General features: G+C 44.1%; 4 protein-coding genes across 14 annotated transcripts; 2 read left to right on the forward strand and 2 right to left on the reverse strand.

Moving 5' to 3' along the window:
- Positions 1 to 11336: 11336 nt before the first annotated feature.
- Positions 11337 to 18819, reverse strand: DOK2 (docking protein 2). Its single transcript, XM_077306098.1, has 5 exons — positions 18584 to 18819; positions 17373 to 17669; positions 16264 to 16369; positions 13749 to 13927; positions 11337 to 12442 (listed from the first exon to the last, which is right to left on the reverse strand). Exons 1-5 carry the CDS (start codon positions 18644 to 18646, stop codon positions 11534 to 11536), a joined length of 1554 nt encoding a protein of 517 aa, XP_077162213.1. The 5' UTR covers positions 18647 to 18819; the 3' UTR covers positions 11337 to 11533.
- Positions 18820 to 40324: 21505 nt separating this feature from the next.
- On the forward strand, positions 40325 to 98532 carry XPO7 (exportin 7). 3 transcript variants are annotated; one of them, XM_077306014.1, is made up of 28 exons: positions 40325 to 40532; positions 58606 to 58752; positions 61762 to 61855; positions 62537 to 62703; positions 65040 to 65132; positions 67340 to 67444; positions 69842 to 70007; positions 72451 to 72524; positions 74104 to 74223; positions 75394 to 75540; positions 76392 to 76564; positions 76861 to 77054; positions 77662 to 77767; positions 78903 to 79038; positions 79607 to 79680; positions 80483 to 80563; positions 82342 to 82405; positions 85715 to 85823; positions 86611 to 86717; positions 87447 to 87535; positions 88116 to 88223; positions 90034 to 90116; positions 91630 to 91844; positions 92988 to 93126; positions 94618 to 94778; positions 95264 to 95362; positions 95694 to 95821; positions 97121 to 98532. In XM_077306014.1, exons 1-28 carry the CDS (start codon positions 40515 to 40517, stop codon positions 97212 to 97214), a joined length of 3291 nt encoding a protein of 1096 aa, XP_077162129.1. In that variant the 5' UTR covers positions 40325 to 40514; the 3' UTR covers positions 97215 to 98532. The 3 variants fall into 3 exon arrangements, with proteins under 3 accessions (XP_077162129.1, XP_077162130.1, XP_077162131.1); XM_077306015.1 differs by having other exon boundaries at positions 40326 to 40532; positions 65040 to 65105; XM_077306016.1 differs by lacking the exons at positions 40325 to 40532; positions 58606 to 58752 and adding an exon at positions 58781 to 58844.
- On the reverse strand, positions 96627 to 101591 carry PBDC1 (polysaccharide biosynthesis domain containing 1). 2 transcript variants are annotated; one of them, XM_077306027.1, is made up of 7 exons: positions 101482 to 101591; positions 101322 to 101378; positions 101177 to 101236; positions 100439 to 100579; positions 100245 to 100332; positions 99838 to 99952; positions 96627 to 97180 (listed from the first exon to the last, which is right to left on the reverse strand). In XM_077306027.1, the coding sequence occupies exons 1-7, from the start codon at positions 101515 to 101517 to the stop codon at positions 97165 to 97167; spliced, it is 513 nt and encodes a 170-aa protein (XP_077162142.1). In that variant the 5' UTR covers positions 101518 to 101591; the 3' UTR covers positions 96627 to 97164. The 2 variants fall into 2 exon arrangements, with proteins under 2 accessions (XP_077162142.1, XP_077162141.1); XM_077306026.1 differs by having other exon boundaries at positions 100245 to 100356; positions 101482 to 101587.
- Positions 101393 to 118178, forward strand: FGF17 (fibroblast growth factor 17). 8 transcript variants are annotated; one of them, XM_077306025.1, is made up of 6 exons: positions 101393 to 101409; positions 103233 to 103269; positions 109033 to 109098; positions 110792 to 110936; positions 112026 to 112132; positions 113420 to 118178. In XM_077306025.1, exons 4-6 carry the CDS (start codon positions 110813 to 110815, stop codon positions 113714 to 113716), a joined length of 528 nt encoding a protein of 175 aa, XP_077162140.1. In that variant the 5' UTR covers positions 101393 to 101409; positions 103233 to 103269; positions 109033 to 109098; positions 110792 to 110812; the 3' UTR covers positions 113717 to 118178. The 8 variants fall into 8 exon arrangements, with proteins under 8 accessions (XP_077162140.1, XP_077162135.1, XP_077162136.1 ...); XM_077306021.1 differs by lacking the exon at positions 101393 to 101409 and adding an exon at positions 101727 to 103068 and having other exon boundaries at positions 110759 to 110936; XM_077306022.1 differs by lacking the exon at positions 101393 to 101409 and adding an exon at positions 101727 to 103068.
- Positions 118179 to 121896: the final 3718 nt, after the last annotated feature.

The following is a 121896-nucleotide window of genomic DNA, read 5'->3' on the forward strand; positions in this document are numbered from 1 at the left end:
TAATTCACACACCCCTCTTCCCCCCCTTCTCTTGCTGCAAATAGGGTGGTGGGTTGGAGATGCAAAGGGAAAGATTTAGGATAGTTTTGCTTTTAAGCAAACTAAAATGGAAGAAGACCAGTGGCACCTGAGAAACAAACAGAATTTATTCCTGTGTAAGCCTCTAAGGTGCCATTGGACTCCTGTTTCATTTTGCTTCTAGTGGGCATCTCATGTGGAATTATCATTGCTTTTAGCTGCCTGGGACAAATATGTCACAGGGCTCATTCTCTCTGCAGCTCCCCTTAGTCCAAGGAATGACTTTTGGAATTAGAGTCAGAGGCTTACTCGGGTAGATTCCTGCAGACTTTCTGCACCCCATAACATTACAAGTCCCTCCTTATAGCAAATTCTCTTTCAGATGGAACCCTGGTCAGGTGCGGGACTGGAGATCTCCCAGAATTATAACTGTTGACCAAACTACAGAGATAAATTCCCCTGGACTGGAAGAAAGACAGTGGACTCTACCACAATATATTTCCACTTCTCCTCCCAATGCCCTACCATTCCCAGGCTCCCCCCTGGAGCTGGCTACTCTGGTAAGGACAGATTGCTTAGGAGGGGGAAAGCCACCATCCTGGCCCATCATAGCTGATTCTCAAAGCCCCACATACTGTATATCTCCAGATGTATTCTTACTGATACGTTATGCTAGCAAAGGTGCTTTTCAAAGGAGCGTCTTCTAGCCATTGGTGGAGAAAGAAGAAAGAACAGCCAAAGAATAGGGCCCATCCCCAATCTTCCATGGCCCTGCTACCCAATGGATCAGGAAAGAGAACAAACCTGCCCAGACCCCTGTAGTTGAGCTGGCCACATTGCTCACATTGCTGGGCAAGCAAAGTCAGCTGCATCCTTTACTAGGCAGGGTGAAGCATCTTCACTGTGCCAGGTGACTCTCTTGTTGCACTGAACCAGGTGCCCATCCCTTGCTGGGCAAAGCTAGGTTGAGCCAGTCCTTTGCCATGCCTGGAAAGCAAGCCTGCACAGGCCAGATACATCTGTCACTTTACTGACAAGGTGAGGCAGGACCAGGCCCATCCTTCTCTGTGCCAGGTGGGGCAAAGCAAGTGTCTTCATCCTTATGGAGCAATGACAGCTGCTAGGGGTTGTCGTGGAATGCCCCGCTGCTATCACCTTCAGTCCATCAACCCACTGGGATTCTTCCTGGTGGCCTTAATGGTCAATTCAGCCCTAGCAGAATGAATTCATAAGATCCAGTCCAGGGTTTACAACACAAAGTAGCAAAAGAAAGGGGAAATATGCAGAAGGAAGTTGAGCATTGTTAAATGTGACTGTTACTTTTGACACACAAACTGCAAGTTTAGAAGAAGAGTTGGTTTTTATACCCTGCTTTTCACTACCCAAGGGATTCTCAAAGCAGCTTACAATCACCTTCCTTTCCTCTCTCCACAATAGACTCCCTATGAGCTCTGGGAGAAACTGCTCTGTGAGAACACTTCTATCGGGACTGTGCCTAGCCCAAGGTCACCCAGTTGGCTGTATGTGGAAGAGCGGGGAATCAAACCCAGTTCTCCAAATTAGAGTCTGCCATTCATAACCACTACACCAAGCTGGTGTTTTGCATACTACTCCATTGATCAACAGGCTGTCATCAACCCCCTGCATAGTGCAGGGGGTTGGACTAGATGACCAATGAGGTCCCTTCCAACTCTATTATTCTATGATTCTATGAAAGGACATGCTACCAAATAAAAGGAGATCTGTGGATAGAATGTGAGTGCAAACCAAATTCTGGACTAAGAATGGGGTGTTGCATTTTCTTCAACTCCCTCAGTGTATCCCTCATGCACCACTGATTCCTTTCTGTATGGTCGGTTGCTCCACATGTGGTAGATAGTCAAAACTCATAGCATAAGTGGTATATAGTCAGAACTCAAGTGGATCAAGAATGTAATTAATTTGTTGCTTGTGATAAACTGCCTGTTTTGGCAAGAAGTGTAATGTAGAGTCAGCAGCAGCTTCCTGGTAAGCAGAAAATATTGCAGATAAATAGTAAAATAATCATGGTTTTGCTAAAGTGCTGTGCTAGATGTGTAGCCCTTAGAGTCTGAAATGGAAATTGAAACTTTTAACTTCTTATTCAATATTGAAATGGGAAACTTTGCTTCACAATGAAACATGCAAGATTACTGCTGGAGGACATGAATCGTGCATCATTTTAGTAGGCTGCTGAACTGGTATTTTGGTTCAATTGTATCCACACCACCAGCGGCAACAAAGCCACACAAAGCCAAGTTGCATCCACCCTCACAGATGGGCATCAGGCTTCTGTATGCACACTCCCCCTGGCTGAAGCAGGGTAACAGTTGCTGGACTTCTCCACATTCTCATTTTCCTTGCTTGTAAGTTCTAATTTCTTCCCGGGAGGAGCAGAGTGCATTTTGCTCCCTCTAATGGTTAATTCAATATTATACCAGTTTATATCAGCCTTACCGCTGCAGGTTTTTATGCTGGGTGTACACCAGTGTAATAATGAGTTGACCATTAGAGGGCACAAATACATGCTGGGGAGGGGGGTGGCTCCAAAGAAACAGGAACATACCAAACAAAGAAAATGAGAATGCAGAAAACCCCATTGTGGATCACAAATTTACTCAGAATTAAATGTCTGGATTATTTTGACTATTCAAAACAATACATGGGGAGAATGGACATATAGTTGAAACAGGGGGAGGAATGTAGCCTGGATAAACTTCTGGAACAAATATTAAAGACAATTGAGCTATATTTTATGTTGTTCCTGAGAACACTTGTTCAGTCTTCATCCACTACACATGTATTTGAACTATGTGATGCTGCTGTAGTCTGCATTGCAGGGAGGGGGCCAAAGAACTGTCTCTTTGCATAACTGCTGTTCAGCATCAGACACAGGTCCCTTTCCTTTGGGAGTAAACATCCCTTCTCCTCAGGACATAGTATGTACATCTTGTCAGAAATGCCACAGAAAGGTCATCCCTTCCCTAAGCACAAGGCTTCAAGGTGGTGGAAGGGGGAGATCCTGTACAACTTCTCTTTACAAGTGTACAAAGAGTGGCAGATGCACTTCTGATGGAAAAGAGAGACATCTTGACAATGCCAATTCTGCCAGTTACTCAAAGTTCTACACACCTCTTGGCCGTGGTGAACTGTGACCAAGATATAGGACATTTACCTGTTGTTATTATTGCAAAAAGCTTTGAGACAACCAGAGGAGCAGGTGGACATTTTCCTTTTGTCTAATAGGTTGGCCTCCTCCAAGTACATTTGTTAAGGCTGCAGTCCTTTGCTGGGAGTGGACCCTGTGGAAGAACATGGGACTTACTGTTATGTCCTCCTGCTTAGGATTTCCCCTTTATTAGACTGGTAAGCAGGGCACAATGGGTACATGTATGCATGCCTATCTATGCAGAAAGACAGCGAGAGAGAGAGAGAGAGAAGTAGAGAGCATAGAACACATTAAGTCTGAGTAATGATCTGTGACCTTTTGCAATGAGCTATAAAAGTACAAATTGCACGTTGTTACCATATTCCAAAATATTGGCATGGTGCGAATGATATTTAAAATCCTAGAACTGCTATTCGATGGCAGTGGGCTGATTATTGCTAATATGCTATCCTCCATATGTCATTGGCAAAGAGAGAAGGGGAGGCGGGAAGTCTCCTTCAAATTGTTTTGCCTCCCTGTGCAAAGAGGGGGGGAAGGAAAGGAAGAAATGGCCAGTTTAACTGTCCTGTATTGCAATCTCAGCTGTTTGGCCGGTAGGCTACGAGAGTAGCTGCTTGTCATGCATGAGACCGTAGGAGGAGGGGCTGTGCCTGCTTAGCTTGAGTGAAACGTTCTCCTGTCTCCCAATTAAACACACATCTACCGGTACAATATACTCCCTTCACTCATTAAATTGTGAAATAAAGCAGCAAGCACGAACAAGACGCCTGTGCCTCGCTCACTGTCACATCTATGGACATGTCATAGTCACACCGCTGAAGAGCACGGGGATTTGGAAAATGTGCCCATATAAGCTTTTCCCAGCATCCATAGTGCACGCCAGGCTTTTAAACAGGAGTGGATCTAGGAGCCAGTATAATGCCATTTCAGCAGCCAGCAGGACCCCAGGGTGGTCCGGGACAGCTGATACCTGATGCTTTCCAAGTCGCAGCAAAAAACCCCAGTCCCCGGAGAGTGGTTCTATTTTATGGTTATAGCTTTTTGCTCCAGCAGCATCCAGGAAGAAAATTCAAGATCTCAGCATGACAGAAGGACCCCCCCCCCCTCCCAATATTGCTACGTTAATTGCTTGAAACAAAACTCCCTGCAAAAGTAGAACCTGAATGGGGTGGGGAACGTAGCCTCTTCAAACCCCCCCCCCCTCCAAATAGCCCTTGGTGCTGCTCAACTTGGTCCAGAGTGCCTTGTCCCCCCTGCTGCTCCGTGAAGGGAACCACTGAAATCATGAGGACAATAAAGCAAAGTGTTTCATTTATAATTCAGAGGCATCTGGAAAGAGGTTTTTAAAAACTGGCTGAGATGGTGACATTCAAAAACAGGAGCGCCACTGGGTCCCAGGGCAGCCATAGTGGACCCAGCTAGGCATGAGCTGTCCCGATTGCATCCAAATGTGACCTCCTTACAAAGTCAAAGGGCCAAGAAGACCTGGTCCCAATCTGAAGCATTCTGTCTTCGCTAGAGTACCTGTAAGGATGGGTCTGAATGGCTCCCGGAGAATTCCTAGAGAGAACTAGCACAAAAGGAAGAAACAGCAATTTGATGTTTCCAAATATCCTGCCTGCCTCAACCCCCCCCCCACCCCCCCACCCCCGTCACAAGGAGATTGGTTTAGGCCTTTCAGCTGTTTAAGTCAGGGCTGTCCAATACTCATGGTCCCTCTTTGTGTTTGCTTCCCCTACACACACTCTTGGTATGTGCAGTTGGTGGGGCCCCATAAATGTCTTTGCCACCACGTGGCAAACCAGTTGCACTTTCTGGATGCTGTTCAAAGGCAGCCCACAGAAGGTGCAGAATGTTACTGTAATGCAGAGTCCAAATGATAGAAAAGGGGGGTCTGGGCACTGCAAGTCACCCTTTAGGAATCCAGACTAAAGGGTTGCAGTTCATTACGTACGAAGCTCTTTTCCATCTTCAGCTACTTCACTTTTCTAAAAATGCCCTCCTAAACAATTCAGTTTGCCGAATGACAAAAAGGTGGGAGCCTCCAGGCCCCCTCAGGCAGGGCATTCCACAAGGCAAGAGCCACTACACCGAGGGCACATGCTGGGGTGGCTGTTGCTCTTCCCCGTTTGCAAGACAGTACTCTGAGAAGGCCATCCTTGGATGAGCCAAGCTGTCACAGAAGAGGCAGAAGATACCCTCCAGGTGGCAGCTGAAGGTCTCCAGGGATTAGAACTTATTTCCTGGTGACAAAAAACAATTCTCCAGGAGAAAATGGCTGCTTTGGAAGGTAGCCTGTATGACATTATGTACCATTCCTCCCCAAGCCACATCCCCCCCAGGCTCCACCCCCAAAATCTCCAAGTATTTCCTAACCCAGAGCTGTCAACCCTAGCAGAATTTGTTGCCCTGTTGTGATAGCTGGTGTTTTCCAATTACAAGAGTAAGCAAGAGTGACAGTCCCTGTTACATGTCAAATGGTTTTAAGGAGTAGCCTGGAGCAGGGCGTGGGAGAATTTTCTTCTTGCATAAACACAGTATGGGACTCGGTGCTTGGGAGATTAAGTACATATGTATACACACACTGTTATATAAAATACTGGAACTCTATGATATAAATAGTATATTGTATGTTAGCCATTCTGGGCTGCATTTGACTGAACTGTTGATATTCTTAATCTCATACTTTATCGCAACATCGTGTAGGCTTATGAAAGGATGTAATTATCCTTTCCCAAGCTATACAGAAGAATATTATGATCTTTTTTAAAAAAGTAAAAAAGGTTTTTCAAAGCAACGGAGAAGATCCTGAACAGCCTGGCTCCAGAGACACCTTTGGACATTGTCGTGTCTAAGTGAGAAAAGACTGTCTCTCTGATTCCTTCTAGGATTGGGTGCTTCGGCATCTGAAGTGGCCGTTCGTGCGCGAAGCAGCCAGCACCGAGCTGGCTGCTTCGGGCGTAAATGTCTGCTTCAGATGCCAAAGTGCCTCCTTCCCATCTTTGAAACTCCCTCCCAAGGGAGGGGTGTTTGACTTTTAGAAAATCATAGAAGAGCATTAAACTCTGCAAATTCCAACTTGCCTGGCGGAATGAGCTGCCAGAGAGACCCAGGTCCTGATGGAGCTCTCAAGGTTCTGCGGCCTGTAAACATCCCACTTCCACCAGGCCTCTGGTCAAGGATGGGGCAATTTGGAAACAACTATGGGCCTCCCTCCACTCTTCTCCATATCCTTTCCCTCTGTTTTGGGGTTTCCGCCACTACAGGGAATACCTCCCTACTGAGAATCAGAAAACTGCCAGTTAGACAATGGTGTGAGCAGAAACTGCGTTTTAATTTTTTATTGAAATGGCTTTAATGTGTCGATTCATGTTGTAAACTGTCCTGAGCCCACTTGCAGGGAGGGCATTCTAGAAATTGAATGATAAATAAATAAAGGAATAGAACTGGCAGATGAGGAAATGAGATGGGGGGGGGATGCAGTCCAATGACAAAGAAGAGTTGTTTTTTATACCCCACTTTTCACAGCCTCAAGGAGTCTCAAAGCGGCTTACAATCACCTTCCCTTCCTCTCCCCACAACAGACACCCAAGGTCACCCAGCTGGCTGCACGTGGAGGAGCGGAGAATCAAAACCAGCTTGCCAGATTAGAAGCCACCTTTTGCTTAACCACTACACCTCGCTGAAGGGGCAACATCAGGAGAAGGCCTAGGCCTCTATGGCGTATTGCTAGCACTCCAGAGAAACTGGTTGGCCACAGTACGAGAAAATATGCTGTCCTAGATGGACCACGGGACTGATTCCGCAGGGCTCTCACGCTCCTATGTCCTAGTGTCTAATCACAATGTTTTTGGATGTATTACCTTAATTTTACTGCACGGTCTTCTACTTTTCTGGCTACTTTCTGCATAATGGCACGGCATGCCTTAAATTGTTCTTGTTTGTTTTCAGTGTAGCTCAGTTCTGTAGGCCCAGCTCTACAGCACGGTTAATTGAAAGTCTCCACTGTCTGATTGTTTTATATTCAGGAATCTGCCCAGAGTCTCAGCAAGGAAGGCAGGCTATAAATGAAGTAAATATAATAAGTGAAAATAATCATTGCACACACTATAGCAATCATTTGCAACAGGATTGGCTTGTCCATGCCGGAAAATGCAGCTGCAAATGATTGCTATAGCGCAACCATGTGCATACACAGCTCTCCTTCCAGAGAGGTGGGAAGCATAATTCTCACAAGGGTACACAAGTGCCAAGGAGGACACCCCAGCTGGCATTGACTGTTAATTATTGAGTAGGTAAATTCTGCCCTGCAGAAAGCAGCACTGGTTGGAATCCCTTCAGGACAACTGTTAAAGGGACAGGAGGCCAGCTATCTTCCAAATTAACATGAACAGAGTGGTGTAGTGATTAGAGGGTTGGATAAGGTTTGGAGAGACTTAGGGCCAAATCCACACCTCAATGGGTGTTCTTAGACCAGTAAATTGCTCTCCTTTGGAAAGAAGGGCAGGGAATTGGATGTACTTTTCAGCATTTCTGGATGGGTAGAGGGTGTTGCTATAAGGGTGTTGGTCATATTTCACATAATCAGATCTATCCATTCTGCTTCTGAAACCACAAATTGTAAATTGCAGTCATCCAGATCAAGGGCTGCCATATGGCTACCAGTGTGACTGAAAGGGCTAAGAAGAAGAAGAAGAAGAAGAAGAAGAAGAAGAAGAAGAAGAAGAAGAAGAAGAAGAAGAAGAAGAAGAAGAAGAAGAAGAAGAAGAAGAAGAAGAAGAAGAAGAAGAAGAAGAGTTGGTTCTTATATGCCACTTTTCCTTACCCGAAGGAGGCTCAGAGTGGCTTACAATCCCCTTCCCTTCCTCTCCCCACAACAGACACCCTGTGAGGGAGGTGAAGCTGAGAGAGCCCAGATATTACTGCCCAGTCAGAACAGCTCTATCAATGCCATGGTGAGCCCAAGGTCACCCAGCTGGCTGCATGTGGGGGAGTGCAGAATCAAACCCAGCTCGCCAGATTAGAAGTCCGCACTCCTAACCACTACACCAAACTGGCTCCCTAAAAGCTGAGTCTAAAAGCTAGGGTTTTCCAAACTTGACAGCTCATGCCTTGGAAGATTCTTCTTCATTTCAGCTGCGACACTTTTACACGGAAAACTGCAACCCATTTTCTTGACTCCTGCACTGCCCGATAGTTTTATGTGGGCTAGGAAAGATTTCATGTTCCTTACTCTCTGCTTTGCAAAATGCACTTGTAAGATGTAATGGAACCATAGAAAGGAACCCCAGAGAATCCATTGAATTGCTCCCAATCAAGCTGCTGCCATGCTTCCCTGAAGTACAAGCAATCCTGCTGAAGTCCGACAGCCAGGTAGACGAGGGGGCAATATCTACAAAAGCTTCTCTTGCCACCATGATTGAGGGAACCCATTCCAGTCTTCCTCGGATATAGGCCAGAAGGCACCACCCTCCAGCCATCTCAATAGGAAGTGCGCTCACATTTTCACTGGCTTCCTACCTCAAATGGATGATCATTATCATTTGTATATCCTGCCAATGGTTTGCTATGGGTCTGAGCCAATCCTATTCACTGTATGTTTCCATTTGCAAAGGTGTTTGGCTGATGCTAGGAAACAAGGGCTCTCTTTCACCCACTCCACCGGCCCTTCTTCTCTAAAAGCACAGAGGAAAACGTATAGCAGACTGTGTAGCTGACCCTGTTGTCGCTGTTTGGGCAACACTGTGTATTAGATGCACAAGACAGAAAAGCCTTCTTTTTCTCTCCCTTGGCAGCTAGCTGGTGAGCTTAAAAAATAAAAGTATTCTCCCTTCGTTGGAGAGTGTAGTTTTGAAAGTGGCACCTCCTCAAAGGCAACAAGTTTAGGAACAGTGTAATAGTCCTCTCCTTGGGTGTAAATGTCATTAATTTCAAGGAGATGCCGTTCAGTAAAATTTATTCCCGAATAAGGGTGTACAGAATTGCAGCCGGATCCTAATGATAAGTAAGTTCCATGCATTTCAATGGGATTTACTAACAAGTAAACATACTTAGTATTGCTTAACTGTTAAGACTGAGAGAGGCAATTAAAGGAGATATTTATACAAATGAGAGGAAGCCAGGGAAAGGAGGAAGGGGCAGAGATAAATAGGACAGTAAAATCTAGTACAAGTATAATGGGGGGGGGGCAAGATGCTAAGCAGCCAGCAGGAAAAGTTGGGGGGAGCAGAGAGGCAAAAGTTTTCATGATGTGGGGTGGGCACACCCTCCTTAGCTTTCCCCACTCTCAGGAGCCCTCAGTGACCAGATCTGGAGGAGTTATGGGAAGGGCAGGGCAGAGTGAAACCCATTTTTTATCATTGATACAGAGCAGTTCAAACCTCATTTGGGTCTCCTTATTTACCTGCTTCAATTAGATCCCATTTTTCTCCCCGTGGGGACCCAAAGTGGCTTACATAGGCCCCTTCATTTTACCTTCACCCCAAACATGTGAGGTAGATTAAGCTGAGGGGGGTGTGACCAGCCCAAGGTCACCCAACATGTTTCCATGGCCGAGTTGGGGAACTGAACCAGGGTCTCCACAGTCTAGTCTGACCTTCTAACGGCCACTACGCCATGCTAGCTTCTTAACTGATCCCTCCCTGCTCTCAAGGAAACAAAGCGCTTCCTTTCTAGCGATTTTTGCGAGACCGGAAACCTGTTGGAAACGAATGAAAGGCAGGTATGCGTAACTCTGAGATTGCACTTTTTAAAATAGCGTTTCCGCTTTGTGGAACCAATTGGCAACATTGGTCCTTGTGCGGAAACACCCTAAGAATTGGAGGCCTAACTAACTTTTACGGTAAGTCACGGCCTGGACCAGCTAATGCACTAAAATGAACATCTTGGAGCACCCCTGGACAACCACCCAGGGATCCAGATAGCAAGGCTTCTTCCCTCCCCCACCCTGTGTATCTCTGGTCTTGTGGGGTTCTACTGCCTCAGCCAACCTGTGGGGCTACTGGCAAACTGGCTCAAGCTGTCCCATTTAGAAGCTCAGCAGTGGCATCAACTAGCTTCCTACAGGCCAAGCAGTGTGTGTGTGTGTGTGTGTGTGTGTGTGTGTGTGTGTGTGGTAGGAAGTGTGGCCCTCCCCGCTGCTCCCTTCTTTCCTCCTTTCGGAAGCTGTCTGGGAAGACAAAGTCATCAACGCATAGCAGGAGCCGGGAGTGAGGCAATGCTGCCCTCTCATGGCAGAGAACTGAGCTCCTGGCCATTCACTAGGCGGCTTGTTCAGAGATACGCAGCAGAACCACACACCCCCTGCACTTGCCTCTTGGCACCTAGGTTCAGAGTTTAATCAGAGGACACAGACGTAGCCTGACCCTACTAGTTCCATGTAGCACAGCCCAGTATTCACGGCGTTTGTAAGAACCATCGCAGGAACCACTGACAGCTAGGGCATGGCTTCCCAGAGAGCTCACAGGTTACAAACAAGGAAAATAAATCAGCCTGGCTGGTGTTGCGAGTCTTTGGCTCTGGATTTCTAACCTTTGTCTGGTTCCCCTGAATCTTTGGCAAAAGTTATCAGGAACATGAAGGCCACCAGTGCAGATTGTTAACCAGACAGTCTTCTCTGGGGCTGTACAGCTATTTCCTGCTTCAGGGAGCCAGGCTTTATGGAAACCAGAGCTCCTTACAACTCACCCTGCAACCTCAACAGCTTTCCTCATGGACTAGCGAAGTTCAGAGTCCCCAATTTGAGTCCCAGCAGGTCCTGGCATCAGAATCTTATCTTTCCAAGCAGACAGGGATGTGTGTTGACATGACACACACAAAGTTTGGAAGAGGCTAAGAAGTCATGGGGCCCTCCTACCTGAACCAAAAGGCATACTTCAGACCACAGGGGGACCACAAGTAGAGAGCAGGCAGGGGCCAAGCAGCAAACCTACAGAGAAGTTAGGCAGGTGGGCCAAGCTACATATGCTGGGAGAAGTTGGGCACCAGTCTGCTATTGCTCTACGGCATAGTTTTGAAAAATGCTCCCATTCATGATCACTGCCCAGACCTATGTGTGTTTACAATGCAATTCTGCATTATATTCTACAGTCCTAAATTCAAAAAGGGAGAAAACAGAAACAAGAACTTCAAGTTTGCTTTTCCAAACTTCATTTAAAAGCCTTGTTTCTACTGCAGGAAGACCTCATCTGGATCTTCTTGCCCACTCATTCATAGTAGCTACAAAGTTCTTTATATGTTCCAAACTACCACCATCCCGCATCCTATTGTATCTCCCCAAACAACTTAATCAACTGAATTGGCCCTCCCCTTCTTCCCATCCTCCTCTTTTCACTGTGCATTCTGATTTTTCTTGAACCTCTGGACCATCTTATCAAATGCAGATTCATCAAGCGAGTGTCTGTCTTCTCCAGAAAGCCTGCGCATGGAAAAGACTGCCATCTTGGGCACAGAATAATCATCCAGGTATGGGTTATAGGGATATTCGTGGCCAACAGGGTCCTCAGCAGTAGCCTGCAGCTTCCAGGCCTCCCCTTTGATTTCTTGGGGCTCATCATAAACCACGTGGGCCAGAGTCTCTGGGTCATCATAGATGTGTTCCAGGCCTGAACCAGCTGAGATAAATCCTGATGTGTCCCTTCTATCACCTGCAGCTGATGCCTCCCTAGTGCCTTGCTGGGCGCGGTTCCCATCTCTGCTCAGTGGTGACTTGGAGACAGAATCTAATGACTCCTCATTCTCCATGTTGGGCTCCACTTGGACCTGTGGAATTTTCATTTGTCCTCGTCTCTCCAGCATCCCAGGTCCATATTGGGGGTCTCTTCTGGGCAGGGGACTGGAGAGTTCCAAGTATGAGAACTTGGTGCTGGGCAAGGGGCAGCTGGGAATGGGCTTCACCAATCTCCCCTTGTTAGCTGGGTCTCCCTGACAGCTGGACCCTAGGGAGAGGGATTTGGTGGTGGCTGCATGGGGCGGTTGCCTTTCTTCCACTGCCATGGCTTTTTTGTCTAAAGTGCCTTCTTCATAAGACCTGGCTTCACTGGTAGCCCTAACAGGAAGGGAAGTCTTCAAGGAGTTGTTGAAAGAACCTCCTTTGCATTGGTCAGTCTTCACAGCATCTCTCTGTGTACTGATGGCTGTTTCAATCACCTGAATGATCTCATCACCCTGCTTGGTTAAAAATTCAAAGCTGCCTTCCCCAGAAGCACATCTCCGACCAGCTTCAAACGTGAACATCACCTGGTAGCAGAAACACAAAGGGCACTGGGGTCAGGTATATGGGCAGGAGGATTGCAGCTTCAAATGTCCTACACCATCACATCTGCAAATCTGGGATGGATGCATGACCAGTCTGTACCTAGAAAGCTGGTGGTAGAAAAAGAAACTCCAACTGACTACAGTCTTGTTTGGAGAGGCAATTGCATGTTTCTTTCCCCAGCGAAGAGAGGGCTTTTTTCCATGGTGGCACCTCACCTCTGGAATGCCATTTTGCTCAAGGCTCACCTGGCACTTTCTTTACTCTCCAAGTGCCATACCAGCACAGGATTTTAATGATGAGGTTCCATCACCGTAGGTGGTTTGCTCCTGGAAAAAGGACTGTTTTATTAATATGAGTAGCTGTGTTAGCCTGACTGTAGAAGTCCAGTAGCAACTTAAGCACTAACAACATTTGTTGCAGCATATGAGCTTTTGTGAATCATTGCTCACTTCTTCAGATACTGCTAATATTTGAAGAAGTGAGCAGTGACTCACATAAATTCATATCTTGCCACAAATATTTAAAATGCTACTGGTCTCTTATTTTATTAATGTCATTTGAAACGTTTGTGTGTTGTTACACTCTGAATTGCTTTAATTAGCTGAATTTATCAGCATGGCTTTTATCGACTTCGATGGTTTTATTGATGTTTGTATCAGGGCAGTTCCGCACATTGAAAAAAACAGCGTTACGCCAGCAAAATGGCATAACGTTAAAAAAAATAATGTGCTTCCAGCTATTCCTCATCTTCTGGCTCTCTGCCACTTTCTTGCGCTTCTTAACACTCCACATGCCTGCTTGAAATGGTGGAAGAGAGCAACACGCTTTATACACAACTCTCCTCTGTCTGTCAATCAAACCAGGCAGCCTATAACCTTTGTCCATGTTTTAAAGGGCCCGCGGTGCCAGCTATTTTTTTAAGTAAAACTTCTCAGTTGAGATCTGATCATAGATGTATAATGCTTTTTAAAATTCCACCCCTTTTGGAATCATGAGCCTTGAATCTTTTAAAAAATAATATCAGGACTGATTTTTTGGGGGGGGGGGGGGGCTCTACATTTTGGGGGGGCTCTATTCTGGCTCTACATACAGAGCCAGAATAGACTTGTGTAGACCACATAATTTGCTATCATCTCCCTGAACCTCCTTGCTCAATTCCCTTGGGCCCCAGAGCACCTGGGACTTTGTACCCTTCCCTGCTCCTCTCTTGAAGGCCCTATGATTAGGACAAATGTTCCAGGTCTGGCTGGACCTGGAACAGCCACCCTTGTCTCCCACCACAATTACCTTGTCGCGACCATATCTCCGCAAGAACTTGTACGGCCAGATATAGAGCACATCTCCCTTCTGTATGCTGCATAGTTCCAAGGAATCTGCCTTGGCTCGAAGGAGAAACTTGCCCCAGACCTGACAGCGCTCGGAAGCCTGCGTTGCCTTCACTGTCACAGGGAACTCCTTTGCAGAAGCTGTTGCAGGTGAACAAAGATGATCTCATTACATACAATTTGTTCCTGGCAGCCTCCACCCTGCTGACCACTGGCAATGGAGACAAACTTTGGTTGGGGCACTTGTCCCCTGCAGGCCAGAGAAATACCTGCATCCTTATGACAACTATACCAGCATCTTCTGTGGCCGAGCCACAAGATATAGTGCATTCAATACTTCCAAGATTCTAGTGGAAGTAGCCATAGACATGCTGGAAGTAATGTTCAGGAAAACAAGAAGACCACTGAGCACTGAGGCATACAGCTGAGAACCGGAAAATGTCATTGCAGTTCTGCCATTCACTACTGAATGCTTCAATTTCTGTTTTCCAAACCTCTTTCTCATGTACACATTTCCCAAGAGTATGAAGAATGTGAACATTTGTGCAAAACTGGAACAAATCAAGAGACTGGAAGTAAAGGGTCAGTAGACTGTGGGTAGGAAACAGGGAGGGGTGATAAATATCTGGAGAGCACCAGGCAGCTGGGAGCCGCCACATCTCTGCACAAGGCCTGGGCTTGCAAAACCACATAGCAGGAAGAGGATATGTGATAGCTTCAGCAAAGGCGGACTTTCCGTGACGCCTTGGTCAACGCTCTGTGCTGAGTTAGCTCTGCAGCCTCACTGTCACCTCAAGTGTATTTCTCAACTCTGCCCTTCACAGGCAGGCTCACCATGCAGGGTGGCAGATACACCCATGCAACCCCTACTGTGTCCAAAGATATAGGTCCAAAGCCCTGCTCACAAATGAGAGTCTGTGGATGAATTTGGTTCAGCTTTTCTGAGAGCTGGTGGAACCCCTGAATGAATGTTTGCACATCCTTACACCTGGGTCAGACCCATGGTCATCATCATCAGCTCTCGAACTATTCCAGTCCAGCTTCCAGCCTGGTCATGGGGTGGTGATGGCTCTGGTTGCCCCCAAAGACTATCTCTGGAAACGGCTGAATGTAGGAGAGTTAGCACTACTGTTATTACTAGATCTAGCAGTGGTATTTGACATGGTCAGTCATGGCCTATTAGCCCAGCACTAGCTAATATGAGGGTTCAACGGCTGCAATCTTTCCTCCAAGGTCAGGGACAGAAGGTGATGCTGGGTCATGTGCCGGTATGTGGAGACCCACGGTCAAAACCATGCTTTTGTGATGTAACTTGTGTCCTGTCATTTGCTTGTCTGTGCCAGTTGTCTGTGTATCTCAGTAACCCCTTTGATATCTAGCCAAGCCATCCCACCTTAGATCTCCAGAATAGGTGTGAATGGAAGGAGACTGTCTTTCCTGCCTCCCTGCTGTATCTTGCTTGGGAAGCACTATCTTCTCTTGAGACCTTGAGTACCAGAGTCTGCCCATTTTGTTAACAGAGACTTTGCACCCAAACCATTTGGCACTGGGAGGGGCTGTGGGCAAAGGGTAGATAAGGTGTCACTCAATGTGTATTCCCAGTCTGAGCAAAGATCCCGGTGATGATCTAAACATTATTCCTTCAATAAAGAACTTTTCTCCAATGAAGCCTGCTTATTGGGAGTAATCGGAGATTCTCACACCCACAGAAAACTATTCTCTCCCCAATATTGTTTAACACTTATATGCTTTCACTTGCCCAACTGATCCAGAGTTTGGAGCTGGGGTGTCATCAATATGCAGATGACACCCAGCTATATCTGTTGATGGATGGCCATTCATCTACATCCACCAGATTCTCTGGCTAGATTTCTGAAGGTTGTGGCAGATTGGCTCAAGCAGAGTGAGCTGAAGTTAAATTCAGCTAAGATGAAAGTTGTCCAGCTGGGCCAGCATGCCCCCAAATGGGTTGCTACAACTCCCAACTCTTGACAGAGTCCAACTTAGGCAACTGTCAAGAATCCAGGTGTGATTGTGGATGCCTCCCTATCTATGGAGGCCCAGGTCACAAGTGTTGCTCACCTGGATTTTAATGATCTTCTCCAAGCACAATATTTAGTGCCCTATCTGTCAGGGATTGAATCTAGGACTTCTGCATGCAAAGAAAGTGCTATGTCACTGAGGCACATCCCTTCCCCCTGCTTTATCCTTCTCCTTTTTTTAGCCCTGAACAACAACAGCAGCCACAAAGGAAAAAAAACCCTCAAAAGGTGGGCTGCAGAAATGAGGAAATGCTCTGCAGTTTCTCTCCCCAGGCCTTCAGTTGCACTTCTCAGTACTTTTGCTTTGCATCACTTGCCCTGTTTGATTCTCCATCCAACAGACTGACCATCAGTTTCCACATCTACCTGCTTGGTGCAGGCTGGCAAAAGCAGATCCTCTCCCCTCCCACAAGGTCTCTTCTTCTCCCCCCTTACCTTTGCATGCAGCACCGTAGAGAGAGTTCTCTGCCATCAAGACTGAAGTGGCCTTGCCTTTCAAGAGATCCTTGTCTACCATGGTTTTCCAGTCTTCTCTGCTTTTCTAGAACTCACAGAGGAGAGAATCTACTATGACCAAAGAGCAATCCAGTTATGTTTTGTTTTGTTTTTAAACACCCTTGGAAAATAATTTATTGGAGTAGCTTCCCAGCATAGGTAACTGCTGTTGGGGGCCAGAAGTTAAGATGTCACCCAGAATCACAACTTTTCCACAGACACATACAGAGTCCTGCCCAGATTTATATGGAGCTGATCAATCAATGTACTGAGAACATAGTCAATATATTTCTTTTTTGAAGTCACTATGCTATGGTAATGAGTTCAGTGTGTCTAGCACTTGGACTCAGGCTGGGGTAACCTGGGCTCCAATCTTAAATCCAGCACGGACCTCGTTAGATGACCTTAAGAAAATATCTCTCTTTCTCTCTCTCTCTCTCTTTCTCTCAGCTTAATTGTCTTCACAGGGGAGTTGTGAGCATAAAATGAAGAGAGAAAGAACCTCATACTTTACCCTAAGTTCCTTGGAGGATGGCCAGGTGAAAAAATATGGCTGGTGCATTGCACAAAGTGCCGTAAGCTTCTCTATCTCACCCATTCACTCTCGTCCACCCCACTGTATTTCACCAAGGAGCTGAGGGTGCAATGCATGGTCCTGCCCTCCTCTAACTTCTCCACATCTTCTGGCTAAGAGAGGGTGACTGACCCCAACATTATCCAGTGGGCTTCATGGCTGAATGGATATTTGGACCCCAGATCTCTCCCGCCTATACCACATTTTCTCTACTACTCTTTTGCCGCCAGACTTTCTGAGCACATTTCCAGTCCAGACTTGGGTGGTTTGTCTCCCACCAAACACAACTTCACCCTCAGCAGCCTCACAGCTCATCAACATGCTATTGATGACACATTCCTGCTGAACACTGAAGTTATTGCAGGCACTCCTTTCCCATCACAGCAGCTCAGCCAATGGTTTTAAAGATTTTACAGGCAATGGGATTGAGATCAACTGACAGGATAGGGCCCAGATTCACCACTGTTATCCTCACCAAGAAAGCATGTTCACAAAGCACCAGAATCCAGTTAGCTGCCTCAGTTCGTTCAGCGGCCAGCAAATAGCACTTCTCGGTGGTTTCCAAGAAAAAAGGTATGGTTTCCTTGGGGTGGCTGACTTCTCCAGGAGACTCGGCCACATGGACACAGTCACTGAGTTTGATGAGGCGCTTGCTGCTTCCAGCTTTCTTGGCGGTCTCTGTGGACGGAGGGCCAGAACCCTCCAAGAGCTCCAGGCAGGCAGCAGCACAGATTCCCCCGCTGTACAACACACCCCAAAACTTCCGCCATTTCTAAACACACAAAGAGAAGAACGCATGACAGAAAGCTCACCTGGACCTGCCCTCCCCCTAGTGTTCAAGGTAAGGCCTACTTGCTCAGCCAAAGAGACAAGAGATGCTGCCTATCAAAAATTGCTACAATCAGAGGCAGAAGGATCGTGGACAGTATGTCAAGATGTGCATTCGTTTTCTTCGGAAAGTTTGATGTGGACAAGATTTCCTCATCCTAAGTGTCTGATGACATCCAAAGGTAGGGATCACTTTAATGGATCAGATCAAGAACCATCTAGCCACATGTAGGTTCCTCTGGAGCATCCTCTGCTTGCTACAAGGAACTGACGGCCATGATTACACTGTCAGTACACCCATCCCAGATGTTGTGCTAATGAACTTTGATATAATACTCCATAAATGTATCTAATTGTTTTTGAGAACTGTTATTGATGGCTATCACAGCTAGTTGTTGCAATTAATACTATGCTTTTTCATGTTAGCAAAAGAAGCATTTCTTTAGTACACACACCATTTTTTTCACACAAACGTGACTGACAGGCATACCGAGGGCTGGCAAGAGCATTTTCACCCAAGCCAAATTGTTGACAACTCTGGGGAGTCTTCCCTTTCTTCGTTGTGCTTGGCTTTAGTGAGCTATTTGCTCTTTAGGCACTTTTCAGCATCCCACCTGGACCTCTCTCATGGGGTCCAGATACAGGCCTAAACAACCGCAGAACTGCCTGTTGCACAACTTTATCCATTCCTGAACAAATGTACGTCAGTGTAATTGAACTTCTGAATAAACTGGGAGGAGGGGAGGGAAATGACATTCACACAAAGCTTTAGGAGTCAGGATATAAGAAGACTTGTCAAAGACCATTAACAAAAGACACCCATATTCCAAAGCCACAGCGGAAACCCACAGACCTTACCTTCCCAAAAGTCTGCTGCTGCTGCAAGTAGAGAACGCCCTGCTTCACAACGCCATCTTCCATTTTCTCGCAAGGAGTTAAGAAAACCACAACTCCGCTCACTCTTCTTCCAAACAGCTATCAGTGTTTCTTTCCCTCTTACACGCCTGTCCTTCTACTAGAGTTTAAACATCTCTTTTTCGGCCGCTCTACTTCCTGTTTCTTCTCTGCCTTTCCTATCTTTATCTTCTGTACACACACACACACACACACACACACACACACATGCCGTACACGTCAGCTTCCTGTAGCGGTAGCACATACAAAAAAGGGTAGAAACAAATGCTTAAGTAGATCACTGCATTAAAATCTTAGAATCATAGAGTTGGAAGGGGCCATTCAGGCCATCTAGTCCAACCCCCTGCTCAATGCAGGATCTGCCTAAAACATCCAGGATAAGTATCTGTCCAGCTGCTGCTTAAATACTGCCAGTAAGGAGGAACCCACCACCTCTTTAAGCAGCTTATTCCACTGCTCAACTACTATGATTGTGTGTGTGTGTGTGGGGGGGGGGGGGAATTCCTGATATCTAGCTGGCACTGTTTAAATGCATCACTGCAGGTCCTACCTTCTGCTGCCAATAGAACTGCTCCCTGCCCTCCTCCAAGTGATAACAACTTCTAAAATCATGTCCCCTTGCAGTCTCCTGTTCTCCAAGCTGCACATTCCCATGTCCCTCAACCTTTTCTCATAGGACTTGATCCCCAGGCCCTGGTCATCCTCATCACTCTCCTCTGCACCGTCTCAAGTTTGTCCACATACTTTTTGAAGTGAAGCCTCCAGAACTGCAAAATAGACTCCCAGTGTGGTCTGACCAATACGGTATACAAAGGGATATGACATCTTGCAATTTTAATGTGATGCCTCTGTTGATACAGCCTAAGACTGCATCCATTTTTACCAAACTGTCTGCTCGTATTTAGTTTACAGTTCACAAGTACCCCAAGATCTCATTCACACACACTGCTACCCAGCAGTATCTCCCATTCAGTATGTATGTTTCTCATTTTTGTTACCTGGATGTAGAACTCTAAACCTATCCTTATTGAATTGCTTCTTGTTCTCATTTGTACACTTTTCCAGCATGTTCAGATCTCAGTGAACGTAATCTTCTGGAGTGTACACTATCCCTCCCAGTTTGGTGTCATCTATAAATGTAATGAGTAGCCCCTCCACCCCCTCATGCAGATCATTGATTAAAATGTTGAAAAATACTAGATCTAGCCCTGTGGCACCGGACTGCTCACCTCCCTCCAATTTGATGAAACACCATTGATAACTACTCTTTGGTTGCGGTTTTCTAACTTGCTCCTTATCAACATAACCATCTGAAAAGCCCACCAGTTTACTCATCAGAATATTACAGGGAATGTAGTAAAAAAACACCTTACTGAAATCCAGGTAAACAACCAACTGGGTTTTCACAATCTAGTAAGCCCATCACTCAGTCAAAGAAGGAAATCAGATTGGTCTAGCAAGACCTATTGGAGACAAATCCATGCTGATTTCCCTCGATAACCAAGTTGTCTTTCACATGTTTGTAGATTGCCTCCTTTAATATCTACTCCATTATTTCCCCTCTAAGGTCAGACTCACTGGTCTGTAGTTTCCTGAGTCATCTCTCCTCCCTTTTTTGAAGACTGGGATAACATCTGTTCCCCTCCACTGTTCTGGCACATTTCCAGTCCTCTGAAGATGATGGACAAAGATTCCTCAAGCTCTCCAGAAAATGCATTGAGGATTCTCGGGTGCACACCATCTGACTCAGGGGATTTGAATTCATCTAGTACAGCCAGATGCCTCTTGACAACTGCTCTGTCCATGTCAATCCACCACCCAGACACTGTACCTTGCCTACTACCATCCCTAGATGGCTGAGTGTGTAGATAACACATGTCTATTGCCTGATGTCTAACAGTCTGTGTTGCTTTAGCAGCTGGTGTTCTTAATGATTTGTGTTTTATACTGTTAGTGGCCTCAAGCAGGACTCTGAAGAAGCAGCATAGAAAAGAAATATTATTTGGACTATAAATAAAACATTATTTAGAATATAAATAAATAAATATATGTAATCCAAAAGTAGATCACACTTAAAAGTAGTTAGCATTATTTTTATATTTGACTTCAGAGCTTAAAACCAGCTTGAGATGGCTGGCACACAGGCAATTTTGTTTAGTCTTTGCCAACTGACATTCAGCTCTATATAGCAAATGTACTTACTTTTAGGCTTATTTCATACATTTAACCCAGCAAGGAACACAACTTCCCTCCCTCACTTTTAACTGGAGGTGAATAAAAGAGATTATGAGTTTTTTTCAGCCTTAATACTATTTATTTTTTCCATCTTCATGCAACTCAATGATATATTATAATTACTTCTTTCTGCTATTAATACAAAATAAACATTTAAAACGTTGTAGTCAATTTTAAAATTCAGATTTTGACATTTCTGGGAGGAAACCATAATTTAATTTTGGCCTTTCTTCCTCAGCAAGAGTGTTTCTCCAAATAAAACTGATTTCAATGCCATCCTAGCAGATGGGGCTGATTTGCATTCCAGATAATTGGCTTGGAATGGCCATTAGACCCAGCGCAGCACAGTATTATTTCCCACTTATACTGTCTAGAGGCTTAGAGGACACCAAGGTACTTTTCACTGATAGAGCTTGGAGATACGCCAGTACTGGGGTCTTTTGCCAGAGTGACACCAGAGTTATCAAGCCATGATTTTATTCCAGCACAAACTGATGACTGGCACAACTCTAAAGGGAAACTAGTGTGATTTTGTGATCCTAACTTCCCACAGAGCGGGACTCAGACCCTAACAAATAAAAAACTAGTTAAGGGATCCTCTTGAACTCAGCAGAGAGTTAACAGTGACTGTTCCCACTCCAGTGCCATGAGTATAGAGGATTCCACCCTACAGCCAACTACAGCACCCAAGGTATCCAGGCCCCAGAAGACAAGGCATGCGACTACATGACTATGGCCTCAGGCTTAGAAGAAAGAGCACCCACAGGGACTTACAGATGTTGGGGACACACAGAAAGGGCTTTTGGCACGACCAAACCAAGAAAATAATAAAAGAAGGAATAACTAAACATCCCACCAAGAAGTACTCCAAACACAAGTACTCAACAGGAACCTCTACCATTCTTCATTCTTTCCAGATTCAGATCCCATCATTTAACCACCACACAGCAACATGGGCCCCGCTAAGGGGATGGGAAGTCCCATGATATCAGATCCATGCAACAGGAAGAAGAAGAGCCACAGATGTGACTTCATTGGGGTCAAGGCCAGAGCTGTGGGAGGCACACTAAGACAGCTTAAAATAGTAAATGCAAAATAAGCAGCAGGAGGTATATCATAGTGAGGCTGGAAATAAGTGGGAGGGGTGGGACTTGTACAGAGACTGGCCAAAGTGGGTGTGGTAAGGAAAAAGATAGGCAAAGGAAAGCTGTCTTGAGGACTTCTGTCTCATGAAACTGCTTGGGCTAAACAGTAATCTTCTCTACTATAGGGTGACTTTGCCTTGCCATCTTGCAGGTCTTGTCACCATAAGTTAAAAGAGGCCAGAAGCTTAACAATGCAAGAGCATTACCAGCAGGCTGCCCCCCCCCCCCACACACACAAAAAACAGCCCACAAATGGTAGCTTTAGGGACATGCAATGGGGCTCCACATCCACCTGAGAATTGTCACCCATGGTTGAGAACCACCGTTCCGCATCAATCTTCCACCCAAGGATGCAAGGATAAAGTTCCCCACTTGAGCCACCATTGGAGGGGAGTTCCACACCTCAAAGTATGACAACTGCATGTAGTTTCCCAGGGATGTTTGTTCCTCTTCTGCAATATGCAGAAATAGCAAACCAGCCATAATGTCTTTTGTTTGTTTGTAATGCTATGGAAAGCTCATGCCAGAACAATTGTATATGGGAAGACACCTTACATAAAAATGGCAAAGATATAACAATGACAACTGTGTCTGAAGTCCTAGCTCAGGTATAAATTATGAACAAAACAGACATGGAACCAAGAACCATGTTGGACTTTGAAAGTCATTTTAAAGATCACAGATCACTACACAGCCCATGTCAGGCTATTTTTGCTAAAGTTGTTGCAGCTCTTAAAGCAATGAACCAATTTGTACATACCATACTTCGAAATGAGGATCAGATAAATGCAGTGAGGAGATTGCTATGCTGGATCATCAACTGAGGTAAAATAGAAATGGACAAAACTTGAATTTGGATAGCAGTCTCATTTGAATCACACAGCTATTTCAGACTTATTACATATTGGCCAACTAGCTCATTTTCTCATGGAATGTCCAGATTGGATTCTTACATTGATTCATTCATTTAACCATTTATATGCTACTTTGTACCCCAATGGGAACCCAAAGCAATTTACAAAGCAAAAATATAACGCTAACACAGAGAAGGAAAAATGAACACTTTAGAGTGGGGTCATTCTATCTGTCCCTCTGCCCAGAAGCAGTCTTAGCCAACAGGCAACAGGGGTAGCTGCTCTGGGCTCCAAACCCACAGTCCAACCCACCCTCATCAAAAAAGGAGAGGGGAAAAGAAGCAGATCAGGCTCATGCAGTCTCTTGTACCTGCTCCATCTGGCTTCTGGTGGGGTGGTGGCTCCTGCCCACTTTTCACAGAGTAAAGGCCACCCCTTGCTTGGTTCTGGTAAGGGGGCAGGAGGAGGGGACAGCAGTGATCTAGGGACTTTCTTTGATTTTTGCCCAGTGTCCCAGTTCCCCTAAGAGCACCCCTGCCTGTCCCAGCAGATCTTCCTTCCAGCTCCAGGCTATCACCTTCAGGCCCAAGAGACCTTTGGCTCTTTCCTTGTAACTCACACCTCTGGGCTAATTCAGACTGTAAAAGGTTAGCAAAAAGACAGGGATGGGGTAGAGGCTCAGCTAAGGGGCTCAGCTAGAGGCACTCAGCTCCAGCTAGCTGGTATTCTAACTCCCTCCCCAAGTTATGATGGTTACCAGATGCATCCCAAAGCCTTCACTGTAGATGAAAAACACAGCCTTATAGCTATCATGTCAGTATCAATTTAACCCTTCCAGACTCACATCATCAAAGCTAGATCATTTATTAATGTGATTATGATGATGATGATGATAAATATATGCTGATAATTTGCCAGAGTGATAGGTTATTTCATTACAGCAGTGCATTCATTTGTGCCCTGCCTTCTTCATCATTGCAGATAAAGAGACAGTGTATGTGAAGGCATAATGAAGCAGACATGGAGCTGGTGGCCCCTTAGAGAAAAAGAAATCCTAGCAATTTGGACTATACATTGGCGGAAGGGAAGAGACGTGTCTTACATTTTGCTAAACAGAAACAAAAAATGTGTGATAAGATCAGGTAAAAATAATGATTGAAAAAGATACAGAAGCAGATTTAATTTCAAATTCTGCCAGTGTGTTGGGGAACATACTATATTTTCCATGCGCTTCATCCTCATTAGTTTAGTGAAATGCCTTCTCATTATGCAGGTCTTTCTGCCTAACGTGTGTCACTCCTTTTCTTCTAAATTAGGAAGCGCTTCATCAAACTGCTTCTGCAGGTCCGCATGGTTTTCCCATACAATTTTCCTTTGACCAAAGGCACATGATTCCTCCCCTGCCTTGTAACTTTATTTTAATTCATTCACAAAAATGAATGTCGGTTCATTTTTAGAATGGTTCCATTGTTGATTCAAAAAGATATTATCTCTTTGTAACTGTTTGAACTAAAAAAACAATTATTACATTTGTGTTCTAAGCCTTCCTAGGAATTTAAGCTTTTCCCAAATGCATGTTTTTTGGTCCTGTATTTTCTCATGAAAATACCAGTTTCCCCTGATAACATCCCAAAATTATTGCAGTATCTGTGGTTACTCTTCATTCTCTATCACCATTTTAATGCCTCTTCTCAATTAACTAGATGTTATGTCAATATGACCCATTTTTCCATGTTTTCAACAAACTGTATTGGTTCAGATAGGTCACCTCCCTATACTCAGCTTCTGATCCGCAGGAACATTCCTTTGGTTCTCCAGCTGAAGCTGCTATATCTATCAATATACTACTCACTATTTCACATTGAGTAAATAATGAAAGCTACTTTACATGAGTCCGATCATTGGTCCTTCAAGCAGGTCTTCTAAAACTGGCACAGCTCTCCAAGGTCTTAGGTGTTTACTCAACCCTTTTTAAACTGGAGATGACAGGGATTGAATATTCTACCTTCTGCAGGCCAAGCAGATGTTCTACTATGAGCCATGACTCTACCCACCAGCTTCTATGGAGTTTCCTTCTACCATATTTCCCCACACAGAGTTCATCAGGACATACAGGGCCTATACTAGCACCACAACTTTATTGTCATGGAGTTTGTCTAAGAAAAGATACAGGTACAACAAAAAAAATCATAAAAATCAGATAATCTGCTTCATCTTTCCTTAAATCACAGAAGGCATATCGGGATTTTTCTCAATAATGCCCTTAATTCACTCTGATGTGCTTATTCGTGCAGACTCTCCATAAATATATTTCAAGACTCCCTCCCTGTTACCCTGAAAGCCCATCTCTTAACTGTTTAAAATAATACTTGAAATGCTGAAAATCATATGAGTTATGGATCCTACATTCCTGATGTTGGAGAAGTTCTCTTATAATTTGGTTAGTGCCATGAGGAATCTGCACCTGTTTAGTTACAACGTGAGAAGCTGAGATTTCTTCTTTTTCCTTGCTGATTTTCACTTATTTAAAAAGGTAAAGGTAAAGGTATCCCCTGTGCAAGCACCGAGTCATGTCTGACCCTTGGGGTGACGCCCTCTAGCGTTTTCATGGCAGACTCAATACGGGGTGGTTTGCCAGTGCCTTCCCCAAGCATTACCGTTTACCCCCCAGCAAGCTGGGTACTCATTTTACCGACCTCGGAAGGATGGAAGGCCGAGTCAACCTTGAGCCGGCTGCTGGGATTGAACTCCCAGCCTCATGGGCAAAGCTTTCAGATGGCTGCCTTACCACTCTGCGCCACAAGAGGCTCACAAGAGGCTCTTACTTATTTACAGGCAGTTTATTCCATGTGACCTATCCAAATTTCTCCTTTATATCTTCCTGACAATTCAAATATTCAAAACAAATCTTCATGTTTTACCCCACATTGACTGAGCTGAGAGGGGCTGTATTATAAATAGGATTATAAACAAACAAAATTCTTCAAAGGAAGGCATTTCCCCAAAGCCAAAATGTAGATAGGTAGGGTATTGTTTTTATTGCTATTTCATATATTGTTTGCCACCACAAGCTGGCTGGCTGGGAGTAGTTACCTAAAAATGTGAAAAATAAATAAATAAAATAAAAATAAATATAAAAATCCTAAATATATGGCATCAAAAGGGAAATGGATGTTGGTGAACAGAATGGCTTGCCCTCGCGTTCTGTTTACTGCTGCCTCTGCCTTAGACTTCATATCCCTTTTCGTGATGCCACTTGCCAAGATCCCATAGAGATCCAAGAAGTAATTCTACTATGTTGTTGCTGTTGTTGTTGTTAGTTGCGAAGTCATGTCCGACCCATCGTGACCCTATGGACAATGATCCTCCAGGTCTTCCTGTCCTCTACCATTCCCCTGAGTCCATTTAAGCTTGCATCGACTGCTTCAGTGACTCCATCCAGCCACTTCATTCTCTGTTGTCCCCTTCTTCTTTTGCCATCAATCGCTCCCAGCATTAGGCTCTTCTCCAGGGAGTCCTTCCTTCTCATGAGGTGGCCAAAGTATTAGAGTTTCATCTTCAGGATCTGGACTTCTAAAGAGCAGTCAGGGCTGATCTCCTCTAGGACTGACCGGTTTGTTCACCTTGTAGACCAAGGGACTCACAAGAGTCTTCCCCAGCAACAGAGTTCAAAAGCCTCAATTCTTTGACACTTGGTCTTCCTTATGGTCCAACTTTTACAGCCATACATGGCAACTGGGAAGATCATAGCCTTGACTAGACGCACTTTTGTTGGCAGGATAATGTCTCTGCTTTTTAGGATGCTGTCGAGATTTACCATAGCTTTCCTCAGCAAGCGTCTTTTAATTTCTTTGCTGCAGGCCCCATCTGCAGTGATCTTGGAGCCCAGGAAAGTAAAATCTGTTACTACCTCCATTTCTTCCCCACCTATTTGCCAGGAATTGAAAGGGCCATATGCCATGGTCTTAGTTTTCTTGATGTTGAGTTTCAAGCCAACGTTGGCACTCTTCTCCTTCACCCGCATCAAGAGGCTCTTTAGTTCCTCTTCACTGTAGAAACATGGAAAATGAAGAGAGAGTCACTCTCAAAGACAATTTTTTTTAATTAAAGAACAATGATCCATCTACAGGCAAATAAGTAATCCATACAAGATTACAAAAATAAAACAATGATTTAAAAGTATATTTAACAACAATCCCAACCTTAATGAGATACATTACCATCATCTAATATTCTTAACAGAATGGGTCCTCAGATACTCTCAAATCTCTCTACAATTTTGTTCCTCTGGTATAATGTCAATTTCTTCAAGGTATACCTCCAAGTATTTAAACTGTAAAGTTTCTTATCCTTCCAAACTTTAGCAAAGTTCATCCTTGCTGCTGTTAACATAGGAAGAACCAGACAGACATTCTCCTTTCAATTCAGGAAGATAGATGAAAATAATTATTGAAGAACTAAGAATTGTGAAAAGACACCGTTTTTATTAATAATCCTGAGCTATGGTTTGTCACAACTAGAAATTGATCTTGAGAAATAAAGATGGGATGAAAGTATCAAGGGACTAATGGTGGAAGACAGTTTCATATGTGTTGTGTATGCAGCCCTGCCAAGGACCGAGCTTGAGGTCTGAGGCAGGATCGAGATTCTCAGCTTCTGATAGGCTCACAGCTGGCTGGCTTCCCCACAGCAGCCAGTGGATTCAAATGGTCTAGCCGCAGCCTGAGTGGTCGGCTTGCAGCAGGATCCTCCAGGGATCCAGTCAGTTTAAAACCATCATGTGTCCAATCTCTTATTCATCAGCCCCTAATGAGGCACAGGAATCATGGGTTGCAGTTTCACTTGGCTTGTAGTTCTTTTAATTAGATATGTTGGACAGGTGGATTGGAAAGAGGGACAATTTATGGGGAAAGCAATGTAAGAATGTATCAGTGCAAAGTATTTGAAACTGGACACAAACACTCTCATGAATGAACACTGGCTCCCAAACAGGTTGGCAGCCATTGATGTTGCTAAAGCTTACATATACGAACACCTAATGCTAGGGATATTTTTAAACACGGTGTTCATTTATTAGAATGTCCATAAGCAAAATGTTGATCAAACTGCACTGCACTGCACTCTTAGACCATTTATGCACTTTTATACTAGGTGTGTCTCAATGGGTTCATTCTATCATAGAGAACCCAGTGATGCATTTGAACATAGTTATTAAGCTTTGTTCTAACAGCCATATTTGCATAAAGCTGCTGCATTGCTCCCTTCTTCCTTCTCAAGAATCCCCTTGAAGTTGTTCCTTTGAGGATATCAGTCTTGAGTTTCATTGTGGTTTAGCGGATAAGCGTAGTTATGTGGAGCAAGAGGAGGAAATAATACTATCACTAACCATGACTGGTCAGACTGAGTGGTCTAAATCAGGGGTAGTCAACCTGTGGTCCTCCAGATGTTCATGGACTGCAATTCCCATGAGCCCCTGCCAGCATGAACATCTGGAGGACCACAGGTTGACTACCCCTGATCTAAAGCATCACTGCTTCAAGCTGGAAACATGGTCTCAGGTCCTGCTCTTAGGGATTAATGTACAGTTGAATCTAGCCGCATGGAAATCTCACAAAAAATAAAAAGGAACAAATGTATTTTTTAGAAGGCTTGCATCCTGTTATTCCATTTAACAACTGACTTAGCATTTTACAATAAGTCACAGAAAGGTCTAGGAGAACTAACAGGGATGTACTCCATATGTCCCAAAGGCCAAGGTGCTTTCTGTGACTGAATCAGAAATCAGTTTGAAAATTATTTCCAACAACAACAACAAGCCCTTAATAGCATATAAAACTACAATATAAGGAGGGGAAGTGCAAAAGGATCCAGTGCTAAACAGAGAAAACAAAGGCAGAGACCATGCTTTAGAGTAAGACAAAATACATTCACAATCTCTCATGGCAAGATATTAAAACTTTGCAACTGGTTCAATTATATCATATATTATTTAAATAATCCAGTTTGGCCAAAAAGAATTCCACAATTGAGAAACCACTTTTCCCCAGGACCCTGTATTAAAAGGGAAAGTGCAATACATTGTTGCAATACATGGTTTGATATGTCTGGGATTTCCTTTATGCGAGCAAAGAAGAAAAGGCCTCTTGTCATGTAAAACTGTAACACTGCGTAGTACCACACAATGCAATGGGAATGCTTCCATCACTACCATACTGTGGCAAGTTCTACTCTGGATTCAAGTTGGATTTGTGTCTATTCTTTTTGCACCATCACTGTTGTTCCAAATGCTTCATTTCCCCCAATTCGCTAGAAATCCAGGAAGATGAATGTGCTTTAGCATGTGGTATATTCTCAGAAGGGCTTTAAGAGGCAGCTGGAAGAACAAGCAATATCTGTCAGATCTTGTTTTGCTCTAGGACACTGTGTGGTTTTAGGGGTCTGGACTAAAGGACTCTTTACATTTCTTCTCATTCTGACTCTTGAATTAACCATAGAAGTATTGAGTCACAGAGCTAAAGGTGACTAAAGGACTAGCAAACTTTTGAAGCTCAATACCATTCCATCTGGGTTTGTGTCAGAGCAACAAGAACACATTGTGAAATAAATGAATAGCATCTGGCATCAAGCACAGCAGCTCTTGTATACAGGCTATGACTTGGGAATGTTCAGCCTGGAGAAAAGGAGGTTGAGAGGGGACATGATAGCCCTCTTTAAGTATTTGAAAGGTTGTCATTTGGAGGAGGGCAGGATGCTGTTCCCATTGGCTGCAAAGGAAAGGACACGCAGTAATGGGTTTAAACTACAAGTACAACGATATAGGCTAGATATCAGGGAAAAAAATTTCAGTCAGAGTAGTTCAGCAGTGGAATAGGCTGCCTAAGGAGGTGGTGAGCTCCCCTTCACTGGCGGTCTTCAAGCAAAGGTTGGATACACACTTTTCTTGGATGCTTTAGGATGCTTTGGGCTGATCCTGCATTGAGCAGGGGGTTGGACTAGATGGCCTGTATGGCCCCTTCCAACTCTATGATTCTATGGTTCTATGATTCTATGTGTTGGTGCGGCCAGTATACAAATAAAATTGGCAAAATGGTCTCACATTGTATCTTGATGGCGTATTCTCGATTGCACATGAGATGTTGGAGTTTCTCCACCCTAAAACAGACAGTTCTTTACACCTGTTCAGCCAACAGGATGGAAAGTTTTACAGGTATCACTGGGAGAATATCCACTCCTTTTCAAGCCCTGCCTGCTTATAAACCAAATGCAGCCTCAGTACACTTGAAATGCCGTTTCTCCTGCTTTTTCACCTTGACCTACTGTTCCCACTGTCCTGTACTTCCTGGAGTAAGAGGGCCAAGAAGGGGGAGGAAGGCCCTAGCTTGCTTCTGCCATGCTTACAGGAATCATTGAAGGACACTCAAAGTAGGTTGGAGAAGGCAGTGGAAAGGTGAGGCAAATTAGATATAACTTATTTGCTATGCAACCAGTAGTTCCTTCCCTGTAATTTGGAAGTTAGGATCTGTTGACAATAACTTATATTTCTAACATAAAAGTCCAGACAGAAATAAATGAGTGGGATGTACCTCAGCAAGATACTCAGCTTTAAGCCATTCCCAGTGTGATCCTACCCTCGAATTATACCTGCTGGGCAGAATGGCATTTTAAACTCACTTACGTGGTGGAGCACAACTCAGCAATGTCCTCAGCCAGCAGGATTGCTCAGGCACAGGAAACTACGAAGAATTGGGATACGGTAACAGAAGAGATTATTTCTTGTCTTGTTTCATGAATTTGACTTGGAATGCTCATCCTCAGAGGAAGCAGAGTCACCACATACTCTGTATCCTAGCAAGGACCCCTCCACACTGAGGCACCAATACCGGGGGAGAAGAGAGAAGAGGCAGAGCAACTGCTTGGGAGGCAGCATGGTGTAGTGCTTAAGAGCGGACAGCTCTAACCCAGAGAACCAGCTATGAATTTCCCCCTCCTCCACATGAAGACAGCTGTGTGACCTTGGGTCTGTTGCAGTTCTCTTAGAGTTCTCTCCACCCCACCTGCTTCACAGGGTGTTTGTTGTGGGGAGAGGAAGGGAAGGCGATTGTAAGCTGCTCTGACACTCCTCCTGTAGCCAAAGGTTATAGCTATTACTGTATGACAAACAAACAACCAGTCCTGGCTGCCTACCCCTTTGTTGGAGTTTATAATGGATTTCCTGGGGAATTAGCTACCATCCCACACAGGTGTTCTCCCCTTCCATCACAAAGCAATCTTTCACACACACTGTGCAAGGGGGGGGGTTCCCCAGAAGGAAATTAAAAAGAGGAAGAAAACTAGATTGATGGGGCGGGGGGGACACAAGAATTTGATTGTCTGGTTGAGTTAGCTGTTGTGTGAGCTGCAGGCAACTATTTCCTTTAATAAAGGCCAAGTGACCCTTGAAATCCCTAAGCGGTAAAGATGTTATTGACACAGGGGGGTGACTCAAAAGGGGAAAAGCAAGACCATGCCCAAAGTTTTATAGTGGCATTTCCTGAGTTATGGGCAGAGGGTGGAGTCCCTGGAAGGGCCAGAAATGCAATTCTAGTCGGTCAAATTCATCGTGAAGAAGGGGTGAGTTCTATGAGAGTACAATATCCCCTTTACCTTGAAGGAAGGAGGGCTGAAGTCAGTCACTGAGAAGCTAAAAAGAGATGCACTGGGAGAGTGTCAGCTGCACTGAATTCCCTGAAAGATGTTTGGCATCTGGTCTCAAAAACATTCATAGCAAAACTCCCAAAGTTCCCGACAAATTTTACCAAAAAAAGGCTCTCTGTGGAAGGAATTTTTGGGAACCAGATGCCATCTAATGGACAAAGGAGAATGAGCAGGCTTTTCAAAGGTCAAAGAAAAACCTCTCCTAATGGAATCTGTATATTTGGAGGCGGGAATTAGAGACCATAGGGCATGTCCTCTTCAGATGCTCACTTTATGTGGGAATACGAAATAAAATCATTGCCCCCCCTCTTGCCTCAGATTCCCAGTGATGCTGAGGAAGGGAAATTAAGGTCCTCTTCTCCAGGGGAAATAGTGAGGTCACCAAACGAATAGCCAAATACTGTGCCACAGCATGCAAATTATGACAAAACTATGCTATTGGAAATTTGCCTTAGGTGATGGGGTTTTATAGTTTTATAATGTTTTAAATGTTTGATTCTAAGTGTTTTATTGTTAGACATTTGTACACTACCATGATTTGTTGGATTATGGCTTTATAAATCGTCTGAATGTTGTAGCTGGCTTGGAGCCGTATTTTAATAAATCATCAACCTCTCCTAATGAAGGACCTCCATTTTGGAGGGGTTGAGTTTCAGGCAACTCTTCCTGATCCATCCAGCTACCGCTTCCAAACAACACAAAAAGGAAATACAATATCAGACTTGGGCTCAAAGGAAGCAGCAATAGAGAATTTTCCAATGAAAGTGTCTCTTCTGCCAGTGTTTGAATGGCCAAATGATCCTCCATACATGGAAGAATAAGTGGAAAGTGCAAAGTGAAGAGACTAAGCTTTCATGGTTTCCTTGTGCTCATCCACATTTGGGTCCTCCCTAGTGGGAATTTAGTGATTTCCCCTTTTGAATTTGTTTATGGCAAGCAGACAGGAAGAGCAATTATAGAAATGAGAGATACAGTGTTGAAGGAATATATTATTGCCCTGCTGTCTTCTCTCTGTTCTCTTTCCAGGTAAGACAACCCATTCCACTTGGCACACCTGTGCATCAGTAACCAGCCTGGAGATTGGGACTACTTAAAGATTTGGAAACACAAACCTTTGAAACCTGACTGGAAAGGTCCTGTGCAGATCCTTTGGATGAGTCACACTGCGGTGAAGATGGAAAGAAGCAATCCTTGACTGCACCAAACCTGAGTGAAGAGAGCTCCAGTTTCTGTCAACGAACCAGGATGAGAAGAAGCTGATGTCAGGATGGCCAACAACCTAGCAGTTGGAGAGAGTCAAGGCAGGAAAGTGAGAAGCTGAACCTCTGGATGGAGTTCAGAGGCTTTGGAAGCACAAAGAATGACTGAGTTAAATTGGGAATTGAATTCCTTATTAGATGGGGGAGAAGGACTGGAAAGACAATATTATTCATTGTTTGATAATTATAGGAATTTGAGGTTGTGGGAGGAAATTTATAACCAAGAGTTTTGGTGTCATTTTTTACTAAAGTGTCACCACCTACAAAAGGAGAAACATGGTTGTCAAGTGAGGGTGGTTAGTACTCCGTGTTTGGGAAATGGAGAAATGGCTTTTCTGGAAATACAGTGCTGTGAAGTATATCACCCATTCAGTGGGGTGTGGAAAGGGGTCATTTCTTAACAGAGTAAAGTCATCTACTACTTGAGAATCCATGAAGTTCCCTTTTTCCTACTTTTCTGAGGCCATTTGTGGTGATCCCACTTACAAGACTTCCGTACAGTTATTCACAGGCCTTGGAATATAAGAGGCTGTAGACTCATACCTCCCCAGTGTAGAATGCAGACTGAGTCCTTGATGGAAATTTGGGGGGTGGGAGCAATACTTCATATAATATCACTGTTGTTGTTGTTTTTTCTTTGATGGTGCTGTATTTGGTGGTTTGGTTCCCCACTCCTCCACATGATGCCAACTAAGTGACCTTGAGTCAATCACAGCTGTCTGAGAGCTTTCTCAACCTCACCTATCTCACAGGGTGTCTGTTGTATAGAGAGGAAGGGAAGATTATTGTAAGCCGCATTGAGACTCATAGAATCATAGAGTTGGAAGGTACCTCCTAGGTCATCTAGTCCAACCCCCTGCACTATGCAGGTCACTCACAACCCTATCACTCATCCACACTAACCTGCCACCCCCTTGAACCTTCACAGAATCAGCCTCTCCGTCAGATGGCTATCCAGCCTCTGCTTTAAAATTTCCAAGGATTTTCAGGTACTGAAAAACAGGGTATATAAAAAAACTCTTCATCAAAAAAAATTTATCAGAATTCATTTGTGGTACAGTAAGAAGTAAACAGACAACCATGTGGAACCTGTGTTCTCTATGATTTTCCTTGATTATACCGTTTTTCCTAGTAGAGGTGGGGGAGACCAGACACCCCTATCAGGAGACACTCTACAATGGCCCATGCAGGTAAGTGACTATATCCATGAAAATGATGTAGATTTGAGATTACGAGTTGTTCCAGGAAATTTAACACACACATGATCACATTTGAACAACAGAATGGGATAACAATAATGATAATAATCCTTGGAAAGATGTGTGGCTTAAGTTAGGCATCCCCTCTAACCAAATAAGGCATAGAAGTTTTTTTCCAGTATGTCTGAACACAGCTGGAGTATGGAATGATTTACGAAGAATAACGCCAAAATATTGTAGCCATATGTTATATGCAGACATAAGTAAAATGCAAGTAAATATATCTTTAGTAATAACCTGCCTGGGACTTCATTGGATATGTGGAGAAAATGCCTTGAAGGCCTTACCACTAAGGTGGAATGGCATATGTTCTTGTGAATATCTGGTGCCTCCAGTAGAAAAATATCACCAACAATTCCTAAGGAGTTTTGAATTTAGGGAGCTTTGTGTATAGGCTTAAAAGAGCTACAAATAATGCATCAGCAATACAAAAAAACAGGGTACCATTATATTGCAAGGACACTCTTTCTGAGGGACTAAGAATTATTGATTTAGAAAAGGCAATTTTAAATATTGCACATGAACTGGAAATTGGTTTTAATATGACAATAAATACTACACAAGATGTGCAAAAATTCATTATCAGAGGTTGTTCTATGGAATCAAAGGGCACTTGACATGTTAACAGCCCAACAGAGAGGGATATGTGCCCTACTGGGAGAGAAATGGGGCTTTTATGTCAGTCAAAATGGTAACATAACCAGAGAAACCTCAAAGATTAAAGAAGCTATAAAAGTATTTTCAAAAGTAGGACAGGATGATCAATGGGATCTCTGAAGTTAGATGTTTGGATAGATAGCTGATTTAAAAGGTTGGTTCAAAAAAGTGATACATACTGCTAATATGATCATTGCTATGTTGGTTTCGATTTGCTGCCGCATATAATGTATTCTGAATCTCATGACAGTATGGATGAATGGTTTTACCTTAAAGTGACCTACAGCAAAGAACTATTGAAAAACTTTGCAAATTTAGTTGAAGGCAAGAGGTTACACCAACATTGTCAAAGCAATATAGTATCAAAGGGTAGATTGATAGGCCAGAGTAGAGTCATTTTAGATTTTAAGGCCATTTTGGATGGCTGCAAAGCAGCTACCCACCAAATGTGCAAAGCAAAATGTATCAATAGGTATGCTGAAGACTAAAAGTCATTGTCCTATGCTAGACAGGCTGTGCTGAAGGCCATAGTAGTATACTGAGTATAAGGAAGATAAGAGAACAGAGAATTTATGAGGACCCAAATGGGAATAAACAAAAGTGTGTGAGAGAGATATGGTGCTATTATCAGCAATCAGCAAAGTATAAATAGTTATATAACCCAGTAAGTATTGTGCATGTCCATGGACCGGTCTAATAAGGTCTACAGAAACACATGCCTGGTAGTTGTACGACCAGGAAAGGTAATTTGCACACACTTGAGAAGTAGTTTACTGTGTGTTATAAAAGCCAACGCCTTGATGTCTTGGGCTGATTTTTATGCTGGGATTTCCTTTGTTGCAATAAAGTGTTATCTGCTTCTGAAATCTGACTAGTTGTATTTTCAATTGGAGTTTGGCACACCAGATAACAGGTCATTTGCCCTTTAGTATACTATCCAATTACTAACCAGCATTGACCCTGCTTAGCTTCCAAGATCTGAGGAGACCGGACTAGTCTGAGCTATACAAGTCAGGTTCAGAACCCTTCTTAAAACTCATCCAATGAGCAGTAGGATGCTAGCCAATGAGCAGTAGGATGCCAGCCACATAAGGTCATCTTAGCATACATGATGTCCCTAGTTCAAGTCCTTAATGTGCCTAGCTACAAAACAGCCCTGGCAGAAGCCCTAGACATGGATGTGGTTTTGCACTGTCACACACAATCACTGTGAATGGAAAGCACATGGTGATTGCCTGTCCCAGAATCCAGTCATTTTGCTTTTAATACCCTCCCATGTGACTATTCCCCTCTGCTGCACTCGTGAGACTAAAAGTATTGCTGGTTGCTACTATTCATCCCAGCAAACCTTGTTCTTTATTTCCCTTCCCCATTATATAGCTGTGTGGTTTATCACACACCACCAGAATTAGGGAATCATGAACTATAAAGAGTATACCTTTTTCCTTTGCTGAAGCATAGCTGTGTAGGCAAGGCTCTTTATTCATCCTGCCCTACTGAGTGTCCATTGCTGAAAACATCTGAGGTTAGTAACAAGCAGAGGGCAAGAATAAACCCCAAACAAAGTTAGTGCTTTATTATTATCTATTAAGTATTTATTTAATGTCTAGGCCACCGCTCCCTGCGTGGCAGACTCAAGACAGCTTACGTCCTAGAATCTGTACACAAATTAAAATCATATAACCATACATAGATCAGTGGTTGTTATTAATAACGGATAGGGGTAGAACTCCAATAATTAGATTTAGGGGGTTATACAATTATTTCAAAGGGGGGGGGAGCATTATCTGATCATTATCAAGACTGGAATTCTTAAAGGAAGTCAGACAAATGGGGTTGCCAGCTCTTGAACTAGTAGGTTGCTGTTCCTTGAAAGCTGCACTGACATCCTGTCAAATCAGGGGTAGAGCTGACCTTAGCACTGTATGACCATGATAGATATAACTGTGCACATCAAAGAACTGTCAGCTAAACAGCTCGAAATTATGCAGGAAACAGCGTACAACATGAGAATTTGTGGTGAAGCAGCTAGATGCACAATGGTCACTGAAGCTGCTGGTCATGTTATAGACTCTGCAGGTAGTTAGTACTGTATTGTACATTGGTTCCATGTACATAAAAACCAAAAGGGACAAGTAGTCTTGCCAGCAGGCCTGATGAAAAGTGATCTTTCCCTTTCATGTACGGAAATGGTCAGCTGAAGCTTTTCACAACACATTAGTGAATGGCATCTAGGATATAACAGGGACAGAACATTTTTTCAGGCAGATGGCAACTTTAGACACAAGGACAATGATTAGTAATGATCTGCAAGAGCAACACAGAGCAAGTGGGCCCAAGCTCTCTGCACATAATGCTCTTTTGGTTCCCATATCTACCCCCTATTTCTTGCCCAATGGTTGGAATTACAAACTGGGGCACAGGACCAGTACTTACCCATCCCTTGCAAGGAGTCCCATTGGAATACTGTTATGTCTGTGGACATTTGGCCACTGATGCAAATGAGGGCTCCAGCCAGCCAAGGAACTAACCAATCAAAGGAACCTGATCGCTCTGCTAGAGCCAATCCGATTGCCCTGGTTAGGGCCAATAGGATTGTTCTGCTTAGGGCCAATCAGATTGTTCTGCTTAGGGGCCAATTGGATTGCTCTGCTTAAGGGCCAATCAGATTGCTCAGATTGCTCTGCTAGGACCAATCGGATTGCTCTGCTTAGAGCCAATCAGAGGCAGCAGCTGGCTGCCTGGAAGGTATAAAAGTGCATGAGTTTGCCTATTTTTCTTTGTTCAGTAGTTGTAGTCTGTTACTGGAGTTGCTAAGTAAAAAGAGCTGTTCTGGAGACTTGGGAGTCTGTCATCATTGAACCCACAGACTTAATAAATACTGTCTGCAGTTTCTGCTTGAGTTGTTCCTGGTAGGGATGCCAATCTCCAGGTGGTAGTTTGACATCTCCTGGATATAGATATCAGTTCCCCTGGGGGAAAAATATCTACTTTAGAAGGTGGACTGTGTGGAATTATACCTTGCTGGGGTCCCTCCTTTTCCCCAATCCCACCCTCCACCCAAAATCTCTAGAAATTGCCCAACCCAGAGCTGGCAATCCTACATGGTGGGGATTGCCATTTTTCAAAGTAAAAGACACCCTTAGTGTTTGACCAAAGGTTGGAGTGGCTAGAAATCACCCAGGCATCTGTTTGTGCTCTCTGCTTCCCAGTGGAGTTACTCTGGCATGACACATGACATTGCAATGATGTATCACCAGCACACCTCCAAGAGAGGGGCCTTTTTTATGCCATAGCAGCTAGTAAGACATGTATTGTTCAGGAACCAGTTGTAGAAATTCCTTAGCAAAATTAATCAAGACTCTCCAGATTCCTTTGTTGCGTTTGTGTTTAACAACCTTACAAACTAATAAAACTATTCTGGCATAAACTTTCATGGACTAGAATTTACCACCTCAGATTGTATTTATAAGAGCCTCTTGTGGCGCGGAGTGGTAAGGCAGCAGATATGCAGTCTGAAAGCTCTGCCCATGAGTCTGGGAGTTTGATCCCAGCAGCCAGCTCAAGGTTGACTCAGCCTTCCATCCTTCCGAGGTCGGTAAATGAGTACCCAGCTTGCTGGGGGGTAAACAGTAAAGACTGGGGAAGGCACTGGCAAACCACCACGTATTGAGTCTGCCATGAAAACGCTAGAGGGCGTCACCCCAAGGGTCAGACATGACCCAATGCTTGCACAGGGGATATCTTTACCTTTATTGTATTTATACAACTTTGTGATAGGTGGCCCCAACCGGGCTAATGAAGAGGTCTGAGCTGTCTCTCCCTCCCTCTTCCTGTAGGCCTGAGATAGGTTAGGTTGGGAGAGGTTGATTGGCCCAAGGTCCCAAATGAACTTCCATGGGGATTTAAAACTGGATGTCCCAGTTCCTGTTTCAAGCAAATGAACATGGTTACCCCTCTGGCATTATCATTTTACAATGATTGGACAGATCTTGCCTTATTTATGTGGCCAGTTTCTGGCTATGTATTAGAAAATAAGGACTCAAGGATTAACCCTAACGTGCCCTGCCAGAAACTGGGTTGGGAAGCTAGAAATAAACTTCCTGGGTATGGATTTGGGCTAAGGGCCTCTGAGGGTGATCCTTACACTTTGGATCAGGTCTGCAGTTTTGGGGAGGGAAGACAGGAGGTCTTTTGGGATTTCTTTTAAACAGTATGAAGGAAATAAGAACTGGCTAGCAGACAATAATGCACAAGAACCTTAATTCCAGAGGATTCGTCATGTAATATACGGGGACTATGTGTCTCTGTAAAGTCCATGGTTACCACATTGGGTTGGGAAACATGCAGATTTGGGAGGGTAGAGCCTGAGAAGGGTGGTGTTTGGGGAGGGATTTAAATAGAGTATAATGGCATAGTGTGGATCTTCTGAAGCAACCATTTTCTCCAGGTGACCTGACCTCAGTCATCTGAAAATATTGTAATCCCAGAAGGACTCCAGTCTGGATGTTGGCAACTCTGATAAAGACTAACACTTTAACTTCAATCATAAGATTTCACGGACTAGAGCCTCCTTCTCTAGTCACAATAAAGGAAAGGACAAGATTACGAGGGCACCCCCAGAAGGCAAAGATGCACAACCTGGTCTACATTTAGAGAGGCCTAATTTTGCTTCTGAACAAAGGCAACGCATTTCTTTCAGCCCATCAACACACCATCTAGGGCAGGGGTAGTCAAACTGTGGCCATCCAGATGTCCATGGACTACAATTCCCACGAGCCCCTGCCAGCATTCAGACCTGTAGGAAACCCTGCATCCAAAACCCTAGATCAGGAGTAGTCAAACTACGGCCCTCCAGATGTCCATGGACTACAATTCCCATGCGCCCCTGCCAGCACTCATTGGCAGGGGCACATGGGAATTGTAGTCCATGGACAACTGGAGGACCGCAGTTTGACTACCCCTACAGGTTCGTCAAGAAAGCCTGGTCTAAATTATGGGTAAGAAGAAGCTAGAGGGATATGAGGGGGAACTCATAAGGACCCTTCCGCTGCGGGAAATGGTGGTTCTCCCTCCCTCCCTGCAAGTATTCCAGCAGCAGCTGGACAACTGCTTGCCGATGATGCTTTGGGTTTAGGACGCAGGGTTTCCTACAGGTCTGAAATTTTGAGCTAGGCTTTTCTCAAGAGCCCACTTTCAGGGAGCAGTCTGACCTGCAGAGGCAGACGATCAAGCGGGGAGGAGATGGACCATAAGGGCAGTTCTCTAAGCTGCCTCACCCCCTTCTTCCACGACCATAACTGCCCTGCCAGATCATTTCCCCCCACAGCGGGCAGTATCTGGGAGTTCACAGCGGCACAGGAAAAGGGTGGTCTTAGTGCCCCCAGGCATCACAGATAGACTGCCTCTGAACACGGAGCTTCCAGCGCTCGCCATCCAGAAGGATCCCGCCTGCCTCCCACTCGTGCACCCGGCGCACGGCCCCTTTAAGAACCATGTAAACAAAGCCCATCGCCTTCCCTCCCGCCCTCCCTTTCCCGCGCGTGTGCTGACGTTACTGCCGCGCGCCCGGCCCTCGCACGCAACCGCAGCGAGCCGCTCCATTCTCCAAGCCAAGGCGGCCGCGATGGCTCCTCAGGTTACCCTATAGGATGGCTTACGCCGAGTGCGTGAGGCGGCCGGCGTGAGTGCGCAGGCGCAACAGCCTTGGTTGGGTTGTTGGAGCTGGGGGGAGGAGGCGAAGAGGGAGAGCAGAACATGAATGGAGCAAAATGGCGGATCATGTGCAGGTGAGGAGAGAAGAAATGGGGGCCCCTCCCCCGCCAGCGAGGCCTGGGCCGAGGCCGCGTCGCCGAGGCCGGCCTGCGGGGCGAGCGGCATCTCCCGGTGCGGGGCGGGCCTGGTCCTTCCACTCCCCGAGCCCGCGGTCGGCGGGGAGAGGCCCCTTGTGAGGGCCAGAAGGCAGAGGGTCCTCCCGCCCTCCTCACCTGCAGGGCGCGGCTGGGTGGGGGGATTCCCGGGCGAAGGGGGCGGCCTCCTCAGGGATCGGAGGGAGACTCGCACGCTGGGCCTGCTCGGCGGACTCGGCAGGCCGCCTCCCCTCGGGGGGAAAGGAGGCGCGAAGCCGCAGCCGGGAGCCAGTGGCCCGCCTCGCCTCGGCCGCCGCCGGCCACCTCTGCGGCTGGAATCCGGTGCGCGCCTCAGGAGTCGTGGGACTTCCCCAGAAGCGCACCTCGCGCTTCTGTTGCCGGGTGCTGGGCGCCTCTGAAGGGGCTCCTGCGCCTGCAGCCTTTGGAGGGGAGACGGGCGCGGGAAGAGCCGCCGTGTTTACCTGGGAAGAGCGACCCGTGGCGGGTCCTTGGCGCCGGTTCCATGTCTGGATGGTGCCGCACGCCGGTGGGGCCAAGGGATGCCTTGGAAGTAAATTCCCCGGCCGTCAAAAACGAACCGTCACCGCAAGTCGTTTGGAGAACTTACTGTTCGCTGAGTCCTGCCTTTAGAAAGAGTGCCGTACAGTAATTGTGTAAACGCTTTATCTCTCGTCGTCATTCATTATTTAAAATGTGGGCTTTGATACTTTCTATCGAAGATACTTTCTGTAAAAAGTACCTAAAGTTGCTCAGTAGAGAGCAACTTTTTTGCTCAGTAGAGTGTCTGTACTGGTGGTAATACTTTCCCCCCTGTAAATTCGTTCAGTTTCTCTTACCTCTATGAGCCACCAGGGTGAGCTGTTTATTTGCTCTAAAAGTGGCCAGTGAACAGTAGCTTTGAAGTTCTTCTAGTTAGCATTATGAGTGTACTGGTATGTTGCAGCAAAAGCTGGATCCACGTATTTCCATTGTCAGTTGATGTAATATTTTTTTCCTCTGTAATATTTTTGCATGGGTACGTAGGTAGATAGCTCCACAATTGGCTCATTTGGCTATTTTTTCATTGTTTTTGTATGTGCAAGTACTAAGAGTGCTACACAGAACATGTGTCAGAATAGGGGAAACACAGGTGCGTCTGAAAGATGCTAATGGATGAAGTGGCCCCAAGTAACTGCCACATCACAAAGAGCCAAATGTGCTAAACAGACACTTGAGGAAAATATAGCTTTGTCATTAATAAGAGTTACTACTGGCCTGAATCATTTGCCCTAATTGCATTGTTTCCCGAATAAGTTTACTGCCCTGAGCCTCCGGGGAGGGTGGTATATAAATATAGTAAATAAATAAATATAAATAAATAAACTTCCACAGCAGCAACAAGGAGGTGGTTGCAATGCTGAAATAGTACTAGTAGTGATGTTTATTTCTGTGGAGCTTAAAAATTGATTGCTTCCATATTTTTCTCAGTTAAAAATAAGGCATCAGCAACCAGTTTTGTTTAGATTCAGTCAGCTTGCTGTAGCAATCCTTCCAAATGTATTACTCTGGGGAAAATTTGTAGACATATGATAAAGTAAGGCATTGGGGCTGCAGACTGTATTTGGATTTTGAGTTGCTTGACATATGATTCCTGCTTGGATTCAGCTCTTACAGGAATAAGGCATTCCTTTCAGTATATTACTTGTCACACAAGCTGGGATTAAGAGTTTCTACATATTCAGTCAAAAGTCACTAGCTTGCCCAGTCACAAAGTTTCTTTGGTCATTTTGCCTGAAAGGAAAGCGGGGAGCTCTCCTGTAATTTACTGTGCTTTTGTGCCTAGTCTCCTTGAAGTCTCACAGGCAGCCAGACAAGCAGTTACTGATTGAGCTCATGTATGGGGATTATCTTTGCCCCAATAACAGAGAGATGCTGATTTTTTTTAAGTGGACAGGTTTGGTTGCAATATATATGTCTGCATGCCTTGATATTCACCTTGAACTTAATAGTAGGGACAATTGGGAAGCTAGTTGTGTTTAGTTTTATGGTACAAGAGCTATGGCCAGGTTTGGGTAGCACATTTCCTATGCAAATGTAATATTAAACTAGAACTAAAGCTACCATGTTGCAAACTTAAATGGACTCCAGGGAATGGTAGAGGACAGGAAGGCCTGGAGAATCATTGTCCATGGGGTCGCGATAGGTTGGGCACGACTTCACACTTAACAACAACAAAAGCTACCATGTAGTCACGGTACATGCATAAATTCTTTATATTTTTGTACCGTATTCTTATAAAGAAGAAATCTTGTAGTAGTTTCAACAGCTCATTCCTAGACCCATCAGTGTATCACTGGTGCTGGTGTAACATTGACGGAGCTAGTTCTGGATCCTTTGCTCATTCAGTAGAGAATGCATGTCATAAGCCCAATTCCAAGAAGCTGGCTTCGTAGTGATGCTGCTTACATCAGTTACTCATAGAGCAACATGCCAACGATTCCCCATGTTACCCAAGTATAGAAACATCCAATGGATATTCAAGGTGTCAGCATACCCCCCAATATCACCTGTCCCCATCATACAGAATAAGATAGGGAAAGAACAAAGACAGCATGGCATGTTCCACGTTCCACTTTAGTGAAGACTGGCATAAGAGTCTTGTGGCTACAACATTTCTGGAAGCTTTGCAGATGGGAGCTTGAATCCCAACTTTTTGACAGGTGAAGACATGGAAGGTAGTACGACCTCTCCAATCATTTCCAGACACTTCTCCTGCACAAGGTTTAAGGCTCCAAGAAGCAAGGAGCTGGTTTGTGATCTTTATTTTTGTAAAGACTACTTTCCCCAGGAACATAGTATAGAAAACTACTTATCTAGAAGCAGGCGCAATGAAGAAACTGGAAACAACGCAAAGCTCAGCTTTTCACCAGCAAGAATAGGAGCAAAAGTGAATATTCATCTAACTTCTCTACCAGGTGTTGAAACCTGTCATGTGTACCACATGAAAGACTGCATAGTAGAGGTGTGGCTTGCCTGAAATTCTTTATTCAAGTTCAGCATATAATTAGCTGCCAAAGAAGCCCCAGGTACAGCTGAAGTTTTGCAGCATCAGATCCAATCTCAGGGGATGAGCAACTGCCACTGATAGGTTGCTGCTGACTTTAATCACTTCGTTGAGCACATTCCCATGTAGCCTGCTGGATTCATGAGGTTAAGTCATGGTATGCTACTAGTCATCCCAGTAATCTTTGTTCTCCATCCCTCCTCTCCATCATGTGAACTGTGAGTCCAGAGAAACCTGCCCTTCCTTGCTACTGTACAATTAACTATGCTCACACTGGAGAAATCTCTCAGCCTTCTCCCAGAATGCCTTGCTGCAGAAAGTGGCAATTGGTGACAAATAGGGAATAGGTATAGACCACTTGTCTGTCAAACTCCATTGCAAGAGACTCGGCTGTTACAAAAATATCCAAACATTTGTTGGTCTTTTTAAAGACTGGGCTTCTGAAAACGGACATGGTGGGATTTACCTGTTGGGGGCATAGTGTACTCACCAGGCCAGTACTGTTGGACTGTTCAGTGGAGCTATTATTCTGCAAGAGCAAAAATGTCCTGAATGTTTGGCCAGCCGGTGTTTTTGCTGAAGTAACTGGTAATAACCAAGAAATGTGATTGTGGTCCCTGTTTCCTCTTATACATCGAGCTGTATTTGCATAATATCACACTGACATTGCAGTGATGTTTTGCCAGTATCTCTTGTTGTGGGCTTTCTGTGCTGTTCATGTTTAGTGTGTGTGCTTATATGGAAACCATTGCTGGGAGGAAGGGTTGTTAAGCCAGTAGAATTTAGGGTGAAGAAGGAATGGTTGTAATCAATGCACAATAAGTACATGTTGCAGAGGAGTGAAGAGACTTTAGTAAAGTTTAAGGGAGATGATCCTCTTCCTTTGGTTGCCTGCCTGCATGAAGTGCTTTGTCCTTGTACTCCTATATAGCGTTGAAGATCCAGTTCTATATTTATATTTTGATATTTAGTATTTATATGGATTCTGAGCAAAGCTGTGGCAGCAGTGTGCTGTAGAAATGTTCATTTTTCGTGGTTATTTCATGCAATCTGTCTGGTGGATTTTAATCCTGCTGTTCCTCCAAGGATCTCAGAATGGTATATTTAGTACTCCCTTTCCAGATTTATGAGGTTGTGTAAATTGAAACAGGGTGATTGATGAAAGATCATTCAGCAAGGATCATGACAGAGTGGGGATTTAACCACGGGTCTCCGAGATTCTAGTCCAGCTTTTTTCAACCATTTGACTGTGGAGGAGCCCCTTAAATAATTTTTCAGGTTTCAAGGAGCCCCGGAAGTGCTGTCAGCTTGCCACGCCTCCCTGCCATGCCCCCGGAAGTGCCATGTCACTAGAAGTGACATCACTACCCACCTTAACAGGCAGGCTCAAGGAGGACTGAAAGGGGAGAGACAGGAGGTGGTTTAAGCCGGGAGTAGGCATGCAAGTTCCACTCCTAAGTAAATGAACCATGAGAGAACTCACACTCAGGAAGGGGGGGAGCAATGGAAGTAGCTGGTCCCCTAGCTTATGACTGTCCATTAAAGCAGGAGGAGAAAGGATGCGCCCCCTCTGGAGCTCCTGAGGGGACCCCCGGATCTAGTCCAACACTTGCAGTAGTATACTGACTTTTGTTTGCTGATGTTCTGATACCAAAAGTCCATGGTTAGTCTCTCAAGAGTTGCCTGACAGTTGTACACTTAACTTCAAGATTATAGCACATTATATTCTAAACATGATAAATTAATCAATAATGAAAGATGTGTCTGGTTCTATCTGCTGGTAGGAAACTCAACTACTTCCAACCTAAGAAATCTGTAAGCATATGCCAAATGTAGACCACCAGTTGTGTACTGTGTTCTGCTGTATATTGACACCCCCCCTTTTCTATAGAGCTAGTTGCAATGTTTATTTCACTTATTTATTAGATTTCTAGCCCGACCTTTCCTGAAGGCCCACAGTAGAAAATATATATATATTACTGTATCCTCATAACACTATGAAATGGATTATGCTCAGAGTGAGCTCAAGGTCATCCAGCAAAATTCTGTAGCAGAATGGGAGTCTGAACCTGGCTCTCAGATCCTAGTATAACGCTGTAGCTGATGCTCCGTGTGGTTTACTGCGAGCACTGTGACCCACAGACTATTCTGGCTAGGTCTAAAACCTGCAGGTCAATACTTGGCTTTATTATCTAGCTCTGAAACACATTGCATTGAAATAAAGACTGCTGCTGTTTACACAGGAAAAGTTAGATGTTCTTTATGTTGGTATTCCTGATTAACGGTTTGAGTTTGAGGCTGGTATTGAGTATATTATGCTATAGATATCCATACCTGGGGAAGTATGATAAACTTTGTTCTGTATGGCTTGAGATATCCAATCCCATGTTGAAAATGTGTGAGGTTGTAAAAAAATAAGTGTTGTAAATTATTTATCCCTATGGTTGGAAAGGGGTTTTTAAAGTGTTAAGTTATTAAGTTAAGTTATTAGAACAACAACAACAAATACTACAGTTAACAGGTTTGATTTGATGCTAGTTACAGAAACCTTAACAGCTACTGTAAAGCAGTGGAATGAATTATAAATTAATATTAAATATATTTTCTGTAGTGTAAATAGTTTGCTGATCAGTTCTCACTAGGTTTTATCTTGGAATACAAATATGAGTCTACAGTAACTTTAAAAAATTGAAATTAAATCAAACAAGCCAAAATAATCAAATATGTTCTAAAGGCAGTAATTCTAGCAAACTTCATGCAAACAAAATCATAGTGAAATAAAAAGGTAAATTCATTTTCAGTCTTGTGTGCAGACACACATTGGGACTGCGCAAGCGCATGCCAACCATGGAAGTCTTTCCCAGCTAAAAATCTACAGGGGGCACTAACGCCCTCTGAATTGCACACATGATCCCTCATAAGGCAAACCAATATCCCTTTGGGGGTGGAGGAAGAGGAGGCACTTAGTAGTGGGAAATGTAGTCCCCAGGAATATTCAGAGACTTCTGTGATGATGACTTTGGCTACATAGTGACTGTCCAGGGAAGAGGTGTTGGCCTTTGGACATTAAATGGAAGGGTTGCTAAAAGAAGATATGAAGATGTCACAGCCAGGAGAGGGCCAGGCACTTAACCTAACCCTTATGCCTGAGACACCTTTATTTTTGTGAGGGAGAGAGGGATTGTAGCTGACAAACTTCTTTCTTTCAAATTAAAATCCCCTTCTCTTTCTGGGGGTGAACTTTATGTATATTGTCCCTTCAGGGCTTTATTGTATTTGTCCCACCTGTGTCTTGCTGTCATGCTTGCAAAACCTACTGGATTGATGTATTCTCCCTCACAACCAATGAAATGTAATTCTCAGAATACAGGACTAACACTGTTTACACACTGGGAACTTCACTGCCCCAGCTCCTGTGCAGAAGCACAAATCGGGGGCAGATGAGGTGCACTGGGCCAAATGTTCCCCCGGGTAGGTGCAGGAAGAGGTGGGGCAACCTGCCACGACTAAAATTCCTGCTTGCAGCCCGGCATGAAACCTCCAGTGCATAAACGGTCTAAGGAAAGCGTATATCCCAGGTTAAATTTTGGCATAATCTCCCAGGTTTCTCCTTTAAACAAGTCCCTCTATGTTCTTCCCTCAAGAGCACCCTGGGAGAGATTGGCTCTCTCATTCTCTGGATTAGACTTCACTGTCTAAACAGCTTACTTGTCTGATCATAACTGTCTCTCTCAAATTGTTTCCACACTAGCGATATCGTTCAGTTTTCCTTTTTAAAGGGTGAACTTTTTCGCTCATTTCCACACTAAAATTTGCTTCTTCAGGCAAAGTCCCGAATTGCCCCCTCACTTGCCCCAAAGCAAAGGAATCCCCAGAAACTCAGATTTCATCTTTTTAAGCAAGGTCTAATGGTGTCTAATTCAGGGCTGCCCAACGCAGAAATGAGTACAATCAGGTTTTTTTCTGTGCCTGTCATTTTGGAATGCCCTTTTCCTTGTCACTGTCCTCCCTTCCTCCCCCCATTCTGAAAAAATTGGAATGATCATATTACAATGCTGTTTCTAAGTTTTTAGGAAAAGCAGTCTTGCAGTCTTACACAGCATCACTATGTAATATAACTCAGAGTTTTTAAAGAAATAGGCTGAGGACACTTGGGGGGAAAGGGGAGGAGATCAAGGGTACAGAATGGTAGAGTTAAGGGGTACAATGAAAACAAAGTAACAATTTTGCCAAACACATTTTTTGAAAAGGGGAAGAGTGCAAAGCATGATGGGAGGTTGCCTCCATCATTCTCAGTGTGAAAAGCGTGCTGCAAATTTCAGCCTAGGAAATAAGGAGTGGAAAGCCCAACTGCTGAAACGGTAGAGTCAGCTCACAGCATCCAAGGTAAAGGTAAAGGTATCCCCGGTGCAAGCACCGGGTCATGTCTGACCCTTGGGGTGACGCCCTCCAGCGTTTTCATGGCAGACTCAATACGGGGTGGTTTGCCAGTGCCTTCCCCAGTCATTACCGTTTACCCCCCAGCAAGCTGGGCACTCATTTACCGACCTTGGAAGGATGGAAGGCTGAGTAAACCTTGAGCCGGCTGCTGGGATCGAACACCCAACTTCATGGACAGACAGCTTCAGACAGCATTTCTGCTGCTTACCACTCTGCGCCACAAGAGGCACATCCAAAGTGAGGCTAAAACAAGGTACATCTCCTAATGCAGAAACTGTCCCACAGCAGCTTTTCTTCCCCAGCTTCTGTAAACCCTCCCTCCTATATCAACCAATCAGATTCCTTCTGTAGAGGATTAGCTCTTCACAAGATGAAAACACAAATGAAGGGGTTTTTTTTTGGGGGGGGTATCCTCTGTCATTACAACTCTGTCACAGAAGACTACAAAGAAACTTAATAAATGTACCTCTATTTTCACAGTGGAAAATGTGAGGCAGTTATGCTGGAGCTCCTGTTTTTATTAGAAGTACTCATCTGGTGTGCTTTCAGATAGAAGCAATGAGAGTTTATGGACAAAGTAAATATTAGTAAGTGGTCATGTGAAACTGTTGATATCCAAAAATTCAGAGGAATCAAGGTTACTACAGATATGTAGCCTAGTATCTGTTACTAATATATTGGTGAAAACACTAACTATAGAGTTACTGAGCCCACAGAGGAATGAACCCCAGTGAGGAAGAATTAGCATGGCTTCTGTAAAGAGGTCTCCTCAGTCTTCTGGGATTCTAGGTAGATTCTTGGTCCAGTATGGCAGTTTTTAAGATGTTATGAACTTACCTCCATAAACCTTGCAATCTGGCTTTCATCCTTTTGTGAATCTTTACTTTTGTGTTTATCATGCAGGAGATACTTAAATTGTTTGTGTCATGTAAAAGGAAAGCTGAGAAGGGTCTTCTGCAGTTCCTTCTGCCTCTGCATTTTTCAACAGACTGGCCTCAAATGCTACTTAGCTAAAGGGGTTAAGCATATTAATTAAATAGCAGCAGGGCCTTTGCCATGTGTGAATGGTGCACAAAGCATTTTAAGCTTTCCGTATTATGTCCCTTAAGGAAGTGTTTGTCTGGGCTGCATCCATACTGAATGGGAGGAAAGTGGTCTACTATGGCCTTGTGTTTATTCAAACCACCTTGCTATCTTTAATGATAGTGCAGTCTAGTAAGTGGCTGAAACAGGAGAACATAATTCCATTCTCCTTTTCTCATATTTACTGTCACTGCTTATTGGGAAGATTTCTCTCAAATAAACACATTTCATTTCTGCTGTTGAAGCAGCTGTTGTGGTGAAGTAGGTTTAAGCAAATATATGCTCCTAATGAAAACAAGTGGCCCAAGTTGCCTCAGGCTCATAAGCATAGGGTCAATCCTGGTTGGTATTTGGATGTGGAGACCACCAAAGAAATCCAAGATTGCTATGCAGAGACATGCAATAGCAACCACCTCTGAACATCTCTTGCCTTGAAAACCCTACAATGTTTCCGTAATTCACCTGTGATTTGGTGGCACTTTCTACCCCCCCCACCAGTGACAACAAAGAGCCAAGTAGCAAGCTCAGATGCCCTTTACCCTTTAAACTGTGGTTGATGCCTGGACTTTGTGGGAGGTACCTGGAGTTTCACTTATCTTTCTCTCTTCTCACTATCTTATTACCTCTGCTGCACCCTATGTATCCTCTTGCTGCATTCAGCACACCTGGAAACTAGTTAAAGAAGTGGTGTGGGGTCAAGATAAAAGGTTCACAAAGGAAGAGGGGCAGATAAAAAGAGGAAAGTGAGGGAATGTGAACTGTGAAAAAAAGAAATAGAAGTAAAGGAGATAAGAGTAGGACAAAGGATAAAAGAACTTGAAAAGGAATAAAGGATGTGGGGGGAGCTGAAAAGTGAGTGGACATCAGAAAACACATCAGTGGGTGCTCTGGCACCCATGGGTGCTCTGTTGGGGATCACTGGAATACACCATTGTTATCCTTCCCATCAACTTCCTCTCTGCAAATCTGTTAAGTATTCTGGCAGCTGCGTGCTTTCTTATGTCTGCATTCTCTGTGTCAAGCACACCAATCTGAAACTGTTCACCAGCCAATCATTTTCATATCTGTTGTATGAAAATAAGTAATGCTTTCTTGGTATAGCCAATATTAGATGTTAACTTTTGAGTAAATAAGATTACTTACCAAATGACTATTTACTATGGTAATAACAACATGCTTTTGTGGTTTTAACAAAGCATGAGAATAGGAGATACAGCCTAGTATCCTGTTCATTAAAATCATTATAGTTGTCAGGCAATCAAGTAACACCCTGCCTCCTGGAGCCTTATAAACAATAGTAGCAGCCTTTTCTGCGAAGCAAAGGTCTCTTAATCCAAAACAGTGTTTGCAAGCTTTGCTGTGCTGTTACACTTTTATGGCAGAGAATCTGCATTGTATGTGCTATAGCCCAAATACATTCAGCTTGTCATGGCTGAGAAGTTTCACAAAGAGCTCACACTTTTTTGAACAGAAAGAGAAGCCAGCCACACTATATTCCTTAGAGCTGCTTCATATTGCATGCATGGCAAAAATGCTCCAGAGTAAGATATCTGGTGATCAGCAAAAAAGATGTACTTAGAGTCATGAAATGCACAGCATTGGCATGATCATGGGACTTTTTAAGCCCTAGTGATTTCAGTGGGGGAGTTAATCATATCTAAATTTCTCCTATTGAGCTCAATGGGATTTAAATGCTTAATTTTGATTAATTCCTCATATATCTGTTTCACTGGAAAACAGACAGGACTTCCAACACAAAATCGGTTACTTTAATTGTTGGATGTGGGAATCTGGAACATGAAAGCCAACTTGGTTTCATTGAAAGTTAGAACTACTGTTGGCTTATTATGTATTCTCTCAGTATCAGTTTCCTTATTTTACAGAACTTATAGTACACCTTTCTTCACAACACAGGGTGGGGAATAATGTGTTATAAAGTTTCTCTCCAGTTGATGGTCCTGATAGTATAATTAAAAGTATGTCTTTTTTATTGGGGGAATGGGCACAAAATGGAACTTCCAGGGAAGTTCTCTTGCTGCGGGGTTCCCGAAATTGTAATGCATTTAAATTAACCCTGCATGCCAAGTACGAAATAAAATGCATTATACTTGAAGGACTTCTAAGTGAGATTGTGGGGCAAATCCATTCCTCTGAATAGTATCTTTTCTCCATCCCTTCCTGTAACCAGCTGTGAAATGGCATTACATTTGTATTTTTTAGTAGTGCAGCCACTATGTTTTGAAATAGCCTACTTAAAATAGTGAGGAATATGGTGTCTTAGCATTCCCAGGAGGTTATAAAACTAAGTATTTTAAAGGGAAGCTGGCATTCCTTGATTGCCTGAATTATTTGTGCAGACACACATTTGCAGTGCAGGGATTTTTTTTTTTTAGGATTTTATAGTGCACTGGTGTGTTACACAAGGATCACCATGGACCTTCATGCAAAGAGTGCAGATCTGCCTTTCCTTCTCCCTCCTTGCAATCCCTTCTGACTTTGCAAAAGTTTATTTCCAAATGATTTTATTGAGCAGATTGTTATAGTACAAAGGAATGAGTGAATGGAAACATGAGACTAGTATTCCTTCACATCATAATGAAGAAGGGAAGGAATTTAGACAAAATAACACAGGTGTAACAGTAGTGTTGTCAAAAGGCAAGTCAAAGAAATAGAAAAGTAATTGATTAATGACATTTTATATTATTTTTATTTATTTGCATGTTGGAACTCTTACAGCATAGGATAGCCTTATGGGTCCGAGCCCTGCGTATCTGAGGGACCACCTCTTCTAATATGTTCTCTGAAGATCATTGCATTCAGCTGCAAGTACCAACTTGTTAGTGATCCCTGGCTCCACAGATATCTGACTGGCCTCGACCTGGCAGAATGAGCTTCCAGTAGAGATCCAGGCCCTGACAGAGCTTAAAACAGCACTCTTCCACTAGGCCAATTTAGAAGTGCTGTGGACCTCTCTGCTCTCCTTTCTATGTTCCTCTCCTTTCCCTATACATGGTTCCCTCTGTAGGGGATATTTTTTTACCAACACTGTGGCAATTGAATCTGCCAGCAATATTGCAGTGGCCATGAAACCACTGTATTTTAGCTTAAAAAAAAAAGCTTTATAGTTTTGAATGTATATTATTGTTGGAAACCAACCTGAGCCTGTCACTGGGGAGGGGCAGTCTATAAGTTAAATTATAAATCTAAATAAAATAAATATAGGCAATTGAATAGTTCCTGTTAATGTAATATAACGATGGGTTTGTATTACAATAGGACATGTCTCCCATAGAGATTGCTGCCTTAATGTTTCTGTTGAAGATGCAGGAAAATGGAATTTTACACAAAATAACAGCTGGTACCCAAATCTGTTTCCTACTTGTTCCTTGCAAGCCAAAGATCGTCTTGACTCCTTCAAAAATTAGTAATTATGACGTGAGCTTTTATAGGTAGGACATCACATACATTAAGTGGGCTATAAAAGTCATATGTATGGTGCTTTCCATTTGCCCACAGGCTCTTTTCTCTGTCAATAATATAACAGACCTTGATTTGAAATTTCTTAAACTTAGTCCTTGCACAGTAGTGGGGCATCGCTTATGCCTGCAGGATTAAGTCATACTCTAATTGTGGATTGTAGTAATGAATGTTAGAATGTTTAATGTTAAATATTAAAAAGTTGAGTGATTCCAATTTATTGCAATGCATTACGGTAGTCATTGCCATTAGGGAATTAAAAACACCATGTCTTTCTATTGTTCCTAAAGGGGGAGCACAGTCTACATCCCATACTATTCAAGGAGAACCACTTAGTTGGCAAGAACACAGATTTTTTTTATGCCCCCCCCTTTCCATAAGTGCCCTATGCTGTTTTTCTAAGGCTGGGTGGATGTATTGCTACCTGTGAGAAGAGTACCACATGAAGCTAAGTATTGTAACACAGTGCAAAATTAGGGGAATGTTTGGACAGCTTTGTCTTAGTTATTTCTTATCCTGAATAATTTGGACTTATGTTTAAGTGTCTGCAGCCTTGTGCTTGGTCCTTATCTAATATGTGCAGGGCTCCCATGCTGCATAGTCACTTCGTTCAATGCTGCTTTTATCTTGGTTCAGAGAGGTGATGTTGTCCAGCCCATGCAAGAAATAATCCCCACCCCTTGTTTTCCTCAACCATAAGCCTTTACTGGCTGGTAGCAAATGGAATGTAAAGCTAATCTAATCTTGACCAGTCTGAGCAGGATGTACTCCAGTGTTTCATGCTGCTATGAGGAAGAACTAGGATGATGTATCAGGCATAATTCTATAATAATTTGGAAAGGCTATCCTTGAGACTCATCACAAGAAATCTTAGGAAATATTTGTTTTATATAGAAGATATATATATACTAACACACACACATATGTATTATACAAATATATCAAATATGATGAGGGTATTGATACAAAACTTGTAGGTGATAGTGGGGCATTTGGGGTTATTTAAAGTTGATACTTGGATAGTTTAATCCGCAGGTATTCCTTGACAACTTTCTGGTAGGCTCAATCATGTTATACTTGGGCATGGTGCTCGATTGGATGGGAAAGTTCTAGTTCTGGAGATTCCTTGATTATATTTGTTGTTTAGATCAGGTGTTCCCAAAGTGGTATCCATGGTGCATCCATGGTGCTTTTAGAAAGTGTGCAGGTCCAGGTGGGGCCCTTGCCCAGCAAAGTTTCTGAGTGGCTGTTGGGGATTTGGTTGGTTGTTGGGGATTTGGTTGGTTGTACAAGTTTTTTTTTAATTATCTGGTGTCAGCTGCCATCACAACACAAGGATCTTCACTGTATGATTGAAGATATACTGTAGTTGTCATTTTGTTGTTGTTTCTACCTCCTACAGTAGCCATTTTGTGAATGTGCCCTTTCTCTGGTGTCTGAATTCCAAAGTCACTCATAGGCTCAAAAAATTGGAGACCCAATCAAAATACAAATATGCTTATAATACAAATACTCCTACAATATTTAACTGTCTTTGATAATTTGACATCTCTTGCTCTGAATTATTGCATCAAAATCAAAAAGCAGATATTTGCATTGTTCCAAACAGACATAATTTTAGAAGCAGAAACTTTAAAATAGGGGTAATTCAAAGCAAAAAAACTGGTACAGTTTTCTAATACCAACTTCAGAAATTTTATCCTTCAGGACAGCATCAGAATCTTCCCCCACTTTCATTGGTAGGTGGGTAACAGTGTAAATTTCCCATTTATTGACTGTACTGACTCAATACGTGCAATTCATCTTGAGTACGCCTCCCATCTTAAAATAAACTTTTCCCATCCCTCCCCCATAGTACAAGTAATTCTCCTCTAGAAATATACTTCCCCTCTACATTAGATCAGTGACTTTTTTGCTCTGCAACCCTGGAAGCATTTTTTTTGTGTGAAGCAGGGTTTCTTCCCCACATAGAGATGTCCAACCCAAAATGTACTCATCCTTATCCATTGTTATTCCTCTATATGTTTATGAAACAGCCTAGGGGATGGGACGTGTCCGACTGTCCAAGTTGGAATAGGGCCAATCAGGGTGCAGCCAGCTTTGCCCTGATTGGCCCTGCCCCTACAGCTCCCGCCCTCCATCCCTGGACTCTATCCTCTTTGCTCTCAGTCACCTCAGTGCCTGGAGCCAGCAGCAGGTAAGGGGAGAGGCCCTGGGCAAAGGGTGGTGGTGGAGGGCCTTCTAACGAGAGCCTCTTGGCCTGCTGATGAGGGCCTCCCGGCCTGCTGACTGCTCGTTAAAGACCGCTAAGGAGCTCTGTCTGCACTGCTAATGAGCTGCCCAGCCCCCACCCGCTCCACTTGATCTGGCTGTGAGCTGCCGTCCAAGACCACCTTAAGCTGCCTGGTCAGTGGAGGGGGCCCTCGTTTAAACTAGTTTAAAATAAGACTCTCCAAGGAACTGGATCTACTGCCCTCAAAACTTCCTTAATCCACAACAAAAAAGCATGAACCCTCCACAGATTCACCAGCCACCTGTCAATGGCTAGAACTCCTAAATCAGCCCTTTTATCCCACCACCTCTGTGTTATTCATCCACACCAATCCACTCTCCTCTGACTTGCAAGTCTACTCCTACTGACCATGCCTTTCATGGCCTTTCAGTCCCACTTAGAGTACCTGACCTTCCACAAATACAGCCATAAACTCCATGATGCTGACGGTTTAAACATGAGGACTAACAACTGGAAGACCCAAGTTCATAAATACTGCCAAGAAAGTTGCCGAGTGACTTTAGACCAGTCACTCTCTCAGCCTATTATTATGTATTTGGTTTAATATTCTGCCCCTCTACCACAGTTTGTTGGGGGGGATCATAGATAGGGAGAACGATAATTATAAATTGCCTTGAACCCTTATTTAGGGAGAAAAGCAAGGCACAGATATCTAGAGAATAAAAATAATGCATCAAAATCTCAAGACTTCTGTTTTATCTAGCCTCTAACTACATGCTGCCACCTTCCCTCATCCCAAACACAAACATTCAGCACCTTCCCTCATTCCAATAGCTATATTTCTCCTCCTCTCCCATGGCTTTCCAACTGCAGCTCCCACCATGCACCCCATTGCATGCATTTCAGCTCTTTCCTGCTGTGCCCTAGTCCCTTATACACAACCCCCCATATACACTTTAGCATTTCCATTCCTATACTTCCCCTAGTGCCTGTTTCCACCAGCAGCTACACCACCACCACTTTCACAAACAATGATTTTCTCCCCCCTTTCTTGTTCCTTCCCTCTTCCCAAAGGGCCACCTCCAGCATTGCAATGGAGAAGGAGTGAGAGATGCAGTCAGAGGAGAAGAACAAGTTAGCTGCAACATTGGCAAAGGAGGCAACTTCTGCTGTTGTAGCAAAGAGGGAGGCCTTGCTTGCATGCATGCTGACAGGGAGGTGGCAACCCCTCTCTATCTCTGACACGAGGAGGAAAGGGAGCTGCAGCTGCACATACAAATCCTGGCCCAGTTAAGGGGGAGGAGGGCCCCTCCATCCAACTGATTGGGCACAGGTCTTTTCACTGCTCTTGCTACTGCCACCCCCATTCTCCTCTTCTTTGCTTGAGGGCTGGATAATAGACCTGGACAGGCTAGTTCCAGGCAATAGGTTTAACACCCCTGTTCTAGATTCTGTCCCATTCCTGCCAGAATGTAAAATGACCCCTTGATTGATCTCTGCTGCCTAGAAGCATTTCAGTAACTATACATTGAATCCTGGGTGCTCATGATAGTAGGTATGTTTTCTGTGTTGGCTAGGGTTTGACCTCTCCCTAAGAACCAGCTTTGCTGTTGTCTGAGAACACAGCCTTGCTTCTTGATAGCTGATTAAAAAGCACTTCTGGTCACAATCACCATTTAATTAAGGCTTGTACTATTTTCTGATGAAATAGGGTGTCTCCATGATCATGACTTCCAGACTGGAATACTGTACTATTCTTTATGTGGAACTAGCTTTGAAAAGTGCTCAGAAAACTTAAGTCATTAGCATATGACTATCAGGCTGATAAGATTTATAAGATTTATTTGGACGTAACTCCACTGACTACCCATTGGTTTCCTGACCTATTACAGAGTCTGTTTTGATCTTCAATGTTCTAAGTGGTCCAAAACTGGGGCACAGAGGCCATTTGCTGCTGGATGAATCTATCCAGAAGCCATGCTCTGCTTTCCTTTGGTATATTGGGGGAGAGGGAAGGAAACAGAACTATGCTTTCTCTGTGATGGCACCAAAATTGCCTTCCCAGAGAGATGTGCTCTGCTCTGTCTGTCCCAGCCTACAGATGTTTAGCTGAGATGCTGAAATCCAGAGCCCTCTTGAGTTAAACCAGCCTTTCTCAACTTTTTTACCATTGAGAAACCCCAAAACATTCTTTAGGGTTCAAGAAACCCTATAAGTGGCACAGTTATGCAGAATATGTTAGGAAGCATAGCTATGTACATGCTCACTTGGGGTTATATCACCCAATAACTAATATCCATTCAGGAAACCTTTCCAGGGCCTCAAGAAACCCCAGGGTTTCATGAAAGCTGGTTTAAACTAATTGTTCAGTCTTTATGGCATGTTAAAAACTACCATTCTTTCTTTTGATTATTCTCTAGTGGGCATTGCACTTTTTAAGCATTAAGTGCTTGTTTGATGTTGGATTTACAGTGACTTTGCTGATGTAAATTTGCTTGTTTTTTTAACTACTTTGAGGGTTGAACAGTAGGGTTATAGTATTTTTAGTAAACACAGTTTGTTTTTAATTCTTTTATTCTAATAATTAAGATGCTCAACAGCCTTAGAGTCAAGACTGTCTTCAGAACTTCTAATTAGTATGGGGATCAGCCATTCCTTTGTCTATTAGTGGGTTCTAAGGAACAGAAAATTTGAAAAAAATGTATGGATTTTGAGGAACCAAAGTATCCAAAGTGTATTGTACTCAGACTTCTGTGAATAAATGATGGAGAAAGCTGTTAAGAGATCAGGAACCTATGGACATATGCTGCTTTGAAGGACTTATATTACTTGCCTTCATTCTTGTCTGAACTTGCAAGACATTCACTGCAAAATTATCTACCAGTACCACTTCACAACCTTTCATAAAATCCATAAAACCACCACTTTCTAAGTGCTGGAAATGGTCATGTTCTATATTCACTCCATTGGTGTGATTGTAATTCTCAGTAGCAATGAAGCATTTCTGGTTACTGTTGGAATCCAAGATGATTTTATTAGGATATTTTGATTGTTCAAATCCAGTCACAGTTAAAGTAGACTAGATTTTTGAAAATCTCAATTATATCCTTTCGCCAAAGAATTTATTCTGTGCAACACCAGTAAAACAGTAATTCCCACAATTTCCCAGCCTTTTCCTTAACTGTGAAAACCTGCTCAAAATGGTTCAGCGTTCTGAATTATTAGAATGAGCTTCCCAAAACAACTATTGTGGAAAACTGAGGGCAAAAAATATCTTGGGGGAAAAAAACTTGCTAGTTTTCTACTTTTTTTTTTTCTTTTGTGTTGTGTTGTTCCTGGACTCCCATTAACAACACTAAGAAGGAATGTGGTGACAAATATGTGTGCCCTGTTGATGTGCAGGATTGGAGACAAGGCTCCTTCCAGGCTGGCCTGCGCTTTGCTAGAAAGTATAAGCAGTTGGAAAGAACAGGTTGAATTGTGGTGTTAGTAGGATTCAGCATACTTCTTGAGTGGAAGACTGATTGGTTTTCAAACAGAATGTGGGTATCTTTGGATTGGCAGTGGTGATGATGAAAAACAGGAGGAACAGTCTGGACTTCTGTAGCTTCTCAGTAGCTAGTCAATTGCTTTTTCTTATAGGTGCATCTGGTAGGAAACCATAAATCCACCCTCCCACAAACATTAACAAAGCTCTTATCTTTGATTTGTTCTAGAGTCTAGCCCAGCTAGAGAACCTGTGCAAGCAACTGTATGAGACAACTGACACAGCAACACGGCTCCAGGCAGAGAAAGCCTTGGTTGAGTTCACCAACAGTCCGGACTGCTTGAACAAGTGCCAGCTCCTCCTTGAAAGAGGGAGTGTACGTAGGCTAACAAGCCTGCTTTCAAAACACCTAAGTATTCTGAGGGGAATGGGGGTTCCAGCAGGTGTACTGAACACTTAAACATGAATGTATGTTTGTTTACTTCTTTTCTAGAAGAATGTTATACGGAGCACCATAGTCCTTTTTAACGTAAATTAGTAACTAGGCATATGGGGCTCTGCATTTACTTGCCTTGCAAAATGATTTCTGTGAGTATGGCGCGAGCTACATATTGCTTGGGTCTATCTACATAGAAATGCACGTGGCTGCAGTGTAAGCATAGGTCAAACAGATGACTGTTGTGCAGACAGCAATTGAGGGTGGGAACTCAAAGAACAGAAAAGCAGATGGCAAGGGAAGGGTCAAGCTTGCCTCCCTCAGTATTTCTCCTCCCCTCAAACACAGGTTCTCAAAATTTGTTCTGTTTCTGAAAGAGCTACTCTTATTTTTATTAAGTTCTTACATTCCTCCATACAATTCAGGTCATAAGGTATCCTCAGGATTATTACTTAGCTTTTAAAAATGGAGGCACTTCTAAAAATTGTGTGACGTATGCTGATACCTAGAACAACTTTTAAAAATGAGCGTTTGTTCCTTGTTGCAAAATTTTTGCAAGTTATCTAATAATGCCTCTTGGATCTGACCTGGGCACTAATTAGTAGTGGATATTTGACTAACAGTATTAGACATCCACCTGTCTGTTCTTTGTGAATTATTTCAAATTGGACACATAAGCTGATCTTGTCAGAGTTCTTGGAGTTCTGAAAGTTTCCACCTTTATACTTGTGTCCTTCGTGACTAGGCAAATCCTGCCAGGAAAATAATCAGAGCTCCTTCAACTGGGGTAACAAATATTTCTTGGTTCGGAATAATTTGCCAAGGAAGTTGAAAGAGGACCATTTATTGAAAACCTTTATCTCAAATGAGATAAGAATTGAAGGCTGAATAACTTCAGGTTTGCCAGTTGGACTGGTTAAATGACAGATACTGCCTTAGTTGTGCTGGTGAATGATCTTCAGTTGTAGATAGATATGGATAATTCTTCCCTTTTGATCCTGTTTGATCTGTCTGCCGCAGTTTATTTTTAAATTCTGTTAAACCCTTAGAGCATTGTTTTGGCATATCTGGTGTTAACTTCTATTGGGTTTTTTGGGGGGAGAAGGGGTCAGATCTTGCAGAGATTTTCCTTTGAGACTGATTGAATTTTGTGGAAACTGCTATGTGGCTCCCTCAAGAACCTGAGCTCTTGCCCGTGCTTTTTTTTTTTTTTTTTTTAATGCTGGATAATTCCAGCCTTTATTGAGTTTAAGAAAGGAAATAACAAAAAGAAAAAAGAATAAAAGATTATAATTCCATGACAGCTCATTTTACCCTACTTATTTATTAATACTTATTAGTACATATATATCTAGCTAGATATTGTGAGAAGTATCCCCAATGTTCTTAAAATTCTTCTGCTGGTCTACCATTAACTAAATTTGTGAGCTTTGCCATTTTGGCCAGTTCTCCCTGCTTTTCAATCCAGTCTGTTATTTTTGGCATATTTTATTGTCTCCATCTTCTTGCGATCACCATCCTTGCTGCAATTGTTGTCCATGCTTTTTAATATGAATGAATGAAACTCTATGAAATATGCTTATGATATCCAGGGCTATATCTCTTTAAGTCTCCAAATTGGAGATGTTGAACTCATTTTTACAAGGTCCAGATCTGACATAAATATCACTTTGTCAGGCTGGGCCATGTGTGCTATAAAATGTAATGCCAGGTACTTGAGATATTTTGCCACTGACTGACCCATTCCTCTCCTCAGCAGAACTCGGGCCAAACCAGTTATCCTCATCCCTTATAGTTGCCAACTCTGGGTTGGCCAATCCCTAGAGATTTGGGGGAAGACCCTGGGGATGGGCTGCATTTGGGGAATGGAGGGATTTCAGCACAGGATATAATACCCTAAGATAGGCCCTTCTGGTCTGCATTTGGACTGGTTTGCCCTCCAATTGCTCATGGGCCAAGTAAGAGTCCTGGACAGGCTTGTTCCAGCCCCAGGCCATATGTTTGTCATGTTTACTCCAAATGCTATTGTCTCTGTCTTAAATCAGGGTCTAGATGCAGCAGGCAGGTGGATGAGGGTGAACAAAGTGAAGTTGAACATAGACAAACTGAGGTGATATTAGTTGGGAAACCAAATACTTTTGAATGGAGGGATTCACTAGTTCTGGATGGGGTCATGTTGCAAGTAAAATCCATCTTGTCGGGTGACGTTTTTCAGCAGCAGGTTTGTGTAGTTGCTAAAAATGTCTCCAATCATTTACAAGCTGATTAGGAAGCTGTACTTCTTGATTCTTCTGACCTGGCCACACTGATTCATACCTTAGCAACCTCCAGATTGGCTACAGTAATATTCTTTTCCTAAGGTGCCATTTGAAGGTAGTTTAAAGTAGTAATCTAAGCAGTGTTACACCATTCTAACTCCACTGAAGTCTGTGAGCTTAGAAGGGTGTAACCCTACTTAGGATGGCACTGTCAGAAATCTCAGTTTGTATAAAATGCTGCCGCCATATTTTTGTTGGAATTGACTGTCTTATCAATGTATTCTAGTTCTGAAGCAGTTTCACTGGCAGGTATTGAGCCTTTCCTCACAAAAAGTAGGCTGAAGGCAGTTTACAATCACCTTGTGTATAAACACAGCCCATAACAGCTCCACAAACATCCAATGAAAAACACATTAAAACAATACATTGTTAATAATTTAAAACTAGGTATCTTCTACAAAAACTGACTGACACCAACAGCAGAAGTTTAAACGCTCTTGTAGACAGAATCATAAGAGCCCTGCTGGAACAGACCAGCATTCTGACTCACAGTGGCCAACAACAGGGCACAGAGACTGAGGCCCTCCCCTGGCATTGCCTCCTGGTGTTAGTATTCAGAGGAATTTTCACATTTTCTACTTTTTTGCTTACAACTTAACCCTTTGTATTCTATGTCTGTCTTGTTTTGCAGTCTTCTTACTCCCAATTATTGGCAGCTACATGCCTTACGAAACTGGTCTCGCGCACAAACAACCCTTTGCCCTTGGAACAGCGGATAGATATACGTAAGTAGGAAAAAAGAGCCCTGGCAGTTCAGGCTCAGGATCCAACTCAGTTGCCAGAGATGCACATAGGTGCACCTTTATACTAATGTTGGCTTCAGCAGCATTTCAGAATTGTCCCATCATTTGCTGGCAGTATTCAGAGGGGCGGTCCCCAAGTACACAGATCAATTATAGTGTTTTGAGGGAGTAGCATTGAGTTTATCTGGCTCCCTTAAAATCCTGAGCTTATGTAACTTTAAATTTAGACAAGCTTTGATCTTTCCTGGCTGATAACAAAGGAGGGGAGGGATTCTGATTTTTCAGTATCACCTGCTTTCCCCTTATGGGTTTCTTTCTTACGGCATTTCAAATAGAACACAGAATGAAATCATCCCCAAAGTAACATATATATGACTGTATAAAAATTACTTCTCTCCCACCACCCCATGTGCCCGTCCAGTTGCCAGATTAATATTGTGTAATGATCAGAAACAAAAGCTGCTGTGTAAATACAGGTGGGGAAGTGTGGTGTACACTTGAAAAGCAAGCTTACTATTGTTTGTGTAATTGAATTTGCTCAATTGCAACATAGGGTCTGTCCTCTAACGATAATTTTGAAGTCTGCTGTATTTAAAAGACCATCTTCCCTAGTTTGTAGTTTTCATCTTAATCTCCTCTGGTTTTGTTTGTTAAATTTCCCAGGAAACTACGTGCTCAACTACCTTGCTACCCGGCCCAAGCTGGCAACTTTTGTTACCCAAGCACTAATCCAGCTGTATGCCAGGATCACAAAGTTGGGCTGGTTTGACTGTCAGAAGGATGAATATGTCTTCAGAAATGTCATCACTGATGTCACAAGATTTTTACAGGTTGGTGGTGTCCTCTTTTCCCCATCTTGTTTTGCTTATGTAACATTTTCATAAATTCATTTTTATGAATTTTTATGATGCCCTTAGTAACAAACTGGTCTTTCACATCCATTGCTGCTACATATTTCTGCGTTTTATGATTTTGATGGTGGATCCAGCAACATGGACACAAGGATCATGGATCTTTATCATTTTCCCCTCCTTCCAATAATCTTTTCCAACCCTGGGAAAGTATATTTCTAGGATAGTGGAATAATCATCCAATATCCATGTGGGTCAGAAAGACTTTAGTTGGGAAAGGCAAAAACACTTTGTCCTCATACTGTCATCCAAGGAGCTGTCCTGGATCAAATTCTTGGATTCTTAAGCATAAATCTCCTCACCCATGTGCCTACTTTACAGTTCAAAAATTGATCTGCCTCTTCTCCTTTCTTCATGACAGGGGAAGATCCTTGTTTAAATGCACACGTTTTCTGTCTTCACATCAGTATCAACAATTAACTGAAGGTTGACTTTTTTCTTCACCTTTAAGAACTATCTGACTTAGGTTGCCCCCCACAACAGTTCATTTTAAGTGTTTCAAGGAAGAGAGTGTACAGATACAAATTGTTTGAGAGCTTGTGGTAACCACCATCATGATGATTGATCTACAAACTTAAGCTGGTTTTCACTACTGTGGCTTTCCTGGGAATCTTTAGTGCTGTGAGTTCTGTGATGCAGATCTTTAGCTGCCTCATAGAACTAAGAGTTATCAGGAATCTTTGGGCAGAAATGATGACAATTACATTGATTTACATCTGGAACAGAGAGTCATTACATGGTTGGGAATAGCATTTGTGACCCAGTATTTTAGCACTGACCTCAATAGACAGGAGGTATATGGCACAGGAAAACCTAGACTGATGTAAATCTTGGGTTGTATGAACTTGGGCATACTTGCTGTGGATCAACCAAGCTGATGGGAGTAGATCTGGTCCAGGCTTATCTCAGTGCATCTGACTAGTTGCACCAGAGACAATAGATGTGGTCTGTGGCCTCAGAAAAGCCTATGCCAACATATTAATCATGCCACTTAATGGCAAAATGTACCAAAGTTGTGAGTCAGCCAGCCAAGGTAGCACTGGACTGAACTGATGACTAGTCCTCCAGTTCTATGCTGCATTTACCAGTCTAAAAGAGTGAAAGACTTGGTAAGTAAGCTGTTGTTCATTGCTAGAGAGAATGTCTGACCATGTCTTCCATTTATTTGAAATCTTTTCTCTCTCTGCTTCAAGGCTCATGATGCCTTGCAATGCTAAATGAAAACTATGAAAGTGAATCTTTAAACCGCTCCGCAGTATTAAATAAAAGGGTAAGGGGTAAGTGGGAGGAGAGTGGGCGGGCGCTGTCCAGGATAAAAACTCAGAGGAGCAAATCAGGAGCTGCAAAGCGGCTCCTGATTCGCTCCTCCGAGTGTCACTCCAGGGCCAAGTGGCCAATTGGGAGGTGCGCTTCATGCGCCTCCCCATTGGCTACTTGGCACTCGCCGCGAACTCTCCACTCCCCTGAGGCCACTATTGTCACCTCTGCGCACGCAGCACGGTAAGTCGGCCGCGGACACCGGCATGGCTGCCACGGAGGAGCCTCGCCCCACGCTGCTGGGCTGAGGGAAACCTGCTTTCCCTCCGTCTGGTGACACCCCTTCCCCACCCTCCGAAATCGCCGCTACCACTGCTGCGCCTCCCCAAACGGCTCTCCGCGCCCCGACGACGCACCCTTCCTACCCTGACCCCGCACGTCCCTTCCCCGCCACCCCAAGCCTTCTCCCGGCCGCCACTTGATGCTCTTCGCTGTGCCGTCCCACTGCCGGCTGCGTCGCCCTCTGGCCCTGGCGGGGTCGCAGCCGCGAACGCTGCTGAGCTGGGCCACTGCCATGCCTCGCTGCCCTGGCCTTCTTCCCACTGCCATCCCGCTGCCGGCAGCGTCGCCCCCGGGCCCTGGCCGCACCGCTGGCCACAGAGCGGGGCCACCGCCACCACGCCTCCCTGCCCTGGACTTCTTCTTGCCACCATGCCTCTGGCCTGCGCCCACCACTGGTGGAACTGGCGTGGCGACGCTCGACCATCCTCTCCACCCCCTTCCTATGGCCCATGCACCCCCGGCCTACACATGCTAGCGCCTGCTGTATTCAGAGGACAGCGGGCTTTATTTCTAGTACTTAATATTACACATAGCAAAAACCATCAATATGTTCATGGCCAAAGGGTCTGCTTTATTGTGTTATAAGATTTGTTATCTCTGTGCCTATGCATGTTATCCTTTGTAATTCAACCTGGCACTGCCCTTCCCTTCCCTAGGACAGTGTAGAGCACTGCATCATAGGAGTGACAATCCTGTCTCAGCTAACAAATGAAATTAATCAAGTAAGTGGTACAGCCTTCTTCAGTGAAGTAAGTGTCAACTTTTCTCATTCATATTGCTGTGTGCTGCTGTGTGTCTGTGCACTGATTTTGTCTGTGCAATCATGTCCTTCGGCGGTAAGAAATTGGCCCTTTCTGGAATTTTAATCTTTTCCATTTCTGGCACTTTCTGTACCTCTCATATTTCAGGTACTCAAAAATAAAGTGCTTTTAGAGGAAAGTGATGGTGATCTGAAAGATTGCCACAGTTATGAGCTACCTCTCCTGTAAGGAGATGTGGTGCTCAAAACTGTAAAGTCCCCCAGTTTCCTACAGCTGCAGTTTTGTGACAGTAAAGGATTTTGTGAAATTTGAAAGCATAACCCAGTCTCCAACCAAATAAAATAGACTTTTCTCCTTCTGTATTCCCTGAGCTATAGAGCCCAGATTCTATTGCTCACTGACCTACTTTTGATTAGGGCCAGTGGCTCTCTACTTTTTTACTGTTGAGAAACCCCCGAAATATTCTTCAGGCTTCAAGAAACCCCAAAAGTGATCATGCAGAATATGGTAGGGAAGCATAGCTGTCTACATGCCCACCTGGGGCCCTCTCTTTCCCATTTCCACCAGGCCCATCATTGACCCTTGCCACCCCTCCCCCGTGGGTTATCAGCTGATAAATATTTAACAAATGTTTAAAATATATAAAGTTAACTCCTACCAATTCAAGAAACCCTTCCACGGTCCTCAAGAAACCCCAGAGTTTCACAAAACCCTGAATTAGGCTGACACATACCATCTGTTCTTGTTTCAGTAGTCCTAGCTTTCCTGGGACTACATTTAGAGGGGCACCAAAGTAACTTACTAATAGTTAAGAGTGAATCAGTTCCCAAAATTTGGATGGCAGGTTTAAGTTTTGTCTTGCAGCTGCATTTTATGAACTGTTATGAACATGAATGGTTCGTGTGTTCTCTGTGGTCATATTTATAAAGCTGCCACTCCCTGCCACCAGATCAGATTAGTGAGGATCCATGGTCTGTGTTCCCATAACCTGAGCACTGTCACATCTGAAAAGCAAACCGTTGTCCCTGAGATAGTTCACAAATGGGCTCCTCAGCTCTTAACAGTCTATTATGTGACTTCAGATAGCGAGTTGTGGATATTATGGTGAGCAACAAATGAGATGTAGACAGATCCGATTCACAAGGCACCCATCCAAGGAGGAGAATTCCTATGTAAACTTTAGTACTACAGTTCTATAAGCCCCACTTCTATAGAACTTCTCTTCAGATTGTGCCCCATGTAATTAGTGTGAGACAGTTTCTGCTGTATTTACCAATGTATAACTAACTCTTTTGCAGTCACATTAATATCTTCTTAAAGGTCAGCTCGTTCTCTTGTGCTTTGTACTTAATGTGTGTTACTTCTTCCCACATGACAGTTTCTGGAGTGGCTGTCTGCTTTACAGTGCCAAGAAACCTTTTTTCTCACTATCATTTCATACTCAAATCTTTTATTGTTCTGTATGTTGCCTGCATTGTTAATTTATTGTTTATTCTATTATTTTCTTCATGTAAAATATCTTGGGGATTAAATAATGGAAAGAGAGAATATAAATCTTTAACATAAAGATCAACCTCTGGTTATTGTATTTGGCGGAGGGGACTTTGTCATAGGCAGTTGCTTTAGTCTGGCAGGGTTTTTTTAATACCACTGTTCCCCTGATGAGCTCAGGGGCCTTATAAATGGATCTCACCTTACCATGATCCTAAATTACTGAGAGAAAATAGCTGACCCAAAGTCACCTTATGAATTTCATAATGAGCAAAGAATTGAAAACGTGTTTCCCAGGTCTAGACATTAACGTACTTCAACACACTGGCTTTCCACATCCCATGCAAAAGAAGTGAGCCCTTTGAAGATACGTATGGGGTAGATCAGCCACTGTGTTTTCCCAAGAGCTGGAACATGGCTGAATATTTGTTCAAACCATACCTATTTTTGCACCTTTTACCCCTCAAGGCAGTTAGTGTAGTTTTATCAGCAGTTCAGTAACAAGCTATCTGCAGCATGGATACCATTTTTGTAGAGTCATGCAGTGGGAAAGAAACCTCTCAGTTTAATTCACTAATAGAAAACAGTATGTGGAGTGTTCTGCTCTTTATGAGTTCTGTTGAAAAAGATTCCTATAACACCTTGCATTTAGTCTCTTTACAGACATTTGACTTATAACTATAACCCCCTCTCTCTCTTTCTAGGCAGACACTACACACCCTCTGACCAAGCACAGGAAAATAGCCTCTTCATTCCGAGATTCTTCTTTGTTCGATATTTTCACACTCTCTTGCAATTTACTAAAACAGGTAAGGAGGAGATATAAGAGTAGCTGTGGCATAGATGGTTTTCTATACCTTGGACAAACCTCACGCTTTTAATGTTATTTATTTAATTAACATGCCATCTCCCCAGAAACCTGCTTAAGCTGGCATACAATCATAAAACCCAAAAATACTCGAACATTAAACCAAGAGCGTGTTAAGTGCATAAAAACAGTATAAAGCAATATTCAGTGCTCCATAAAACAGCCCTCAGGCTAGAAGCAGGCATGAAAACAACTGCGAAAAAGGTGGAATTCTTCCATTAACAACCTGAGTAATGAGAGATCTTTTGACCTAGCACCTAAAGGACAGTTACGCAGCTACAAGGGGAGGTCATTTAATGGTGGGGCATTATCACTGAAAAGCCCCTATCTATGGTAGTCACCTGTCTCAACTCTGTGGGCAAGACCACAGAGAGTAGTGCTGCAGGTGATCATTATGGGATGAGGACGTGGATCTACAGGTACTTCAGCCCCAAATGTTTAGGACTTTAAAGGTTTTTTAAAAAAATACTGAATCGAGCCTGGACACAAATAGGCAGCTAATGCAGATCTTTCAGCCCAAAAGTACTTAATCTCTTCCCTGATAAGTAGTCAGGCTGCTGTGTTTTTGCCCAGTTGAAGTTTCTAGGCTGTTTTCAGAGGCAGCTCTAAATAAAGAATGCTATAATAATCCAACCTGGATGCAATCAAAGCCTTGACCACTGTAGCTAAATCATGCTTTTTGAAGAATGGTTGTAGCTGTTATATCAATTCGAATTGATAAGAAGCATGTGTCATGTACAGAACCTGACCATCTAGCTGTAAGGTAGGATCTAACGGCAACCACAAGTTATAAACCTGTTACTTCAAGAGGCATTTAACCCCCTTCAGAACAGACTGACTCCTTAATATTTGAGTGGCTTTGTCTTTGACCAACTGTACCTCAGTCTTTTCTGGACTGACCTTCAGTGAAATAAGGAGAAGTCACCATGGATTTAACAACCTCGTGGTGTATCAAGAGCCAGCATGGTGATGTGGTTAAGACCAGCAGCCCCTAATCTGGAGAGCTGGGCTTGCATTCCTCCACATGCAGCCAGCTGGATGACTGTGGGTTAGTCACAGTACTCTTAGAGTAGTTCTCACAGCAGTTCTGTGAGAGTTCTTTAGCCCCACCTACCTGACAGAGTGTCTGTTGCGAGGAGAGAAGGGAAGGTGCTTTGAGACATAAAAAGCAGGGTATAAAAAAAACTTTTCTTCTATCTGAAGCCTCAAAGAAATGCTTAAGTGAGATAAGAGATTTAATTACCTAGACTGGGGCAAGCACTCCCCTCCTCCATCTATTTGTGTGTATTAATTGAACATTTATCTACTACTTGCACCTACACTCAAAATGGCTTCCAATATATTTCAAAGAACACAGTAATAAATATATTAAAATAACGATAGAAGACACAGAGACAGATCTAAAAATAGACAAAGGAGAAACCTCCACATCCAGAGACAACAAACCTGAATACTAGTGGTAAGGGTGACATTGTTAAAGCCTCTGTGCCTTTTCAGTTAGCCCTCCAGGAAAGCTTGCTGGGCTACATAGACCACAGGTCTGACCCAGCAGTGCTCTTGAGTTCACATCTGCAGCCTAAAACAACTGACTGTGTGTTGCATTTTTTAAAATTATGTCTCATTCTTCCCGTGGTCTGAAGATAGTTGTACAGTTTTGCCCAACTTTTACTGGAGACCAAAGCAGTTAAAATTCAGCAAACCCCCCCCCCCCCCCCTCCAACAAAAAAAAAGGAAAACTCTTGCTAAAATAAGATAGCCTAGCTACAGGATCTACTATCGCTGGTAGGCCATTCCAAAAGGTAGGTTCCATCACCCAGAAAACCAGTTGGAGTCCAAGTGGACCTTTCAGAAGGGATGCTTCCCAAAGCAGCTGCTGGGCCAAGCTTAGATGGCAGCTTGGCCTGGATAATGGAGAAGTAGGCCTTCAGATATGTTCCAAATCATGAAGGGTTTCAGAAGTTAAGACCAGCACCCACATTATGCTACTGTTCTAGGGGAGAATGACAGGAAGAGCAAATATGTGGAGCCAGAATATGGGAGAGCCAGTAAGGCTGCCAGACTTGCCATATCTTTTGTTAGGTTTTGTGTAATTGGTTAGGGACAATTTTTTTTTTTAAGTCAGGGTCTGTAGCCAATCAGAGTGCCTCATTGAACAGGGAAGCGAATCTGGTAAGAGATACTTTGTTAAATAATTGTTTTAGTATCTATGGAATCCAACTCATTGTGGTAGGAGGCCCTTGAGACAGAGTCATGCCAATATAGAGTCAATTCCTATTAGTTTATGCTCATATCTTCCAGACGTGTTACCTTTGTGGCTGTCTCTGTTTCCTTTTGGTAGGCTTCCGGGAAGAACCTGAACTTAAATGATGAAAGCCAGCATGGCCTCCTCATGCAGCTCCTAAAGCTCACTCACAATTGCCTGAACTTTGATTTTATTGGTACGTCAACAGATGAATCCTCGGATGATCTCTGCACGGTGCAGATCCCAACCAGCTGGCGATCAGGTAATGTTCTTGGTATTCTGTAGCTTTTAGACTTTGTAAAATAAGTGACAGCAGGTGGCTGAGCTTCCAACTGTTGTGTTATCTTAGTTACTGGTTTCACTTTTGTGTAATCCTCATACAAGAAGCTGAAGAGGAAGAAGAGTTGGTTCTTATATGCCACTTTTCTCTCTACCAGAAGGAGCCTCAAAGCACCTTACAATTGCCTTCCCTTTCCTCTCGGCCCAACAGACACCCTGTGAGTTGGGGGGGGGGGGGGGCTGAGAGAGCCCTGATATTACTGCTCGGTCAGAACAGCTTTATCAGTGCTGTGGTGAGCCCAGGGTCACCCAGCTGGCGGCGTGTGCAGAAGTGTGGAATCAAAACTATCATGCCGGATTGGAAGTCCAAGCTCCTAACCACTACACCAAGCTTGACCTTTGGATCCTCAATCTTGGTGAAGTGATGTTTAAAAACTGAGATGAGCAATGGGAAGGCATTTCTGCCAGGCATATGGCTCCCTTTATATGCCAGGCACATGGCTCCCTAACCACTACATCAAGCATAGCTACACAAGCTCTTTTATGTCACGTTCCCTTTCTGCAGCCTGTGGCTAAGAGTGGGAACAGTGAGCTGGGAAGTTCAGATATTGCTTCCTCCACATATTCATTAGATGGCCTTAAGCAAGCCATTATTCTCTTATCCATGTATACGATGGAGATAATATGGGCTTACCTTACATGGTGGTTGTAACAATTACTTAGACAGTACATGTGAAGCAGGTGAGTATTCAGCATGGTTTATGTACCTATTTACCTGAAAGGAAGTCCAGGTTTCTTTCCCCAGGAGAAGAAAACACAAGGCTGGCTTTAAGTATATATGCAAGTTACAAGCATATAAAGTAATAGAAGACTTTTTGTGGTTTTTAGGAAGTCATTTTACCCTCAGAGTGGTCTTCCTTTTAGGTAAATACAATAAAATCTAAATATTAATGTAACACAGCAGCTGCTGCTCTGTCCTGAAAAAGGTCATCTGTGCCGCCCAGAAGGCTTTCTTTGGGCTGGACTTTAAGCAGGGAAGACTTGATTGTGGTCCAGGAACACCATAGGACCCAGCAGCTGGAGTGGTATGGTAGCTGACATGTGGAACTTTCTGCCAACTGATAGTCCCAGCTTCTTAATGTTCTGGCAGCTCTTAACAGATGGTGCAGCATTTGGTGAAGCTTCTTTTATTATGTAAAACAACAACAAAGAAAAAACTGCACATCTCAGAAACGGTTTCAGTTTAAAAAGTGCAATAGATTTGAATTATAAACTACTTGGGAAGCCCATCTGGCTGAAAGAGTATAAATACATCAAGTAGATGATAAAATATGTTACAAGGCTAGAGGATTTAGGCTAATTCCCAGCCTGTACGAGATGCAAATGCTTTGAAAGAGTGCCTTACCTCTTAATGGCAGCCAGGGGTAGGCTAAGATGGCATCTTAACCCAAAACCTTCCACAATCATTGGCTGCTGCTGCTGGTGTGTCATCGCTCTGTATTTTAAACAGTAATTGTTTTCTCCTGCTATGCCCCTACATGTTACTGTTATTCTTCAGAAGCCACTGAATATTTAAGGCCATCCATTTCTTTAAATTCTGACATAACTATGCTTTCTAAGAATTTTATTACTAGCTTTGTTTTGTTTTAGTTGTTCCAACTGTATTGATGGATTACCTTATTTTCCAATATTCTGTTTTCCATAAGGATCAATATTCTGCCGGAGTGAGCTTTAAAAGGATAACAAGATAGGGGGACTTTCTTTGTGAAGGAAGCTTGTAACTTGGGAAGGATTTATCATGGAACATGTTCAGAGACTGAAGAAATTATTTAAACTAAAAACCTGGTAATGCCAAGTCAAGGCTACCCAAGCAGGCTTTCAATTACTATAACTCCTCATTCTTCTTAAGTGTTGATTCTTTCTGTAACTATTTTATTAACAGACAGTTTTATAAATAGTAATAGTATCATAATGTATGAAAAACATGAATAGAACATTTCAACAAGGAACAAATAAAAAGTAGCAATAGCAGATGGTGTTTCATAGGTGGGTATAATTAGACAGGGCTTTATTTTTGTTTGTTTGCATTGTTCTCCAGTTCTGTGATCCTAGTCCTTCCACATTGCTATCTTATGCCATCTGATCATTTTTGAAGTATTTTTGTAAGCCACATTGAATCTCTGCAAGAAGGGCCAGCTATAAATGAAATAAGCAAATAAAACTGAATACTGCATTTTAACTGAACATTTTCCCACATTGGCTTGTTATAGCAGAAGACATTGGTTGTCAGCATCATGGTGACAGTTTGGAACAGAACTTCATTCCTTGCACTAACATTTCTCTATACGGAGCAGAATTCTGGGCCTGCCTGAGTGTTCTTTGGCATACGATGGAATTCATAATGATGTATTACTTTTCTTTTCCAGCATTTTTAGATTCCTCAACCTTACAACTGTTTTTTGACCTCTACCATTCCATCCCTCCTACGTTTTCACCATTGGTAAGTGTGGCATTTCTAATTGGGCACAGATGTGCATCCTTCCAAAATTCTCCATGGTTGGTGGCATAATTGGCCACAATATCAGGACAGATCTGAGTTGCATGCATAAAATTGGCCAGCTGTGTATTTCCCCTTTCCTCCCACAACTTTTATAGTGTCATAGCAGTCTGTACTTCCATTTGCATTTTTTATATTAACCAGAAATAATTCCATTAATCCAAACTCTAAAATACTACAGTGTTTAACAAGAATGCTCAGTTGTCACAATTGTGATTTATCCGTTTCCAAGCCAGAAAAAATCATCAGTTGCCTTCTAAGCAAATTATTGCTTTAACATTGCACAGGTTTATAAATGTAAAGTGAAGGTGTGAGGGGAGGAGGGATCATTTTAAAAATGAGAGAAACTGAGGATTATTTTCAGTTTGACTAATGGAAGGGGGTGAAAAATCTCTGATGAAATACGTTCTGTCTTGGAATGCTAACAGAAGTGTTTTTTACAGCAGTGAAATGTTGTGCTTTTTCCTTTATTGAAAAGTGCTCTAATAACTGTGTAACATAACCGGAACTATTAGGCGATTTTAATACCTCTATAATTGAGATATGGAGACTTTCAAATCCTCTTGCCCTGTTTCAGATTCTCCCATGTTTAATTGCATGTGAAGGAAACTGTCTGGATTTTTAAGTATTTGTGACTTTTTAGCTGTAATGCAATAAAATCAGTTAATAGGGATCCAATAGCCCTATAGTAATGATGAAACATTTTGATCTAAATGTGACTGTGGAAAAAAGAGATGCACCAAATCAGCAGAAAATCTTGATGTACAAAAGAGCACAGAAACCACGCAAACCTTGCTTTTTCTGAGGTCCATGCTGATAAAAATGCAGATATCAGGTTTCTGATCAGAAGAAAGTTAAAATGTGGTAGGATTTTGAGATACATACTTGAGGAATTCTTTAACCTCAACATTCATGTTTGCTGGTAATCCAGTCCTGTAATTTGTTAGTACTGAGGCAACCATTAGTAGAAAGCTGTTTTGAAGTAAGGAAGCTTGGCTATAGGGATTAGGCTAACTCCACTGTCATTTCTGGTAAACCGGTGCAGCAGGTTTTGTATTGTTTCTGAGCACTGCTGACTATATGGTGAGAAATCTATTTTAAGGCTAGATAATAGTTTTCCTTTTGCTTACTACAGTTTTGATGGGTTATGTTTTAACATTTTTGTTTACTGTTTTCTCAACTGGAACACATCTAGCTTATGGCTAGGGTGCACAGTTTGCTGTGCTGGATATATTTGAACATTATTGAGTAAAACCAAAGTCTTTAATTTTATAAATGCTCTAAGCAATTCACTGTGTCTTATCTAAGTTTTGATGCATGGTGCATTTTAAAGTTTTTTTAAAAAGTAAAGTTTAGGTCTGACAATGAATAATTACTGCTTGTATTACTCCCCCCCCACACACACACACACACACACTCTCTCAACCAAAAAGGTATTCCATAGCTTCAAAATGTCTGGGAATGTTAAACATCAAATTTTCATACCATGTGACGTATGGTTCCTTATTCTGTTTCTTTTTAGGTCTTATCATGTCTAGTGCAAATCGCTTCTGTCCGTAGATCCCTGTTTAACAATGCAGAAAGAGCAAAGTTCCTCTCTCATCTCGTTGATGGTGTTAAGCGAATACTGGAAAACCCCCAAGTGAGTCCGTCCAAATTTGTAACAGGAATTGGGTTTTGTGCATTCTAACAAACTGCTTAATATAGTTGCAGGTGGGTGCTCTGAATTACCTCCATTAAAATAGGGGAAAAAACGAGAGCAGGAAAAGAACCCTGAAAAACTATAAGGGGTCTTTTTGAGTATCCAGTGCACCAGCAGAAGCATTCCCAGTCAGGTCTGCATGGGTCGGGGCGATCTCTTCCTTCCGTATACAGATCATGTAGACAGCTCCTGCTGCCAGGCAATTTAGACCACCCAGCAGTAGAAACCCTCCTAGTCTGACCAGTGTGAGGCAAGGAGAGGCTTCCCCACCACATGCAGATCCTGGGGACGCTTTTCCTGCAGAGTGGTTTAAACCCTGCTGCAAGAGAAGCCAAGCCAGCCCCAGGGTTAGGCTGTTTGTTTTTTGTTTTTGTTATCATACTTGGATCTATTGGAAACCCCCCCCCCCAAACAAAAACAAATATATATATATGTGTGTGTGTGTATATGTGTGTGTGTGTATATACACACACACACGTATATATACATATACATACATATATGCTTCTGAAAAATCCCAAGTCCAAATACCATGCTGGCATTCAGACCTGGAATTTTTGAGAAATACCCAAAATAATTTGGCTCCAATAAATCTGAACAAAAAAAGTGGAGGGTGTTTTTCCCCCCACATCCAGGGGCAGCGCTGCAACTATAGAACAGTTCAAAGTTTTGAGTTGTACGAGTTTTTTCTTTGGTTGGACTTATGCACCACTTGGTATGGCCTGTCAGAGAGTTGAAATCATAGATAAGTGTACTTACCTGCAGCCTTTTAGAGTTCTATGCACTGGACTATGAACAATAGGATGAACTGCAATGGTTTCATGTACCATCGCCATTAGTACTGGTATTGTTGTATGGAAATTTTACAGGAAATGTTATAGAAATCGTCATCACTAATTATTGAAACCACTGTTACTATTGTTTTTACTCAATGTTATGAATTTTGCTGTACTTATTATCCCTATGTTCTATGTAAACCACCCTGAACCAAAAGGGAGGATGATATAGAAATAGAATAAATAAACAAAACTGGGAGGAGATTTCTCATTTCAGTGCTGAAAGCCATTCAGGCGTGATAGCCTTACCATATCTTCTTCATTTGCTTCTCAGAGCTTGTCAGACCCAAACAACTACCATGAATTTTGTCGACTTCTGGCTAGACTTAAAAGCAATTACCAGCTGGGGGAGCTGGTGAAAGTGGAAAACTACCCAGAGGTCATTCGCCTCATTGCCAACTTTACAGTGACCAGCCTACAGGTGGGAAGCTGATCTGTTCACTTTACTTTGTCTGACCTAATAATTTTGGAACTGAGTGGGAGATTATGCAATCTGTAATCACATTTCAAATTAGTAGTCGTGTTCATTCAAGCTTTGCATTTCATTTCCATGTGCCCCCTTTATCTGAAATAAAATTGGTAGCTACATGAAACCAAGCTTTCATCTGTACCAGTTTTACTATGTTTTGTATACCAGCCATATGATGCATTTATTTTATGCGAGTCTTTTGTTTATTGCATTTTACTTAGAATGTTTAAGCCTCTTTTAAGTTCCAGATTCTCAATGTGTGTGAATTTTTATTCTCTAGATTTAACTGTTCAGTTTTCACTATTGTATCTACTATTATAGCTGGTGTTTTACTAATCCTGTTGTCTTGCTTATTGGATGTCCCAGCCTGTTGATTGTATTGACTTACACTGTGTAATCCACCTTGAATCTCAGTTAAAAAGGTAGATGGTAAATAACATAAAATAAATGCTAGCTAATTTTAGGGGGGGGGGGTTACTTCTTTATTTAGTCCCTCTCTAAATCTGTTTTTATTTCTACTACAAAATATTACTAATTTTATCCCTATCCCTACTACAAATAATACAAATATATGATGCTGCTAAAGATTTAGTCACTTTATTGCTGCTGTTTTGGAATACTGAATGCTACAGTGCTGGTAGCATTAATTATTTTATATTCTCTGTAATATGCCTTGTGCTCCTTTGGACAGAGGGTAGAAGTGCTTGAGAGAGTGAAGAGCAGCCCAGCAGAATGGTAGCAGTGGCAAAAATTAAAGCAGCATTCACTGAGGTTGAGCATCTTCTTTCCTTTTGTTTTTGCAGCACTGGGAATTTGCTCCAAACAGCGTACATTACCTCCTAAGTCTGTGGCAGCGGTTAGCAGCATCCGTTCCTTATGTTAAAGCAACAGAGCCACACATGCTGGAGACGTACACACCTGAAGTCACCAAAGCTTACATCACTTCTAGGCTGGAGTCTGTGCACATAATATTGAGGTAGAGGCTAAGAAACCTCTATTCCTTAGTACTGCTGGACCTTTCCTCTTTATCTGGCCCAAGAATTTCTGAAAGTATCAAGATAGCCCTGGAAGGAACTCTAATGAGAGTTTCTGATATGTCCTCTAAATTCCACCAGCACTCCCACAGTCCCAATGATTATAATGATTTAAGGACCTAGGGTGAAACTTGGGGAGGAGAGGGTTGAAAGAGAGAAGAGCCTTCATATCTCTGTCAGGAAATGTGGTTATTCACTCTGCTACAAACAATATTTTTGCTGCTTCCTCCATATACAGAGATGGCTTGGAAGATCCGCTGGATGACACAGGTCTAGTGCAGCAGCAGCTCGACCAGCTGTCCACCATTGGACGCTGTGAATATGAGAAGACCTGTGCTCTCCTTGTGCAGCTATTTGACCAATCAGCCCAGACCTACCAGGAGCTTTTACAGAGCGCAACAGCAATCCCCGTGGATATAGCAGTGCAGGAAGGTATGTGCCTAATGAAGTTGGCAGCCAGCCCTAAGGGCTTTGCACAACTGTGTATTGCTGTGTAGTGGGTCTGGGAGCTTAGTTCTTGTTGTCTTTGAATCAACTACTTTTAACAAACCTTTTGAAAACAAAATATGTTTTTGTCTAAGTGCAAATTAAAGAGTGGTGTAGTACAAGTATCTTAAATGAAACTAGGAATTTTGCCTATGAGGCAAGCGTGGTAGGACATCAGTAGGAATATGTTTTATCTGCTGCCTCATTTTCTGTAGTTTCAAACAAGTTTGTTGAGAAAGGCAACAGAAATAGTCAAGGACCTTAGAATGTAAGAACTCATAGAAACTGGAAACATTTTAGCACAGAGATCAGATGGAAAATGAAAAATATTAACCTATTTATATATTAATTGAAATGGCTGTGTCAGCTTCTTAAAAGCAACTGGGAGGGAAAAGAAGCAGTAAATAGATTTCCTTCCCCTTAAATCCAGCTGTCCTTAGTAAATGGTCTAGCTTATCCTTTCCATAATTAATGTGAAGTCTTCTAGGCCTTCATCTTAGTTTTGCAGTGAGTCACTTCCGTGGATCTGGACTCTGGCCTCTTCTGCTTTCAGGACGCTTGACATGGCTTGTCTACATCATTGGGGCTGTGATTGGTGGCCGAGTATCATTCGCCAGCACGGATGAGCAGGATGCAATGGATGGCGAGCTGGTTTGTCGGTAGGAGCCACTGTACTCCTGAACTTCTCATAAGCATTTCTTGAAGAGTAGCCTCACTTGCTTCCCTTGTACCATGCACCCTTTCTCTACAAACTGAAAACTCTTGCCTCGGGAAGAGCCATAAGGAAAAGTTGACAAAATAGTGAAACTAGTGTCTCTGGTGGTTGGATAAGAAATCCAAAGTGAATGTTACCCTTTGTTGTGGCACTCCTACTTTCTATATTGTGCATAAGGTCGTAAGTAGTTGTTGGGCACAGAAGACATCTTAAGAATCTCCTTTCAGTTAAGAGTGTGCCATCGATAGTGGTAAAAATGACCCTTAAAAAGACCATGGTCAGTGCATGGGCAAACCTGAGAAGCTGGAGGAAGCTAGAAATAACTTGATATGCCACTCCCGTGACTAGCAAAGCCAGAGTAACTTACACAGCATGAACAGGGAATCGATCTAATGTACGCAGGAGGCAGAATTTCACTTTCCTTGGCTCTAAATTTTTGTATATTTTTAGCATACCTTCAACCTTTTTAAAACCAAGCCCAACCTGAAGTGGATTTTTGTGCTAAGCCACTTTCTGATCCTTTATGGAGGTTTCAGATCAATTTTCATGTGGACTAGAAAAGAGCAAGAGTCCAGTAGCACCTTAAGGACTAAGAAAATTTGTGACAGGGTATGAGCTTTCAGATCTGAAGAACTGGTAAGGGCTATCTTCTGGATCACTAAATCTTACTGTTATGCCCTGCAAACTGGCACCTGAGCCAAAGAGCTGGTAATTAGGCACTAGTGAGCCATAACGAAGCCTGTCTCAGTCCCAGCCATTGCCAGTATTTAGCCTCAGTCACAGTCATAGATGGACTGACCTTGTGTCTGGAGCTTGCTAGCAACTTGTCACTTTGTTGCGGTGTTGCCCTGTCTGTGCAGTGGCTTCAGCTTTAGTCTGGTGTGAAGCATAACAAGAGGCTACCTTGCAGTTAATCCTGTAGTCTCCTGTAGGGAAGTGAGGAGAGTCTTCGTTTTAATGCTGACTGCTAGCTTTGGTCTGTGCTCAGCAAATACTATGCCTTCTTTTGTGGATAAGAAAGACTAGCTGCCTGGCCTTCTGCCCCCTTAACTTATTGTCTTGTCCTTCTCCCATCCCAGGGTTCTTCAACTCATGAACCTGACAGACTCGCGTCTGGCTCAGGCAGGCAACGAGAAGCTGGAGCTTGCCATGCTGAGCTTCTTTGAGCAATTTCGGAAAATCTACATTGGAGACCAGGTGCAGAAATCCTCAAAGGTAAATCCTCTTGTTAAAGGTGTATGTCATTCCTTCTTATCACTGACATGTTTTCAAACTACTTTATATCCTAGTAGCATTTAGGCATTTCACATCTCAGTTTCCTGCTGTTGATTTGTAATTTTGTGGCCTTTGACAATTGTCTATAATTACTGCCAGTGCACAATTTGCATATTGCTGCTTATCCCACCCCATCCCAGCATTTGAAACCTGTCTGTTTTGCACCTAAAAGGTTTTAAATTCCCTCATTTGAGGTAACTACATGAGAAGCACCTTTAGCTACCGTGCAACAGAAGGTCACTTTTTCCACCAAGATTGCCAGGCAGCAGGAAGACTTGCAGTCAAAGCAAGGGCAAACATAAAATGGCAAGGTCCTAAGATCCTTGGAGGGAAAAGGGCCTGGGCCCTCTGCTCAGCTGGCACATATTTCCGTGTTAGAATTTTGGACTGATCATGTCGGGGTCTATTTGTTATACAAGGAGAGTGGCGCATATGCTGTGATTTTGCAGGCAAAATTGCATATTCCATTGATTTTTTTTTCCACTTGCTTTTTACCTTCCACTTCTAGCTGTACCGCCGTCTCTCAGAGGTCCTGGGGCTGAATGATGAGACCATGGTCCTGAGTGTCTTCATAGGGAAAATGTAAGTGCCACTGCAGCTCCTCGAGAGTGTGCCCTTCACCTCATCGGAGCTCAGAGTTCACATGCTGTAGCTTAGTTAATATGCACTGCTGACAGGTGCACATAGAGCTCTCTAGCTCCCTCATTGTAAAAAAGAGTTTTGCCTCCAGCGGTTGCACGGCCTGATAAGAGAGCAGTTTAAGGCAAGCTTAATTGTGAGTACTGCCTGTCTGCTAAGACAGTCCCCTTTTGGGGGCGGGGGCGGGGGCGGGGGCGGGGGCGGGGGCGGGGGCGGGGGGGGGGGGCTAAGACCAGTACTAAAGGGTGGGAGACTTGGCAAAATCTCTTTCCCCATTAGCATTTCCTAGAATGTGATAGTTAAAAGCTCCCTTCTTGGAAGCTTGGCTTTGGGTGAATGTTCCAGGAGCTCTCTCAGTCTTTTAAGCACTTCCCGTCACCCTTTGCCTTGAGGCTCATAGTTGCAGGCATAACTACACATGGGCTGTTAGAATTCTGCAGCTGATGGTGGAAGGTGCTGAACTGCAGAGGTTTGTGTTGTCACTGCTGCAGAATTCTCTTACCCTTGCTGCAGAAATCAGCCCTGCAGTGCCACAGAATTCCAAAGGCCTCAGTTTGGGCCAGTGTAGCTTTGGGACCCAAGTAGTGAAGATTATCTGAAGGATAATTTTCTAGTCATCCAAATGTAAGTACAGTGGCTTTATGTTAGTATTTTGTTGCTTCTGTTGTCTGTGACTTTGGGGAAGGATGGAAAAGGGCACTAAGAAAATAGCTTTTCCCGATTTTTTTTTCTTTTCTCCTTGTAGCATCACCAACTTAAAATACTGGGGACGGTGTGAACCTATCACCTCCAAGACACTGCAGCTTCTCAATGACCTCTCCATTGGATATCCTTTCTGGCAAACCTCTCAGACTGGGTCAACGCACGCATAATAACTCTAAGCTGTTCCTTCACATCACAGATACATCCTGTGATTCTATCACAGGCTCCTTTTCTGCCCATTTCCCATTGTGAGATTGTTCCTTGACCTGTGTTAAAATTACCTTTCTCTATTCTGTAAGTAGCCAAGAAAAGTTAGCACTATCCAGTAGGCAGCTGCAGATTCCAAGTGATTCCATAGTTGCTTTGGGCACCAGAGGAGATGCCACTGCCAATAGGAGACACCACTGCCGATACATGGCATTTGTGTATGTTTATAAGCACAGGACATTTTACCAAGGTAGCAGATACAAGAGAGAGAAAACCCCAGTATCTGTTCTCTCCCTGTCTCTTCCAAACTCATTACTTTTTTTACACTCATGACATCTTTGCACTCAAGACATCTAGCCCCTCCATTCATTGGGGCAGGGATTGGTTCCAAATCCTGATAGGCACATCAACAAAAGCCCTCAGAGGACCATCTCCTAGTCATTGGTGCTCATTGAAAGAACCTCACCAGTCATTAAAAAACAGCCAATCTTGTATCATATGTACTGGCTTCTTGGCATACCGCTTTAGGCCAAGCCCACAGAGCCATTCAAAGTAACAATTCAAAACTTAGCCAGCTGAGTTGTCACCTGGGGGGACTCATCACTTAGCAGTCTCTTTGCTCGATCTACATCATGATGTTCTGGCAACTTTTTAAGGAGTGGTTCAATCAAGTTGCTGCGAAGCAACAATAGCCATAGTTTCCTCAGCACATCCCAGGACCATTCATTTTGTCTTAAATCATTTGTAAGATGATGAATTGGAGAAGCATGGATTAGTAGCGGACACGGTATGTTTTGGGGGTTGTTTAAAGAAAGAATTTCAGGTTTGGAAATCAACCTTGTATTCCAGCATCCTGCCCAAAAGCTTGGGTGGTGCAGGGAAGCACTGATAAATGGAGGCAGTCTGGATCACAAATAAGGAGGAGGCATAAGTAAACAATAGGAAGGTGTTTGCAGAGAAAAAAGAATTAAAATAACTCAAACAAGTACTTCAGGCAACAGGCGGAAGATGAGAATTCCATTTCTGGGTGCCTGGTCAGCTTGATTTGTGTAAATTAAATTAAAGTCATCTTATTTCATACATTAATTTTAAAAAATAGCTTGTATATTATAATTATTAATAATACTTACTATGCTGAAAATACATACATTATTTATCTTGTGGCGCAGAGTGGTAAGCAGCAGAAATGCTGTCTGAAGCTGTCTGCGCATTAGGTTGGGAGTTCGATCCCAGCAGCCGGCTCAAGGTTGACTCAGCCTTCCATCCTTCCGAGGTTGGTAAAATGAGTACCCAGCTTGCTGGGGGGTAAACGGTAATGACTGGGGAAGGCACTGGCAAGGCCACCCCGTATTGAGTCTGCCATGAAAACGCTGGAGGGCGTCACCCCAAGGGTCAGACATGACTCGGTGCTTGCACAGGGGATACCTTTACCTTTAAGCAATTACATGGGAAATGATCTGCTCAGGTTCATGGTCTAGCCATCAACCATATCTTGCAGTAGTAGCATAAGATGGAAATATGCCAATCTAGGTAGTCCCTGGTGCCCGTGAAGATTCCTTCCAAATGACTAAGGCCGTTATTTTATATAAAGAAACATGCCTCTTGTAACCTCCTGCCCCCACCATTCCTCCAGAGTTTTCTAAAAGGCTGATCACTGGTAGGGCTGTCTTGCTTTTTCCTTAACCTCCTTTCTACCTACAGCAGCGTAAGGAAACTGGTAAAGCTGAGCGCTGTGCAGTTCATGCTGAACAATCACACAGTAAGTGGTTTCTGCATCCTTTGGAACCTTCTCCCAGCAAAGGCTGGGTCAATGGTTCTTTGTTGAAGGGAATTATTTTTAGGTCTTCATTCTCAGCAGTTGCTTTCAATCCTGATAGCTTGTGTTTTCTTGGAAGGCTTCTTGTTTGTGCTGTTTTGTTCCTTATTTTTCTTCTATGTGATGTTCTTCCTAAGTCTTAAGGATTTTCTTGATGGTTACAGAAGACTTCTATATAGTCTTGCTAGCAATGAAGGGGATCAGGGTTGGGGTGAAAATGGGGACTTCAGCAGCTTAGTATGGAAAGTGGAAGGTCTGCAGATACCAAGTACCTCTGTTAGCACTTTGAACCTCTTGAATATTTGAACCTATCTCTTTCTCTTCAAAAAGATCTCAGACTTGATTTATCTCAAGTCAAGGCCAGCTTCTCCAGTCTTTCTAAAGTTACCATATATAACTAATTACTCCAGACCACAATATTTCTAGAACACTTGCAACGGGCTTTTCTCCTTGGGCAGAACATGATTGTTCTTCCAAGCAGGGCTTGCCCTCAAAGTCGTGTGACAACAAAGTATATCTGCTTTGCTTCTAACAAAGTGATACTTTTTGACCCATGAGTTTTTTAATGGCTTGAGCTTCTATATCAGCCTTATGGATGAGTCCACAAGAGATGCTGGCCTACAAAAGTTGTTATTAACCTGCCTGTCCATGCATACCTATGTGAGGCAGTTAAGGGATAGCCTGTGAGAATAGACCTTGTGCCAATTTATAAAACCTTGCCTGTGGGTGTGGTAAGCTGGACTTGATGCTTTCATGCCACAGGTGACCAGGCAAGGGGTGGTTTACAAGACCACTCTAAATACTTAATGATGTCTATGTGGGAGTCTTTTAAATAAATAATTCTTCTGGGGAAGAACATATTTCTTCTCAGAACCAAGGGGAGAGCCTGATTGTTAGAGCTTGGGTAAGGATGTTTAGCTTCTTATATTATGTCTGATGATGACGATTTATTTAAATACAGCTCCAAGCCAGCTACAAAACTCAACACATTTTTATATTATGTCCGAGAATTGTCTGTTCTAAGGGCTAAAAAGATACCTATTTCACAACAGTACTTCAGAGAACAGAACAGACTTCATAACGCTGCTGGTTGTGGATTATCAGTCAGTAGCCTTTTTCAGGACACAAGCTGTGTTACAGTTTTTTCATTTGCCCTCCTTTTACAACTCTCTGGGGAATACTGAACTGATAGAATAAGCCTTCATGACTGAGTAGGGATTTGGGTCTGACTCATCTATGTTCAAACCCAAGCACTCCAGTGTGGTGTGCTCTGCCTCCATGTTGCAAGCACAGCTCCAGGAGTTTCCTTGGAGTTGTTTGCCCCTTGGTGCCCAGTTTTCATTGTGAGCAGGAAATACAGCTCCCTGAAATATTACAGATTATATAAATACCATTGTGCAGATATTAAATAATGAGTATTTCCTGTTTTCAGTGCAAAGCAAGCTTCTAGAGCTACGCTGAAAGGACTTTATTATTTTTTATTTATTTGATTTATACATCGCCTTCCCAGACCAGCTTAGCTAGCCCCACCCATGTAGAGGGAAAGAACCCTGATGTGTGTATTTTAAGGGGCAGAAGTGCAACATCCCACTCACTTCTCAAACCAATGCAGCAGTGCTGGTTAGATGCTTTCCACCTTGTTAAAAAGATCTTCATTCTGGCAGCAGACTTGCTACAGTTAGTCTACCCACCTCAAAGTAATTTTATAGGAATGAGTGTTAACTGGTTTCATCTCCATGGCTTAGGACCCATATGGCCTCTGTAGTGAACAAATCAATCTGTTCAGTCTTAGTCGTATCACTCACATCCAAGTTTTCCAACAGTGCAACTCCAGTCCCTTGACTTTTACAACAATTGAGCCTCCACTGTCATCACTCTTTGGAACTAGAGAAGCACCAGCTGTCTTAGCTCCAGAGAGCTGTACTGAGGATCTCAAGCTATAGGTAGAGTAGCTCAGCCAGTTGGCCATTTCATTTTGTCTGGAATTTGGTGTCAGTGGTAAAGCTCCAGTCTTTTACCTAGTAGCTGCTGATGCTATAATAACATAGTCTGTGTCTTCCAGAATGAAACTCTTCACCTTATTAATCAGAAAATAAATGCATCCAAACAAATGTTGGACTATGGCTTAGAGTCCATGGCTCGTTCCACTGTTTACTTAGAAAGGCATACCTGGTTTCACTCTAGAATCTAGAAATTGCTGTTTGTCTGTCCAGGTGATGATACCAGTCCAGAAACTGAAATCAGCTGGTCACTCTGTGAGACTTTAATGTTGCCCATCTGCAATGATTTTTTGCTCTTGTCCACACCAACCCTACCGCTCCACAAATGACCAGCACTCAGCATGCAGGTCCTACTGTACAGTCATCATAGTCCACCACTGCCTCCCTTTGGACCTGGTCAGGCCCAGTTGTGGCGACAGTCAAGTGTCTTCATCCTTGTATTGGAGTCCATAGGATTGTTGTGCAGTGCTATGAGACAGGGCTATCCAGGTGGCCACAGACCATCTGGCAATGGAATATAACATGAACAACTAGAGGAGTGAGCATACAAACCCTCTCTAATCATATCAAGCAAAACTGCTTTTCTTACCCTTGTTCTTCAGCAAGCAACCTCTCTGCACTTTGACCCAGTCCACTGTATCTTTACCTGCATAAGGCTGTTCTTTGTCCTGATATTACATCACTAAAGGCCTATCTTATCTGTCTGTCCAAAATCTATCCATAGATGCTGAACAGTTTGGCACAGTAGCTCCCTCTCCCCTAAACTGCCCCCCCCCCAAATTCATTCATTACTTTGTTAATGTAAAAAAAAATCCCAGTTTTCTGACCAGACTGATAACCCCTTAGAGAACATCAGAAATAAGCAGCTTTTTCTCATGTTTAGATCTGAAGAATTTTAAACCATGCTTAAAACATTGTGCTTAGATAAATGTTACTCTGTACATTGCAAACACTGTATTATGGTAGAGGTGCAGTGCTTGCATTTTATTTGAAACCAACCCCCATCTATCAAAAAAAACAAAACATAAAATCTGGGCCTCTCAGACTTTGGTCACTTTCTAATGCCAAATTCTGTGAAAGATATCTGACATGCTAAAAGCATGAGAGCATCATTTGTAGCTATTCCCAAGCCAGTATTGAAATAAGCAAGATGTGTTTCTGACTTGTCACCATTCCCATGTGCCAGGCATATCAAGCCCACCCACCTCCCAGTTGTATGTTCCCCTTGTAATGGTTGTTGTTCTTTCGACAGAGTGAGCACTTTTCTTTCTTGGGTATTAACAATCAGTCCAACCTGAGTGATATGAGATGTCGGACAACTTTCTATACTGCACTGGGGCGCCTCCTCATGGTGGACCTAGGTATTATACTCCATTTTTATGTACCGAAACCAATTCTGGAACTTTCAACATTCTTGTTATATAGTGTCAAACAGGGATGGATGCAACTTAACTGTGAAGTTCTTTCTGGGATAGATAGGCAGTCTTTTTGGCCCAGAATACGCAACAGCTGCATGTGTGAAGATGTTAGTGTTCCAGCAAACAAAAAGGGCATAAATAAAAACATCAATTTAAAACTTTAAATTGCAGTCACCTAAAAATATTGTCATGGATGAAAATAATGCTGGTACTAAAAGATGTTCCTGAACAAGGTTCTAGTGAGCACAAGCGTTTACGTGAGCATTTACAGTCAAAATTTCAGTGTAGAATTGCTGCATTCCAGAATCAAATTTTGAATTATTATTTGTTCTTTGTGAGGGAGGAACCCATCCTCAGGATCTTGCGAGCTTCAGTTTGCTCTTCAGGCTTCCAGCTATGACCCTCTAGCTCAGCCTGAGTCCAACTACACCCTTCTTTAGGAGGGTAGAGCAAAAGAACTGTTATGCTAACCAAAACTCTGTGGTATGCTACTGCTTATTACCCGGGTAGATGAAGAAAAGGTAGAAGTAGAAGAAGAAATATGCCGAGTTGTTTTTCTTTGAATGCTGGTCGTTGGAAATTTAGCTGTTACCTTTTCGTGTAAACTAATATTCTGAGAATCACTAGATTGGCCAGTCAAGCAATGAAGCTGTGACTGACAATGGTCCCAGATTTCAAGAGCGTTTTATAATGCTGCAGAAGATAATGACCCTTTGTATTTCACTTCTAGGGGAGGATGAGGATCAGTATGAGCAGTTCATGCTCCCTCTCACAGCTGCCTTTGAGACTGTGGCACAGATGTTCAGCACCAACACTTTCAATGAGCAAGAAGCAAAAGTAAGGAAGATTCTAGCTTTTACACACAGATATTGCGATCTCTAGAGCCTCTTGTGGCGCAGAGTGGTAAGGCAGCCGTCTGAAAGCTTTGCCCATTAGGCTAGGAGTTCAATCCCAGCAGCCGGCTCAAGGTTGACTCAGCCTCCCATCCTTCCGAGGTCGGTAAAATGAGTACCCAGCTTGCTGGGGGGTAAGCGGTAATGACTGGGGAAGGCACTGGCAAACCACCCCGTATTGAGTCTGCCATGCAAACGCTACAGGGCGTCACCCCAAGGGTCAGACATGACTCGGTGCTCGCACAGGGGATACCTTTACCTATTGCGATCTCACAGATCTTTAGATAGTTAAGTCTTTTAAGACTCTTTTAAGCCAGTCTCCACAGTTCACTGTGTAGACCCACACAAAGATGCACAGATGCCTCATGTAGATAAGCTCTCAAAAGCCTGAAGGGTTATTGTGGGTGGGAAGAGGTATGCGCAGCGTATATAAAACCTTGGGAGTGATGTGTATATGTTGAATTAGGCTGATGGGGACAGTCTCTTGATACTAAGTAAAGCTGCAGGGCTCTTCAGGATTAGAGAGAGTCTGTTTCTTGGTACAGATACTAGGCTTCTGTTCCCTGGCTTTTCTCAAGACAATAGGGATTATCTTCCTGTGCAAGACTGTGCTGCTATGGGGGAGGAAAAAGTAGTTGCCTTTTGTCTAACCTACATCTTCCCTTTTACACAGAGAACATTGGTTGGCCTAGTGAGAGACCTGAGGGGAATAGCCTTTGCCTTCAATGCCAAGACCAGCTTTATGATGCTCTTTGAGTGGATGTATCCTTAACCTTCATCTTACTCCAACCACCAAACGATGTGGAGATGGGTCTTGAGGCTGCCTTGGAACTGTGGACTTTACCCATGCTTCTGGAACCTCCTGATAACATTTCAACTCAGGTGATGGGTCTCTACCTGCAGAGACTCCCTGCCAGAGCTTTGATTTAATCCCTTATTTCCTGGTTTGGTAGCCTACCTGATCTTCCTAATCCTTGTCCAGAAGCCCTATGTGTGTGTCAGAAAAGTCAGCTACAGAATATATTTTGTTTCATGCATTTTTATTCCCATCCTCCAAAAATGATAACCATGATTATGCTCTCCTCCATTAAATCTTCACAAAAGCACTTTATATAAGGAGAATGTCTTTCTGCTTTTTAGCCTTATTATCTGCCAGCTGAGCTGGCAGTATCATAGATCTGAAGGAGCCCAGTTCCACAGTGGGCAGCCATGCAGTGATATTGGCTGTTCCCGGCTTACACAGACTTGACCAAAGAACAAAGCCTGTCTGTGCCTACCTTGAAAATTTGTTTTCACCTGGGACCTTGAAAGCAAACATGATTCCTTAGCTTCTGCCTCACAGCTACCCATCCTACATGCCAATACTACAGCGGGCAGTCGAGCTGTGGTACCATGACCCAGCCTGCACCACACCTGTGCTCAAGTTGATGGCTGAACTGGTGCACAACAGGTAAGAGAATTTTGCCTTCCTTCAATGCCCACTTCTTCAAGCAGCGTGTTAATAAGCCATTCCTCTTCAGTCATTGCTAGGTGGGTGGAAGGTGAGGAGACATGAGATTGCTTTTACAATGTCAATTATGTAGAAAGTGAATAGAGAAATAATGTGTGTCTATCACTGCATATCATCCAATAAAATTATCAGTGGTTAGCTCAGGACCAAACCGAAATAAATATTTCTTCAAATAACACGTTATTATCATATTGAATTCTATAATGCATGGTGATTGTTACAAAGTTTAAATACTAGAATTAAACAGATTTGGAGATGGGTCTGTTAATGGTGTTAGCCATGTAAGTGTAATGAAAACTCCATAGTGTCTTTTATCTAGATGTTAGAGGCAAGTTACAAGATTATCTGTGACTTTCCTGTGGTATCTGATCTTAATAGAAAGATTTGTAGTTATATCCCCACTCAGAGTAAAAATATCCTTCCCAAAATAAAATGTTGTTCCTTCACGGACTGAGCTACACTTGTAGCATGGTTTCTTTATTACAAAGTAAAGCTAACTGTCCCACCCTGTCACTGACAGATGTTTTGGCTGTACTTGGCCCCGGAGAACCCTCTTTTCTTTAACCTTTGTCAAATAGCACTGAGCTATAATGCAGTTAAAATTCTTTGTTACTGGCTTTAGAGAATTTTTGATGTTCCTTAGTGTTTTGAGCTTTTTTTACTCTGAGTTTTCTCCCACTTTGTTTATCCCAAACTCATCTGTTTTTCATTTTTCAGTTCCTCTGAACTCCCCTGGTTTCTAGAAAGCAGGTACCCTGCTGCTAGTATCCCTAATTTCCCTTCCTAAGTACCACTTTCCCTCTGAAGAGTCTGAAGCACTTTTTCTCTCCCACAAGTCTAAGCAAATCTTCACAACTTATTTCCTCTTTATAAGTGGTCAAGGATCCTCCTCATCCTAGAAATCTACCATCTCTGGCCTGAATTGGGAGTATCATCTCACTGCCCAGATTCTCTCTGCCAAATATCTGTCCCAATTCTCCAAACCAGTGGTCCCCAACCTTTTTGAGGCTGGGGACCGGCAGGGCAACTGCCCGCTCGCGCATGCCATGCATGCGCGGCCGCACATCGTGCATGCGCGAAAGTGCCGCGCCTGGCGCATGTGCGGGCGCGGCCCTGATTCCAGTAAGAAGCTTCCTGGCCCGCAAGCTTGCAGCCTGGGAAGTTTTTTTACTGCGGGGAGAGGGAGCCGCAGCCCGGCAGCGGGCTGCGGCCCGAGGGTTGGGGACCACTGCTCCAAACATTCGTGTAGATCAGCTTTCAGTAAAGACTAACAAATTTCTCCTCCTCAAACAGATGTTCAACTAATGCACAGGCAGGTTCTATCATAATGCCCCTCACACTCTGAACCAGAATAAGAATAATCTCCCTCCAGCACACAGCTGCTCTATGAATTCCCAACTCAATTTTTGCTGGTCACTGAGAGCACTTGGAGCGACCTGCCGCTCAAGTGCTCTCTCTTAATGATAAATTTTAACCATATGCTTATTTCTGTTACCTCAGCATTTGGAACCTTACCTGGTATAGTGCATTTCCGTCACAGTGTACTTCCTAAGGCAGTTTTTACATTAATTAACAGCATGGGCAGTTCAAGTTGCAGCTGTATCCCTTTATGCAAGGCTAAATGAGATGGGAGGGATGGGAATCTAGTTGCTATGACAGTCCCCACCTTGTACTTTTGGAAGGCTCTAGCCCCTATCCTGTCCACCCTCATGTCTTTGCCAAGGTACAACTTTCTCCTCTTTCCTTTCAGATCCCAGAGGTTACAGTTTGATGTTTCCTCACCAAATGGCATACTGCTCTTCCGGGAAACAAGTAAAATGATAACTACCTATGGTGAGTACAGAGAAGGGAAATTTATGTTCTTTTCTTCCTGGCAGCTGCTGAACTGGCTTCTAAACTCACTGATTGACAAAGCAGAACAAGCAGAAAGGAGGGAAAAGGCCTTGCTAAGTGAATACCAGCAACTCAGCATCTCTACTCCCATAAACACTGGCATTCAGTAAAGAGTAATCTGGGAAACTCAGCTGAATTTGAGAAGCAAAACTCACTTGCTTCACCATGGTTGTCCATGATCCCATTTTACTCCCTTCTGTCATGGATTACTCCAGCACATTGTCACATATATTTTGAAAAGAGTAAACCTCTCAAAAACGGGATTAGTCAAAAGGGAAGCAGAGCATAAAGTGGGTCAGATCTATTCAGAATGTCTGAAAGTTCCTTAAATCCATAAAGATTACAACTCAGAAGAATATACAGCTTCACAAAGCACATTTTTGGAACTACATGACATTGATGGCCACTAGCTTAGATGGTGTTAAAAGGAAGTTAAACAGATTCATGAAGGATAGGGCTGTCAATGGCTGTTAACCATGATACATAAATGGAACCATTGGAGTGGGTCCTACCACTAATAAACATTATTTATGCATTACAATTATAATATGTATACCCTGCATTTCCTTTTGGCTCAGGTTTGAAGCTCTCCTCCAATTTAAATGGCTCTTCCATGGTTACTTTGGTTGGATTCACCTCACCACAGCCAAGGGGCATCATGGCTTGAAGCCACATCATTTTCCACTAACAGAAGGCAGTTCCCTCAGGAACACACTGAGCTCCCTAACATGCTGCTGTGGGAGGTAGAGTGCGCCTAGGAACAGTGGGTGGATCCAGACTACATTTTTCATCAGCAGAACAGAACTTTCATGCCTCCTCTCCCCCAACTGACCCTGAGGAATGACATGAGGGAAATCTGCAGTGCAAAAGGAGGATCAGTGGAAATTGTCCATTTGGCTGGATCCAGCCCAGCATGAGGAACAGATTAGGAGTCTGAAATAAGGGGGAAATGAGCAAAAAGCCATGCCCTCCTAATGGTGGAAAACAGTTTAGGTTCAACCCCATATTCCTGAAAAACAGTTAGTGGGGGACAACAGCAAGAGGCGGTTTTACCTTCAGTGGCCAGTATGCAGATCTAGAGGCGACTTGTTGGCTGATTCAGGAAACTGAATGGTGAATTAGATGGATTTTGCCCCTAATCCAGAGAGGATCTCAAAATGAAGCAGAAGATCTGGCTCTGAGATGCGGCAGTGTACTTAGTAAAAGGTCCCGATTATTTATCTCTAAATTTCATTTTCCCTGAGCTAACAGAGGACATCTTGTTGGGTTTTCTCACGTCATTCTTCAGAGAGGCAGGATCGAACCCCCACACCCACTTCCTAGCTCATGCACTGCGGATTCCAGTCTTCTTCCTGCCTTTCATGGGAGCGCACTGAATCTTTGTCTACCCATGCCTGTCTGTGTTTAGCTTGTTACTTACTTTCATTTTTCTGCTACCGAAATTCTTTTGCAGGAAATCGAATTCTTACGCTTGGGGAGGTTCCAAAGGATCAAGTGTATGCCTTGAAGCTTAAAGGGATCTCCATCTGCTTCTCAATGCTGAAGGCTGCACTAAGTGGCAGCTACGTCAACTTTGGTGTCTTCCGTCTTTATGGGGATGATGCACTTGATAACGCCTTGCAAACTTTCATCAAGCTCCTGCTGTCCATCCCACACAGTGATCTTTTGGTAAGCTAGTAGAGCAGTCGTCATACCTCAGGGTAATCCCCCATGACCTCATTCAAGCTCTCTGAGCCCACCCCCTTTTTATTCAGTGGCTGCCAGCCCTGATGTTTTATTTTATAATACTTTGGATATGCACAAACATAATTTTTAGTGCATACTGAACTTAAACCTAAGGAGAGACCCAGGGAGCTTTTTACAACATTGCTCTGTATCAGTGACCCATTCCATTGACATGCAGAGTTACAGAACTGAGCTCACCAAGTTTTGGGTGCTCACAAGAAGCCCAGTAAAGGCTTCTCAGTCAATATCTCCTTCCCAGCTGGCTCTCCAGTGCTTTGAGGGTTATGCCTTGCATTTCCATATCCACAGCTTTGGCAGGGTTCATTCAAGGGTCCAACTGAATCCTGGCCTAGGGGACTTATGTATGTGTTTGTGCCAGTGAGGATTCCTAGGAAGCCCTTTAAAAGACTTTCTAGGGCTCCTAAGAAGCCAGCCTTCCTGGGCAAAGCAATATGGCAGACAACTGTTTCTTGTGTCTGCCGTGAGCTGCTTTCTGACTGATAGATGAAGGCCATTAGAATGGTGCTGCATTAAGCTTGCCCTAAGAAAAATTCCTTGGCTGCAAGGGAAACAGTGGCCTTTGAACAGATCAGCAAATTATGTCTTGTGTATACATAAAGGGAGCTATACGCCTGGCAGAAGTGCTTTACCATTGCTCGTCTACCCCCTTAACATTTCTAAACACCACCTCAAGAGTGAGGCTCCAAATGCTCCTTTATCAGCTGGAGTTTCATGTAGATCTGCATTCATGTTTTAAAACTTCCAGTATAGCCAGTGAAGGATAGCAACTCAAGATTAAGAACTGTAAGGAATATATCAAATGCAGCAATTTGCAGTGCAATAGCTGACCTACTTGTTTAGCCTCCTAAACAAACACAAACAAACACAAATCTCTGGGGAAAAGTAGGAGAGAGCAGCCTCTGAAAGCTGTGGCTTCTGAAAATGGATGCATTAAGACTTGGCTGTTATAGGTACTGCACACTGGTTTGTATAGTCCTTGTTTACAGTCAGGAAGCTGTTGTGGTGCCCTGCTGAGACAGCCACTACTCAAGGCCATCCTTTTCCATCCTTTCTTTCTCTTTTCAGGATTATCCTAAGCTCAGCCAGTCGTACTATTCCTTACTGGAAGTTCTCACCCAAGATCACATGAACTTTATAGCTAGCCTGGAGCCTCACGTAATCATGTATATTCTTTCTTCCATTTCGGAAGGTCTCACAGCACTAGGTGAGTGTGTATATTCTTTTTCTTCCCTTTGGTGTGTCTGAGCACAGCAGAGGCTCCAGGGAACCCCCAAAACTCCGATGGCAGTGGAAAAGTTTAGAAAGACAATAGCACCAAAGAAATTGGAGTCTTGCTGTATACGTGCCTCTCTTTAATGTCCAGGTTCAGAGGCATTCCTACCAAGAGCACCTAGATCCTGGCTGTTTGTGTCATACAGTGATCTAAACATTTTTTTTAAATGTTTTATATATTTTCAGGGTTCTAAAATCAGTAATATCCAGGAAAACTTCAAAAAGATTCAATAAAAGCTGCATGCAATAAAGCTTAAAATAGTCTTAAAAGCAGCAGCTTGGTTAGTGGTTAAGAGCAGCAGCTTCTAATTTGGCCAGCCAGGTTTGATCCCCCACTCCTCCACACGCAGCCAGCTGGGAAACCTTGGGCTAGTTCTGATAGAGCTGTTCTCACAGTGCAATCCTGTCATCACTCTCTCAGCCTCACCTACCTCACAGGGTGCCCATTGTGAGGAGAGGAAGGCGATTGTAAGCCGCTTTGAAACTCCTTAGGTTAGTTAAAAGCAGTGTATAAAAACCAGCTCTTAATAAAGCACATTGTCTGCAGCAAGATCCCAAACTAAAAGCACCACATTTGGAGACAGGTGAAGAAACAAACATACATCAAACCTAGCAATCTGCTAATGCAACAGATGAAAGTTTAATCTGGCACCACAAATTCAACAGATTTAGCACAGGGCATTTCACAAAGTGCTTCATTCTGCATGAAACAGAGCTTCTGATGATAGTTGTAACTGTTGGACAGATTACTGTAGATTTGGTTTCTGGAAGAAGCCATCCATCTTTTTGAAACTTTTCTATATGTGTTGGATGGCACAGATAGCATCATGGATAGGTGATATTCCCCATCCCCAAAAGCCAGATTTTTCATCAACTTCAGCTGCCTTTACGTGATTTTTCATGGAAGGCTATTGTTTCCCATGGATATGTTCACATTGGCTGCTTTCTGTAACCTGTTCTAGTAAGTTCTACAAAAGGCTTGTGCAGCCAACACCTAATACTGCAACCTCCCTAATGCCCAGCTGTTTTGAGATTTCATTTCCATTTGTAATACCTTTTAACCCAATCTTTTTACATGTCATTAATTCTGTACCATTTCTTCACTTTTATCAAATAATTAACATTTTAGAAAAGCTTGCTTTGTTCTGCAGCATTACTTAACAGACCCCTTTTTCAGACTTGTTCTTCTTCAAATCAGAAAACCCACCTCAGAATTCAAAGGATCTCACTTGTGATAGGAGGTGGGTGTGCACTGTAATGGATTGCAGCAGTGTTCTGGTGTATACCTCAGATGATGTTGCAGTGAGGTATTAGGCTGCCTTCGCTTCATCTTTTAGCAAGGGCCCAGCTGGATGTGGTGAGTCCTAAGCATTCCCAGTCCCCTGAAATGCTGAAGTTATTCAATTCTTTCCTGTCTTTGTAGACACCATGGTTTGCACAGGCTGCTGCTCCTGCTTGGACCACATTGTCACCTATCTCTTCAAGCAGCTCTCTCGCAGCACTAAGAAGAGGACTGCACCACTAACCCAGGAGAGTGATCGGTTTCTGCACATTATGCAGCAGCATCCAGAGATGATCCAGCAGGTAAGGGCCAGGCAAGTAGTAGTGCCTGCCAAAGAATGATGATTTTTAGGGAACCCACATAGGACTGACTTCTGGCCATATGGCTGTCCAAGGCCTTAGCAGATCAGTCTTACTAGGAGCAGGAACTCTGCCCAAGAACCTCACACAATGCAGATTACTACCCACCCTTCATACACGTAGCTACCTACTTGTGTTGTTTTTCCTCTTGCTTGTTCAATGCATGCTTGAACGTGGACAGTATTGTAATTACCGTGCAGTATATAGGCCATCCTGTGTAAGGAATTAATCATAAGAACACCAAGGAGAACACTTAAGTGTCTCAGGATTCAGGCTTGCTTAGTACACATGCACATCACCTCCACAACCACCGGTCGCTAAGAATGAATGCTCCTGGCGATCGGAAGCTTTTTCTTCATGAAACAGAATTTTTCCCTATAAATGAGCTGTGATACAGCAACTGACTTGATCTTGTTTGTGCCTTCCAGATGCTGTCAACTGTGTTGAATATCATCATTTTTGAGGACTGCAGGAACCAGTGGTCCATGTCTCGTCCTCTGCTTGGTTTGATACTGCTCAATGAAAAGGTAGATCTTCCCCCTGCTTTCCTGTACTTTTCTGACTTGGACTTGGCTACAAAGCCTTGCTTTCATTCACCTTGTCTGTGATAGAGGTGATGCTGCTCTGCAGAATGTGTGCCCCTTATGCCAGGAGCTTCCATTCAGCCAAGACCATTATGTCTCAATGAGCTGATGCCAGATACATGCTACATATCAGAGAATCACCTCTGCTACAGACTTAGGATGTAAGCTGTAGCTATGCCCATTCTGGAGGTGACATTTCCTTTCAGCACTCAGTTCTTTGAAGGCTAACTGCATATGCCTATCTCTTCCCCACTCCAACCATTTTGTTTTTCAGTATTTTTCAGACCTACGGAACAGTATCGTAAACAGCCAGCCTCCTGAGAAACAGCAAGCCATGCATCTCTGCTTTGAGAACCTCATGGAGGGTATTGAACGCAATTTGCTCACCAAGAATCGTGATAGGTCAGTATCTCCTATGTGCCTCAGAGCAGCCTGCACCACTGCAAAGCACAAGATGAAGCATCTCCCCAAAATGTTTTGCAGGAGCCATAGCGACTTGGGAGGGTCTGTTCTTCCAGAGCCTCTCTCATAGAAGTAGCTCTGCTTAGAAATCATTTGAGATTGTGACCTGCATAGAATTTCCTTGACAAGGATTTGCCATGTTCCAAAATCTTATTTGAGGATGGAGTAAGGAGTCTCCATGTACTCCACCTTACAAATGTTTGCACACAGTATTTAAAGTATCATTTCTGGTTTTGCCCCACACACTCATTTCACTGAAATAGACAAACACCTGCTAGCAGGCAGTGCCCTGAGCAGAAGAATTTATAGCAGTTCAGCAGTGGGAGAAACTGCCTAGTGAGATGGTAGAAAAACCCCATTCCAAAAAGACAAGCAAGAACAATTTGACAGGTATCATTGGAAGCCACCTTGTACTAATTTGTCTCAGTGCTTCGTATTCTGATTGGTAGCCACTCTCCCTCATGGGTCAGAGGCAGTCTTGAACCCACAACCTTGTGCAAAAAGGCTCCTAATTCCAGCATGAGCCCCTAATTTATGGATACTCTTTGAAGCAAGAGAATCATTAATTATTTGATTTACCAACTGGTTATAGTTAGCATGATAATATGTACAAAATTCAGATTTACAAAGAACCGAGAGTATTTCAGAAATAACACCAAGGTAGAAATAAGATGAAATGGGATAGCAGGTAACATTAGTTTGGGGCAGGGCCAGAAACATCAGGGAATAGTAACCAAAACCACAATTTTGTGATCAGTAAAAGATCTGTTTTCAAAATTTTACTTCTCAGTCATAAGGGCTAGAAATGTGAATGTTGCTGTCATAAATGAAAACAGAGAAACTCCCAGATCAAACTTCACAGCAAAACTGCAGGTCTAAAAACCCAGAGAACAATCCAGACCTCTTTCAAGTAATTCCAAGGGCAACTTATGACATTGCAAGATCAGTCCTGTCAGTTTGTGTACCAGGGGTTTTCCTTATACAAAGTAGAACAGTTCCTTGTTGTCCACCTTGGACAGACTAGACTGGTTATGAATCCAAGAACAAAAAGCAACCAAAATAACACGAAGCTGTGTTCAAAAATATAAGTTGTCCACACTGCTTTGTTTACAGAAAGGCATTACATGGCTTTCAGTGTTTCCTTTGAACCATCACAACTACCTGCAATCTGTGATTATGGGGTGGTTTCTTGTGTACACTGGGTCTTCCTAACACAGTTTTGGCTTGACTCCTTGGCAGGTTTACGCAGAACTTGTCTGCATTCCGTCGGGAGGTAAATGACTCTATGAAGAACTCCACCTATGGGGTAAACAGCAACGACATGATGAGCTGACGTCTCGTGAGAAGGCTCTCTTTGGCATGGGCCAGGGAGGTTAACTTTTCCGATGGAAAGACAAAAGGGCATTTCTGATCCCTGCTGGTCCCTGAGGCTAGGCTGCAGGAGGAGGGGGTGTAAAAAGTTCACCAGGGCAATGGGGGCTCGTGTTTCCTTGGGGAGGAGAGATGGGAGATTGGCATCTCCCCGTGTGAATGTCGGAGAGGAATCCCAGCGTCCTGCCGCAGCCTGCCTTGTATAAACATGTACATTTTTTCATAACATTTTGAACAAGGTTTATATTGACAGTTTAAAAAAAAAAGTGTGATTGAAATTTTTACAGAGTTTAGTGCACCAATGCTGAAGTGAGGGTTGTGTGTGAGTGAGGAAGCTGTGTCTCTTGGTCGCCTGCAGTGTTACTGGACGGGGGTATGAAAGGGCAGAGTTCTATTTAGTGACAAGTGTAGAGAGGCAAAGTGTAAAATTCCAAATGTATATTTTTCTTATACATCCCTTTAACATTCATCCACTTGTCCTTACTCTCTCCCCCCATGTTGTTAGGAACTCAAAGCCATGCCATGTTCTGTGCTACTCCTAAGAGTGTGTTCCCTCCCCCCCCCCAAAAAAAAAACAACCACGCTACTCCTGCCTCTCCAGCCACAGGGCGGCTGAGCTGGTATGTCTCAGCCTCTTCCTTAGCCCATTGCACCAGCCTTTCTCCTTTCAGTCCATGTGAAACTCCTTTTTCTCAGCAGCTGGGAAATGTGTGGGGAGCTGGCTAGGGGCTGAGCTAGTTTCTCTCCGCCCCAATGGAACTGCTTGTCTTGCATCCCCAGTCATGAATTTCTTCGGAGGCTCTCTGTGCACTATCTATACTGATCACGTGTGAGTGTCTACATTGAGAACAGTGGGGCTTGATGTAGGCTGTTCCGAGGGAGGATTCTTACTAACAAAGTCAGCCTAGCATGATGTGTAACAAAACCCCTTAAGATAAGCCCACTTTTTTTTTCCCCCAGTACTGCAACTTCATCATCAATGTTTTGGATATTTAAATTTTCTTAGAGGAAATGATTGGGGGAGGGGGGAACCTGTCTGCCTTGTACTTTTCCCACTCTTCTTGCTGCTAGTTCTGTGCGCCCCCTAGCCCAGCTCTTAACCTTCTGTCTGGTTTCTCTTTCCAGATAGCACCACCTCAATTTTATTTTTTGTTCTTTCCTCTGGCGATTGTGTGTTGGGTCCTTTTTGCGTGAGCAGATTGCTGGATGACTTGTAAGGGTGTTTGCTGCATACAGTGTAAGCATTGTGGCTGCAAATAAACTTCAGTGGTTTCTACTGAGCTGTGTGGAGCCATGCTTGTGCGATATGAACTCATGGCACCAGGGCCATGACCTAGAGAGGCAGCTATGGCTGCACACACAGTGACTACCTGCCGGCAAGCCCACTGCAATCTCAGTTGTACTGTGGATGGTCATTCAGTCCCGCTCATTTAGGTGCAGCACTCGAGCGAAAGCTCTGAAAAATACATTTTAGGTGTTCAAAGAATAGCTGCCTCCCAGTCTTTCTATGCACGTAATTTGATGTAAAAGAACAATGCAACCTGAGTGGGGCGTTCTGCATCTTTGTTTTATATTTTAGTACTGCAGATGTCCCCCCTCCCTTTCATAGAACAGAATATGAATCACAAAGGAGGATGCTTAATATAGTAAGGTACAGATCTTGTAGTAGTTAATTGTCCAAACTTAAGCTGCTACCAGGCAGTTATGAAAACTTAAGAACAAGCATGGAGACTTCCATCTTGAGGCAGGGCAGGGAGTATAACTTTCTTGAGGCCAATACTTACAGGACAAAACAGGAATGCTGCTTCCCCCCGCCCCCCCCCCAGACATCTGCAGAAAATTTCTGGCAATGCTACAATTCATATTTTATCATAAGCAGTCTGTACTTTTAATACACATTTATTCAGCTGCATGACAATAAGAATTTGACCTGTATTCCAACATTATATAACACTTGGCCCGGAGTTCAACTCAGTAAGCCGACACAGATGAGTATTCTGCTTTAACCCTATATTAATCTTTAGAATGAGTTTTGCTCATATTCAGAAATGAGGCTCCCCGAACTGTGCTTGTGTCCTGATCCCATGCCTGTCTACTTAGAAACAGATCTTACTGTATCCTGTGAGCCAGTGTTCATTCCTTCTGTACTGCATGGCTAGCACGGCATTACATGTAGTGGTAGCCACACCTCTGTAGTTTTGGGAACCATATATAGTATGGTGGTTTTGTTAGACCTCAATGCCCTTGTATCAGTGGCTGATGAGTGCCCAGCTATTAAGAAGACCGCTCTGCCATTTAACTACACTCGTTTATCTCTGAAAGGATATGGGATCCACCCCAGCTAGAGCATGCTTGCTTCTGACTTTCATTCAGGATGTTTAGTGTTGATTTTTTCCCCAGACTCCAGAAGAATCAGCTGCGTTTCCTTTCAGCCCATCCCCAGCAGTGCCGAGACTTAGTTCATTTTGGCATCTTAAGATTAGTTCAGCATCAGTTGCAGGAATAGTCACTTTGCTCAACTGAAACAAAACCACGACCCCTTTGAGTTTATTTATTGGCCTGTGTCTCATGTCTGAAGGTCTCACCCAGAGCTAACTTGTTCTTGGGATGAACTAGCTTCCTTGGCCCTGTTGTAAACAACACTGTTGCAGCCCTCTCGGTTCCGGGCTATTTCGATGGCGAAGAACTGGATCCTGGTGGCTGAAAAGAAAAGTTTTCTTAGGACAAGTAGGAGTTTGGTTCTCATTCCAGGTTCCAACGAATAAAATCCCCTTGCACTGTGGCCTCCCCCACACATTCACACTCTAAACATGGACAGTGTCGTCACGCCTTTGAAGAAGAGCAGCAAACCAAGAATGAATTCATCGGACTGCTGATCTGAGTCCAGGTTCTGCATTACAGAAACCTGTTGTAGGCACCCTTCACTTTTCCTCCTCCCCCCCCATCACATCAAGTACAGTGAATAAAGACTTCTGCAGCAGTAACTTCTTACCTAGTAGAGTGTTCTCTTCCGTGTAACCTTTGCTGCAGTCCAGTCGTAGGAGAGTGCCATAGTTAAAGTCTTCAACTACCCCATCAAACTGTAAGCAGAAGGGGCGCCATTTCTGAACAAAGGAGCAGGGATTAGCTTTCAGATCTAAGGGAGAATTTCTCAGCAACACACTTCCTACCTCCGCCAGCACCCACCTCTTTGGCAGGTTCAGATTTAAGATCCTCAGGATCAAGGACATCGATTTTAAGGTCTTTAAAGCTCTTCCTGAATTCTGTGTAAATTTGGTCATCAGCTTTGGTAAGTTTCAGGAACTTGGGATCAACTGCAGAAATGAGCTATAGCAGAACACATATACCAGACAGGTAAAAGATAAAATGAAGCCTGTAAAATAACATACCAGCTACCCCATGATGGAGGAAAGTCAGTTTGTGAATTGTCTACAGTCAACCAAGTCTAATAGGATGTTGTACAAAAAGGCCATCCCCAGCATTCCATCAAAAAGAAACTTTTAAGTTAAACCAATCCTATTAAAAGAACCAAGGTTGCACTATTGCCACAGATGATAGCTAAGTGAAGGAGCTCTCCTTGGATACTCTTGATCCAAGAGGCACCTATTGTATAAACTACGCCAAGTGTGGGTTCTTGTTCAGAAAATTTGCAGTTGTGAGTTTTGTGCGCCCACACCAACATGGGCACGAAGGGAATGGCCAGGAACTTCGACCCTTTGCAGACTAAAGGAGCTCCCCACGATAATCCATGTCAGGAGAAAATTGTAGGCACAGGAGAAATAAAGGGGGGGGTTCTAAACCATTTGAGCATTTGCCTGCTTTCAGGATGGGGCCCTAATGCGGTCGGGCCCATGACTCGCCCGCGAAGGGACAGAACCTCCATAGGGACCCCCCCCCTTTCCTCCGCCGGCGGCGACTACTTACGTTACCGTAGACCTCGGCGTGTTGGTGCGCCTTCATGGCCCACAGCATCTCCACGGCGGGCTGCAAGGACACGCAGGGGGACCCGTCAAGTCTTGTCCTCCGCGCCCGGAGCCCCGTCCCGCGCCCTGCCCGCCCCCCTACTCACATCGTTCCCGAAGGCCTCGGCCGGCAACGAGAGCGCCGCGGCGGCTTCCCGGACCTCCTGCAAGAAGGGGGACAGAAGCCATCCGAGCGTGAGCAGCCGGGAGGGAGGGAAGGAAAAAGGAGAGAGGGGGCCCGGGGGGGGGGCACTCGGGGCCACTCACCACGGCGCTCAGCCCACCTCCCGCGTATGCCGCCATGCTGCCCTGTGGCTTCCGGCGCTCTCCGTGCGCATGCGCTGCTGAGGCGACCGCTCCTTCCCCCGCTCGTCCCGTTGGTGGGCGGGGCTGGAAAATGGAGGCCGCGCGGCCGGCACGTGGCTGGCGGCTTTGGGGGGGGGGGGTGTCGCTGGAACCATGGCGGCGGGAAAGAGTCCCGCGGGGGCTGGGCGGAGGGGCCCTCCAGAGACCCTGCCGGCCCGTCGGTCTGAGGGGGACAGACAGGCGAGGCCTGTGAGGGGCCTGGCGAGAGGGAGAGCGGGCGGCCTGCCTGCCTACCCTTCGACGCCTAACAGGCTGGCAGGGGCGCTGAGGGAACGGCTGGGGAGCCGTCTCTCCTCCTCGGCCATCGACCGGGTATCTGGGCGTTGGTTCTTACATGCCGCTTTTGTCTACCAGAAGGAGTCTCAAAACGGCTTGCAAGCGCCTGGAGACTTGCAGGGAGGGACCTCAGTGGAGTGTCATGCGATGGAGGCCACCTTCCAAGTTTTCTCCAGGAGCATTGATCTCTGCCGCCTGGAGATGAGCAATAATCCCCGGGGGTCCCCAGGTCCCACCTGGAGGCTGGCATCCCTCCTGGAAGTGAGATTTTGGTGCAGTGAGGGGCGAGATCGAAGCCACCAGGTAGCCCTGGATGAGTGCCCCTCAGTCATGGCTGTGCCCCTCTGCTCTGGTTGTAGCACCTTCTCTTCTTGGTTTTGGTTTAAAGGAGACGTTGGCTTGACCCAAAAGCACTTGACCCACACACTGCACAATAACAAAACTCCACAGGTCACCAGCACCACGTGTAAAGCCAGCCCTGCCTGTTCTCTGCATAGGTGATGAGGATACACACATGGGGAAGTCCTGCAGCCACCTCTCCCAAGTCTGTCTATATTCCCTCCCTCCATCCCTCCCCCTTCCCTGTTAGGTGGAGGTGCCTCTTTTCTTTTTTTTCCTCCAGCTGCTGAATGGCTTGTAGGGAAGCAGTAAAGAAGGTTCTGCCCCTCCAAGCATTGAGTCCTGCAAGGCTGACCTTGGCCACGTTCTGCCAGCTGTGGCTGTCTCTTTGGCTTGTGGGATCCTGGCTATTTTTGAGTATTCCTGGTGCCCTGAAGCCTCCTGCTGTGGTGGAGGGAGCTGCTGCCAGGCTACAGAAGAAAACTAAAGAGAGAGGAAAGGATCATGTTTTTGCATGGAGGTGGGGGCGAGAGGTGACAGAGTTTCTGAAGACAAATCCTCCAGTGCAGCAAGGAGATGAAAAGGGAAGGAAAACAGGCTGGATCTCATCTAAGCTGTGCTCTTGGTTTTGTTTCAGGACCTTTATAAATCATACCTGGGCTATCCAAGAAGTGTGGGGGGTTTTAGGCATCTTTTTAAAGCTGTTTGCTGGGACAGAGCTATTGCCTTGGAAATGAGCAGGCATACAAGCTCATCACCCTGCAAGTGAGACGACTGAAAAAAAGCTGAGTGCTTTCATGAATTTCTCATCTTTCCTTGTTGACAAGCGGTACCTTCCAGCATGCTGCCTTTAAGCCTTCAAATGTTTTCCATGTAAGCGTTGCCCCTGCCTGCCACTCAGATAGGCATGTGCCAGTCTTTTGCAAAGAGGCTCAGTTGTTATTTTTGCCATTATTCAGTTATATTTGGTTCATCAGAAAGAAGCATTTTTCCAACCCAAAACCTCTGTGTGTTTTTTCTTTTATTTCCACATGCAGATGTTTCCAGCTGCTAATTCTTTCCTGTCAAACCCAGGTATGTTAATCATATGCTGTTGTTAATAATGTTGATAGATGGTTACATTTTTGAGGGTTGCTACTCTTTGCAAATGGGCATATAAGGTGTCAGTTGTGTAGTTAGTGTGTGAACTAAAAATCACTGTGCTATGGAAACTGCATGCTAACAATGCAGTCCTAAGTGACATTACATCCTTCCATCTCCATTATCTTCAATGGATTTAGAAGAGTTTGACTCAGTTCAGGATTGCATTGTAAAGCAGTGGTTGTCCACCACGTTTTTCACCTAAAGCTGGTGAAATGAAAGGCATTTTCCGTGTTTGTGTATTGTTTGAAAAAAAATCTGACGGGAGGTGGCTCCTGTTTTGCAGTTGTCTGTTATGTGAAAAAGTAAGGCAGTGGTAATAATCTGATAAATAGCCCTGATTCAGTCCTTATGGATCAGCCCCTCTGGGTAGCACAATTACTCTGCTTACTGCTTGCTACTTTAAACTAATGTAAGTTCATGCTGTGCCACACTGATGTAGGAGCTGTCAGGCTTCAGCCAGGTAATATTTCTGTACAATTTACTAGTGGCATGCTTGAACTTTCAGAAGGGGAAAATGTTAACACTACATTATTTATTTAATGTTCAAAAAATAACTATACTGAAGGCTTTGATTTTGCTTTACATGTGTATAAGAGTGCTGAGCACCATACAGGTATAGATGTGTGAAGTTACATGGATTTGCAGAATGGCCCATATAATGAACAATATGACAAAGGTTCTTTGTAATATTGTTAATGGTAAATATTAATTGCATGTAATTGACATGGTTCAGATGCGCAAAACATGTCATAAGCAGCCAGCTTATGATTTCAATATGGAATGTGTCCAGGATTGGGGCCCATATGTTGCCTTGCTTGCATTAGCCTTCAAACAGTAATTCATGTCCCTACTTCCCTTCTGGGAGTGTTACCTAGCCTAAAAAAAGAGAGCTAAATCTTTAGTCCTCTCCACCTTCTCCCTGACATTTAAAGATGCCTCTTCTAGCTACCATGCTGTTGAAAGAGGGCATTATAAAATTCACTTCTATCCACTAGCATTTAAAAGAAAAAGGAAAGCTAACTTCAGCAGCAAGGAGATGCAACTGTTTTTTTCACAAGTATGAGGGACCCTTCTAAGGTAAATGTTTTTTTACTTTGAAAGTAAAATGGAAACAACCTCTGACAACGACAACCCCCACCCCACACATGCACACAAACCATTCAAAAGCAAACCCTTCAAAAGTCCCTGGCAGACACAAAAGGATCTGCAATGCAGTCTAGAGTGAAGTTGGAAGGAGCACAATGGCATCACGGCCTGCTCCCCTTGCCGCCTTTCTCCAGAGAAGCTGTGGACCGTTCCCTCCACATTGATGGTGGGCAACCTGGCAAAGGCTTGAGCCATGCTTGAGCTGCTGCGTGATGGGCAGCTGTCTCTGGGACCACTGAGCAGCCGTTCTTCCCCTGCCGACATGCTGGCGGTCTGGAAAGACCACAGAGAAAGAATACTGCCCCTTTCTTGGCTAGACCCCTCATCCTCTTTGTTAGGAAGAGTTCGGGGAGAAATATTTTCTCTGTGTGTGCTGGGACAAGTGGATGCTTGTCAACAATGTTGCAGAGTTGAATAGGGAAATGTAGGGCTGGACCTGAGATCATGAATGAAGTGAGTGCTTTCCAGAAAGCACTAAGAGGGAGATCAATCCCCAGAGATGGCTCTTGCACAAAGCACAGTGGAGTGACCACAGACACAAGTTTGTGAATGCAGTTGAAGAGACAGGTTCAGAGCATGATGGGGGGGGGGAATCTCTTCCATCATGTTCTTGCATAAGAAACTTCCCCTCTAGACTGAGCCTTATGTTTATCGCAAGTTCACTTTTCTGCTTGCAGCGCCAGTATTCTTAAGCCATTCCTGTCGGTGGTGCTGCTTTTGTAGTTTTTGTGCCATTATGGAAGAGTGTTCGCAAGCTGCATTGGTCATAATGCAGTAGCTTGAGGCAAGTGGAGTACAGAAGCATTTACCCATAAGTGTTTGCTTCCAAGGAGTGTTGAAGAGTTTTGCTCTGGGTAAATCAGGAATCCTGCAAATCTGTGCAGAATTGAACTTCCATGCTACAGCTAAAGACAGTATGGCAGAGGAAGCTCTCTGCACCCCAGACAACTGGAGCATGTATACGATTGCTTTGTGCAGGAATTTGCACCAAGACCAAGAAAGGTGTCTGCCTGCATACAAAACAAGACACAGACACACATGCCTTTTCTGCATTGTTTGGTTTGCCACCCACAGTGATCCACCCCCTCCCCAGCTGGAAAACCTTTGCTTAGCATTGGAGCACTCTCTGTGTCTCAAGCCTATAGAGCATGGAATAGCCAAGCTAACATGCTTGAGGGAAGCCATTGTTCTGCTGGAGTCTGTTTAAGGGCTGAAATGAAATTTTGCTTAGACCTGTTGCTTTTCTCCTTTTCAAATTTTGTTTTTAGAATTTGATTTTAAGTGAGCAAGCAAAGATCATTTATTTGAAATGGACCAGTTTTAAGGCAATGATGCAGAGGTATTACCTTGCAAAGTTAGAAGCAGGATAAATTGCTTGTGAATGTCACCTTCCAAGTGATGTTGGGGGAGCACAGTCTTTGACAAAACGTGTATGTGAGGCTCAAATGCTGCTCAAGCTATTCTGTTGTGACTTGGAAAAGAATTGCTTCCCTCAAGGATGCCAACATAAAATAAAACTATGTATGGACTTGTTCCCGTGGGGCTAATTCTGTTGAACCAGGGATCAGTAAGGCCAAAGCCAGTCTTGCAGTTGTCTTAAATATGCTTTCTTCTTTGAACAAAAGAAGTACCCAGCTGGATCAGACGGTAGCCTGTCTAGCCCAGTAGTCTGGGTGTAGAGGCCAAGGCCTTTCTCTCATGTTGCCTCTTATCATTGGCTTGTTTCCACTGTATATGGATATGGATGTTTTCTTTAGTCATCATGGCTTTAGACACTGAGTCTGCCTAACCTTTTAATGCTGCCTATGCTTGTGGCCATCACTACGCCCACTGGCAGTCAATGCCACCATTTAATGACTCATTGAATAAAAAGTACTTCCTCTGTCCATCCTGAATCTGTTGCCCATCCACTTGATTAGGGTGACGCAGAATTCTGATATTATGAGAAAGAGTGAATATGTTTTCTCTTTCTTTATATCCCCCCATAGATCAGTGGTATTCACTCCATAGCTCATGGAAAACCAAATCCACAGTTACCATCAGTCAAAACAGCCACGTTCATTTCCCTCTCTGTCATTAGACCTATACCTCAGGGAGGCCTGTTGCTTGCCTGTTCTTCTGGCCGCAGCTGTTTTACAGTGAGAAACGTTTGCCAACTTGAACTGCAACAGAGAAGAGTCTTGCACACTTCTGTGAAACTAGGCCCATTGGGGGACAGTGCTCAGAACAGCCACAGGTGACATATCACAAAGGCACGTGTGGCTCCCGAGCCCCTGAGTGAGAATCCCTGCAATAGAGGAATGGTGCAGGCTTTAGCATGCTTAGAGTCCTTAGAATTATTACACTTGGCTAGCTGCAAAATAGTCCTGGGAGATGGCCCACGCACTGCCAAGGCTCTGCACTGTCATCGCCAATAACTGGGAATGCCTGCTTGTGGCTATTAACTATCTAGAATCCAGTCCTTTTGCTTAGCAGCCTCTCCTTTGCTGCAGCTATAACACATGACTGCTGCCTGTTGCTTTTCATCCCAGCAAACTGTGTTCTCTGTCTTGTAGTGTGCATGGTTTATCATAACACCAGTGTGGAGTGTAATATAAGGGGAATTTTAACTCATGTAGTGTCTGCCTGTGACGCTCACCCCAGCATGGCCGTGCTCTACCATCCAGGTTAGGGTGAGGTGGGCTTCCCAGCAAGCCTCAGAATTGGAAGAGGAGGAGTCACAATACCCTGGCCCTTCCCTTGACTGACTCCCTTGCCCTTCATCCTGGATCATGTGTGCGCAGTCTGTTTCCTCCCTGACCTTGGGCCTCACTCTCCTTTCCTGGGCCCAATCCGGCCCTGGCTCCACCTCCCTCTTGGGTTGATAAAGAGCGGTACTCAGCTGCCTGTTCCTGGAGCTGCCAGTCTTTCATCTTGCCTTCTTCCTGTTACTCAAGATGGGCAGCCTCCCTTCCTTGTCTTTCAGCCATGCTCAACTCGCTTTTGGCTCTTGTTCCCCCTTGAAGTAGCAAGGCTCCTGTCCCTTGAATGCTGCTTTGGCAGCAGAAACCCAGGTAGAGCTACTCCCTCAAGGCCAGCTGTGAAGCAGTTCCTAGTGGTGCAAGAGCCATGCAAAAGCATGGCTAGTGGCTCAATGGTGAAGCATCTCCTTGGCAGGCAGAAGGTCCCAGGTATTTCCAGTAAGGATCAGGTGGTAGGTGAAATGAAAGGCCTCTACCCAAGACTCTGGAGAGCCACTGCCAGTTTTAGTAGACAGTAATGACTCTGATGGCTTGATTCGGTATAAGGCAGCTTTATGTGTTTAGTACATATTAGGTGCATGCAGCCTGGGTGCAAAGACCTTGCAGCTATCAGAGTTTGAGGCAGAGGATTCCTCCTCCCTTGATTACCTGTGTAGAATTCATTGCTCCGGCTTCCCTGTTGGAGAAGTGGAGAATCCAGATGAGCGTTGGTGTCATGCAGTGGAATTTCTGAAAGGACTCTGAGCAGAGAGAGCAATACCCTCCAACATTTTCCGTTTTCATCTGTAGCCGTTTGTACAATGTGCTCCCTTTTTGTGCAGTACAGTTTACGTTTTTCTAATTGTGCATGACATGAGACCAGAAATATAGCTTTATCTCATCTGTGATAGTGTGTTTTGGTTTGCAGTATATATAGTACTTAGGAGATGTGATTGGCTGCAGAGTTACATCTCCAGGTTACACCAGTGTGGAAGTTTGTAGCGGTTTGCAGACTGGCGTTTTGTAGCCTGCTAGTTTCCTTTGTAGAGACAATTTTTTTTGCTGTATATGTCAAGAATAGAAGAAGCATTGGTCTGAGGCTGTGGAGCAGACTTGCATTAAAGATGATCCTTTCTTTGAGAGTAATATAGCAAAAAAAGGAAGAATTGATGAAATAGCATGCCAGGGATAGTTATAGAACTGATAGGAGACTAGGATGCTATGGCAGGACTTGAGTTGAGTTGGGCAAGTTGATCCATAATGTTAATGTTTTGAAAAAAAATGCTCTTTAGTTTGGAGGTTCTAGCAGGGGAGCAAAGCTATCGTATGCCCTTAGTTTGGAGGTTCTAGCAGGGGAGCACAGCTATCATATGCCCTTGACTGACAAACGGTACACGTCTGCTATCTGGGATGGTCATCCTCTTCCACCAGTCGCGCAGCTTTGAGAGAGGTGTGCATGGAGTGGTGAGGGAAGTAGAGGACACCCACCTAGCGAGCCAGATCAGCTGAACCAACCCTGGCAATCAATAGGGTGACAGATGTGGCAGCCAGATTGCCCTCATATCCCTTAAAGCAGGGGTAGTCAAACTGCAGCCCACCAGATTTCCGTGGACTACAATTCCCATGAGCCCTTGCCAGTGTTTCCTGGCAGGGGCTCCTGGGGATTGTAGTCCATAGACATCTGGAGGGCCGCAGTTTGACTACCCTTGCCTTAAAGTTTAATTGCTTCACCTTAAGTCAAATTTTTACAGACAAAATTTGAAAAATTCCAAATTTGAGGTTTTATAAGTTTAGCCAGTTTTTGAATGTCTGTGAAATTTCATTTCAGCGCTACATGTGATCATCCCTATGACTCTGCAGCTCTGCTTTAGGTCTCAGGACATGAAATCCCAAGGTCAGTGACCAGACAGAATGCTGAAACTCTCTTGCAACTGCTGCCATGGTGTCTTTTCACAAAGTGTTTGACCAGAAAGTGATGGGAACCTGCTTCTTGAGTGCTGTCATGTTTATGTGAAGCAGATTCTGATAGGTTGATCACACTTGTGAAGCAGACCGTGTCAAGGATGTGGCTGCATTTGAAGTACTGTGTGCCAGTGTGCCCATTCCACCTGAAAAGTAGTATCATAGTGCTAGGAAATAGTGCAAGGGACCGGTCCACTTCATCTCTGTAAGGCTTTTGGACTAGAAAGAGGATGATGGCAGAGAGACATGATTGACAGTTACAAAATTATGAACAGTATGACAAGATTAACTACATTTTTTTTCTCCATTTCTGATGATACTTGAATGGGGGAGGGATACCCAGTGAAGTTGAGTTCTGAGAGGTCCAGGACAGGCAGCCTTTTTTCATAACTACATAAAACTAAACATTCTCAAGATGTGGCAAAGGTCATTCACTCAAGCCTGGTCTGTGTTTGTAACAAAATGAGGCAGTGATAGTTTGGGCTGTACCACTCCGGGATGCACTTGGTGGATTGTTCAGAGTTCCCCTACATTAACTATTCTTTGTAAATGAGAAAACCAAAATGTGGTAGCCATTATTGCTGGTGCCACTTTGTGGTTTATAGTTGCCATTGGACTGCAATGCTGTGGACCTAGCTCTACATTCATGTTAAAGTAAGCCACTGCAGTAAGAGTGCCTAGGATGCTGACCTAAGTACTGATACACCCCTTTTAATATAGACAGCTCCAAATTACCATTGTTATCTGAAGTAGCTCCAGTTCTTTTCTTTGGAGGGTAACACTAGGAGAACTTTCCTGTTTTCATTGATGGGAAAGGTTGCGCCATTTGAATTGCCTGACTCACATGCTGTGATGTTCTTGTCCTGTTCAGAAGAGTTAGTTCTTATATGCTACTTTTCTCTACCCAAAGGAGTCTCAAAGTGTCTTACATTTGCCTTCTCTTTCCTCTCCTCACAACAGACACCCTGTGAGGTAGGTGAGGCTAAGAGTCCTGATATTACTACTCAGAACAGCTTTATCAGACTTTGCGAGCCCAACGTCACCCAGCTGGCTACATGTGGGGGAGCGGGGAATCAAACCCAGCTCGCCAGATTAGTAGTCTGCACTCCTAACCACTACACCAAGTTGGCTTTCAATCAGGTTCTGATTGTTCTCATAAAGACATTCTCACAATTACTATCAGCAAGGGAATGTCGCCAATTTACTGCTCATATGTAGCAGCATGTCATTACTAGTTTGTTAAAGGCTAATTAATTGGTGGTGGGGTGGAAGAGCATGTAGAAGGTCCCAGATTGTCTTTGGCCTCTCCAGTGAAGAAACTATCTCCAGGCAACAGGTTTAGAAAAAACTGCTTCCGTGCAGAGCTTCTCCCAGTTCCTGTGTACAGCTGGAGTAGTGGGCTGCCTTATTATAATGCAACTTGGTATATTTATGTGATCTGACAATTGTGTTGCAAATCTGTGCCCATGAGGTCTCCTGCTTGGGCGGGATGCCTGCCTGTTTGCCATGGTTGGCTCCCAGTCCCACCTCCTGGCCATGTCTGTAGGGCTGTCCAAAGCAAATTGATTTTATTTTTCCCTTTGTAAACAAAGGGGGAGAATCAATCGTCTCCTAATTTTAACCAGTACGTGAGGGACCAGGGCGCCATGACAGACCAGCTGAGTCGGAGGCAGATCAGGGAGTACCAGCTGTACAGCCGGACCAGTGGGAAGCATGTCCAGGTGAACGGCAAACGGATCATTGCCACTGCTGAAGATGGCAACAAGTTCGGTAAGGAGCTGGTGGCAACACCTGAGTACACCTTTGGAGGGACTTTCTGAGAGCCTAAAAAATATCTCTTTGGGGAAATGTGGGTCTTCGTATTGGAAAAGTGCACATGGAGTCACATAAGGTTTCTTAGCCAAGAGGACTTTCACGTGACTTTGGAGGAGACTCCATTTCCTCTGCAACGTGGATGGAAAAGTATGTGAGTGTTGGAAACAGGTCTGGAGGTAAGGCATGGTAGCCACCTTGAGTAGTGAATTTAAGCTACCATTAAGGGTGGCCAAGTTGGTAGGCAGCTCTGTTCCAAAGGGTGCAATTTGCTCTGAAAACAATGCATTCTTGATCCATAGGTAGCTGTGATGCGAGAACCATATAGAGCTCCTTTTTTGGCTCACGTAGAGTCTTTATAGTCCTTCCAGACAGTAGCCTACCTGGGAGTAATGAGCCACCCCACCATAGGGCAGCAGCACATGGATCTCCTGGGTCCCGAGTCCAATTTTGGTATGGTATGAGATGTGCCATTATGGTTTCAACCTCTTGTCAGCCCTGTATCTAATATCCTCTTAGTATTGCTCCCCAGTCAGTCAGTATTGCTCAGAAAGCTCTTTGGAATGCCTGTGAAGAAGCAATTGCTCTTTGTGCTGTGAAAATTGGTTTTGAAAAATTATTCTGCATATATTCCTGCCAGGATGTGCTTCTCCCTCTCTGCCTGCCCTCAACCAAGGTCTCTAGGCCAACAGCGTCCTAAGCTCCGCTGACATGCACCTCTCCCTGACAACATACCAGCTTTCCCACTTCCCCGGCATACCTACTCACCATCTCAGCTGCTTCCTTTCAGCTTTCATAGAAGGCAGCCAGTGTGCTGGCATTGCTTCATCCTTCTTCTTACACCTGCAGACTGCCTTAAAGAGAAGAGTGCCCTACCCATCCTGACAGTTTCCCATTCTGCATTTAGGAGGCTAGGTTGGCTGCAGTATTACAGGAGAGCAGCTGTCTAAGCTGCTGGTTGGTGCTCCCCTAGCGCATTCTCAGACCGCTTAATTTCAGGGCCAGTGTACAAAGTGACTTAATTTCTCTTGCTTGTTCTGCTTGCAGCAAAGCTGATTGTTGAAACAGACACCTTTGGGAGTCGAGTGCGCATCAAAGGAGCTGAGAGTGAGACATACATCTGCATGAACAAGAAAGGAAAGCTCATTGGCAAAGTGAGCGATGCAATACCACCCCCCTCTCACACCACGAATGTCTCTGTTTCTGCAGCTGTGGACTGATTCAGTCATTTTTGTTTAACCATCTGTATTCTGATTAATTGACAGGCTAATCCATGGTGGAGTTCTGGAGGTCTTGAAGGAAGCATAACACAAACTCCATCTAGTAAATGCAAGCTCATTATTAGAAGTCACAAACATCTCGCATCCATTCTCTTTCCTTGCTACTGTAATAAGTTATTGTGACCTTAACTCACAGTTCCACAGCTGGCATTTTTGGTCGATAAGCTACTACTTGGAACATGGTATCCCTAACTATTACCAATTTTGCATGCAGCGTATATGTAAGTGATGCTTTGAGAAGTTCAACTATGACTTAGCATGCCGAACTCAGTCTTTGGCTCTCATAAAAGCAATGGTTGCCACTCCCATGGCATCGATGAAGAAATGTTGAGGGACCTCACACAACACAGAGAAAATTATATCCAGCAACACCACATCCACGGATATGTCTTTTTGGCACTGCTGCGTATGAATACACTACTAGGGAATGGGGGTTCATGGGCAAGGTTTGTGTAATCTGAGTAAGCTGTTTGGCTGGGCAGTGCAGCTTAGAATGGTAAGTTACAACCCCAAACCCAATTCTGTTGCCAACTGGCAGCCTTCATTGCCATTCCAAGTGCACCCATTTTCTTAGCAGCTAAACAATTAAGGAAAAATTTGTCCACAAGACAAAAGTAAGAAAAACGTTACATAGCAGTAGCAAGGATGTTAAGAAGAGACGGGGAGTTCAGATGAGGCTGGGACAGAGTTGGTTTCGGAATTGATTTTTTACAATGGAAATAACTATTCCATGCATAGGGCATTTGAATTGGGCTTAGCTCCAAAGATTAATAAGATATAGTGCAGAGCTACACTGTACTCTTGGGTACTTGCCATAGGCATGCCCATGAGAATGGTGTAGGGCAGTGCATAGGGTCATTGCTGCACGCTGCAAAATGGGACCATTCCACATGTCTGAGTGTCCCCTTGCCTCTTTCTCATTGTTCAGAGCATCCTGGGATGCAGTTTGAGAGTGCTGAAAATTGCCGTGAGAAAAAGAATTACTCTTCAGTCTGTAGTGTATCCTTGCCAGGGCAGCAACAGAAGGGACCACAGTGAAGGTGGTTCCCAGTTCTGCTCCAATGCACGCCCTCAAAATTGCTTTCTTTGGTAACGCAGCATCAACCGTCTTCTGAAGCCCAGCCTGCAACGATATCACGTCTCCTTTTTCCACCCCCCTAGATGAACGGTGAGAGCAAGGACTGCGTCTTCACTGAGATTGTTCTGGAGAACAACTACACCGCCTTCCAGAACGCCCGTCACGAGGGCTGGTGCATGGCCTTCACGCGCAAGGGCCGGCCCCGCAAGGCCTCCCGGAGCCGTCAGAACCAGCGTGAGGCGCACTTCATCAAGCGCCTCTACCAAGGCCAGTTGCCGTTCCCCAACAATCCCCAGCGCCAGAAGCAGTTTGAGTTTGTGAGTTCTTCCTCCCCAACTCGCAGGACAAAGCGCACCCGCGGATCCCGTACTCAAGCTTGAAGGGCAGCACAAGGCTTTGCTAGCCCCTCCTGCCATTTGTATGTGGGCTTTCGGTCTGTGGCTGAGTGCCAGGGGCTGCACATCAGACTACACTGCCATGTACAAAACACCTGGTTCCCCATCACAACTGACTGACTTCTCTTGCCTCCACGTTTTAAACACTTTTATACTTTGGTTCTAGTTGGCACAAAGGGACACAGATGTCAAGCTGAGCAGAAGAACATCGAGTCTGGGATACTTAGTACAGACAAAACAGCATTTCTCTATCCAGGAGGTTTGTGACTTTTGGACTTTGGACAGGTGGGGGTGGAGACTATTGGTGGCCATTCACAAAAAGAGGAGGCTGCTACCACTGTTTACTGTATGCTAATGGCCCAGCAGTGAACGCCAGTTATCCATCTGACATCAGCCTGTAGATCTCATCTTTGGGAAGATAAGCCCTACTGTAAGGGTAGAAAGAAATCTGCTGCCAAAGCCTTGGAGAGCAGATAGTGACGGTGGAGTAGTAGCTACACAGTGAGTGATACACAGGTCCCATCTCTTCTGAGCAGGCAGGATTCAGTGAAGAAAGAAGAGGGGCTCTTCTGGCCCAGGTTTCAAGGCGGGAGCAGTGGAGAATCACATTTGCCCTTTTTCTTCCCTAAAAAGTTATCCTGGCACTGTGGGAAAAGCTTATCCCCTTGTTCTGAAAGGGAAGCCCTCAGCACTTGTTCTCATAGTAGCTGGACTGTTGTGATGGCCTGCTTGGGTTATTTATTTGATGTTGATGTGCTGGCTTGTGTCTGGTTCTTCTCAGAAGACTGCCAGAATCGCAGGTGGCTCTGCATTGAGGCAGCTGCTTCAGGTTGCAGATTGTTGACAAACTAAAGGGCAGCAAAGCATTCAGAAGAATTCTAACATTTCCAGTGTCTACTTCTTGAGGGTATAGGTAGAAGCAGCCCCATCTAAAGGCAAGGTGTACAGATTTTGGAAGTCACTCAAGGGTAGCAGAGCAGAAGACTGACCCATTGTGGAAACGGTCTGGCCAGGTTTGCCTGCGCAAGCCCTATTCATACAAGCCTCAGGTTTCAGTGGAGCTTGCACATGAAATAGATTATGTTCCCAAGAATTTGTAGGAGTGGAAAGAGTGGGTTTTCCATTTTCAGCACCACAGTGTCTTTTGCTACCCGTCAAGATCTCTGATCTTGTAAAGAGCGAGCCCAGATTTCCTTCATTTTCTATTCCTAGGATTGTGTCTTCTGCGGCACAGTTGTTTTCTTTAAGTGGTAATTGCAGCTATTTTAGGCCTAACCATTAGAATTTTGTTAAAATTAAATACTTTTCTTAACATTTCACTGAACATTTATTTGGGGAAGGGTTTACTTTTTAGTATCCCCAACTTGAACCCAGCAAAGTGCCTTATGCTGAATCAGGCTATTGCTCTGTCATGGTCAGCGACATCTGTTCCAAGTGGTAGGAATTCTCCAGGGTCTCCAGTTTTGACAGGATCTTGTTTTCCTGGGCTGCCGTCCATGCCAGTTTCATGTTCATGAGACCTGATGCTCCAGTTTTCACTGTGTTCTGACCATGCTATGTGTCAGCTACTTGAACAAGGATATGTTGGCATAGGGCTTGGCCAGGTCTTAGCTCGACATCTATAGCTCTCTCAGAATCCTGGCTGTCAAAGTTTGGTGAGGTGCTAAGGGTTCCTTGTTAAGAATGTCATCACCCAATTCTGATCCCTGCATGGTTTGAGAAGACAGCAGGGTGGCTAAAGTGGTTTAATGCATAGACAAGGGTTCAGTATTCAGTGAACCGGTTTCAAAAGCAGCCTCATGGAAATAGTACAGCAGCAATCTAACCATTATGGGAGGGCATCATAGCATTAGATAACTGGGACCGAATCTTCCTTTATCTTCTAGAACATGCATGTATATCATTCATGTTGTGGATTGTGCCACATGGTGTTCATCTAAGACCTTGTGGGAGCTGCCAACAAGCCACCATTCCAAGGAAAACCCACTCACTGCTTCAAGATGACCATCTTTTTAATGGGTAAAATAGTAGCTTTTTGAGCTGCATGACTGGGAAGAGCCAAAACCAGAAATAAAAATGGGATACCTTATATGTCTGCCCCGTAACTCCTTGACAGATGGCATATTTTGCAGAAAGTGTTCCCAGAAAGACTTCCACTTGATCATGCGTAGTTACAAAAGGGACCTGAGGCAGGATGCAGCATCAGAACCCTTCTCAGTGAAAGAAAGTAGCTTGTTTGTATGCTGTGGCCAGAATATGCCCTGGGTCATTTTGGAAACCTAGTAAATTTTTAGCCCCAGTACTTGGTTCATGCAAAGGTTGAGAAACATTTGGAAGACAAAACTGTCAAACCCCCACCCGCCCCCCTGTCTACATGGCAAAAGAAAGCAGTTGGCCATGTCTGTGAATCTCGTTGATTGTGCTGGTCTTGTCAGACAAAAGTCTGGGCCCCTCTTTCCTCTATTGAATCACCTTTTATTTGCAAACTCCAGCCCACAATAGCTGGGGCAAGAGGCACCGTCTTTGGAATCTGGCAGCCTTTTACTAGGTCTTAGTGGGGTGTTACCTGCCGGAAAACTCCTCAAAGCACGGAAATGAGGAAAGCTTAGCCGGCTAACCTTTTGAGAGCTGCTGGCGTTTTGCTGAGATCAAAGGCCTGATGGAAACGGAGGGTGCAGCACCGGGCCTCACAGAGGCTGTGCCAGCAGCAAGGTTCATTGTTTGGCAACTCTTGGAAAGTAGCAAGAGGACTGTCCAGAGAAGAGGAAAAGAAGTCAGTCCCCATCTGTTGGCCTCCCGTTTCAGAGGTGGGGGGGGGGGGTCCAGGCTTTTCAGCACATTCAGCCAGAGCCTGAGGTGTGCCACAACCTGGGATCGATTGCATGGATGAGGAGTTTATAAGGGCTTTGCATGCTAGTTTATAAGGGTTTTGCATGCTGGAAGCGAGAGTCCTCTGCTCTGTGGTCCTTCCAGTCAATGAGAATTCATTTGCGTAGTACAAGTGACCAAATGCTCCTGCGTGGATGTACTGCCATTCTGGCATCCTCCATGCGTTTCAGTTGCATGAAAATATCCCACTGGATTAGACTTTTTTTCTTCCCAGAAATTCCTATATTGTTAAGATGCTGAAGCATCACTGGGCTTTGGAGGTTGGATCCTGTGGAAAGGATCCATGGGTGACCTTATTGTTATCTTGCTGCTGCAGTCCTTTAGTCCCCCGTCCTGTTTCCTCCGGAGCAGCATTTCCCCAGGTGAAGTCACACATTCGTACATACAATTTTAGAAGGCATCCAACCCTTTATCCATCCTGCCTCTGGACCTTAGTGATTGAGGACAGCACTGGTTGTGAAGGTGTCCCATATTTTCTGATAATCTTTTGTGGTGCCCTATCCAGCTTGCTGGGGGGTAAAGGGTAATGACTGGGAAAGGCACTGGCAAACCACCCCATGTTGAGTCTGCCATGAAAACGCTAGAGGGCGTCACCCCAAGGGTCAGACATGACTCGGTGCTTGCACAGGGAATACCTTTACCTTTTTAAAGATGAAGGTGATATTACTTACAGAAGGCATCAAAGTGAATTGTATGCGGGCTAATGCTAGAATAATGTGGAAAGGGGGTATTATTTGGACAAATTGCCAGAATAGTTCCACATGCATTGCGCCATCTGCCCCTTTCTTTCAGTGTGTTTTTTATTTAGCTTGGGCAGGAAGAAAACAAGACATACAAGGTGTTACATTCCTCTTAGCTAGTTGCTGTGAATGGATCGGTTCAGTGTGACCAATCATTACTTGCAACTGACTGTGTTCTTGTCCCTTCCTTGCAATGAGGCACCAGACTAGTCGTATGAAAAAGGACTTGGTCTACCTCTTGGGAGGGGGGGGTCCCCTGTCATTTATATCAGCCACGGTGGTCCCTCTCTTTCCAGTGAGCTGTAATTGAGGTCAGAAACCTCCTGGCAGAAGCAAACTGGGTCATCCACCTGACTTCAGCAGACTGTAGCTGTCTTATTGGTCCCAAAGGACTAGAGACAGAAGTTGCTGTATCCTTCACTGGCCCAGCTGAGGTTGATGGAGGGAATGCTGAGATGCCAAGAATTCTTCATGGGACAAATTTTCCGGGAAATGTTAAGCAGCTGAATTATCAGAGACGGGAGAACCCTTGTATTGATAATGACCTAAAGTACAAATTTCATTAGGTAACAATTTTTTATTTCTAGCATGTTAAGAGCACAGTCTGATACCAGATGGCCACACCTGTGCCCACTGCAATCCGCAAAGCATCCCACAGATATCCTACAGTGTACAAGACAAACCACTGTCTGAAAGATTATTTTTGTTCCCCCTCTCTTTTGTTTAAAGTCCAGTTTAATGAAGAGTTCTGGAGAACTTGGAAAGCTTGCACAGCCTTGTGTCGATTGGGTTTGTCCTAATAAAAGGTATTACTTGGTTTTTTCTGTTTTTTTCTTTGGCTCAATATGGCTACGTCTGACCAACTTCCAGAGGGACAGCCATTTTAGCCTATTGCAAGAAAAATTACAAAAAAGGTCGGATCCCATCACCCTGCTGCTGTGAAACCCATAGGTATGCATATGCCTACAGCAAACTTAAAATATGGTGCTTCTTTTTAAGTACAATTTTGAACACTTTGTTGGTACAATTTCCTTAGGTTATGTTTACAGTGACAACCTGTTGCTCAGATCAGAAAATAGCTGTGAAAATAAGAAACTGGGAGTTAAGTGTGCACATACCTGCAAGCACACGCATATCTGTCTTGGTCCTCCTGAATGGTTTTTTGTTTTTTAAAGGGCAGATCAGCCCCTCAGACATTACGAAGTCACTGAGCCGTTTCCCCACCCCCCATCAAATCTCCCCTCTAATTGCTTTTTTCCAGCTCACAATACGGACGAGCAAGAATTTTAATCCTGTAACCGGCCTCCAAAAGCCATTCACAAAGCGACACAAAAACAACGCGGCTGGGGCGGGGCGGGGGGAAATTATAACAGTTTGAGTTCAGTGAAGCTTTAAGGCGGGAGGGAAACGGGACACCCAGCAATTGCCGCGGACAATGGCCGCTCCCAGGTGTGCCGTCGGCGGGGAATTAGCACCGGGCCCGGACGGCGCTCTCGCCTTCGCCGGCTGCCGCAGCTTCGCGCGTCCTCAGGCCCGGCCGCCCTCCTTTCAGGCCGCAGAGCTTTGCAGGCTTCAAAGGTGCTGGAGGGGGCGGGCCGGCCGGCCTTTGTGTCCCGGCGGCTTTGCGCGGCCCCTCCCCGGCCATTCTTCGCCCGTTCCATTCCGGCCGGCCCAGGGACCCCCAGCGGCCCGCTTTCCTGTCTGGCGGGGGCAGGCGAGGGGTCGCCCGGCCGGATTCTCCCCGGCTCTCAGGCCCGCCCCGACGGCTGCGCGGATTAGGGAGCGCGACGCCGCGGAGGGGCCTCCCAGGCCACCCACCCAGCGCCGCGCAGGTGTGCCGGGCGAGCGGAGGGGCCGCCGGGAACGCCTGCCAACAAAGAGGCCCGACGGGGCGGGGAGGACCCTGGCGACCGCCGCCGCCCCAGTCAAGGGGGGCGCGCCCGGAGAGGGAGGGTTTGCCCAACCTGGGCCTCGTCAATCCCCTCCCGAACAAATTCCGCAGAGTGGCCCTCTCCTTCTCCTCCCCTCCCTCTAGGTGCTAGAACCGTCGGGGAGGCTGCTTGGTGCAGGCCTCTTCTCAAGGCAGCGACAAAGACCTAGGGAAACAACACGGTGACACCTGGGGCCAGAAGGCCTCCCTGAATGCCAGACATGCCATGGCTTATTTATGTTTATTTTATTTATTTGTAAGATTTTTAGACCACGGCTCTCCTACCAAGGTCTCTGGGCAGCCAACATCATTAAAAAGTATACAAAGTATTTAAAAAATCATATAAAACCCAATTACAACTTGCCTAAAATACCAGACAGGTTAAACAATGGCTCCCCCCCCCCAAAGCTCCCCATGACCCTGGGGTCTCATAGGTTCTGATGGAGGGGGTAATGTGTAGGGAGGACTAATGACAGACGGCATCCAGTGCTGGCGCTGGCCTCAACCATATGCCTTATGCAACAGTTGAAGAAATGCTGTTTCGCTGCATCTGATGAAGTGTGCATGCGCGGGAAAGCTTACGCCTTGAATAAAACTCTTGTTGGTCTTAAAGGGTGCCACTGGACTCAAACTTTGTCTGCTGCTTCAGACCAGCTGGGCGACCCGCCTGAAGAGATCTGATCTGTAATGTTTTTACGCAGGAGGCCAGATTAAGCAACCAAAGCAAGCTACCAATCATGGCAGCCCCACCAAGGGAGGCACCATGTTTGCTATGCTGATTTAGAATCTGTAGTGCCTGGGGGTAGTCAACCTGTGGTCCTCCAGATGTTCATGGACTACAATTCCCATGAGCCCCTGCCAGCGTTTTCTGGCAGGGGCTCATGGGAATTGTAGTCCGTGAACATCTGGAGGACCACAGGTTGACTACCCCTAGGCTGCCCTGATCTTGAAAGTTAAGCTGGGCCACCCATGTTTAGTACATGCCTGGGATATTGCCTTGGAAGGTCAGGGTCGTTATGAGAGGCAGGCATTGGCAAGCCACCTCTGAATGCCTCTTGCCACGAAAACACCATGATGGATGACCATAAACCGGCTGCAGCTCGACATTGCATTCCTCCTTCACCACCCCCAGTGCCAGAGGAGTCAGTACTGCAATTGAGTCTAAGTTTGGTAAAGTCGAATCCAGCAAGGTGACCTGAGTCGCCTTCTGAAATTTTCTTTGTGTTCTGGCAAAAGTCTATATAAAGCTGAAAGATTATCCCAAAGGCTTTTAAATATGTATGATTTGATTTACTTTGCTTATAGTCTGCTTTTTGTGTTATCTTTGTATCCATTTATGTATTCCCTCACTCTGTCTGAAGCAGAGCTGGGGAAATGTTCATCTTCGTGGTGTCTGTACCATCCTATGTGTGGGCTGGTTGCAGAAAATTCTGGAAGACTGGAGCATGAGATGCTTCCCACCCTTCCACGTTTTTGCTTCTTCGGGGGTCATATGAGGAGATGGGCCATGCTTTATCCTTCAGTTCTTTCATTTCTCAAAGGAGAAAATACTTTCTTCTTTCAGCTGCATCTTTATTTCCATTGATGGTGCAATGTGAGACAAATTGGCACAATCAGATGACCATTCATGGGCTCTGCCGTGCTTGGCAGAATAGCAGGATGCTCTCTAGATGTTCAGTTTGCAAACAGTTTATTCCCAAAGCCAGAAATAATATCTAGCTCTTTAGACATACTTCCAGCTTTAGAGATGAACGTCCCTGTTTTTATTATGCTGCAATGATCAAGAGCCAGAAATCATTGTCTCAAACCATTTCCCACTGGACTGTCTCCCACATAAACTGTCAAAAGTAGACTGTCAACGGGGAATCCAGGCTCACCTAACGCGAGCACACGAGGCTGCTTTTCTTAAAGGAATTGCTGCAGAGAGCTGGTCTTCAGCAATCACTGGCCCTGAGATCCAGCGAGCCGCAAGATGTTTGAGGAAGTAATAGGATATCGGATTTATAAGAGAAGGAAGCAGTAGAGTTAGAGTTATGAGATTACCCAGGTCAAAGCCAGGATCAGGACAGCAGACCACAAGAGCTAGTTACAGGTAACCCAAGCCAGGCACGTTTCCCCCTCCACATGTACAACCCCCAAATTCCAGGGAGTTCCCAGCTCGACTTGCAACCCATCCAAAGGTTGGGTTGCAACCCACTGCTGCAGCTGGAGAACACTGGCAAAGCTACAACATGGAAGAGGAGAGTTCTCAGGTTCCAAAGTTGTCCATTGTTAGCCTGCACATGGACAGATCCAACAGATATCAGCCTGATGGACTACAAGTAAATGCAAACTAGGAGTTTTTTTTTTAAGTCAGCCTTGAATCTATTGCTATTTTGTGGAGTCATGCAGGATATGAATGGAAGAATGGGAAGAAAGTGTTGGAATAGACAATGTCTGGTGTACAAAGAGAAGAAGACCCTGAAGACTGTTAGATTGGTCAGAGAGTTCAGGACCATTCTATCTTTTAAGTGTGCTTTCTTGTCTGTCCCTAGATTGCTACTCTTAGAGCAATATCCTCCTCCTTCTCGGAAGCTTCTCCCCTCTCTCTCTTCTTAGGTAGCCAT

Source organism: Paroedura picta, chromosome 12, assembly GCF_049243985.1.
Source record: "Paroedura picta isolate Pp20150507F chromosome 12, Ppicta_v3.0, whole genome shotgun sequence".
Classification (NCBI taxonomy): Eukaryota; Metazoa; Chordata; class Lepidosauria; order Squamata; family Gekkonidae; genus Paroedura; species Paroedura picta.

Excerpts from the sequence above, each read along its gene's own strand:
- DOK2 (XM_077306098.1), bottom strand. The coding sequence starts at position 18,646 with ATGGAAGATGGCGTTGTGAAGCAGGGCGTTCTCTACTTGCAGCAGCAG. Across the intron at positions 17,670-18,583 it reads AGCAGCAGACTTTTGGGAAG|AAATGGCGGAAGTTTTGGGG; the intron begins GTAAGGTCTGTG and ends TTGTGTGTTTAG. Across the intron at positions 13,928-16,263 it reads CTACGGTGCTGCATGCAAAG|CTTCTGCAAAGGAGTTCCCT; the intron begins GTAAGGGGGGAG and ends CACCTGCAACAG.
- XPO7 (XM_077306014.1), top strand. Across the intron at positions 74,224-75,393 it reads GAATACTGGAAAACCCCCAA|AGCTTGTCAGACCCAAACAA; the intron begins GTGAGTCCGTCC and ends TTTGCTTCTCAG. Across the intron at positions 76,565-76,860 it reads TCTGTGCACATAATATTGAG|AGATGGCTTGGAAGATCCGC; the intron begins GTAGAGGCTAAG and ends CTCCATATACAG.
- PBDC1 (XM_077306026.1), bottom strand. The coding sequence starts at position 101,517 with ATGGCGGCATACGCGGGAGGTGGGCTGAGCGCCGTG. Across the intron at positions 101,379-101,481 it reads GAGGTGGGCTGAGCGCCGTG|GAGGTCCGGGAAGCCGCCGC; the intron begins GTGAGTGGCCCC and ends CCCTTCTTGCAG. Across the intron at positions 101,237-101,321 it reads CCGAGGCCTTCGGGAACGAT|CCCGCCGTGGAGATGCTGTG; the intron begins GTGAGTAGGGGG and ends GTGTCCTTGCAG.
- FGF17 (XM_077306017.1), top strand. The coding sequence starts at position 103,037 with ATGCTGCCTTTAAGCCTTCAAATGTTTTCCAT. Across the intron at positions 103,069-103,232 it reads AGCCTTCAAATGTTTTCCAT|ATGTTTCCAGCTGCTAATTC; the intron begins GTAAGCGTTGCC and ends TTCCACATGCAG. Across the intron at positions 112,133-113,419 it reads AAGGAAAGCTCATTGGCAAA|ATGAACGGTGAGAGCAAGGA; the intron begins GTGAGCGATGCA and ends CCACCCCCCTAG.